General features: G+C 47.8%; 13 protein-coding genes and 4 non-coding genes across 17 annotated transcripts; 11 read left to right on the plus strand and 6 right to left on the minus strand.

The window, feature by feature from the left end:
• Window positions 1-6,833: 6,833 nt before the first annotated feature.
• On the minus strand, window positions 6,834-8,365 carry EI90DRAFT_3076980 (uncharacterized protein). Its single transcript, XM_039061699.1, has 6 exons — window positions 7,811-8,365; window positions 7,600-7,758; window positions 7,414-7,479; window positions 7,261-7,357; window positions 7,074-7,204; window positions 6,834-7,021 (listed from the first exon to the last, which is right to left on the minus strand). Exons 1-6 carry the CDS (start codon window positions 8,152-8,154, stop codon window positions 6,889-6,891), a joined length of 930 nt encoding a protein of 309 aa, XP_038911222.1. The 5' UTR covers window positions 8,155-8,365; the 3' UTR covers window positions 6,834-6,888.
• A 447-nt stretch (window positions 8,366-8,812) lies between these two features.
• Window positions 8,813-12,127, plus strand: EI90DRAFT_3076983 (dynamin protein dnm1). Its single transcript, XM_039061700.1, has 12 exons — window positions 8,813-8,902; window positions 8,957-8,988; window positions 9,048-9,088; window positions 9,148-9,449; window positions 9,577-9,989; window positions 10,046-10,168; window positions 10,222-10,584; window positions 10,637-10,849; window positions 10,908-11,014; window positions 11,069-11,298; window positions 11,337-11,401; window positions 11,465-12,127. Exons 1-12 carry the CDS (start codon window positions 8,845-8,847, stop codon window positions 11,807-11,809), a joined length of 2,292 nt encoding a protein of 763 aa, XP_038911223.1. The 5' UTR covers window positions 8,813-8,844; the 3' UTR covers window positions 11,810-12,127.
• Window positions 12,128-22,979: 10,852 nt separating this feature from the next.
• EI90DRAFT_t219 lies at window positions 22,980-23,052 on the minus strand. Its single transcript has one exon. It is a non-coding gene; the product is annotated as a tRNA-Tyr (tRNA).
• A 21,154-nt stretch (window positions 23,053-44,206) lies between these two features.
• EI90DRAFT_t218 lies at window positions 44,207-44,280 on the minus strand. Its single transcript has one exon. It is a non-coding gene; the product is annotated as a tRNA-Tyr (tRNA).
• Window positions 44,281-46,312: 2,032 nt separating this feature from the next.
• Window positions 46,313-46,825, plus strand: EI90DRAFT_3130413 (uncharacterized protein; the record flags this gene model as incomplete). The annotated part of the gene is made up of 1 exon (XM_039064302.1): window positions 46,313-46,825. One exon carries the CDS (start codon window positions 46,313-46,315, stop codon window positions 46,823-46,825), a length of 513 nt encoding a protein of 170 aa, XP_038911224.1.
• Window positions 46,826-47,594: 769 nt separating this feature from the next.
• EI90DRAFT_3130414 (uncharacterized protein) lies at window positions 47,595-49,382 on the plus strand (the record flags this gene model as incomplete). The annotated part of the gene is made up of 3 exons (XM_039064303.1): window positions 47,595-48,636; window positions 48,698-48,792; window positions 48,834-49,382. The coding sequence occupies 3 exons, from the start codon at window positions 47,595-47,597 to the stop codon at window positions 49,380-49,382; spliced, it is 1,686 nt and encodes a 561-aa protein (XP_038911225.1).
• Window positions 49,383-49,761: 379 nt separating this feature from the next.
• EI90DRAFT_3130415 (uncharacterized protein) lies at window positions 49,762-50,286 on the plus strand (the record flags this gene model as incomplete). The annotated part of the gene is made up of 1 exon (XM_039064304.1): window positions 49,762-50,286. The coding sequence occupies one exon, from the start codon at window positions 49,762-49,764 to the stop codon at window positions 50,284-50,286; it is 525 nt and encodes a 174-aa protein (XP_038911226.1).
• A 1,223-nt stretch (window positions 50,287-51,509) lies between these two features.
• Window positions 51,510-51,581, minus strand: EI90DRAFT_t217. Its single transcript has one exon. It is a non-coding gene; the product is annotated as a tRNA-Tyr (tRNA).
• Window positions 51,582-55,064: 3,483 nt separating this feature from the next.
• EI90DRAFT_t216 lies at window positions 55,065-55,137 on the plus strand. The gene has a single exon. It is a non-coding gene; the product is annotated as a tRNA-OTHER (tRNA).
• Window positions 55,138-81,727: 26,590 nt separating this feature from the next.
• On the plus strand, window positions 81,728-85,225 carry EI90DRAFT_3130422 (uncharacterized protein; the record flags this gene model as incomplete). The annotated part of the gene is made up of 17 exons (XM_039064305.1): window positions 81,728-81,814; window positions 81,872-81,997; window positions 82,051-82,189; window positions 82,246-82,489; window positions 82,547-82,616; window positions 82,751-82,834; window positions 82,890-82,950; window positions 83,004-83,387; window positions 83,435-83,558; window positions 83,616-83,903; window positions 83,954-83,982; window positions 84,033-84,149; window positions 84,180-84,266; window positions 84,315-84,323; window positions 84,374-84,522; window positions 84,579-84,748; window positions 84,799-85,225. 17 exons carry the CDS (start codon window positions 81,728-81,730, stop codon window positions 85,223-85,225), a joined length of 2,595 nt encoding a protein of 864 aa, XP_038911227.1.
• An 861-nt stretch (window positions 85,226-86,086) lies between these two features.
• On the minus strand, window positions 86,087-87,842 carry EI90DRAFT_3077001 (uncharacterized protein). Its single transcript, XM_039061701.1, has 8 exons — window positions 87,719-87,842; window positions 87,536-87,654; window positions 87,196-87,483; window positions 87,007-87,134; window positions 86,649-86,956; window positions 86,510-86,592; window positions 86,162-86,456; window positions 86,087-86,113 (listed from the first exon to the last, which is right to left on the minus strand). Exons 1-7 carry the CDS (start codon window positions 87,774-87,776, stop codon window positions 86,412-86,414), a joined length of 1,029 nt encoding a protein of 342 aa, XP_038911228.1. The 5' UTR covers window positions 87,777-87,842; the 3' UTR covers window positions 86,087-86,113; window positions 86,162-86,411.
• Window positions 87,843-88,516: 674 nt separating this feature from the next.
• EI90DRAFT_2392046 (uncharacterized protein) lies at window positions 88,517-89,915 on the plus strand. Its single transcript, XM_039052963.1, has 5 exons — window positions 88,517-88,960; window positions 89,014-89,185; window positions 89,237-89,334; window positions 89,471-89,718; window positions 89,775-89,915. The coding sequence occupies exons 1-4, from the start codon at window positions 88,778-88,780 to the stop codon at window positions 89,660-89,662; spliced, it is 645 nt and encodes a 214-aa protein (XP_038911229.1). The 5' UTR covers window positions 88,517-88,777; the 3' UTR covers window positions 89,663-89,718; window positions 89,775-89,915.
• Window positions 89,640-92,320, plus strand: EI90DRAFT_3077007 (transcription factor S-II, central domain-containing protein). The gene is made up of 6 exons (XM_039061702.1): window positions 89,640-89,718; window positions 89,775-90,126; window positions 90,179-91,016; window positions 91,080-91,363; window positions 91,413-91,988; window positions 92,066-92,320. The coding sequence occupies exons 2-6, from the start codon at window positions 89,936-89,938 to the stop codon at window positions 92,220-92,222; spliced, it is 2,046 nt and encodes a 681-aa protein (XP_038911230.1). The 5' UTR covers window positions 89,640-89,718; window positions 89,775-89,935; the 3' UTR covers window positions 92,223-92,320.
• Window positions 92,321-92,434: 114 nt separating this feature from the next.
• EI90DRAFT_3077008 (sphingosine hydroxylase) lies at window positions 92,435-93,774 on the plus strand. Its single transcript, XM_039061703.1, has 5 exons — window positions 92,435-92,619; window positions 92,670-93,034; window positions 93,086-93,416; window positions 93,473-93,689; window positions 93,744-93,774. Exons 1-4 carry the CDS (start codon window positions 92,512-92,514, stop codon window positions 93,569-93,571), a joined length of 903 nt encoding a protein of 300 aa, XP_038911231.1. The 5' UTR covers window positions 92,435-92,511; the 3' UTR covers window positions 93,572-93,689; window positions 93,744-93,774.
• On the minus strand, window positions 93,569-94,735 carry EI90DRAFT_3292413 (uncharacterized protein). The gene is made up of 6 exons (XM_039067331.1): window positions 94,524-94,735; window positions 94,226-94,470; window positions 94,018-94,177; window positions 93,825-93,931; window positions 93,744-93,774; window positions 93,569-93,719 (listed from the first exon to the last, which is right to left on the minus strand). Exons 1-6 carry the CDS (start codon window positions 94,534-94,536, stop codon window positions 93,640-93,642), a joined length of 636 nt encoding a protein of 211 aa, XP_038911232.1. The 5' UTR covers window positions 94,537-94,735; the 3' UTR covers window positions 93,569-93,639.
• A 64-nt stretch (window positions 94,736-94,799) lies between these two features.
• EI90DRAFT_3077010 (ribosomal L28e/Mak16) lies at window positions 94,800-95,750 on the plus strand. Its single transcript, XM_039061704.1, has 6 exons — window positions 94,800-94,901; window positions 94,956-94,967; window positions 95,018-95,115; window positions 95,168-95,271; window positions 95,332-95,444; window positions 95,501-95,750. The coding sequence occupies exons 1-6, from the start codon at window positions 94,840-94,842 to the stop codon at window positions 95,505-95,507; spliced, it is 396 nt and encodes a 131-aa protein (XP_038911233.1). The 5' UTR covers window positions 94,800-94,839; the 3' UTR covers window positions 95,508-95,750.
• Window positions 95,751-116,970: 21,220 nt separating this feature from the next.
• Window positions 116,971-119,042, plus strand: EI90DRAFT_3157654 (uncharacterized protein). Its single transcript, XM_039066126.1, has 2 exons — window positions 116,971-117,247; window positions 117,301-119,042. The coding sequence occupies exons 1-2, from the start codon at window positions 117,229-117,231 to the stop codon at window positions 118,560-118,562; spliced, it is 1,281 nt and encodes a 426-aa protein (XP_038911234.1). The 5' UTR covers window positions 116,971-117,228; the 3' UTR covers window positions 118,563-119,042.
• The last annotated feature ends 7,077 nt before the right edge of the window (window positions 119,043-126,119 follow it).

Consider the following 126,119-nt stretch of genomic DNA (forward strand, 5'->3'; position numbering starts at 1 on the left):
CAGTTGAACTCGGTAATGTACTTCCTGATAGTTTGTCTGTCCTTCATTGTTAGGTTGAACAAACATTCTTCAGCCTCACCGATGGGATCGCACGGGCCAAAATTATGTTTGAGTTCCCCCACAAACCTTGCCCAGTCGTTCATCCACTGTGGTTCTCGACCAGGGCGGTAACTGCGAAGGATATCAGGCTTGAACCAGTCCAGTGCCGCTCCCTTCAGGTAGGAGATGGTGAACAGGACCTTGTCAGCCTCGGTCGGGAAAGATCGGGCACGAGTCATAAAATTTACTTCACATTGAGTGAAGAACATATGAAGTTTGTTTCGGTCGGAGCTGTCGAATGGTTCGGGTTCATGGACCTTCTTACAGGCCGGTTCAGGATGAGGCAGTGGTGGAGGAGCTGGTGGTGGTGCTGGTGGCAGAATGATCTGGTGGATGTCGCAAGTGGTTCAAGCAAGGTCGGTGATCACCCTGGTAAGCATGAAGACCATTCATCCCTTTGGCAGGGCTTGCTCAGCTTGCTCAGTGTTGATTTCTTTGATTTCCTTGTCGACAATAACCAGCAGGTTGGCAGGTAACTCCTCCTGTGGCGCTGGCTTGGGTGCTGGCTGTCAGGGATCAGTAACAACCCTGGACCCTATGCCAGCTGCGCATATGCACGTGGGAAGTATGCCGGTAATTCCCGTCTACTCCGCTTACCTAAGCCCTGGTGACCCGGATCATCTCCGGCATTGTTCTGGAACATTCTATGATCACGTGATTCTATCGGCAATCCGTTTGGTTTCCTTATTGCCGGACTCTACATGTATATAGCTGACCCTAAGATGGGGACATCCCTTTCCCCTGGCTTTAATCACAACTAGGTTATCGGAGCATCCTGTGCGAGCACGCACGTCCCCTGACACTGGCTTGGGTTCCGGCACTGGCTCAATCGGGGTCTGGGCCGTTACCTCAGCCTCATTGCCCAGTGAATCGCTGTCGACTTCGCTTGGCGTTCATTCCCAGTGGTATTGATGGCGTTTCACTAGTGTTGAGGACCGTAAGTCTGCCTGGTCTGCTGTGAACAGGGGTTTGTCTGACTCTTCCCTATCAAATAATATGGGTCCTGGGTTTGCGAGACATGGTGTTAACGTCAAGAGCAAGGGGAGTTCGAAAATACTGTCAGGGCATGGGAAACGTTACTGTGGTTTGCCATTGGTGACCATTAAGGTCCACTGTCTTGGCATAACAGCCTGTTAAGGGTGGGGTTGACTATCATGGTGAAACAGGGTTTCAGCTTCAACGACTTGACCATGAGCATTGTGCCTCGTGCTTGATGTGGCCCCGATATTTCAGAGTGCAGAGGGTGTGACTAAGTCAGACAAGAAGCACAGAGGGTAACCCTAGTTGATTTTTGAACTAAAGTGTGAGGTAGTGTACAACCGGTATTTAAGTATAACAGAATGAATAGGAATTAGTCACCAGATCTCACAGAGATTGCAGGTGGCTTTAAGAAGGATAAAAACAAACAAAGAACGTGGGAGAAGGATGGCTGTGCATGGCCATTGTTATGGAAATGGAGAATCTTATGGTCCGTGACAGGCAACCAGACCCTGAGGCCCCTTGCTATGGAAATGGGCCTAGACTCCTATAGACCAGGCACACAGGTAAGATATTTCTTACTTCGTCTCACTTCATTCTCTGCCAAACCCCATGCCAAGCTTTCCCACTGGGTTTTGGTGCTGGCTGGGGATTTGTTGATTTCCAAGGGACTTCCTTTGGCCATATAACATTTGTATTAGATAGATACAAGTCATATGACATGTATGGCAATTGCCAAGATGTTTTCTCATTATCAAAGACATAACCCACAAACCTTGTACCACGATTGTAACATCCTCACCATTGTGTCACCACTGTAAACTCAACCTGTAACCCTAGAACCATGTCCACCTCCCTATTCATCCTCTCCATGACAAAACTGCAACGAGGAGGGCATTCCCATGCCCAACCTCCTGCTGCCCGCTCCCACCAGTCCACTGGGTGGTCGAGTGGTTACTCCCATCCTACCAGAAGTTCCCTATCAGGAACTGTAGCTGATCCCACCTCCTCAGGAGAAGGATACGGTCCAGGCAGCTCCAGGATGCCTGGCCACGCACCCGCAGGTCCCACTTCCCACGGTCACCCACTACCGTGCACTGGTCCACCAGCCCGCTTTCCCTAACAACTCCCGCTACCGGTACGCTCCCATGAGCGCCAAGTCACCGATAGCCACCAACTGGGTGACTCCCTTTGGGAGTCCCAGTATCCCTCACTACCGGTACGCTCCATTGAGTGCCAAGTCACCGCTAGCCAAACACTCCCAGCACACCTGCTACCGGCACGCTCCCAGGAGTGCCAAGTCCCTGTTAGCAGACAGCCAGGTGGCTCCCTCAAGGAGCCCACATCATACTTGCTACCAGTACGCTCCCAGGAGCGCCAAGTTACCGTTGGCCGACACACAGGTTGTACTTCCATACACTCATCCTATTCTGCTCTCCCTCCAATGGCTACACAGCCACCTCCATTAGTGAGCCGAACGGCTCAGGTTGGGTTCCCCAGAACCCATTCCTGTAACAGCCATCAAGAAAACAAGAGTAAATAAGGAATGAATGTAGGCCCGTTGCAGGCCATGAAAAAGGTAATAATGACAGGGGAGGGTGACAGGCTTGTCCAGGCAGCATCAGGCAGGGAGTGGAGTAGACGGGGTAGAAGTGGAGGTGGGAGAAGGAGTGGGGAGTGAGCACCTGACCATGGGAATTGCCAGATTGTGATACCCTATCCCTGTCTGCTCCAATAGCCACCTTTGGACCTGACACCACTGTCCTCTCCTCCCTCTGCTCCTTCCGTCCCTCTTCCATCAACCTCTGCCAAGTTATGACCTTCTGCTGCCATCCCATACCCCATACTCAGACACCACTCATACCTTCACTCTGAGATCCCATCATGGTCCTGACCTCGGACTTTGACTCCACCTTGGCTTAAGTCCACTGCATTGGTGACCTCATTTCACGTAAACACCATTGCCAATATTCCTCAGACTTCCAACCCCACCTCTGCAAGCTCTGCTACCCCCGAGCTTCATGGACCATCCTCAGCACCTTCACTGCTTGTACTGTATATCTTGCACTTCTCCCTCACCCTTATTTGGACTACTGCTTCTTTACATTTAGCCAGTTAGTCACCAACCCCACTTCACCTCATCCTCCTGCTGTCAGGCACACCCGCCTGACCCACTCCATCCGGTCCGACCCCACCTGATTCCACTACCCTCACCTGCTACCCCCATCCTCTCTCCTCCCTTCTCTCCCTCTCCTTTCCCCTTCCTCCTTCTTCTTCTTTCCTTTCTTTCTCCTTCTTTCCTTTTCTATTACATGGATGACTTCCTTGCTCGATGTACCATTAACCAGACTGCACAACACGCCCAGACCCAGACACACCGAGTGACGCCCTACACACCGGATGCCCCTGAGACCTCTTACAGAGATGCCCAGGCGGACACGGCTGTGCGTGTAGATGACGTGGCACTCCCCACATGACCTCCAACCACATGTACATAAACACAGCCTAAGTGGGAACTGAGAAGTAACCTTCTTCTCACACTTCCCACTTTAGCCTAAGTGGCCAAGGACCCTTGTTTGCTTCGGGCCCGTTGTTACGCACGCCTGCGCTGCACCCTACCGGCCCTCAGCCCAGGTGATATACCTGGACGCTCTCGACCCTGGGTCGGTCCCTGACACCTGCCCCTCTGGGCTTCACCCTCCTTACCTCCTTTCAGATGTGCCATAGCATCTAACCCTTGACCCTTGGCACCACTCCATTTCTGTAATTCCCTTTGTCTCTGTTTGGACGCCTTTGTTCTGTTTCAGACCACCATTGTTTCCTCGTGCTTTCTTCTCTCTATTATATGTAGGTGCTTGTACATACTCGATTGACCCCCAGTCTAAAATCAACTAGAAATGCCCCCTAGAGACTTCCTCTTTGCTATGTCTGAAATTAAGGACCAACAGGATGAACAGCAATGGCACAGCGCTCCCCTTGAGTTGCTGAGGCCAAGGTCCCTCCTTGCTAAGCCTCCAGTTCCACTCCAGAATCATCCACTCTTGCCCCATTCTAACAGACCCCCTTGGCACTTTTGCTGCTTGTATTCTATACTTCACACTTCTCCCTCACCCTTATTTGGACTACTGCTTCTTTCTATTTAGCCAGTTAGTCATCCACCCCACTTCCCCTCATCCTCCTGCCCCTCTGGGCCCTCACCCTCCTTACCTCCTTTCAGACACACCATAGAGTCTAACCCTTGACCCTCAGTGTAGTTCCCCAACTGTATTTCCCTTTGTTTCCATTTGGACACCTTTGTTCTGTTTCAGACTCCCTTTGTTTCTTGTACTTCTGTCTCCCCTTTATATATAGACGATGTACATACTTGTTTGCCCCTCAGTCTGAAATTGACTAGAATGCCCCCTAGAGACTCTCCCCTCACTATGTCTGAAATTAAGGACTAACAGGACAACCAGCAATGGCACAGCACTGTAGGCAGGCTGTAAGGAGTGGAGGCAACACTTGCCCCATCCTTCATTCTATATCTTTATCGTATATTTGTTGCATAATAAATATGTATAAACACTGTATATATGGAAGTGTGGGAATGTTGCAAGGGTGGATTAGCCTTTACTTCCTCATTGAAAATACAGCCCATTATAGCGTATTCAATGGTCTGGAAGTGTGAGGCAAACATAATATCGTGCATATAGCGCGATTAAGTAAATAACTTACACAGCACAGCTGGTACGATGCAAACAAGCCGATTATTGCGATTCTACCACCCATGTCAAGCACCCCACTTCCAAAACACATCTACCACTGTTTCAAATACCCCTTCCATGTTTCCCATATTTCTTTCCGATTTTTTTAAGCCATTCCTGACCACGGACAACCATCAGTTTCCAAATTGGGCAACTGTCACCCGCATATTCCACTGCTTCCTCTGTATCTCCATCAATTCTCCACCAATCTGGACGAATTTGGTACCGTTGGAAAGCCCTTGTCAACACGAGTCGAACGATGTTACGAGTGACGCATTTGGTTCAGCGGTTGTTCCGATTGCCATGTTTCTTTATTTCCTTAACAACATCAATATTTCTTTGATATTACTTTTTTCTTATTTGTTCCTTGTGGATCTGTTGCCATCCTAAACCTGTCAGATCTTTCGGATTTCCATGCATACTTTTTTCATATTTATAACTGCCTCTTTCCTGTATTTACAAAGAGGACTCCCCCAACAGAGAGAGGTGCTGTTAGATCATGTGGATTCGGACGACTCCAGAGTGGAATCAGAGACTTAGTGTGGAAGGACCTTGGCCTCAGCAACTCATGTGGAGTGCTGTGCCATTGCTGGTTGTCCTAGGGGTCCCTAATTTCGGATCTAGCAGAGGGGAAGTCTCTTGGGGGGGAATCAAGTTGATTTCAGACTGAGGTTACAAGTTACTAAGTACATTGTATATAAGGAGGGGCCCAGAATCAAAAGGGACAAGGGTAGGATGAAAGGAGACAAAGGGAGCTGGAAGGAGGAACAACACTGAGGGTCAAGGGTTTGACTCAATGGTGTTTCCCAAAGGAGGAGTGAAGGGCCAAGGCCCAAGGAGGAAGGAAGGAGGATGGGAGTGGGGAATGGCCAGCTGACTGAATAGAAAGGAAGCAGCAGCCCAAATAGGAATGAGGGAGAATAGCAGAATTGAATGGAGCAATGCAATAGTTGCAAGGTCTGACGTAAGTCTGGAAAGTCCGAACTCGGAAGTTAAACTCCGGAATATTGGCAAACATAATTAAATGGAATGAGCTAACCAATACAATGGGTATAAGTGGAGGTGGGGTCAAAGTCCAAGGTCGGAGCTAAGACCGGAGGTTCCAGAGATGGAGATGTGAATGGGATTCCGGAGCGGAGGTCCGGAGTCAGGAGCATAGGTGTTGCATGCTCATCTGGAAGGTGTTGAGGTTGAGGTCGGACCCAGAATGTTCCGGAGTCAGACCAAAGGTGGTGTCAGAGCCAGAGGTGGGATAACCTCTTGGGAGTCGGCAAGGAGAAGGTGACGGAAGGGAAGTAGGGCTCCAGAGTAGTTTCGGAGTTCCGGAGCCGGAGCGGAGGTCAGGATTGTATGGATATGACAGGTGCTCCCCAACAGACATGAAGTTCTAGCAGATGTTACCAGTGCCCAGAGTGGCAAATACGAAGCCAAAGAGCTCAAGATATAGTGCAGGGACAGAGTTCCATCAGTTTGATTATTAGTGAGATTTATGAGTTTATCTTTTTATCACATCGCACCTGGACCATTTCTCCCCCCCCCCCTTCCTCTTCATCCAAACCTCCCCTGAGCACTCCCAACTCTGTGGCCCCCTCTCTTTCTCATTAGGGTGGTAGATCCCTTGCCCCCTTACAGTGCTCCCCTTGAGTCACTGAGGCCAAGGTCCCTCCTTGATAAGTCTCCGGTTCCATTCTGGAATCATCTGAACTCACCATATCTAACACTGCTAGGCAGTGTTCACAAATGTCAGGAAGAGGGGAGGTGGCAGGGGAAGTTTCAATGTTCGGGTCCTTTCCATATTTCCCAGAGATGAGTTGCTTACAACAAAGTTAGCAGATGGAAATGATCTTGATTTCGAGTCATATGTACTATTTTAGTTACATTTTTCTCTTTTCTCTTCTCTACTTCTTTGTTTGAGAGGTTGTGTTGGAAGGACAACCTCAAAGCCCACATTTATTAGTATATTTGTACCGACACCTTCTAATAATTAGTCAACAGTCACTCCGTTCCATCACCCTCAGATACAGTCCTTTCCACAGAAATTGACAGCAGCACCACAAGGTGCACCTACCTAATGGTGACAATAGTGATAAGATCGTACTTTAGAGAACCAGAATGGCCTCTCATTCTTTAGTGGTAATACATCAATCTCTCCAGTGTCTACTCGTTTGGTTTGATATTGGGTCATTTCGAGTTTGTTCCAACTGGCAATGTGACCCTTGTCAGGGAGAAGTATGGTGGTCACAGAAAGCTTACCGCCCGAGAGGTTTTGATCGCAGGGCTAAAGACATCTCAAATGCATATTTTGCAACATTGCCACCAGAGTCGAAAAGATCATGTATGAATACTTCGGAGCCAATTACGTGCCATCTTCCAGTGCAAAGGCCCTTGAAATGTAGATCAGAAAACCCAAGGTTTATCAGTAAAAATGGACCAAACCTACGGAGCGCACGATTGAGGTTTTTAGCTGTTGTACAACATCTGATGGATTATCCTCATTGGCAAGCAAGGACAGAACCGAACCATCCTGGAAAAAGCGGCTACATGGAACCCATTACCAGTCAGAAATCCTAACCTCAGGAATAACATGCCGCACAGATATCGATGGTAGGTGACAAGATGGCTGACATTGACCCAAGCATTGTCACTGAACCCAGGTCGCCTTCGCAGGTGATTCGGGCAAGCTTTGATCAACTATGTCAGGAACAGAGAAGTTCTGTGCTCACACGTCTATTGTGTTAATGTGAGAATTGAATTTTTTGGGTAAGTACGGCACTGTTACATACAATGGCACACTGCAATGTAAACTCCATCAAAACGTACCCGAGGGTGCAAAATGAGGGTGCGTCTATAGTCATTCCCATATGATGAATTGACAATCTCGGCAATGATGGCGTGTTTAGGAATTTGGGGTGGCTGATACAGTAGTCGGACGATATCGCTAGGGTATCATGCTCAACGAAAAGTAATGTCAGGCTAATCCCAACCCATACCGCCATAAGGAATTATCCATTGTGAGCACGCGGGCTTTCTTGCAAACAGCACCAAACCTCTCTAGAGCCGTATAATTGCAAGTCAAGGAGAAAAACCGAAGGATGTAAACGAGGAGCTCGGTTGGCAAGTGTTGTATCGGAACTGGCAAGTTCTCCACTAGAGGGGCAAAGCTGATGCTCTCGGAAATAGACGAGGTTGTAAGGACACCTCTAGCGATTGAAGCTGGGTTGTGGGGAGCGCTAGCGACAAGCTCAGTGGTCGCTTGGGGTGCCTTACGCAGGGAAAGCAGGTAATCTCCGGAAGAAAACACTCGATCCACGTTCGAATCGAGTCTGAAAGCCATTCTGTATAACCGAAGTGCATCATCCAAGGACCCTTCAGCTTCTGCGATAACGGCTTGTCTGTACACTTTCTACCGACACAGCATTGAGTGTCCCAGTCCTCGCTCATGGAATTTACTTACCAGTGCATTTCCAGTAATGAGGGCATGATGGGGAAGAGCCGGATTGTCTTCCGTGTGAGTGAACGAGCCCCTACTTGATTGGCTGTCTTGGGGGGTCCCGCGGATGGCCGCGGATTTGTGTCTTATTTCAGCCAACCACTCAGATCTGAACCGCTCAAGTTCGTCGTTATCAATGGTATCCATGTTGGAGATGAGGACGAAAGCCGTTAAGGGAATCGAGTTAAAGGCATCTGCCGATCTGTGGTATGAAACAGGGGAAATCCGGATCATTAGAGGGCGAGCTTTGAACTGAGTTCTATTCACATTCTCTGTGACGAGTAGTCGAGCGCGCGCTTGGGATTGAACAGCAAGCATTTCAATTGATATTTAAACGACCACAGGCGTTTGCGCCGTGTTTCCCATCACCAAGTCAGAGCCAGTCATCCGCCTTGATCGCCAGCTACTTGCGGAGAGTGCTCACATTACAATACCCATTTCATAGGCGAAGAGACGGTCTAGAGATCGAAATCCAACACAAAAATTAAAGCTTGTCGACCATACCGCTGCACGCCATTGTATTCCGCCCCTCTAATGGATTCCGAACTCATTGGACTTGTGAACAAGTTGCAAGACATGTTTTCAAATTTGGGTAAGCCTGCTTGCGACACCATTGTGTGCTTTCCTGGATAAATGTACTCTTCAGGCGGGGAACTGGACATGCCACAACTAGTCGTGGTAAGTAGCCTCATCCACGCAACACCATAAATAGTATGCGCGACCTAATAAGTTATGAGGTTGGAAGTCAGTCTGCAGGGAAATCCAGCGTTTTGGAAACGTGGGTGTCATGTTCTAATGAATAACAACATCTTTTAATCTGTGCAAATACGTGTTTAGTATAGTTGGAAGGGACTTTCTGCCGCGCGGCCAGGGGATTGTTACTCGGCGTCCCCTCGTTCTTCAATTGGTCCATGTAACACCCCTATTATCCACCTTAGAGCGGGAGTATGCTCAATTTTTGCACTTGGACAAACGGTTCACGGATTTTGAGGATGTGCGCAGGGAAATAGAACAGGAAACCCTAAGAGTTGCGGGACAGAACAAAGGGATCTCAAAGCTCCCAATCAATTTGCGGATATGCAGCCCTGACGTCCTTGACCTCACCCTTGTGGATCTCCCTGGATTGACGAAGGTAGGAGGTGTGATTCCGAAGACAATCACTCTGATGATGAAAACTTCATGAATTTTGATGACAGATACCTGTGGGTGGGTAGTTTCAGACCTCCCTTTTGAAAATCGCTGACTCGATTCATTTCAATTGTGAAGGGGATCAGCCAAGCGATATTGAGCGACAGATTCGAAACTTGGTCATGGACTATATTGGCAAACCGAATAGCGTCATACTATCAGTGTCCCCAGCCAATGTCGATCTCGCAAACTCTGAGGCTCTCAAACTTGCGCGCGCCGTTGACCCTCAAGGACGGAGGACAATAGGGGTGCTGACGAAGCTAGATCTGATGGATGCGGGTACGAATGCCGTCGACATCCTGAATGGTCGCATCTATCCTCTGAGATTGGGATTCGTTGGGGTTGTAAACCGAAGTCAGCAAGACATTAATAATCGTCGAAGCATGAAAGATACACGTCAAGCCGAAGCTGATTTTTTTACGTCACATCCCGCCTACAGGGCTATTGCGCACCGCAATGGGTCCAAGTTCTTAACCAAAACTCTGAATCAGGTGTGCCCAATTGATACTATAATTATATCGCATTCCACGGAACATCTATTGCTCAGGTTTTAATGAACCATATACGTGAAAAACTGCCTGACATGAAGGCGCGATTAAACACCCTGATGAGCCAGACCCAACAAGAGCTCAATGCGTTGGGAGAGACGTATGCCAGTGACCAAGACAAGGTATGGAGGTTAGGTTTAGTTTGGCCGAGGTGTCTATTGACCCTCTTCCTTAGGGCAGCGGCCTGGTGTTGCAGCTTATGACGCAGTTTGCCCATAACTTCGTTTCCTCCATCGAAGGCACTTCTCTTGAAATTAGCACCAAGGAACTGCTCGGCGGGGCGCGAATATACTACATATTCAATGAAGTCTTCGGCCATGCACTCAATTCGATCGATTCGACCAGCAATCTTAGTTCGCGAGACATCCGGACAGCGATTAGGAATTCCACAGGCCCACGGCCGAGCCTCTTCGTCCCCGAAGTAGCCTTCGATCTTCTGGTGAAACCCCAAATAAAATTGTTGGAGGCCCCCAGTCTCAGATGTGTAGAGATGGTATACGAGGAATTGGTGAAAATCTGCCACAATTGCTCGAATCCAGTGAGCTTCGTTTCTCGCGGGAGTTCGAACTATGACCCACAGCCCTTCGCAGGAATTGCAACGTTTCCCTCGCCTCCATGCACAAATAATTGAAGTCGTATCAGAACTACTTCGGGAACGTCTAGGCCCGACATCTGAATACATTTCCAGTCTCATTGCCATTCAAGCTGCGTACATCAATATAAACCACCCCGCATTTGTTATGGAATCCCGTGCAAGAAGCACGGCGCCTCCAAACAAACAAGTGACTGATGTTTCTCGCAATGTGGGTTCAGGTTCTAGAGTGTGCTTAGCATTGTTCCTCACTAGTTTAGCCACCGCAGCCTGAGGCAATGGAGATGACAGTTATAGTAGATGAAGAAGAGCCAAGTGATTCCGACGGATCATTCCCAACCGGTGGGAAACGCCAACGATTTCCTAGAAATGCGGGGTGGGTACAAATCAAAGTTGCCCAACGACTGCTAACGTCTTCAATTCAATGCAGTCCCGAGGTAGAGAAGGATCAACGTCCTTCCTCAGAGCCGTTGGATCCTGCGATATCCCGCTTAACTCCCGGCTCTCGGACCCATGATGCTCTCAACTCGCCACGACGAGTGTCCAGTACTTCTCATTCGCAACTGGTCCGCGAGACTTTCCTGAACTACTTCTTTGGAGGGCAGACTCAATCCATTTCCGATCGAAACCCTCAGCTCGACCTCCTGACAATCTCCCCATGTTTTTTGACGGGACGCCCAGGAAACCTTCCACCACAGCACGAAGTACCCTGGATAATAGCATAACGCTGGACATGAAGAGCCTGGGTAAACATCTAGAGCCTGTAATTTTGCCGTTCATGATTGTTGTTGCTTCAAACTGATTTCTCTTGCTGGATTAACATCAGGCTTCACATGATGCAATAATTCAACTGTCTGCTCGAGAAGAAATGGAAGCAAATCTCATCCGCTCCTTGATTGGTTCGTACTTTCACATCGTGCGCCAATCAATACAAGACCTGGTCCCAAAGGCAATCATGCACTTTCTTGTCAACAACACCTCACAGCAGGTACAGAATCGACTGGTAGCGACATTGTACAAGCCTGAGCTCTTTTCGGAACTACTAGATGAAGATGAGGCATTGGTGAATGAGAGATCCAGAGTGAGGGCACTGCTTGAGGCTTATAAGGAGGCATTCAAAACCCTCTCGGAGGTTGCACTGAAGCCAAGCAGTGGAGCCACTGTGTTGTAGACTTTTTTTACCATCCTCTTTTGTCCCTTCATGTCTGCAGGAAGGCTCACATCTTGCAAGTGTGAGCTATGGGAGCTAATATAGGAGTCATATTTGATACTAGAAATGGCTGCTGTGCAGCCCTGACCTTGCTTGTGATAAGCCTTCTGCATGTGAGGTTAACTGCCACAACCAAACATTTTCTGCTGAATTGTTGATCTTTCCATCAAACTGGTAGGGTCTTTTTTCACCATTATGCTGAGGTTCTTTCTACCATTGCACAACTTTTATTAAGCTGTCATGGATGTTCTTTCCCCTCTTTTTGTTTGCCATGAGCACACTACATTAGTTATTACTAGAGTGCATGCTCCACATCGTGTTCACCTGCACAGCTTTTTATTCAGTTTACATTGGATGCTATGGTACAGGAAATTGATGAATGCATCATTGACTGAACATGGAACAAATGGGCCAATACATTGTACATGGAGAGGATTTTGACCTTGTGTCACACATATTCCTTGAGTGGGTGAAAGGAAATCAGATTTGTGTGCATAAATAATTGAAGATGGAGCTTACTGTCCCATTACGACCATTGGTTCAGTCACATGTCACAATGAGACTTTGAACAGATGAATGTATTGACAACTAATTCCCACAGGGTCCGGGAGTTGCCGGAAACAGCAAATCCATTCATTTTTTATTCAGTTCAATATTCTCACGTGATGTATGGCACATGTCACACTGAGGGATGAACTATGCAAGAAGGAGCTGGCAATCCCTGAAACCCATGGGAATGAACCTACAGTCATAATGGGACAGTATGCATTGCACATTTGGAGGGTGAAGCAGTAAGGTTGGCCATGTTGCTGAGTGGTTTAGGGCTATCACCAAGATAAGCAACCAGGTTGGTGTTTTGTTCTGTGAAATGCATTGTGCAATGATGTCATATCCCAGATCTTCCACCTCCCTCCACCCTATTCCTATATGACTCCTATGACTTCCACCAGCCCTCCCAATCTCTCTCTGCTACCTCCGGTCGATGCCAATGGCCCTAGGACTACCTCCTTTGACTCTCTCCTGCTCTGCCTCCCATCTACATCCACATCACCTCCAGACCTCTGCTACCACACCTCCACCTCCTCGGACCCCTTGTTCAAAGGAGATGGACCTGCTCGTTGTTGGTAAACCTCAACTTGCCTATCCACCCTCCTTCTTACTTCTGGTCTCCACACCTCCGGTACCTCTGGTACCTCCCCATTCCTACCTGACCTCCGGTCTTGATAATCTTTATTGTTTTATCATTTGATATTTTCTACAACCCTAATCTTCCGGACTACAACTTCTGGGCTCTGGACCTTTCTGGACGTCTCTCTCTGTAGTCCCCTGCTTATTCTTAGATGGTTCCAGGCCTTGCCATTCAGTTGGCTTTTAAGACTCCCACTCCACAAACCTCAGACCTAATTCAGGCTTTTCGCCTATCCCTTATTTGTCCTGTGGATTCTTTTCTATTTACTTCCCCTTCCCCTTGGTAACCTTTGTTTACCTTTGGATCCAAATTGCTCTGCTATATGTATGTGCAATACCCCTCCAGTAAAATAGTTCCCCCAGTTATAATATAAAAAAGTCTTCAGCCCTCGAATCCAAACCTCCTCTAGGATGTCTATCACATCCCACTTGTCTGCTACTCTACCCTGAACCAAGAGCTGAGTAACAGGTGTGTCTAAAGGCGCCTTGTGTCATATCCATACAATCCCAACCTCCGCTCCGGGCTCCTGGAACTCCGAACTCCAACTTCCAGAGTCCTACTTCCCTTCCGTCACTTTCTCCTTGCCAACTCCCAAGAGGTTATCCCACCTCTGGCTCGGACACCACCTTCGGTCCGACTCTGGAACATTCCAGGTCCGACCCCAACCTCGACACCTTCCAGATGAGTACGCAAAACCTATGCTCCCGACTCCGGACCTCTGCTCCGGAATCCCATTTGCGTCTCCGTCTCCGGAACCTCCGGTCTTAGCTCCGACCTCGGACTTTGACCCCACCTCCGCTTATACCCATTGTATTGGTTAGCTCATTCCATTTAATTATGTTTGCCAATATTCCGGAGTTTAACTTCCGAGTTCGGACTTTCTGGACTTACCTCGGACCTTGCAACTATTGCATTGTCCTATTCAATACCGCTATTCTCCCTCATTCCTATTTGGGCTGCTGCTTCCTTTCTATTCAGTCAGCTAGCCATTCCCCACTCCCAACCTCCTTCCTTCCTCCTTGGGCCTTGGCCCTTCCTTCCTCCTTTGGGAAACACCATTGAGTCAAACCCTTGACCCTTGGTGTTGTTCCTCTTTCCATCTCCCTTTGTCTCCTTTCGTCCTACCCTTGTTCCTTTTGATTCCAGACCCCTCCTTATATACAATGTACCTAGTAACTTGTAACCTCAGTCCGAAATTGACATGAATTCCCCCCAAGAGACTTTCCCTCTGCTAGATCCGAAATTAGGGACCCCCTAGGACAACCAGCAATGGCACAGCGCTCTGCCTGAGTCGCTGAGGCCGAGGTCCTTCCACGCTAAGTCTCCGATTCCATTCCAGAGTCGTCCGAATCCGCCCAGTTCTAACACCTTGGTATAAAACCCAAAAAGAATTGCATGATGAATGATTGACCCTTGCTAATGCCTCCATTGTTAAGTAGTGAGGGGGGGCTTCCAGCCCCCTTCTGCTGGCGGCCTTGGTTCCTCCATCACCAGCTCCCCTGACAAATTGGGGTCAACGAGAACGTAATGGGCCCAGCACTCCATTCCAAGTCGCTGAAGCTGAGTCCCTTCAACACCCCATCACCCTTGGAGCTCCACCCCACCTCCAGCCTGTCTCTGACCCACCGTCGGAAGACCCAGAACACTGAGCTCCACCAGACAGCGTCGCCTGGGCACCGATCAGACCTCTCCCCAGGAACATGTTTGTGACAGATGATGAAATTGCCCAGTTTCAGGTCATAGCTGTAGGCCTTGTTAGGAGTTGTAAGAACCTAGAGATTTTGCATCATATATTTGAGTGAAAGGTTTCTAAGCATGGGTTGAGTAGATTGTACATTATAAGTGGGGGGACAAACTTCAGTGAAAACAGTCATCAGGACACAGTCATAGCTGATGGTGATGTTCCTGTTTGGAAAGTTGAGATGCCAACCAGTGTAATGGAAGAGAAGGGAAGATGGATGACTCATAAAAGGATGAAGTTTTGCACATTGACCCAAGCTTGTCAAGTCAGAGGGATTAAGTCAAGGGTGTAGTTGTTGGTGTGTTGTTTGGCTCATTTCACAAACCTTGCAACAACCTATGAAACCGAAACAGATGTCTGATACATTAGTGAGATAATTCCTTGTTGAGATGGTTGAACATGTACAGACATCTTGGAAAGGAAATTAGAAAGGATTAAATGAATTCCACAGCATAACATACTCTTGTAAATCCTCAGGATAGAGTGGGTTGTTTTGGAAGATAGTGCTGGTGGGATAATTGAAAGCAAGTTGCCAGTCATCATCGCTGAGCCCATTGTTAGGGGAAGTGGTCAATCTAGTTGTGCAGAGGGGTGAGAGGCCACAGTATCTTTTTCTTTGTCATCATTTTTGTTGTCTGGAAATGTATAAATCATTAGGATGAGTGACTGTTAGATACAGTGAGTTCGGATGATTCTGGAATGGAATCGGAGACTTATTGTGGAAGGACCTTGGCCTCAGCGACTCAGGCAGAGCACTGTGCCATTGCTGGTTGTCCTGGGGGTCCCTAATTTTGGATCTAGTGAGGGGAAGTCTCTTAGGGGGCATTCTAGTCGATTTCAGACTGAGGTTACAAGTTACTAGGTACATTGTATATAAAGTCGGGGTCTGGAAGCAAAAGGAACAAGGGTAGGCTGGAAGTAGACAAAGGGAGCTGGAAGGGGGAACAACACCAAGGGTCAAGGGTTTGACTCAATGGTGTTTCCCAAAGGAGGAGTGAAGGGCCAAGGCCCAAGGAGGAAGGAAGGAGGAAGGGAGTGGGGAATGGCTAGCTGACTGAATAGAAAGAAGCAGCAGCCCAAATAGGGACGAGGGAGAATAGCAGAAATGAATGGGACAATGCAATAGTTGCAAGGTCCAAAGTAAGTCCGGAAAGTCTGAACTCAGAAGTTAAACTCCAGAATATTGGCAAAGGTAAATAAATGGAATTGGCTAACCAATACAATGGGTATAAGTGGAGGTGGGGTTAAAGTCCAAGATTGGAGCTGAGACCAGAGGTTCCAGAGTGGAGGTCCGGAGTCAGGAGTGTAGATGTTGCATGTGTCAGGGCATGCCCTGACATGCCCTGCCTGACCCCCGCTCCGCTTCCCCACTCCGCACCACATCTTCCTTCTTCCCTTCTTCTTTCTTTCTTTCTCTCTCTTACATGGACCACCTTTCCCACTGTTCAATGTATCACCAGGGCCCATGCCCATTTCCCCTCCTGTATCTTACCATCCCTATATTGCCATCACCACCACTGCACTCACCCTGCGCCTGCAATGGACCCTCTCAGGATCTCCTGCGGAGACACCTGGAGAGCCATGGCTGTGTGTGAGGGTGACATGGTGCACCCCATGTGATCGACCCCACATGTATATAATAACAGCTGGAGTGGGAACCAAAGAAGTATGTCAGGGCACACACCCTGACTAGCCGGACCCGGACCCACATCCAGACCCGCTTCCACCCACCATGCTTCCCGCACATGTGCACACTCTGCGTGCCGCATGCTCCAGGCCCGGTTCCTACCCCTTCATGTGACTTCTGGGTATCCCCGGAAGTTTTCCTGATATGGTGGCCACTGTGGGAAGATGAGAAGTTAGCTTCCTTCTCATCTTCTTACCCACAGTAGGTTGTGCCCTGGATAGGGCTGGTTACACCATAGGACTGTGGACCATAGGGGAGGGTCATGGGGACCTGGGAGTCATCCCCTGACAAAGTAGCCTTCTTCCCACATTCCCACTTCAGCAAGTAGTGTAGCCCTTTATGATACTCACATTCCCACTTCAGACTAAGTGGTTGGGGACACTCACCCCGTGACAGGACTGCCACTAGGCATAGCCACTATTCATCCCACCAAGTCCCACACACTGGGACCTTGCTGCTTTCGGAGCTGTCCCTGACAGCAGAAGAAGGCTTCAATCTCATCTCCCCCACCTCCCCCACCATAGTGACTGAAGAGCAGTACGATGAGCTGCTGTCCTGATTCCAAGAGCTCCAAGCCATCGTAGAGAGCCAAGCTCAAAACCAGCCCCCAGCCGCACCTGCACCAGCACCGGTTCCCACACCACACCTGCACCCGCCCCCAGACCCAAACCACCTAAAGTCGCCCCCCCCCACTGCCTTCTCTGGAGCAGCCGAAGACCTTGACCACTTCAAGGCTGAATGTGGCATATACTTCCATGTCTGAGCAGCGGAATTCCCCAATGCCCTCTCCCAGATCCTCTTTGTCCTGTCTTATATGAAGGGAGGGACTGCGGGGGCATGGGTGACGCAGTACACCATTGCGCTACTGATGATGGGCTCCCCCTGGCTCACCATGGACAAGTTCAACACAGAACTCAACGCCATGTTCCAGGACCCAAACCATGAGGCCACAGCCAGACAGAAGCTGGCCACTCTGCAGCAGGGCAGCGACTCCATGGATAAGATCATCCAGGAGTTTGAGATCCTTGGACCCGCCTCATGGCTAGGGGACATGGGGCTAGTGGATCACTTTGAACAGGCAATCAACTCCTGGTTCCACGAGAGCATTTACCACCTCTGCCCCATGCCAACGACCTGGGCTGAGTGGAAACACAAGGCCACCCTCCTTGACAACCAGTGGCAGCATTTCCAGGTGATGCAACCCCGCTTGGCCCCCACCAGGCCCCCACTCTTGCACCCTGACACCGCTATATCACAGCTTACAGATGTTACCTAGCACCTGACACAGAGTCCCCCAGTCCCCCAAAGCTCGTTGAACCTCCCCTATCATCGTTGTATTTTTTGATAATTTTTCAGACCAGGTTACAGCCCACCCGGACATGTTACTGGGCCGCTTTCACAGTATTTTCACCATAACTCTCCCAGTTCTTCACCGATCCGGATGCACTTGGTATCGCTGGAAAGCTACCATCAAGACGAGTAGAACGAGTCCAAGATCGGGAGATTTGTTGCAGCCGTTGTGGAGATCGCCGGAATTCATCGATTGTGTGGCCGTTCCTATATATTTTTTATGTTTTCTGTTGTTTTCTTTGTTCTGTGTTGTTCTATCCACTTCTGTCCATCCCTAACACTGTTGGATCGCTCGGACTTTAGTTCGGATGACCATGGTTTATATACAAAATGTATCTAGTATGATACAGAGATTCTCCCCTCTGCTCCGCTAAGTACTAGGTCCGTGTGCCTGGGGTGGTGTTTGAGTGCTTGTAGTCTTGGGGACAGTGCTTCGCAGGCAGTACTGCTAGCTTGTCTTCCAGGGAGGTCCACCTAGTGTTGAGATTTTTAGGCTGAGTTAGTCAGGACCGGGGTCACAGTGAGTCCAAAACCCTAGGTGCCCTTTCCACCCCCTACTTCTTTCCCTTTGGTAAGGGAGCAGCTGGAGAGAGGTGAGCCTTTGATTGTGGTCTAGCCTTCCCTCCCCACTTGCAATGCAAGCATGCATCATCCATTCCTTATACCACTGTGGGAAGATGAGAAGTTAACTTCCTTCTCATCTCTTACCCACAGTAGGACTGTGCCCTGGACAGGGCTGTTTACAGGAGAGGCTGTGGGCCATAGGGGAGGGTCATGGGGACCCAGGAGTCATCCCCTGACAGATTTGTCATATCCATCTCCTGCCACCACCTTCTGTCACCTCCAGCCATCCCAGATTGCCTCCACTCTGCCATCCTCAACCTTGGAGCCCCCAAATCCTGTAATCTCCTCCAACTCCCCCAATGGTCATCACCCCCCCATTTCAATATATTACTGATGCCTCCCTAAGTACAGAACCCCAAAGGCCTCTGGACAGCTCCAATGTCTGCAAGCACACCCCCACCTCCACTGGGCCATTTAATTGCCTACCCTGCAAGTCCACCTTTGGACCACTGAAGGAGCAGAGCTGGATCACCTTATGTAACCAGTTTCCTACATCCAATAACAATATTAGAGTTTGTGCTGATTTGCTTACTGACTGTGTTTTGGTTGCCAAATATATAATTGTTCACTGTATAAACAACAATAAACACCCCCCAACGATCTCACCTGATGTATGGATCATCTATGGATAAAATTCTATATTGACTTTACTATAATTTCTAGTCAATATTAAGTAGTCAATAAGACCTACTGGCTCCTAGAGAACCAGTTGTGGCTGCATGGTGTAGTGGTTATCACCTCCAAATATATATGTTCAAATCCTGGTGTGGCCACCTTTTTCAGATTACAATAAGAGGTGCCCTAGTGACAACTCTATCTGGGTTTGGGTGATTATTCCAGTCTATGTGGATGATATCACTCTAGCTTGCAATGACTTGGCTGCCCTAACTTCACTCAAAACTGAGCTTAAGTCCAAGTTCGAAATGTGAGATCTAGGGGAGCTCAACTATATCCTAGGCCTTGAAGTCCATCGCAATCGTGCAAATCATACAATCTGGCTTTCCCAGCACAAACATACCCTAGACATCCTGCAACGCTTCCATCACAAGCATTGCAGACCCATTGTCACTCCCCTTGACCCCGATATCACCCTTTCCAAAATTGAGAACATGCCACAGGAAGAGAAGGACTTTATGCAAGGTGTGCCATACTTGAGTGCAGTGGGCAGCCTTATGTACTTGGCCATTGGGACTAGGCCAGACATAGCTTATGCTGTTGGCCTCTTAAGTCGATTCAACTCCTGCCCAGGCAAGATACATTGGAATGCAATCCAAAGGGTGTTCAGGTATCTCAAAGGTACTTCTGACTTCTGTCTTGAGTTAGGGCCATCATCTTCAGGGGGAGTCACTCTCTCTGTGTTCTCTGACTCAGACTATGCAGGGGACGCTTCAAAGGCACTCTCAACTTCGGGGTATGCCGCTTTTGTTGGCTCCTCATGTGTTAGCTGGTCTAGTAGATGCCAAGATGTTGTTGCCAAGTCAACTACAGAAGCTGAGCTCTAGGCTGCAAATGCAGGAGCCCCAGATGGTACTTGGATGTGTCATCTACTGCAGGAACTTGGATATTCCCAAGGCTCTTCATTCCCCCTCCACATGGACAACCAATCTTCCATCAAAGTCGTCAAAAACCCAGAACACCATGGGAGAATGAAGCATATTGAGACAAAGTATTATTGGATTAGGGATCAGGTTGACTTAGGGAGGTTGGAGATCAAATGGGTAGCTTCCAGGGAAAATTGTGCTGACATATTCACAAAGGCTCTCTCTAGAGACCTTCACCAACATCAATGTTCCTTGTTAGGACTTAGGAAGCTGGAGCTGGATTGAGGGGGAGTGTTGTGGTTATTTCACTTGGTTTCTCTTCAATCTGTGCTCTATTTCACATCACATGACTGTGGAGTCATCCTTTACTGTTACTACTAGGTGTATTAACACTAAAATCCGACTCAGGAAGCGCCTATTAGCTGGGTTATAATACAATCCAGCTCAAGTTTTCTAAGTCCCAACAATGAGCATTGGTGTTGATGGAGCTCTCTAGACAGAGCCTTTGTGAGGATGTCTGCAGAATTATCCTTAGAAGGTACCCATTTAACCTCCAGTTTCCCTGAGTCAACCTGATCCCTAATCCAGTAGTACTTTGTCTGGATGTGCTTCATTCTACCATGATGCTCTGGTTTTTGGTGACTTTGATGGATGATTGGTTGTCCATGTAAAGAGGGAATGATGAACCTATTGTAACTCAGCTGGTGGCACACCCTGAGTTGGACTTTAATGTTTATACAGATAGTAGGGACAACTCTGGTGTCATGTGATGCTTATAGAGTGCAGATTGAAAAGAAAAGGACAAAGAAATGAGAAACTACAACACCATTTGTATCATGTGACTGCAGGTGGAGTCATCCTTTAACTGTTACTTCTACTTGGAATAACATTAAAGGACAACTCAGAGTGGCTATTGCTGAGTTATAATACTTATTGGATGGTGCTCAGCTCAATCAGTCATCACTTCCTGGTTCTTTCTGGGGAGATGCTTTGGGTGCCCTGCTTCAACACTTGGGAGTTGGTGCCACTTCCAAAGGGGAGAAAACCAGTTGGATCAAAGTGGGTGTTCAAAATCAAGCAGAACTGTTGTGTTTTGTGTTGTGGATTATTTCTTTCAATCTTCGCTTTATAGATAGTCATGTGACTACTGAGTGGTTCTTTACTGTTTCTACTATTGAATAAACACTAAAGACCCACTCAGGGTGTGCCACCAGCTGAGATACAATAGGCAATGATCCAAAGTGACACTTAGTGAACCTATGGTGGCCAGTGGAGCCACTATTTGACATTGCAGACACTCTTGAGACAAGCATTGAGCCAGAAGTGTTGCTCACATTCAAGAATGCAACCACATACTATCTGATCTCAGAGTTTGAGTTGGAATTTGCAGTTATGCATGATGCAAATGGACATTTGCTGCCAGACAATTGTTGTAGTGCATCATATGAGCCAAAGGAGAGCAGCACCTTAGTGCCTGATCATGGCTAGAGCCCTGCACATTGCAGAAGAAGCGCCCAGTTAGTGAAGATGGTGAAATTCTACCCTTTTGATCCTGGAATTGAGCTCAATGTGACCAGAGCCATTCCAGAAGTGCAGGGAGAATCCCAGCACTTCATTCCATGTGATGTACCATGCCAGTTCAATACCAGCCAGAATTCCATGTGACCCAAGTTCAGTGGGGACTTTGAGATTGAGCCCCAGGATTGCACATATGCAGCTCAGCTTATAGGCACTCCTGAGTCGAACTGTAGTGTTAATACACAAGTAGTAACAGTTAAAATTCGACTCTGCAGTCATGTGACTATAAAGAGAGAAGAATAGAAGAGAAACAAAGAAAACAAGAGGTAGATAGACTACAACAGCACACTGATGAGAAAACATGATGAGACACAACCCGGTCCAGTCCAGAGCAGTGTAGTGGCAGCCCAAGTAGTCGACCTGGCTGCTGCAGCCATACCCAAGAGATCCAGCTAGTGCAAAACTCGGATTGAGTCCAGATTGTGCAGCACAGATGTGCCATGAGTGCAGAGCTGAGCCAGTTGAGAGCCTTAGAGCCTTAGAGCCTCAGACTCTTCTAGTTTGCACATAAATGCTGTAACCAGGCAAAAGAGCTGCCCAGACAAGAAAGTAGGGACCTGGGGGTAGTGTTTGAATTGGGTCAGAAGGAGGGAAAGGATGGTTGGTGGCGACAGTGCTGATACTGTGCCATGGTCCGGGTGCTAGAAAATCAATCTATAAAATCTCACTAAACCTGTACCCACCCCTGGTCCTTGGACAGTCATCAGGAGGCTTCTTTAACATATGGAGGGATCGCTCAACACCACATTCTTTGTAGCACAGAAGAGGGGTCCAACAACTGTAAGTACAACGCAAACTGGGTGTATATATAGAAAAAAGATAAAAGATAAGAGAAATAGGCGATAGATGGTGGCAATGGGAACAGGAAGAATGTTAGCAGCTTGGCTAAAGAACAATAAGGAAAAAGGGTGGACCACAAGGTGACAATAAAATAAATAAATGAGCTCATGAAATCAATATTGACCATCAATCTCGCTTCTCTACTGCATATTCATCGTCCTAACTCCCATCCCGTCATTCCATCCTCTTCTCCTGATCCGTCGCTGTCCTTAGAGCTCGAAATCGTGTGAATTGGTGGAAAATTGGTGGAGATATGGGGGAAATGGTGGATAACCGTGAAATTTGGGGAAGTGGCAATATGAGTCTTGAGAAAAAAGCATGGAAAAAATTGGAAAAAATGTGAAAATGTCCCGTGGGCATTGTGAATGTGTCAGAGGCTTGAAGGTGCTCGTTGGAGCCTCGAAAAATGTGGTTCTGGCCTTGTTTGTGTGGTACTTGCTGTGCCCTCCTACAATGCCAGACTAGTTAAGAACAAAGTGATAGTTTCAAGTGCTGAGGCTGAGCCCAAAGAGAATAATGGTGCTGAGCACACCACAGCCATACTGCAAGTTGCACACGAGAATATTGTAATCTGAAAAAGGTGGCCACACCAGGATTTGAACCAGGGACCATCCAAGATATATTTGGAGGTGATAACCACTACACCATGCAGCCATGACTGGTTCTCTAGGAGCCTGTAGGTCTTATTGACTACTGGGTCTATTGACTACAACAGAGAATGCGACTAAAGATGACACTGTGCCAGTCTGACAGTACCACATCTGGGAGCATGTGAACAAGTTCAGTTAGGTTTAGGGCAACGTTGTATCAGGGAATTTATCCCAACATCACACAGGCTCACAGGGGGGACAGTAATCTCCTGCCTCTCTCAATCTCACCAAATGTCCTTGTAGTATGGTGCTGTATAGTTGTGGCTGTGCAGTCACAGGACTACCCCAACTACACTCGCCAATGTATGCACATGAAAGAATGAAAGAGCACTGTTTTGTAGTGCAAGGGTTTATCCCTGCAACATACAGGCCTAGCTCTTGATTGCAGTCCCTTGCAATCTCCAAAAAGAAAACACAAAAAGCAAAAGAAAGTCAACCATAAAAGGAAGGAAAGTGAAAAGAAAAGAAAGTCCCAACTCCACATGGTGTTGAATGCCATGTGACCTCTAAACCTTCCCACACAATCTCAATGTGCGTGCTCAACTCCATCCTGCTCCATCCTGCTCCATACAGTCTCTCCCATCCTCACGATAAAAACCTCCTAAATCACAGCTTTCCAGTGATACCAATTTCGTCCAAATTGGCCCAGTGGAAGCTGAGATATGATGAAGTTGGAACTGCAGAAGTCACATGCAGTGCAAAGGCATGAGAAGATTCTGGTAGCTTGCCCAGAACAAGCACACATGCATGCTCAACAACTCCTCCCTCCTTCGGCACTCACTCAACCATCCAACTCAGCCCTCAACCCTCATCACATCACAACTCATCATCACTCATCATCTGGCTCCAGTGCCAAACTACACCTGAGACTTGCACTACCATGTGTGCCACTGGAGAACCACCAGGCGAATGGGAGGATTGGGCACAGTAGTACGCCCCATTTCCACTCCCATAACTGACCTGCATGTGCACAGTTACTAACTTCGCTCACATCGGCATAGAACTTCGCAGATCCAACGTGTGATCAACTTTGTGCTCGAAAACCAATGGATTCATCGCTAAGGCCTCCCAGCCTTAGCTCTTCTAGCTTGTACTCAGTGCTGTTGTGTACTGGGGTTGGCTTGTCTCTGGCTGCAGCGTCGTGCGACTCGTGCATGGGCTCGGAATCATCATCAGAAGCAGGGAAACTGAAGCTAGGGCTGGGAGGCCTTAGCTCTTTGAACTTGAACTCCACTCTCATATCAAATACAACAGCTCGGGTTGGGGTTGCCACGATAGGCACGTGCATGGGCTTGGGATCGACATCGGATGACAAACTGATGCTAAGGCCGGGAGGCCTTAGCTCTTTTGGCTTGAGCTTGATGCACTCTGGCACTGTGAGATCGAGCACGGTCACAGCATCGCATTCTGTGCTTGGGGGACTTCAACATAATTCACGACGTCACCATCTGGCAACTCCAGCACGAAAACTCGGGGAAAATCGAATAGAAAGTGGAAGGAATGTGGGTTTATTGTGTGAAGACTCGAACAAAGGTTGTCTGGCTAGGGGAAGGGGTTCAAATGTCGTGATATTGAGGACTAATGACACCTCTGACTTGGGAAAACTCTGAGAAACAGTGGAACTTCGAATGCCAAAGCCATCCTGTGCCCCATCGCAGGGTCCGCCAGGAAGACTCAGCGTAGTCTTGAGTGGCAACAGCCATGGCAACTGGTGTCAACTTGCACAACCCACGCAGACCACTCATGGATCCCAAACACAAGCTCCTGTGCCCTATCATAGGATCTGCCAGGAGGGGACTCTTTTCCCTTGGCAACTACAAACACACTCCTGTGCCCCATCTTGGGATCCACCAGGAGATGCAGCCATGGTGACTTGTGAACTCTATTCCAGAATGTGTGGAGCTTTGTTAAAACTTTGTCTCTTCTTGTAATCTCTTGTAATCCACGATGTAGATCATCAATTCCACAGGTGAGGAAGGCTCAGACAGAAAATAGATGGCTTGTTGCATGTAAGAAAATGGATGAGATGTTCGGCCAGAGAACTGTATCAATCCCCCCTGTCAGAAATGCAAGCAGGAATCTGCTACAGTCTCCAGAAAATGGAAGGTAGCACTCCAACTCACTCCCCAAAAACTAGGGAAGAAAGAGAAAGGGGGCTGGAAGGGTGTTGCGGTAAGAACGGGTCCGTATAATCAATGGGGAGGGGGGGGGGGAGGAAATTCGGGGAAATATATAACTCTGGTAACTCTTGCTTATCTTCTTTCCATGGTGGATTTCCCTGAAGGTCACAATAGCCCTTTACCAATCGTGTGGCCACTCACAGCACCCAAGTACACGGACTTCAAAAGTAGTGGGAGGGGGGGAAAATCGCCTATTCCGTCTCAATCACTACGTACATATATCCATACAGCAAACATACAATTTGTGAAAAGTTAGAATAAAATTCGCAAACAACAAAAGAAATTGAAAAGGAAAACACAAACTTCCTCATACCACTCCAAACACTGCATCAAACCTCCGTCCCTTTATTCCATCTAACTCTCCTTATCCATAGCTTTCTAACAATACCGATTTTGTGAAATTTGGTGGAGATTTGACTGAGAACAGGAATTCTCAGAAGCGGTATACATAACTCGATTATCTGTGCACAGGGAAACTTGGTCCAAATAAAATGCCATAATTTCAAGACTCCTCCAATGACTTCTTCAGCATTTATATTATTTGACTAACCCATATTTTCATTGAGACTAGCTTGCATGTGAGCATCTGAACAGTTCATATCGTCCCGTGACTGTCAGGGGACGCGCGTGCTCGCGCAAGATGCTCCGATAACCTAGTTGTGATTAAAGCCAGGGGAAAGGGATGTCCCCATCTTAGGGTCAGCTATATACATGTAGAGTCCGGCAATAAGGAAACCAAACGGATTGCCGATAGAATCACGTGATCATAGAATGTTCCAGAACAATGCCGGAGATGATCCAGGTCACCGGGGCTTAGGTAAGCGGAGTAGACGGGAATTACCGGCATACTTCCCACGCGCATACACGCAGCTGGCATAGGGTCCAGGGTCATTGCTGATCCCTGACAGTGACTCCCATCATGCCCAACAATCAGAATATCTCTGCAACCACTGGACCGATTAGGGTGAAATTGAGTCTTTGGGCATTTTTCTGGATTTAATGACCCCAAGATCGTCCTCTTCTGTCAACTTTTGACCTTGTTCCCATGGTCGTGGTCAAGTGCATGGACTTTGCACTTGAGGACATCTCAGGTCGAATTTCTCCACCAAATCTCAACCAATTCCTTTGCGGAAAGACTCTTTCGGTTCGTACGAAAACCCTCTTTCTTCTTTTTTATTACTCCCTCCTACGATTCCTTTTTCCTAATAATGTACAAGGGTGGGAGCCCAATTTTGTCATATTTGCTACATAAGGTTCCATGAATTTGAGCACACCTGTTATGCACTCCTACATACAGGCCTAGCTCTTCATCGTGGTCCCTCACGATATCACAAATTCCACATTCCAAATACTACACTTCCTAATACAGCATTCCCCTCCCATAAATATATCCCAGTTGCAATGAATTCCTGTCCTCATCCTATTCGTACAATTCCATTAAGATCTCACACTCTTCAGCTAAGCCTTTGCCCTCTTCCTCTTCCTGAGGTTAGGTGACTTTTTGGCTTCCTGATCTTTCAAAACAAGTTTCTTCTTCTTTGGCACAGGCACCTTGGAAGTAGAAGCTTCCTCTGATACCAAATCCGTTAACTCGGATTCCTTGACTTCCTCATGCACCAATGTGCCTTGAGCCGCTACCCTCTCCTTAAGCTCTGCCCTTATTTTCTCCTGCTCCTCGACCCTTTTTCCTAACTTCTTCTTGAATTCCCCTTTAACCAGAGTTGCCGATCCCATTTCCCGTTCCTTCTGCTCCATCTGTAACATACAGTCTGTGTAATGCATCATATAGGGTGACCTTGGTAAGGGCGCCAGTTCCCCCCAAGCATCCCAGAATGCTTGAGAATTCCCAATGAAATTTTTAATTCTTTGGTCCATGGAAGCATACCTCTCCAAGAACCTGTTCTTCATAGCATGAATGCATTTGGAGATGATGAGGTAATAATCATCATCCAAAATCAAGTTCTCATGGGTGGCCCTAAACATCACTTCCTGTCAGGAACGTGTCAGAAGCGTATCCGGGTGACCCGCAAGGCACACAAGGTCATCCGGGCTCGTAAGGTCGGAGGGGTGGGACTTTAGCTTCAGCGACTCGGGTGGAGCGCTGCGCTTCGTTCTTACGTTGGTGTCCCAATTTCAGACAGAAGCCTTACAATGAGGATAAGAGTTTAGAGGGGGAATCCAAGTCGATATACGAACTAAGGTACATCCGGTGTAACCTACACGCATTATAAACACAAGCAACTAAATGAGACTGGCCCGGAAGGAGTGGCGGATCAAGCACGATATTAATGAATGAAGAAAGGAACAAATAATCAATATCGGCAAACTTGGTCAACAAAAGGCAAGCAAGGAACAATAGGAGGAACAATAGTCCGTAAGCGGACAAAAGAGAAAAGGCCATCCGGCTGTCTAGCAAGCTGTCTGGCTGGGGGCGGACAACAATGAAGCGGGCAACCTAGGTTGGTAGGTACGCGTGCGAGGGAGGAAGTGTGGATGAGGGTGACGGGTGGACGGATGGGTGGACGGATGATGATGATAGCGGGAGGGACGGACCAAGTGGCACTAGGGCGCATAGAGGGAAGTGACGGATATGTCGGGTCATGACACTTCCATCGCTCTCGCTGTGTCCACTGCTTTCTCTTTGCAGACCCTTGCTTCATCATAGGTGGTTTGAATTTTAGTGGCTGTCCCTTTAAGTGCCCCCAAGAGTGTAGAAATTTGATCATGGACATGATGAATCAACGCCTCTTGGTTGACCAAGTCTTCGTGAATGATTTTGAGACGTTGGTCATGAAGGGTTATGGTCTGTTCCCTTAATTCTTTAAACTCTTGGACTCGTTTGGTGGCACAGGTAATCAAATCCACAACTTTATAGTCTGTAGCGATGAGAGGCAAATGAGCGGGGCACTCAAGAGCCCTCCTAACCTTGTTTTTCTCCATGGTCCTGAGCTCGTCAGCCTTTCTCTTCCCAGCATCTGCTTTTTCCCATTGAAAATCTTCTCATATCATGTCAACAAAAGTCCTCTCGTCTTGGACTCCCCCTTCCTCCGGATGTGGCCTACTAATCCACCTGCCCTGATGTTGTCTCCAATCTGTGCTTTCTGAGGGCTCATAATAAAGTCTCGAAGGGAGGAGCTCCACCGCATCTTCATCCTCATAAATCTCTGCACCTTCGGCCATGTCCCATACCTCTTGTCAAAGTTTCTCTTCCAATACATCCTCTAGTTCAGCATGAAGGGGCTCTCCTAACTTCTGAACCTTTATCCCGCTACCGGAGTCAAGACTTCCTCCTTCATGCATCTCACTCTGCTTAGACCCTTCTCTAGCACTGCTTGTCCTTGGGTTAACCTTTAATTCCCACAACTGTTTCTCCAACTTAGCAATTTCTTCCACTCTCGGCCCTTTAGGTATGTTTTCTGGTAAGGGAGAATATTTCCGTGGAGAGGCTAGTTTAGGACAAGGAGGTGTTTTCTCCTTCCTGAAGCCCATTCAGCCAATCCAAAGCATGAAAGGTCAGATCCATAACATCAAAGGGCATGAGCGGGTGTTGACCATAAAGTAAGAAGTAGGGCATATAGCCTGTATTCCTCTTAGTCGTCACTCTGTCCGCCCACAACGCATATCCCACAAATTCGGGCCACCTATCAGTGTGGCCCTGTAATACTTTCCAAATACTTTCAATCCACACTCCATGTCCCCATTCAACTTTTCCATTCACTCTGGGATTGTATGCAGTAGTTCTGACAATAGGAACCCGATATTTCTCCATTAACACTTGTGTTGCTCCCTGAAACTCGCTTCTGTTGTCCACCGTAAGCTGAAAAATACACCCAAATCGACACATAACTTCAAACAAGAAGTTCGCAATGGTCTCTGAGCGTATATTTTTCATAGCCTTGGCTTAAGTCCACCCTGTCAGATCATCCACAATGTCAATGAGGTATTTAAATCCTCCCTTTCCTTTCGGCATATTGACCATGTCTGCATCAAACCTCCTCAATAAGGTTTTCACATACTGTGGTTGAATCGGCACCGCATTTCTTTGCGAAGACCTCATTTGACATTCATGACATGTCCGACAAAATTCGCTGACCAAATGATACATATTTGGCCACCAATATGTGTCTTTTATCTTCTGATACGTAGGATCCCTCCCCCATGTCCACTTCCATCATGGGCATCTCTGATTATTCTCGTCCTAATTTCTGGATTCAACACAACTTGGAAGGGGCTTATCCCTATTCCTCTTCCACAGGACTCTTTCATAAATCAAGAATTGGTGGGCTCTCGCCAATAATTGTGCTGCCTGTACACCATCTCTTGGCAGCTTTCCATTTTGGAGGTTGGCAATAATTGCCTTCCAATATCCTTCTGAATCATACTCCTCAACGCGATGAGGATGATTATTCTTCTTAAATTGCTCCTCCGATGGGGGTTCAACTCCTTCACCTTCAAATGCATCTCCATTGGGTTGGTCCAAGACACTTCTAGCACTATGCACTCCCTGTCTCTTCTCATCAATTGCGTTCCCCTTATTTTAATTTCCTTGTCTGCATCAAATTCCTGTTGCCAAATATCTGCTGAGCCAACATCTCTGAATTCTTCGCTATACAATTCCTCTGCTTCTTTCACCAATTTGATTCCATCTTCCACATCCAATTCTCCATTGCTGTAGTCTGAGTCTTTGTTAGAGGAGCGTGGAGTTGTCCAGAAGCGGAGAAGGGACTCGGGAGTGGAGGGACCTTTGCCTCAGCGACTCAAGTGGAGTGCTGTGCCGTTGCTTGTTGTCTAAGGTGGTCCTTAACTTCAGGTTAGCAGGGGGAGTCTCTTTGGGGGACAATCCAGTCATGATTGTCGTCGATTTCAGACTGGGGGTACAGGAAACTAAGTACAGAGTATATATAATGATACAGGAGTGGAGTCCGAGGACAAAGGGAACTGGAAGGAGGACAAAGGGGGACTGGATGAGGGAACAACCCCAAGGGCCAAGGGTTGGAACTCTATGGTGCTTCCCAAAAGGGGAAGGCCAAGAGGGGAAGGAGTGGAGGGGGTTGTGGGGAATGACAGCTGACAAATATGGAAAGGAAGCAGCTGTCTAAATAAGGAAGAGGCAACAAGAGGATTAAATGACACCATACAGTAGAGACTGCAGGGTCCGGAGTCGGAAGTCAAAGTCCGGAATATTGGCTAGATGTAATAAATGAAATGTAATAAGGAATACAAGGAGATAAGATGGAGGAGGAGGTCAAAGTCTGGAGGCAGAGATGTGACCGGAGTTCTAGAGGTGGAGGTGCAATGGGGCTCCAGTACAGGAGTCCAGAGCCAGAGGTGTGGAGCATCACAAGCTCTGGTCTGGAAGGTACAAGGTTGGGATTGGACCTGGAGTAAACTGGAGTCGGACTGGAGGTAGTGTTGGATGTTGTGTTGGAGCCAGAGGTAGAGTGGGCTCTCAACAACCAACAGGGGGAGGAGGTGGTGGTGGATGTGGAGTTCTGGAGGAGGAGATGGAGGTCCAGAAACAGGAGCGGAGGTCCAGAGTTGTATGGATATGACAGTCTTCCTCTATCCTCCTTCACCTAGATAACCCATCTGGTGCCTTATGCTTTTGTTTCGGGCTATGTTCAATCTCAAAACTGAACATTAAAATATATGTAATCCACCTAGTCATTGCCACGTTGGGCAAATCTGGTGAATTAATCATCTGAATCAAGGATATCGCATCCACCTGAAGCTTAAAGTGAATATTATATAACTGATGCCTTTCTGCCTTAAACGCCCACAGGACACTGTAGAGTTCAAGCTTAGGCTGTGAATATCTACTCTCCACATCATTGAATGTAAGAGACCTGAAGACTATAGTTTGTCCTCAAGCTCTTGTTGAATTACCCATCCAACTCCAATCATGGATGAGTCCACTTGGATTGTCACAAGTCCTAAGTCTCCTTCTCTCTGATTCCTTGGCTGAACCCATGAAGCTAGGCGAAAATCCAAGGCTTGTATTGGGACTGCCTGCAACGCCAGATCTCTGAGTTCTTTCATTGCAGCCTCAGCTTCCTCCATCCATTGGAACTCATGAGGAGCCATTTTCTTCATGAGAAGAGTAAGAGGCTTAGCAATTTTTGCAAAATCTTTGATCCAACACCTAACTACCCCAACCGTACTCAAGAATCCTCTAACCTCCATCGGGTTTCTACATGAAGGCCAATTTCTCAGCTTGGCTGTAATCTCATGCAACACATGCATTCCCTCAATCGATGCAATAGCTCCCAGCATGGCTAAGTGTGGCGTTGCAAGTACCATCTTTGTTCCTGATATGGTTGCACCACTTTCCAAAACTCTCACTAACAATTCCTGCAAATTCTCTGCATAAGCCCACATGAACTTCCTAATCTGAGGATTTCCTGCTACGGTCTCCTCATTACTCCTAGTCTTTGGCCCCTTCAGTGCGCAATCATTGATAAACACATTGGCCTTCTCTGGGATCATCGGTTCTATCATATGGGTTGTTTTCCTTTGGAACTCCACTGGGGAATTGGTATATCCCTGGGGTAAGGTAGTCTGCCTCAGAGATCCCATCCGATTCGTGCCAAAGGTCGTCATATCTCGTGAGATGGGCACCAAAACACAACTGTCAAACCTGCTCTTCAAGTCAAAGATCCCATAGATTAGACTGCTTCATTTTCCGACAATTAATGGTCTTGTGTGAACCCCTGGTGTTGCAAAAGGTGCAGTGAAGGAGGGATTTGGATGGGGAAGCAGTGGGAGTGCAGCTGGGAATGTGTTGATAGGACATGGGATGCAGGAGGTTGGATGTGGTGATATTGTGCAAACGACTAATGCGATCGGCGCGAAAATTGGAGGGACGAAAGGTCGTCAATGTTCAAATTGTTGGTCCGAGTTTCAAAGTGATCGATAAGAAAGTAGAGCCGCTAGAGCAGGTTCAAATCGTAGAAATGTTTGCCTTATAACAGGCAAGCGAGTGATGTGATCGTCGCGAAAATTTGCGTGATGATAGAGACCTAAACGATGTATGTTGTCTATCGATTTGAAAACGATCTGCACAATTGCTGAGGTGCTGTAGCTGTTTTAAGAATTGCTATATTTTAAAACTCGATTTTTCGGATGAATGAGTGATGCGATCGATGCGGGAATGACAGCGCTGCGAGAACGATATACGAAGTAGGTCGAGTATAAATTTTAGCGCGATTCGTCAAAGGATAGAGCAGCTAGAGCAGTGCCAAGATGATGGAATTGTTTGTCAATTATCAGCAGAGTGTGTGGTTCGATCGGCGCGAAAATCGGAGGGTGTCGAGTTCGTCGAACGGTGATGACGTGGTAGCGATTTCGCGTCGATTGAAACAAATCTCAGGGTGCTATGGCAGAAACTAGCATAGAGAGACTTTCAGAGGTTGATTTGAGCAGCAGGGAGGTGTGTTTTCAACCAGGTGGATAGAGAAGTAAGCAGATAGGTGAAAAGTCAGCCTAAGCGCGAAAATTCTGAAAGCCCTCAGTAGTCTGGGCTCATAACCTGTTGGTACTCAGGTTATGGCACCTCTGAGGATGACTTTAGTGTTTATACAAGTAGTAGAAACAGTAAAGTCCGACTCAGTAGTCATGTGACTCATATGGAGTGAGATTGAATAGAAAGAAAAGGATAACTTCAACACAATTAGGGATTCAACAGCACTGCTGAGAATAGATGAAATGTTAGATTCTTTCATGGGAGCGGCAGAAAACACTGTGCAAATAAGGGAAAAAGGACTCAGCCTCAGGAGCTTGCTGGCAATGCCAGTGCCCTCTCTTCTGTTTCCAGCTCAGCACCAGATTATTGGATTGCAGACACAGGTGCAACTTCCCACATGACTCCACATCATCAGTGGTTCAAGGAATATACTCCTTGCAAAGTCCCTGTTCGTCTCGCAGACAACAATATCATCCATGCTGCTGGTGTAGGGACCATTCATCAGCAAAAGTCCGTTATGCTCCGGAGCATCAAGAGTGGCTGGAGCATGTGGGAGACAAAACAGCAGATTGGGCACTCCTGGAGCCAATAGTGTTCTCCTGGGAGGGGGTTCAGGAGCAGCTGGGAGTGGTGAGGAGTATGTAATGTGCCAGGAGCAGTGGGAGGAAAATTTTGGTCTCTAAAAAGTTGAAAAAAAAAATTTAGGGAAAAATCAAAAAAAAATTCAGGAACTATAGTGCCTTTAAAGTGCTTTCAGGACATATAATTATTTGCAAAATCGAGGAAGAAATGATGGAGAAAAATGGAAAATACTTTCGGAGACCCGAGAAATAATGAGAACTGAATTGATGGGAAAGTCTGAAAATTGAATAGGAAAGTGAGGGGAAGCCTTGTAAGCATTGTTATTTTCTGCTGTTCTAATTTTTCCTGATTGTTCTTGGTCTCACTCCCAGCTGCTCCTGGACCCTCCCAGGAGCTTCCAGGAGTATCCAGGAGTATCCAGTAGCAGCTGGGAGTGAGACCAAGAACAATCAGGAAAAATTAGAACAGCAGAAAATAACAATGCTACAAAGCTTCCCCTCACTTCCCTATTCAATTTTCAGACTTTCCCATCAATTCAGTTCTCATTATTTCTCGGGTCTCTGAAAGTATTTTCCATTTTTCTCCATCATTTCTTCCTCGATTTTGCAAATAATTATATATCCTGAAAGCACTTCAAAGGCACTACAGTTCCTGAATTTTTTTTGATTTTTTTCCCTAATTATTTTTTTCAACTTTTTAGAAGTCCCTATTTTTCAAAATTTCCTCATTTCCCTCTATATCCCCCCCTCATTCCCCCCTCATTCCCCCCTCATTCCCCCCCTCATTCCCCCCCTCATTCTCCCCCTCATTCTCCCCCTCATTCTCCCCTCATTCTCCCCCTCATTTCCCCCTCATTTCCCCCCCTCATTCTCCCCCATTTCCCCCTCCCCCATATTCTGCCAGCCCGAAAGTGATTAAGTTGCCAGATTAATCATATATCAGGCCATAAATTTTGATTGTGTATTGGTGAGTCTCAGTGTCCTTGATATATAGTATAGTGTTTGATCTAAATGTTAAGCAGTGTCTTGTTGTGTTAGTCTTGTGGTAGGAGGTATTCATGGGCAATCTTCCCTCTTTTTTTTTCCTTTTCATTTTCAAATGCTCCAGGAGCTCCCAGAAGCTTCTCACCCCTATACACTTTGAAGCATTTAAATTGTATTTACTGGATATGTTTGTGCACAAAGCAATGCTCCAGGCCCTCCTGGGAGTGCCCTGGAGTACCTAGCCAACTCCGGAGGAAATGGGCTGTTCCTGGACCGGCCAATCTCCTCCTGATTCTCCCAGTGCTCTCGATACTCCGGAGCACTCAGGAGCATAACAATTTTTTGCTGATGTTGTCTTTACTCCAATCAAGAATAGAGTCCCCTTATGCCAAATCAAGTTCTCCAATGTCCTCCATGTTCCCTTACTTGCCAACAACCTCCTATCTGTTCTCTCCCTCACTAGAAAGCACAACTTTGAGGTGACCATCAAGGAGTCAACAATGAAGTTCACTCGTAGTTCTCAACTTCTGTTTGAAGCTTCTGTCTCTGATGAGAACAGTGCCTTGTTGGATGGTTCTACAGTGGTTCAGTCTGCTCTGAGGGCCACTCCCTCATCTCCTGATCTCTGGCATCGTCGTTTCTGCCATATTGGTAGAAATCGACTCAAACAACTTATCTCTGGGACATATGTGAAGGACTTGAACATTGGGACCTCTTCTCTCTCTTCCCCACTCCCTGACATTTGTGAACACTGCATAGCTGGCAAACACCATCGCTCCCCTTTCCCTCATGCTGCTTCAAATAGACATACTCAGCCTCTAGAACTTATACACTCAGATGTCCATGGTCCAGTGTCAGTTCAAACCCCTGAGCAGCATAGGTATTGGGTTAGCTTTGTGGATGACTGCACTCACTATCGCACCATCTACCTCCTTCACAAGAAGTCAGATGTCTTTGCTGCCTTCAAGATCTTCAAGGCTTTTGCTGAGAACCAAACTGGCTATCGCATCAAGGCACTTAGGGATGATAAAGGGGGGGAGTATATGAGTAGGGAAATGGATGATTTTATGAAGGAACATGGCATTCTTAGGGAGCACACTACCACCTCAACTCCTCAGCAGAATGGAGTTGCTGAACGCTCTAATTGAATTCTCGATGAGGGCATCACCTCCATCCTGAATGAAGCTAAGTTACCTGGCTCATTCTGGGGACATGCTTTGGGTGCTCTACTCCATGTCCTGAATTGCTCTCCCTCTTCTGCTGTGGAGGGGATCACACCTTATGAGGGCTGGTTTGGACACAAGCCTTCTGTCTCTCATTTCAGAGTTTTTGGGTGCCAGGCATATGTGCATATTCAAAAGGACAAGAGAACAAGTTTCCAACCAAAGTCTGAACGTTGTATCTTCATTGGCTACCCAGCTGACTTCAAAGGTTGGAGATTCTACAACCCATCCACTAAGAAGATTATCATTTCTAGGGATGCAGTGTTTGATGAACAAACTATGCCTGGGATTTCTAGCCACCCCATTATTTCTTATCTCCCTCTACACTCTAACTCTAACTCTAACTCAGTGCCAGAGTCAGGGGGAGGTACTTCATCTCAAAATCGCTTTACTCCATTGCCTAACAATGAGTTCTTGCCCTCTGACACTGATTCCCATCCACTTCAAACTACCTCCTTCACCTTCTCTTTCACCTTCTCCCATTCCCTCACCTTCTTCAACTCCTGCTCCTCCTGAACCTCCCACTCTTCGTAGGACCACTAGATCCAATGCTGGTAAACCCCCTGGTGAGTGGTGGAAAATAAAGCCTGCCCCTTCACCCCCAGTCAGCAAGTGGGAAGCTAGAGAGTCCACCCCTGGTGTTGAATCCTCTGAGTCTGATGCAGATGCTGAAGAACTCCATGAGGAAGATTCATCAGAGGATGAACTGGCTATGGCTTCTGCTGCTGCCCTACTTGCCAAATCCCAGTCTAAGGCATTGTCCCTTGAGGAGATGGTTGAGTTTTCCTTAGCTACTTCTACTGTTACGGGGATGGGGGAAATTCCCCATTCCTCGATCCGTTCTTATAGTGGGAAGGCGAGAGTCATGTCTAGTTTGTACCATAACTGGAAGTGTAATCGATGAGTGATCCCAGTCTGACCTGGGAGTGGGCGATCGAATTCCCATCGATCGCAATGGGTGATGTAGTGAGCTATTAAGGGATTGATGATTGATAGTCGGAGATATCAGGACAGATGGGTCAGCCACGGATACTTGGCGCTCCTCAATGGAGCGTACCATGTGTGAGGTCGCGACTGGTGAGATGGGTGAGAGCTTCGCGTAGTTGCCATCGGGTACTTGGCGTTTGCAGTGCGAACGTACCGGTAGCGGGTTGATATCGTAGGCGTGCAATGAGGGCTGACTATTAGGGCCTTCGGTGACTTGGCGTTCCCAAAGGGAACGTACCATTGGCGGGGACATATGATGACTGGCAAAGGAAGAAACAGACGGTGGATGGGCGGCTACTTGGCGTTTGCGTAGCGAACGTGCCAGCATCGAGGGTAAGTGGGCCTCATAGTGTTCACGATCACCATGATCGTGATGGGACGTCGTATGTTGAGTACTGGGGGGAGAGCAGAGTGATGAAGACCCATAGGGTACAGGTTCAATAGGACGATACACACGTCGAGAGTCGAAGACTCTCGACTTCGAGTTCTCGTGGCGAGGGCCGTTAGAGGACTCGATATAACCAGACTTATAAGACATATTGAGAGTTGTACAGTCACACAGGTTCAGTTGAGTCACAGGGAGGGTTGTTACAGAAGACGGTACACGAGACAGTTGTAGAGCAGTTGTTAGTTAGCGGGAACCGCCTTCGGCGGTTTCCGTACATGACGTGTGACTATCTACAAATGGTAAGGTCGCGGGAAATCCTGCGAAACACAAACAACCTCGGCCAGCACCAAAACCCCAATGGGGAAAGCTTTGCATGAGGGGGGGGAAAGGGGTAGAACGGGTAAGGAGGATAGGGTAGCGGGATAGAGGACGGAAAGGAGAAAGAGGGGAGGAGCGATAGAGAGGGGAAGTCTTTGACCATGTGACGGATATGGTCGTTGGAGACTCCGTATCCGTAACATCTACAGTTGAGCCCAAGTCAATGAAAGAAGCAAAAACACAAGATGATTGGGCTCTCTGGCATGAAGCTGCTTTAAAGGAATACACCCAAATGCTCTCTCATAACACTTGGGACTTAGTGCCTCTTCCAAAGGGGAGGAAACCAGTTGGATCAAAGTGGGTTTTCAAGATCAAGCAGAACTCTGATGGATCCATTGAAAGGTACAAGGCTAGAATTGTGGCACAAGGCTTCTCCCAGAAACCCCACTTGGATTACACAGAAACCTTTGCCCCTGTCACCAAATTTTCCTCCCCCAGAACCATTCTAGCAATCTCTGCCATTGAGGACTTGGAGATTCATCATATGGATGTGTCATCTGCTTTCTTAAATGGTGATCTCTCTGAGGATATCTATATGGTGCAACCAGAAGGATTTGTGGAGCCTGGGAAGGAGCATCTAGTTTGCCACTTGAAGAAGTCTTATGGTCTGAAACAAAGCCCTCGCCAGTGGTATCAGAAGTTGCATGAGACCTTCACAGATCTGGGCTTCAAGAGGTGTCCTAGTGACAATTCCATTTGGGTTTGGGCCAAGGACAAGGTCAAAGTCATTATTCCAGTCTATGTGGATGACCTCACTCTAGCCTGCAATGATCTGGCTGCTCTAACTTCACTCAAAGCAGAGCTTAAGTCCAAATTTGAGATGAGGGACTTGGGGGAGCTCAGTTACATCCTTGGACTAGAAGTGCACAGAAATCGACCAAATCACAAGATCTGGCTTTCCCAACGAAAACATACACAGGACATCTTCCAACGCTTCAACCACCAACATTCCAGGCCTGTTGTCACACCCCTTGACCCCCAAATCACTCTTTCTAAAGTTGACCATCTGTCTGGAGAGGAAAAGGAGTTTATGAAGGGTGTGCCATACTTGAGTGCAATTGGGAGCCTCATGTATTTGGCCATTGGTACCAGACCTGACATTGCATATGCTGTTGGGTTGCTCAGTCGTTTCAACTCATGTCCAGCCAAGATTCACTGGCATGCAGTTCAGAGAGTATTCAGGTATTTGGTGGGGACTTTGGATTTCTGTTTGGAGTTTGGGCCTTCTATTTCTGGGGGAGTTACTGCCTCTGTCTTTTCTGACTCTGACTATGCTGGTGACACAGAGAAGGCTTGCTCTACTTCTGGCTATGCCTCATTCATTGGAGCATCTTGTGTCAACTGGTCTAGCAGACGTCAAGATGTTGTGGCCAAGTCCACCACAGAGGCAGAACTGATTGCAGCCAATGCAGGAGCATCAGATGGGACATGGATGGTGTATTTACTTCAAGAACTTGGTTATCCTCAAGCCTGCTTCCCACTGAAAATGGACAACCAATCTACCATCAAGGTCAGCAAAAATCCAGAACATCATGGGAGGATGAAACACTTGGATACCAAGTATTATTGGATCAGAGACCAGGTGGACTTGGGAAATTTGAGGGTTGAATGGGTGCCATCTAGGGGTAATTGTGCAGATATTCTAACCAAGGCACTGCCTAGAGATCTTCACCAAGAGCAATGCTCATTATTGGGACTTAGAAGATGGAGCTAGATTGAGGGGGAGTGTTGAAGTTATCCTTTTCTTTCTATTCAATCTCACTCCATGAGTCACATGACTACTGAGTCGGACTTTACTGTTTCTACTACTTGTATAAACACTAAAGTCATCCTCAGAGGTGCCATAACCTGAGTTACAACAAATTGTTACTGTGTTTAAGGGTTGTAAATCATGTACAATCCTCAAACTTTTATCTTTCTTTTCCACTGTGAAGAACCTTGCCTGGTACGAGGACTGGGATGGCTCATATTTGCCAGCCTCCATCTGCTCCTTTAACATTCCCATAATCTCTTCCATTCTTGCCACAGGCAGCCTCAAGGGCTTAATCTGCCATGGCGTGTGTGGAATTGTTCTCATCACATAGTCAGGATAGTACCTCCTATTAAATGTACCTCACTCCAAATCTGTATATGCAATGGCATCTTCATACTGTTTAAGAATATATGCCAACAAATCAACCTCTGCTTTGGAAAGAAATCCTGTGGGGATTTTGGCAATAATCTTTGCCATCCTCTCATATGAGAGTCTCCCAGTCAACTTCAGCTCCTCAAATTGGGGCAGGTTTTTTGGTAATTCTCTTAATGTTCCAATGTCAATGGGGACATATGCTGGCACTTCGGCTTTTGGGTCATATGTCGCCACAGGCAACACCTTCTTGGCTACTGGCTTATACCTGGCCCCCATCACTGCTCTGGAAAACCGTCTGGAAACTCGCTTGGCTTCCTCTCCATCCATTCCTCGAGTAATCATTAACTTCTCAACCTGAGTAGGCATAGACGGCATTTGTGGTGTCTTCGCAATATACCAGGCTTGCCTAATAGCTCTTGAAACTGAAGGGCCACACTTCCCGTCGGATTGTAACATTCCTTCCAAGATGCCAGGCCTAAGCTCTTTTGAGTCAAGGTTGGGCTCTTGGAAAATATCCGAAAAATGCGACAAAAATACAGGAGGCCTCTCACTAAGAGGATCATCCCCTGGTTTAACTCTGCATAACTCAACACTAGCTGAACCCATGTTCCTATACCTCTTGTTCATGGTAACTGGATATACATTTCTAGGCACGGATAGGATCAGCAACTTTATCTTCAACAAAGTGCCTCCTTCCCTATCACCATCACTCCAGATCTGAATTTCCATTCCCATGTCCTGTACATAATCGATCCGTGTGCTGTGTCCAAACAACCACAGCTGCCCCAATATAATATCTTTTCCATTCAACTTGTCTCATGTAATGAAGAAATTGTGGGGAACCTCAACACCGCCAATTGTGACTGGAACCTCCCTACACAACCCTTCCAGTGCTATCTGGTGTCTGGAAACTCCTCTGAGTGACCAGGAGGCTCCTGATGGGTCCACTGGCAACTCCAAAAGACGAGCATGCTTGCTGGTCATAATGTTAAGCTCACTGCCGGTATCAATCAACATGGTACTGTTGTGGTTATTTCTCTTCATTTCTATTCAATCTGCACTTCTACTTAGTGTCATGTGACTGCTGAGTCGCTCTTTACTGTTCTTACTTGTGTAATAACACTAAAGTCAACTCAGACTGAGGTATCTGCTGAGATACAATAGGTACAAGGCTGGCGGAATATCATTCCCTGAATTTTTGCAGTTACCATGGCCAAAAACAAAGGCGGGCAATCTGCCCTCGCCATGATTGCTACATCATACTCTCCCATACAATCTGACTTCAACAATTCTTGATAGAATTTATCAGCTTGATCCTCTACCATATTCCTGCCAAGAACATCCCCTTCTTCATCCTCACTCTCAACATTTTCCAACAATGCCACTTCAAATGGGGCAGGCACTATTTCTGCCTCCATTACCTCTCCTTCTGTCTCAGAATCCTCAACCATCCCTACCGAGCTAACTGGCTTGGTAGGAACCCTATGAATTTTAGTTGCAGCCTGGAGAGGTTTGTTTAGCTCATAAGATGAGCCAATTATTGCTCCAAGTGGCACATTGACTTCTTGTGTCATTAACTTGGTAAACAATTCTTCACCCCTCATTCTGTCCTGGAGCTCTGATGCATAATGGTATGCTGGACCTGGCCTTGGCTTTGGCACAGGATCCTTCAGGCTCTTGAACAACTACATCATTGCATATGTATATCCCTTCCCCTACTGGGACCTTCTCTGTGTTTGCCTTTTTCCTGAGCCACCGGCTTAGGATCCATGTCCATCTTAGGTGGCATACTCCGCACTGGTCTTTTTAAAATCGTGGGTGGGGGTGGTACCTCCACATATGCTCTATTCCTCCTAGACTCATCCTGAGGAATAATCCTTACAACCAGCAGTGGAGGGCTAGGGACACGTTCATTGGGTTTAGCCCTAGTAGGCTTTTTGTCCTTCGCTGACCTATCTGCTGGGTAGACTTCAAACACAGGGTCTCCTAACTCTGCAAACTCATTGTTTGCTGACTCAAATTCTTGCATCCACTCTACATTAGAGGCACTGTGTTAGAACTTGCGGATTCGGACGACTCCGGAATGGAATCGGAGACTTAGCATGGAAGGACCTCGGCCTCAGCAACTCAGGCGGAGCGCTGTGCCATTGCTGGTTGTCCTAGGGGTCCCTAATTTCGGATCTAGCAGAGGGAAAGTCTCTTGGGGGAATTCATGTCGATTTCGGACTGAGGTTACAAGTTACTAGGTACATTGTATATAAGGAGGGGTCTGGAATCAAAAGGAACAAGGGTAGGACAAAAGGAGACAAAGGGAGATGGAAAGAGGAACAACACCGAGGGTCAAGTGTTTGACTCAATGGTGTTTCCCAAAGGAGGAATGAAGGGCCAAGACCCAAGAAGGAAGGAAGGAGGATGGGAGTCGGGAATGGCTAGCTGACTGAATAGAAAGGAAGCAGCAGCCCAAATAGGAATGAGGGAGAATAGCGGAATTGAAATGGACAATGCAATAGTTGCAAGGTCCGGAGTAAGTCTGGAAAGTCCGAACTCGGAGGTTAAACTCTGGAATATTGGCAAAGGTAATTAAATGGAATGAGCTAACCAATACAATGGGTATAAGCGGAGGTGGGGTCAAAGTCCGAGGTCGGAACTAAGACCGGAGGTTCCGGAGACGAGACATGAACGGGATACCGGAGCGGAGGTCCAGAGTCGGGAGCATAGGTTTTGCATACTCATCTGGAAGGTGTCGAGGTTGGGGTCGGACCCGGAATGTTCCGGAGTCGGACCGAAGGTGGTGTCCGAGCCAGAGGTGGGATAACCTCTTGGGAGTCGGCAAGGAGAAAGTGATGGAAGGGTAGGGCTCTGGAAGTCGGAGTTCGGAGTTCCAGGAGCCCGGAGCGGAGGTCGGGATTGTATGGATATGACACACTGCTCACATGCCTAGCTCTCTTGCAAATCAATTCGCAAGCCCTCCTGAAACTCCTTCCCACCTGGGAAGCCTAGTTCCATCTGCCATTACCAATCGATTCTCAGCATCATACTTCAGTACTCCAGCTGTGACAAAAGCTTGCATCTCTGGGAAATTTTTGACTCCATGTCCATGTCCATCACACATATAGCACTTCCACACACCCAAAGGACTAGTTCTGGGTCTTTCTGAGATCTTTGTCAACTGCAACATCAATTTATTGATCCGCTCTGCTAAATCATCCATATTGGACTTAAATACAGAGTCGGGCTCTGGTCTAGTTGCTTCCTTCTTCAACTCAGTAACCTTGGGTGGCTCTGTCAAACTCTTTGGCTGCCTCTTAGGAGGTGTCCTCCTATCAGCCTTTGACTCTGCTTGCCTATGCCTATAAAGTTCCACTCTCTCCTCAAAATCTGACTTGTCTGAGTCTGATCCACCATCATCTGTACTTGGCTCTGCCATAGCCTTGTACTCCTTCTCTGATTCTGTCTTGTCATCCAACTCTACATCTCGGTAGAGATCCTGCTGCAAAAACATCTTCACCAGTTTCACCACCTCTTCCATAGATGGTGGCAGCATCAAATCCGTCCACACATTCTTTGCCCTGAGCTCCTGCCCTAACATCTTCTGTAAACTCTTTGGCTTTATTCCTCGATAAAAGTAATCATCTCTCTCGGAAGTAGTCAAGACTGCTCTTCCTGCCAGCGAAGCTACCATGACCCTGAATTTCTGGTGGTACCTGTCTAAATCAGACCTCCACTTAATCTTCCTGTCTGCCTCAACAAATCTCCTAAGATCCTTGATGCGGTATATCTTGTCCTCATGCTCTGCAGGGTAGAAGTTCAACATGTCCGCTTTGAGCTGAGGCCAATCCCCATCTCGCCAGCTTGACAATGTGTGTATGAACTTCGTCTCCCTGTCTGTACAATAGGTCAAGATATGCTTGCATCTTTGATCATCCAACAAATGTGCCCCATTGGCTAACAACTCAAAATCAAACAAAAACTTCTTAACCTTCGTTCCTTTGAAGTGTGGGGCCTCTCGACTATGAGACCCAGGCATACATGTAATCATGGTGGTATGAATTGTGGCGGCAGCGATGCCTGCCGGAATTTGGGGAGGTAGGGGATGTGGTTGGGGAGGGAGGGGGAGAGCAACTCCTCCAGTATTCGACATAACTTCTACAAAAGATGTGAAAATAAACTGGTTGATGAATGCTAGACACTCAGCTAGTGCATGTGTGCATCCAGAAGACTATTCTCAAGATAGTACCCCAAGTAAAGGCTCAACTCTCAATGTAAGAAACCGCAGCACACTGTAGCCCCCCTGTAAGGACCACCAGAAATGCAAGTGGGAATCTGATACTGTCTCCAGAAAATGGAAGGTAGCACTCCAACTCACTCCCCAAAAGCTAGGGAAGAAAGAGAAAGGGGGCTGAAAGGGTGTTGCGGTAAGAACAGGTCTGTATATTCAACGGGGGGGGGGGGAATTTCAGGGAAAAATATAACTCTGGTAACTCTTGCTTATCTTCTTTCCATGGTGGATTTCCATCACAATAGCCCTTTACCAATCATGTGGCCACTCACAGCACCCAAGTACATGGACTTTAAAAGTAGTGGGAGGGGGGGAAATCTCCTATTCTGTTTCAATCACTATGTACATATACCCATACAGCAAACATACAATTTGTGAAAAGAGTCCGAAATATATGGGTTTGGCTGAGCTAAGCCTCCACCAACAACAGTGCTAAGGTTTGGCTGCTGTTGGCATAGAATAAAGTCCCAAACAACAAAAGAAATTGAAAAGGAAAACACAAACTTCCTCATACCACTCCAAACACTGCGTCAAACCTCCGTCCCTTTATATTGTAATCTGAAAAAGGTGGCCACACCAGGATTCGAACCAGGGACCATCCAATGTATATTTGGAGGTGATAACCACTACACCATGTGTGTCAGAGACCAGACTTGAGACGAAGGAATGTCTCCGCAACGGAGGGCTTTGGCCTCAGCGACTTCTGCCAGGAGCGCTGTGCCTAGTGACACGTCCGTGCCCTAACTTACTGACTGGCACTTAGAACCTAGGGGGGGTAACTCTAGTTGATTTATCTGCTGGGGCGTAACCTATGTACAAGTGGTGTATATATATGGTTACAGTGGAGACGGTTCCGCAATTGGCGGAGCCGAACGGAGCGGAGCTAACAGGGTTAAGACATTAGCCGACTGAATATTACCGACGAGTCGGTTCGCGGGGTTAGCGGAAAGGCAGGCGTTAACCCAGAAACGGAAAGGAGGGATAGGCCCGAAGGTGGGCTCTGCAGGGCAGGCGAGTGTATTGCCCAGCGGAGGTGGGAGTGCGCTAGTGGACGTCGGAGCTGTCCGGAAGTCTTCGGGGCTCCGTACTTAGGGAGGCATAGGTAATAAATTGAAATGAGGGGGTGGTGACCATCGAGGGGTACCGAGAGGTTTGCGGAATACGGGGGCTCCGAGGTTGGTGAGGGGGGAGCGGAGTTAGAACGGAGGGATCGGAGAGACCGGAAGTCGATGGCCGGGGATGGATATGACAATGTGGCCACGACTGGTTCTCTAGGAGCCTGTAGATCTTATCGACTACTAGGTCTATTGACTACAACACTTTATTCCATCCGACTCTCCTTATCCATAGCTTTCTAATGATACCGATTTTGTGAAATTTGGTGGAGATTTGACTGAGAACAGGAATTCTCAGATGCGGTATACATATCTTGATTATCTGTGCACAGGGAAACTTGAACCAAATAAAATGCCATAATTCCAAGACTCCTCCAATGACTGCTTCAGCATTTATATCATTTGAATAGCCCATATTTTCATTGAGACTAGCTTGCACGTGAGCATCCGAACAGTTCATATCATCCCATGACTCCAGTCATGCCCGACAATCAGAATATCTCCACAACCACTGAACCGATTAGGGGGAAATTCAACACTGAGTCTTTGGGCATTTTCCTGGATTTAATGACCCCGAGATCGTCCTCTTCCATCAACTTTTGACCTTGTTCCCATGGTCATGGTCAAGTGTACAAACTTTGCACATGAGGTTGAATTTCTCCACCAATTCTCAACCAATTCCTTCATGGAAAGGCTCTTTCGGTTCGTACGAAAACCCTCTTTCTTCTTTTTCATTACTCCCTCCTACAATTCCTTTTTCCTAATAATGTACAAGGGCGGGAGCCCAATTTTTGACGTATTTGCTGCATAAGGTTCCATGAAATTGAGCACACCCATTATGCACTCCTACAGTGTGCATAGAACTGAGTGGCACAACGGTCTCTGGCACAAAGATGGTGCTTGCCACTCCTCATCTGGCAATGCTGGGAGCTGTAGTCTCCATCAGCAGAATGCATGTGTCTCATGATGTTACCGCGAAGCTGGCCAAGTGGCCCCCCTGCAAAAATCCGTCAGAAGTACAAGGATTCCTAGGTACCGTGGGTGTTGTCAGATGATGGATCAAGGACTTCACAAAAATCGCTAAGCCACTCACCTTACTTACAAAGAAAATGGCACCCAATGAATTCAGGTGGACTCCTGAAGCTGAGGAGGCAATGCAACGGCTCAAGGACTTAGCAGTCAATGCAGCGCCGATCTGCTCATTGGACTTCGAGCTGGCTTCTCAAGTTAAGCCCAAAGGCCAGCACAACAGCGATCTAGGGCTGGTTACAATTCAAGTGGACTCTTCTGTGGTTGGCATCGGATGGGTTATCCAGCAGTGCCTCAAGGAGGACAATTACCCCATTATTTTTGGCTCCATTACGTTCAACTCTATGGAAAGTCGTTATTCACAGCTGAAACTTGAGTTATATGGTGTACTTCATGCATTCAAGGCCAAAAGACATTGTCTATATAATATACATTTCAAGTTACAAGTGGATGCATCTGCTCTGATCCAGATGATAAACTCCCCCAACTTGCCCAATGCCGCTATGACATGATGGATAACTTATATCCTCATGTTCAGCTTTGAGATTGAGCACAATCCTGCTGACAAGCACAAGGCCCCAGATGGATTGTCAAGATGTCGGCAGGCAGACGAGGATTCCAACTTCAGTGATGGGGAGATTGACATTGAGGAGGGTGTGAAGTTTCTCAAGCTGCTAGACCTTGAACAAGACAAGGATTTCTGTGAGATGTCCATGGCCGAGTTCCTGACTGAGGAAATCGATCCCTGTGAAACCTCTAAGATCAACAAGACCCGACTTGATAGACACAGGGGGGAATGCATGCCCCTAGAAGTCAGATGGGAGAATCCCACCCACATTAAGTGCCTGATAGGTAGAACCTATCACATCTGCAAAGGTAGAGTAGTCGAGGACAACCCTAATGGGTCCAGGCCAGATCGCATAAGGCATGCCCACCAAATCGATGAGTACGACTCTGAGCAGTACTGGCAAACCGTTCTAAGGTTCCTATTGACGGGAGTGCCCCCTAGCGACAAGAAGGAGGTGACGAGGCTTCTCCATTGAGCCAAACAATTCCTCATTCAGGACGGAGTACTTTGGAAGCGGAATGGCGACAAGCCACTCCTACAAGTTGTCTTGAGCATTGACATTAGACATCGGATCATAAGGGACATGCATGATGGCAGCGGCCACTGGGGATGCGACCCCACATACTTCAAGATCAAAGACTCATATTGGTTCCCAAATATGTACAAATCCATGGCACAATACTGCTGAACTTGTCATGAATGCCAGTTAAGATCCGTTAATAAAGATACCATCCTGATCCAGCTGCAATATGTGCAGACTCTCTTGTGACATTTTGACTCAGACACTGTAGCCATACCACGAGGGAAAGGAGGCTACAAGCACCTCATAGACCTCACTGATAATCTGACCAGATGGACTGAAGTGAAGCCACTCAAGAATAATATCAAGTCAGAAAATATTGCCAAATTCCTATTCGATGTTATGTGTCGGTACAGCTGTATTGTACAGTTCACGGTAGACAATGGGAGTGAGTTCCATGGTGCAGCACAAGTTCTCATGGACAAATACAACATGCCCATCATAAGAACTTCAGCATACAACCCTGCTGCTAATGGCAAAGTTGAGTGCAGACATGGTGTCTGGATCAAAAGTATCTGGAAAGTGCTCAAAGGCCACACTAACGAGTGGCCTGACCTTGTAGGCTACACCCTTTGGGCAGACAGAGTTACCACTAAGTCCATGATGGGCTATTCCCCCCTACTACTTGCTGTATGGACAGCACCTGCTTATGCCCTTCGACGTCATGGACAGGACATTCTATGCATTGGATTGGCCCTCTGTGTATATAACTAAAGACCTTCTAGCCATGAGAATCTGCCAGATTAGCCAGAGAGACGAGTTCCTTGACTGGGCAGTGGCCCAGAACTATGATGCAAGAAAGAAGGCAGCTGATAGGCACTATCACCGCCATGCTGCCAGGATGAAGGATGGCGACTACCAGCCTGGAGAGTTTGTCCTTGTCACAAATGAAAGGATTAAGCTGCAGCATGACCAGAAGGGCCAGCCACGATGGTTTGGACTGTATATGGTAGTCAAGAGGCTCTGCAGTGGTGCCTTTGTCTTGCAAGAACTAGATGGGATGGTCCTCAAATGTCCAGTGGTGTGGAAACAAGTCAAGTTGTACCATTTTAGAAATAACAAAGAACCAATAATCCGAGAACCCATTAAGCTTTCCAAAAGTTATGAGGAACTAGACAATGAGGCAAATTACGTGTCCTATGCCACTAAGTCCAGGCAGCCGACCCTGCCCAAGCCCTGGGAGCTCAAGGGCAAGAAGCTAGTTGAGTATTGGGAAGAGAAATACGAGCGCATGTGTGCCAGGGCCGAGAATCCAGACCTGAGGTTCCCTCCAAGCCAACATGAATGTGGACTCGGGAAGTTCATTGATGAGGACGCACAATTCTGGGATTTTTGCTACACCACTCAAGACAGGGAAGATGGTGACCTGAAATGGTTCAAGACCTTGCCTCCTGGCCACCCTGATTTATTTGATTGGCTGCCCTGGGGCAGAAAGGGCTCTTACATTCCTCAGAATTCTTATTCCACACAAAGCGATCCCAAGCATGAGTTAGAAGTTAAGTTATTATTGGGCAAGCCAACTATTGAGGTTATACACTCAAACAAAAGCCCCATGGCCATTACCACTCTCGCCACTGAGGCCAGTGGCCCAACTAATGATGAAACTCCCTTAAGAACTATACAACAAGAGCTTGACCACTACCCCCTGTTTCCCTTCGAGTGCTCCATGGCCTATGGCAACTCTAACACACCACACACACATCACAGTAGGAGTTGAGAACGCTATCCACGCCACTCACCAGAACCCACCTGCAATCAAGGCCCCAGTTGGTATTCCCCATGAGGAAGAGGTTCATCATATAGACCTCAAGAAGGCAGACACGCCTTCTGACAATCTCCCATCTGGCAGCAAGAGACAGATAGTGAGCACACCATACCAGAGCTCCAAGCTAAGGTAGACCAGACCATGGCACTAGTAGACAACAAGACAGCACCTAGAAGAACGGCATTGCCATCCCCTAGGTCAACTTCTGTGGCGCCACCCATTCAGAAGGCTGCACCACCCACTGATAGTTCCATTGAACCAAGCAAGATGCCTGTAGTCTTAGTACCACACACCCCTGAGCTTCCTCGATGGAGGCAGAGGCCTGGAGAGTGGACTGCTGCACCCACTTTGCCATCAGAACAAAGAGATGTTCGTAAATTTCTGTCAGAAGTCACTGCCATCAAAGAGAAGGCTGAGGAGGAACCCAGGAAGCCACCCATTCCATACAATCTAGTGCCCCATCCTCCCCACCTCCCTTTCATAGGATCAGACGAAGACACTCAGGACCTTATCAACCAAACCCTCAAATGTCTCAATGAGCTCACAGATTCAAGTTTCCTCCTCAAAAGCGCTCACAAAGGACAGGCAGATATCTTATTTAATAAGCTTAGCAATCTAGAGACCCTCACTCAGCATATTAATGAGCGCACAGTGACTCTCATGGATGGGTTCAAGCAGACATTGTAATGGGTCTATCACCACTAGACTCAAGACAGAAGAGAGGGGGAGGGTTGGAGTGGTTGCATGCACAGGTTTGTTAACTTGGAGTGGATTCTGCTACTCCTCACTGTCTAGCTAACTATACAGCTGGTCACAGTATCATGGAAGAATCTGAAAATGACAAATGTGGAAAGAACAATAAGAAAGGGAAACATCAGGCTCTAGTGACTAGAAATGGAATCAGAAAAATCAGGAAAAATAAGAAATATGCAGGAGAGAACATTGGCTAAGGGTGGTAGAATGGTGGGATTTGGCTTGTTTATATGTAGTACACCAGCAAATTCCCGTTACAACATCGGCTAACGTGCTCAAAACCTACAGCTTGTTTGAGCTTGAATTCAAAAAGATGGTCGATGCAGCCCAGGCAATCCAGGCTATGTTTCTGGCCCTCCATGAGGACACCCTTTCTAATGATGACTATTACTACATCATACATGAATGCCTCCTTGGGATCAAGAGAAGGATCCTCAAAGTCATGCCCAGGTCCAACCAGAAGTACCTTGACTTCGTCAGGAATTCTATAGTCTTCTTGGACACATGGGAAACCATAGTGCCTAAGATTTCACATGCAAGGGATTTTATGGAGAAAGACATTAAGACTGATGAGCAGGCCCATTGGGTTGGGAACATAGACAAAAACTCCATCAAGAAGTTCTTTGGTGCCATGCCCAAATTTCAACCACCTGCTGCGATCCCCAGAGACCCTAAGGACACACCCACTAATGTCAAGCCAGTACCTAAGTCTCCCAGCCCCATGGATGAAGACCTTAAGGTGATGCGAGATGTTAAAGGGAAAGCATGGGCCCACACTGATGAGGATTCTGCCTTGAAGAAGACCTCAGTGTCACATAGAAGTTCTGGTCAGGAATGATATTGATTCCACTGCCCTCCCTCTCATAATGAACCAATTGCCTGGGCCCATGTATTTATCCACTTGCCAATGCAACAAGCCTGCCATTTCGTATTACAATCACACTTGTTTTATTTATACATTAAGGATGTTGAGGATATTGTGAGGGACCATGATCAAGAGCAAGGCCTATATGTTGTGGGGACAAGTCTGTGCATGGTAAAAAATCCGATTCTGCAGAATTTGCCCACCAACATGCACTACATATCCGCTGATGCTCCCAATGCTCATTATATCACTATCCAAAACTCCATACACTCACTCCTTATTTTTCCATATTTTCCCCATCATTCCCAACAACCCCAAGCAAAATTCCCATGCCCAACCATGCTGCCAATTTCACCCCCTCACAACCCAGCTGTTTTTCTGTTGGAGGAACCATGTGCTATGGGAGGCCAGACAAGTTTTCGTACAGCCACATTCCCACATCCGAGTGAGGAACTCCCCCAGACAGCCACATTCCCACGCTAGCATGACTACTTAGTCACAACACCTCTTTTATATTATTTCGGACTAACCCATGCCAGGCCATGGATATATTCATTCATTTGAATTCATTTCCTTTTCCCTCAGTTCTTCACGCATATTAGCTGAGACTGAGGTTAGTTATAACATTCCTTTATTACTATTTCCTTTACTATTGTAACTTACAATATGTACATTACCTTCAGCTTCCCGCTTATAGTCCAGCTCCGAGATCAAGTGTCACTCATCAACACTTATGGCCAAAACGATGTCATCGCTCATCCTGCCAAACCTCATGGCTGACCCTTCACGGCACTTGCTCAGGCCAACGCTCTTGTCCGAGCCAGACGGATCAATTGCTACCACCTTTCCAACCAGGTTGCATGCTGTCAGGTTGACATGTCCTATGGTCGAGCAGGCACTGTCATCCATCCAGATGGACAGCCCAGCTGAGCACTCCTCTGTACAGTCCCCTCAAGTCTGAGCAGTTGCATGAGTTACAACATGTAGAGTTGTGTTGGACTGTCCAGTCAGATCGACTGGTTGCCCCCTCATGGTGTCCACCCGAACTGGCATGCTTGGACGAGTCAGATGGCTCGGTATCTGCCCATCCATCGACTGCAATGTGCACTAACAGGTTGGTGTGTCATATGGTCAAACAGACATCGTCTCTGTTGGAATTTGTACACATGGTCTCAGGAACCTTAATGCATAAAATATGGACATTCTGGGAGTCGAACCGCAGAGCCCTGCAAGGTACCTAGAGTGTGTTACCATTACACTAAATGCCCACATTAGGCAGAGGTGGTTTCTAACAGTCTCCTGCCCAGCTGGAACCCCTGGCTACATCTCTGCATCGTCCTCACAACTCAGAGTGCTTGCAGGCATCACATCTGCCCAGGGTGGTCTGTCCATCAAGCACAGCACCCGCTATCAGCACAAGGCATCACCCAGTCAAATCCACGCTCCCGAAGGCCCAGTTGGACCCATCAGTCATTCCTTTGCATCGCATTTTTGAAACATCGTACTCATGTGCATCTGATCAACCAGTTGCAGCCTGTCTGCTTAGCGCGACACTTTTCGACAACCTAACGCACTCGATAGTCCAGTTGGACCAAATGGCAGCTTCTATACAGCACCCACATGGGTGTTGTAGTTAGTTCTCTTCATTTTCTATTCAATCTGTGCTCCATATAGTGTCATGTGACTGCCAAGTCGCTCTTTACTGTTCTTACTACTGTAATAACACTAAACTGCTACTCAGACTGAGGTATCCTGCTGAGATACAATATCCACTTCTTGAGTTTGAGACATTCCTGGGCATTATGGCCTTTTCGATCGCAATAGCCACATCCAAGGTCAGAATTTGAAGTAGACACAGCAGGGAGAGGTGTAGAGGTGTGGAGTGCCATGATATTCAATGATTTTGCCCAGGTTTCCTCAGCTGTGACAAGTGCTGATTCAACATCATTGCTAGTGAGGGTAGGCTTGGTGAGGAGGGTCTCAGTGAGGGTAGAATAAGCAGGGGTGCTGCTAATGAGCACAGAAGTGGAGAGCTCAGCATCAAATGTTTCCACCTCGTATTTTTCAGGTCTGGCATTGATAAACGATTGCTGTGCATTGTGGACTCGTGAAATAAACATGTTGAAATTCGTTCATCAGGCTATTGGGTGAGTGATAGAAACAATTTGAGCACATTGAAATGCATTCCGGCATTTGAGACACCATAAGTGGACTTCAACTCTCCCAAAACATCTTTGGGGTCATCCAGCCCAGCAATTATGGCTTTAAGAGCAGGTTCCACACTTCTCCTGATCAGACCAAGTGCCTTCTTTTTGGCAAGAGTGGCTTCATGGGCTTTTCAGCTGGCAGTGTGACTGTGCCATTGATAATGCCCCAGTAGCCTTTGTTGCACAGCAAATCAGCGATTTCAGCATACCAGGCGTGAAAATTGGCAGGATTGAGCTTAACAATGGAGTCTGAGGTGGTTTCAGATGACATGGAAAGTAGGATGTGATGTGGAGTGGGATAAGCGAAGTGACAGGCATCTAAGTGCGACAGAAGATAGTGTGTCGAGCATAGTATGTGATGTACGAGATTCGAATCGAATCGCCCAGCACAGAGGGTGTTAAGAGAGAAGTTTTGACCACTGGCACTTAAGTGGGTGGTTAAAATAACAGTGTAATCAATGTTGGGGCTGTGGCCAACAGAGTGATGCGATCGCGACGAAACTGAGGGACAAGCGTGTGTGCGGTGCAACAGATGTCGTGTATGAGTTTCAAAGCGATGCGTGAAGAAACCGAGCCACAGGAGCGATGTTTAGAGCAAGTTTTTGCAGAGTATTGAAGAAATCAAATAGCATCATTGTCAGAGTTCTTCAAGCCAGAGGGCTCATAACCTATTATATTGTAGTCTGAAAAAGAGGCCACACCAGGATTCGAACCTAGTGTTGTGGTTATTTCTATTTGTTTTCTATTCAATCTGCACTTTCTATAGTGTCATGTGACTGCAGAGTCGCTCTTTATTGTTCTTAGTTGTGTAATAACACTAAAGTGCAACTCAGACTGTGCTATCTGCTGAGTTATAATAGATTGTGGGTAGCTAACAGAACATCAGATGGTCAGATGTCAGATGGCAGTGGTGGAACCAGAGACAATGGGGGAGCACTCAGGGTAACTGTCTTGGTTAGTTCAGGAGTTCGGAATGTAATACTGCTTGAGACCCAATCAATCAATGGATTGTAGTGGGTAAGCCAGTTGTGTCCTAGGACTAGTGAACATAATCCATCCAGCAATGTGACAAAGTGACAAAGAAAGTCATGGGGGTGATGTTTCCAGAAGCAAAGTGGAGGGAAATATCAATGGCATGGGTTATGATGGAATTTATGGTGCCATCAAAGAGGTGTAATTGTAATGGTTTTATCTGGTATGTCTTCAAGGCGAGCTCCTTCACAAACTTGTCATCAATGAAGCAGTCCAAACACCCAGAATCTATGAGTGTGGGGATGTTCTCATAGGAGTGGAAAAGTTTGTTGTTTGTCCTTTCTTTGGATAGGGATGCAGGTGTTGTAGTCAACCTTTTTCAGATTACAATAGCAGGGACAGGAGAGGTAAGAGAAGAGAAAAGAAGAGAGGTGGAGCAATCTATGGAGGTAGGAGGTGGTGGAGGAGGAGAGAGTGAATTGACAACACTATCTACAATGGGTAGAACATTAACCAGAGGGTCAACATTGAAAGGAGCAAATAAACCATTCGAAAGAGAGAAAGAAATGGGAATGTGAAGGGAGGACAAGTTGGTAATGGAGGACGTGTTTAGACATATTTCCTTGAGTGCATGGAGGAAAGAATCGCAACCCCTGGTCTGTGCAGAGTCCACAGGGGTGTGGACTAATTTTTTGCTTCTGCGGAAGTGGACCCTTGCTCAGTGATCTTGGCTGAACAGGCCTTAGACATGTGAGAAGTGTTTGTGGAATATGCAAAGTTTCTTGTTGAGACAGTGCTGTAGTAACTCAGGTTAGCACCCCTGGGGCAGTCTGAGATAGACTTTAGCCTTGATACAATAAGTAGAAAGGATAAAGTCAACCTCAAAGTCACATGACTATATATAGAGTGAAGATTGAAAGAAAAGAGACACCTCAAACTACAACAAGTGCTTATGCTCTTGTGGCATGAGTTTGCCATTGTCTCCAAGTTTTGATGAGAGTTGGAGCTGGCCTTGGACTTTTTGCTGTCCTTCACAGGCTTGCTGCCAGAAGCGGGATTGTAAGAGGTGGAAGGGATGGTGTCAGAGTGGGAAGTGGTAGTGGTCTTGTTGAAGACATTGGGGGTGGGGGTTTTGCATGACAAGTCACTTCAGTTTTGTGCTCCCAATAGCGTGCATCGAAGGTCTGTGATAATATGCAAAGTTCTGAAAGGGTGGTTGGTTTCCCCCGTGAAGCTGTGAGGCATGTTAATTGAACTCAATGATGTACTTGTTAATGTGATGACCATCCTTCATGTCTAATGTCACAAGTTGGACTTCGGCATTGCCCACAAGATTGTGGGGGCCAAAATTGGTCTGGAGTTCATTCACGAACTCTTGGTAACTATTCATCCAATGTGGATGAAGTAGAACATTTTGATCAAATATCCAGCTCAAACCAATCAAGAGCCATCCCCTTGAGGTAGGACTGTGCGAAGATAACCTTGGCATGGTCACTAGCAAAGGCAAGGGGGCGGTCCTGGTGTTGTGGTCAGACCATCTGCTCCTAGAGAACAGGCCTATGGCTACTTACTGGCCATATGGTGTAGTGGTTAACACCTCCAAATATATGTTGGATGGTCCTAGGTTCAAATCCTGGTGTGGCCTCTTTTTCAGACTACAATACCTGGAAGTTTAGTTCACACTGGACCAGGAATACTTGAAGGGTGCAGGGTTCCATTCCATCAAACTGTTTGGGCTCGTGGACCTTAGTCTGGAGAGTGGAGGATGGTGGGGGAGGTGGATGACTGGCATGACAAGCCAAGCTGGCAATGGCCTGGGCTAGCTGTGTGATAGCTATGTTTGGAATAGGCTCAGCTTCATCAGTGTCTGGGACAATGGGAATAGGAGGATCATCTGGAAGAGGGTTGATGAAATTGGGGACCTCGGAGTCGAGTCCATCGAAGGGACTGGATCTACAGGTTGCTCGGTGCTGTCTCCAAAATCGGAATCTACAACAGGTGATCTGTTCCTAGCAGGGCACATGATCGGAGTTGAAGGGAGAGGGTTCTTGAAGTTAGAGAAGCTATGAAACTCAACTGGGTTTCTTGCTAGACGACTAGGACCAGGCTGTGAGGGTTTGAGTGACAGGGAGGTTGAATTAGGGACTAATGTGCATAGTTGTGAACGAGTGCAGAGGACTTTGGGTGCCATACAAGACATGTACTGTCAGGGAGTGATAATATACTGACAGAGACTGGGTTTGGGACAAACAAGAACATCCCTATAAACAGAGGGCTATGGCCTCAGCGACTCTGCCAGGAGCGCTGTGCCCAGTATCATGTTGGTGCCCTAATTTGCAGACTGAGAGGAACTCTGGAAGAGGGGGAATAATATTGTGTCTCAGCAGGACACCTCAGTCTGAGTTGACTTTAATGTATTACACCAGTAAGAACAGTAAAGAGCAACTCTGGAGTCACATGACGCTATATGGAGCATAGATTGAATAGAAAACAAGAGAAATAACTACAACAAATACCTCTAGTTGGTATTATCACTGAGGTGTAATGTATCTACAAGTTATGTATATATAGATACCAAGAGAGTCTAGGCAGCAGGCCCATAAATGGCAGGGGCCAGATGGGGCTTACCTAATGGGGTCAAGGGTTAGCCAACTGAATACTACCAATGACTTGGGTTATGATGGGGTTAATGGGTTATAACCCAGAAGTGTGGAAGGATGGGTCACATGACAGGTGCCATGTCATCCTTGCACACAGCCACAGCCACCCAGGTGTCCCTGTGCTGCGAGCACACATGCTGGGCACAGTGGGAAGTTGCCCAAGGTGCCTGGGCTGGGTGTGTTGGGTGTGCTGCAGACAGGCCAATAGTACATTGATACAAGGGAAGGTCATCTGTGTAAATAGAGAGAGAAAGTAAATAGGCCAACTGCAACATCACTAAACTAGTGTGAGCAGAAGACATCTAAGTACAACAAATACATCAATGGGATCAATTAAGCATGACTAAAGGGAACACTAAGAAACTGGATGACACGCTGTAGGCAGGATGATTGCCCATGCGGAGAGCCAGCTCGGATACCTGATTTCACGACTATAAAACCACTTCCATTCACACAACAACCCGATACAAATTCGACATCTAAGAATAGTCCTAATTCTTACGATTCCAACGGTACCAAGAACATCCCAAATGGTGGAGAATTGACAGAGTTCTATGTTGGGCAAGTTAGGCACAGGCATGTGCGGGCATGGGAATCTCAAGCGGCAACCCAGAATTCCTGCCTCACTCGTTCCCACGGCGTCTAATAAATTGGTAAAAATGCTCATTGGCTGCGTGAGAGTTATCTCCGGCTTCATTTCCAATTTTGGCCTTTAATTCCGTAAATCCGTTGAGATATCGCTTATTTTCTTATATTTTCATATTTTTGCATCATTTCAGTTATTGATCAAAATTCTTTTATTGATACTATTACCCTTTTTTATTATTTCGCCTAATAAGGTATGCAGGTGCCATATGGTACCAATATTTCCCATCAATTATTCTAAAAATAATTGTTCCTTATATCCTGTACATACCGGATTTTGGAAAAGAAGTTCTCCCCTCCCCCAAAATTCTCTAAGGTGCTAGGACATGCTAGAGTTGGAGTGAGTGTGTGGAATCCAACAGTAGGAATAAGGGCAACTGTCTAGCCCACAACGAGTGGGTAGTAGATTAGTTGAGCCTGGACCTTGCGGAATCCTGGAGAACCCACACGGAGTTTAAGGATCAAGAGCGTAGCGAAGTCTAGTCAAGAAGTAGGAGTTTTGGAGAGTTTGGCCCCACGAGCTTAGTCGGCATAGAGAGCTGCTAGCCCTCTTGCAATGCTAGCACAGCCAGCATCAGGCAAAGACCCTTTGTCAGGGACTGCATGTCAGTTCATGACAATAAGGGTGTTCCCGAGAATCCTAGTTGTTGTTAACGCTGAAGTGCCACCTTCAGCAGAGATAGGGCTTATATACATGGATACTGCTATCCACTAGAGTGCGGCTACAAGCGAGATAAGAAACAGCCGATAGAATGACGACATGAAAAGATAGATATTCATTCGGGTAATCGTAAGCGAGATGTGGGAAAGGGGTGACATGTGGATGGAAGATAGAAGTGGGATGCTAAGCGAGAGCTAAGCGAGATTACCTGCGTTCTTCAGATCACTCCGGATCATCTTACGGCAACTCCCTTCCAGCATAGGGAGTCAGGGTAGCCAGTTAGGCCGTGCCCTGACACCCTTAGACCTTGACAGGGCAAGCTAAATAGGCCTAGTACACTCTCAGGTCCTCATCTGGAAGGGCTAGGAGTTAGGTACACCAGTATAACTGTACAGTTCCCCATACCTGGGTAATCCCACAAGGATTAGGCAGGTGGTGCCATGAAGTACAAGTACAAGAGTACCTCTTGTCCCCTATAACATCATACCAGCAGTAGAACACCTCAACAGTGTGTCCCTCCACAAACTCCTACTAATTAATGCCACATACATACTACTACCCCAACAGTGGTTCCCCTAAGTCAAACATGCAAAACAGCCACAATAACCTCAACAACCATCGCTCACCATCACCCCTCAGCTCCATTGAAGAAGACAATACCATGATTGAGAGATCAGTCGGATCACTCCAACCAGTACCCCCATCACCACTGAAAAGAACCAACCCATGCTCATGCCCCCCTTCACATTGCTACTGTCCATCACCTCCTTCCTTGATGTGGCTCAATGCCACAGGTCCCTGGACTTGGCCAACATCCAAGGCCCAGAACTTGTGCCCCCTCCACCTGTAAGTGATGAAGGAACAAATGGCCCAGAGAACCACACCACAGCCACCCCATCACCCCCCTCGACAAACACTACCACCCCCATATACACTCCACATAATGCCCACCCCCAGCCATAAGATGCCCCATACCCTGTAATTGCAGCCCCACAATGCTGTAGGTGGGATAATCACCCACACACAGACCAGACCTGGTTTGGATACCCGCTTCCACGGTTATAAAACCACTTCAATTCATGTGACAACTCGGTATGGAATTTGTATCTAAAAATAGTGCTAATTCGTATGGTTCCGACGATATCAAGAACATCCCAAATCATGGAGAATTGATGGAGTTCTGCATTGGACAAGTTAGGCATGGCAGGTCACGAGTATGTGCAGGTGTGGGAATCTCAAGTGGCAACCCAGAATTCCAGCTTCACTCGTTCCCACAGCGTCTGATAAATTGGTAAAAATGCTCATTGGCATTGGCTGTGTAAGAGTTATCTCCGGCTGCATTTCCAATTTTGGCTCTTAATTCTGTAAATCCATTGAGATATTGCTTATTTGCTTATATTTTCATATTTTTGCATCATTTCAGATATTGATTAATATTCTTTTATTGTTACTGTTACCCTTTTTTTATTATTTCACCTAATAAGGTACCCAGGTGCCATATGGCACCAATATCCACCATCTATTATTTCTAAAAATAATTATTAAATATAATCCTGTACATACCAGATGTTGAAAAGAAGTTCTCCCCTCCCCCAAATTCTCTAAGGTGCTAGGATGCACTAGAGTTGGTGAGAGTGTGTGGAATTCCAACAGTAGGAATAAGGGCAGCTGTTTAGCTCACAACAAGTGAGTAGTGGATGCTGAGCCCAGACCTTGCAGAAATCCCGGAGAACCCACTGTGGAGTTAAGGATCAAGCATAGTGAAGTTGAGAGAGAAAGTAGGAGTTTAGGGAGAGTTGTCCCCCACAAGCTGTGTTTGCATAGAGAGCCATGAGCCCTCTTTCAACAGTGATGAAACCTTTAACTACATTGACCTTGACGGCGAACTAGCCAACTTCCTGTCAGGGCACACACCCTGACTAGCCCAGACCCAGACCCACATCCGGACCTGCTACACTTCCCGTGTGGACTTCCTGCACCGCATGTGCTGCACACCGCATGATCCGGCCCCGGATCCTGCCCTCATGTGACTTCTGGGTATCCCTGGAAGTTTGCCTGATATTGTGGCCACTGTGGGAAGATGAGAAGTTAGCTTCCTTCTCATCTTCTTACCCACAGTAGGTTGTGCCCTGGATAGGGCTGGTTACACCATAGGGCTGTGGACCATAGGGGAGGGTCATGGGGACCCGGGAGTCGTCCCCTGACACTTCCACACCCACGGAGCATGCCCAGCAAGAATCCTCACAAACATTAGTTCCTTCCCCCAATCTGGTCCAAACATACTAGTCCACCCCCCAACCACCCAATCCAAAGACCACAATGGAACCCCCTGGGGCTTCCTCATTGAGGGCCTCCACCCCTCCCACATCAACACCCTCATTGCCAGCCACCTATGGATGAGCCATGCGGTATGCTTTATAGCAATTGACTTCACCAACTACTGACCCACCAGTTATGTCATATCCCTGCACAGCCTCAGAGCCAACCTAAGCGAAACTGATGACATCAAGAGTGCAATCACCCAAAAGATCCTCAGTCCCTGATCCACATTCAGGACCTTCCTGGAAAGGGCAAACCTCCACATCGAGGACATAAATCACATAGCAACTAGCTGCACGGTCATCCCCCAAGGATATGCGGCCTCTAACAATGGAAACTGTTGTAAATCCGGAGTTCCATATATGGCAACCCGCTTCAGTGGTTCACTTGCAACCCAGATGTAATATAGAAATGAGAAGAGAAACTGTAACTAACTAAAGAACATATGGTGCTAAAGCACCCATATTTATACTCCTGAATAACATTCCAGGCTCTTCTATGCCCAGCACTTAAGCAGGTGCCTAGTAACCCCTAGAATATTCTCAGATATTCCAGTTCAATCTAATCATGTGACTCATATTCCAACAGAAACCACCTTAACCCATCTGAATGAAGAAACCCAACCTCCGATTCCAATGTTACACTATGGGAAATCCACCTCCCTCCCCCATTCTTTGAAGACTCCAACCCTGCCCCCAGCATCCTGAACACCAGACATGATCAATGGGTTTGTCTTTTCAGAGAAACCTCCTTCTCCACCCCCACTAGCAACAATGGGTCAGCCAGCAGCTCCCACATATTCTGTCATACCTGCAAAGGATTGGACCACATATTTGCAGTTTTCCCAATTGTCAGGGCACATACCCTGACTTAGCCTGGACCCGGACCCGCGTCCGGACCCGCTCCACTTCCCGCGCACTTCCTGCGCCGCACGCTCCGTGCACCGCATGATCCGACCCCGGATCCCACCTCATGTGACTTCCGGGTATCCCCGGAAGTTTTCGCCATATTGGGGCCACTGTGGGAAAGTGAGAAGTTAACCTTCTTCTCACTTTCTTACCCACAGTAGGCAAGTGTATCTACTTGCCCCTTTGTTTATATCACTTTCTTACCCACAGTAGCTCTTTGCCTTGAGACTAGGCTGTTACGGGTTGGGCTGTGGGCTATAGAGAGAGGGGTCATGGGGACCCAGGGTCCGTCCCCTGACACCAATCCATGAACACTACATCTGGCATGAACTCAACCCGAGCCAAGAGACCCCCCCAACACAAAATCCCAAAGCCCCCCACCCAACTAAACATGGCTGCAGAAGAACCCCAGGATGCAACTGAGGTTGTGGAAGGCAATATGCCTAAGAACTGCCACAGACAGTACAGTTATATTACTCCCAATCCCATCTACCCTCCTGTAAAATACTCCCATCCAATATAATCAATGTGTGAATGGAATTGTCAGAAACCTTGCAAACTAGTAACCAAGCAAACTGTGCAGGCCAAAGTGTGCCCCCATTTACTGAACTGAAAGGTGACAGGAAAGTGCACTACCCCTCCCCCCACCTCCCCTGTCCCCTCCAATGGCTGGCAACCAAGGGGGGCTCAAACAAAAAGCCAGTAACTATGCAAACCCAGACAACAAACACTGGACCCCCAATCAGGTCCCAGAACAAGCTCAACTGGTTAAAGGCCTCCCCCCTTTGCCCCTAGAGGACCACTGGCTTTCACCGTTTTCCAAACATCCAAGGACAGAGGCTGTTAGAGACTGGATATGAGATGAAGGATATGTCTCCGTGGTGGAGGGCTTCGGCCTCAGCAACTCAGACCAGGAGCGCTGTGCCTAGTTACACATCCGTGCCCTAATTTACTTACTGGCAGTGAGAACTAAAAGGGGGGATAACTCTAGTCGATTTTATCACTAGGGTGTAACCTATCTACAAGTTATGTATATATAGTTACAGCGAGGGCAGGCCCATGAATGGTGGGGCCAAGCAGAGTGGAGCTAATGGAGTTAAACGTTAGCTGACTGAATATTACTGATGAGTCGGGTTATGGGGTTAGCGGAATGGCAGGCTATAACCCAGAAACAGAAAGGAGGGATAGGCCCAAAGGTAGGCTTGCAGGGCAAGCAAGTGAATTGCCCAGCAGGGGCAGGAGTGTGCTAGTGGACGTTGGAGCTGTCCGGAGGCCTTTGGGGTTCCGTACTTAGGGAGGTGTAGGTAATATATTGAATTGAGGGGGTGGTGACCATTGAGGGAGTTGGAGGTGATTGTGGAATATGGAGGCTCCGAGGTTAGTGATGAAGGAGCGGAGGTGTTCTGGAAGGATTGGAGGTAGTGGAGGATGATGGCCATAGATGGATATGACAGAGGCAAAGGATCTGAAAACAGCCCCCCCCCCCACACACCCATCCACCTAAGAGGTGGTGCCCCCACCTCCCATAATAGATGGTAAATATTGGTACCATATGGCACCTGCATACCTTATTAAGCGAAATAATAAAAAAGTATCAGTAACAATAAAAGAAAATCAATCAATAAGCGAAAAATGATGGTGAAATATGAAAATAAGCGATTTCTCAATGGATTTATGGAATTAAGAGCCGAAATTGGAAATGTAGCCATAGATAACTCTCACGCAGCCAATGAGCATTTTTTCCAATTTATTGGGTGCCTTGGGAATGGAATTTGCTTGCCGCTTGCCTAAATTGAGATTCCCACACCCTGTTAGGTACGGGTCAGCAAACGGGGACGACTGGTGGGGACAAGGCTCTGGGGTTGGGCTTCAGCCTCAGCGACTCCAAGAGAGTGCTGTGCCCACCTACTGTCTCAGTGCCCACATTTCGAAGTGGCTTGGGCTGCCTTGTTAGGGGGGACAAACCATGTCGATATTCAGACTAAAGCTATACTAATGTATTATACATTGTATATATAGTCAGAGGAACTGAATGGGTCAGGTGATGAATTAACAAAAGAACACAGAACAAGGGCCGGCATCCGGGTCAGAATGTATGGTCATGACACACCCACACATGCCTGTGACTAACTTGCCCAACATAGAACTCTGTCAATTCTCCACCGTTTGGGACGTTTTTGGTACCGATGGGATCGTACGAATTAGCACTATTTTTAGGTACCAAATCCGTATCAAGTCATCGCGTGAATGGAAGTGGTTTCTTAACCATAAGAATGGATATCCAAGCTGGCTCTGCATGTGGGTGATTATCCTGCCTACAGTGCCCTCAATATCAAAGGGGCAAACAGCCCCACCACCAAATACAAATGGACCATCCTCATACAAAAATGAAAAAAGAAAAATACAGCATCATGTGCCTCTCTGAAACACACACCGACCAACTTCAACAAAATTACCTAAACAACACCTATAACTCTGAATGGACAATTATCCACTCCTTCAACCAGGCACACACCCACACTGGTGGGGTTGCAATAATAATCAACAAAAATATAATAAAAAACCCCCCAACACCATCAGAGACATTGCCCCTGGCCAGGCCCTCCTTGTAGAAACAGAATGGCCACCCAATTCCCCCATTAAAATCTTAGCTGTATATGCCCCCAATGCCCACAATGACAACTCTCCATTCTGGGAAAACCTACATCAGGAACTTCTTGACACCCCCATTGACATAATGCTAGGGGACTTCAACATGGTAGAAGAAGCCATTGACAGACTCCCCCCACACCCAGACCCCAACATAACTGTCACAACCTAACTGTCACAACCTCACCTCCCTCAATGGCTTAGTCCTCCCTATCCAGAATTGACAGAATCTATGCATCCAATATCATCAGAGAAAAAGCATACACTTGGGAAATAACCAACCCAAACCTCTCAACCATGATAGGGAAGGGCCGCTGGGCCATTCCCCTCTACCTGACCAATGACCAAACCTTCCTGCAAGAGGTCGAAACCATTGGCAATGATGCCCTCAATGAAATGACCAATAATGAGAGATCCAACATACCTTCCAAAACTTTGTGTCCACAGTGATCTGCTCAGCCAGGAAAACTGCAAAAATAAAAGCTGGGAAACTTCAAACTGATCTGCCTCATACACAGATGCAACAAAGCCACTCTGAGACTAACCTCCGCTGACAACACCCTGACAGAGATGACACAGGTCCAAATACAGAACCTAACAAAAAGAATAAATGAAATTGAGAAATTGAAACAAACCAAATCAGAAGCATGTGCAGCAGCAAACAAAAGACTCCTAAGCGAAACAACCAATAAGTACTGGTGTAAATGGGGAAAAGAAAATAAACTGTCTAACACCATACCTGAGCTAAGAATACCTGCCTCCAACCCACCATCCTACACCTCCAACTCCAATGAAATGTTGGACATTGCAGCCAACCACTATAATGCAGTCCAACACAGAGATCTGTCCACCCACCAAGGAGAGAGAGAAACCCACATCATGGATGCACTAAACACCATCCAAAACCTCATCCCCCTGGAAGCCTACACTGTCCTAGCCACCCCACTGAACCCCACTGATATCAAAAAGGCCCTTAACCAATCCCCCAACAACAAGGCCCCAGGCCTCAATGGTATGCCCACAGAGCTGTACAACAACCTGAACACCAGATGGAAGAAGTGGAAGAATGAGAACCAGGGTCTCCACATAGTAAAACTCCTAACTCTCCTATCTAACAACATTGAAAAGAATGGCACTTCCTGTCTTCAAATCTCAGAAGGGTGGCTCTGCCCCCTTTACAAGAAAAAAGATAAAAGGGAAATTGAAAATTATAGGTGTTAGAACTTGTGGATTCGGACGACTCCGGAGTGGAATCGGAGACTTAGCGTGGAAGGACCTCAGCCTCAGCGACTCAGGCGGAGCGCTGTGCCATTGCTGGCTGTCCTAGGGGTCCCTAATTTTGGATCTAGCAGAGGGAAAGTCTCTTGGGGGAATTCATGTCGATTTCGGACTGAGGTTACAAGTTACTATGTACATTGTATATAAGGAGGGGTCCGGAATCAAAAGGAGCGAGGGTATTCCGAAAGGAGACAAAGGGAGATGGAAAGAGGAACAACACCGAGGGTCAAGGGTTTGACTCAATGGTGTTTCTCAAAGGAGGAAGGAAGGGCCAAGGCCCAAGGAGGAAGGAAGGAGGTTGGGAGTGGGGAATGGCTAGCTGACTGAATAGAAAGGAAGCAGCAGCCCAAATAGGAATGAGGGAGAATAGCGGAATTGAAATGGACAATGCAATAGTTGCAAGGTCCGGAGTAAGTCCGGAAAGTCCGAACTCGGAGGTTAAACTCTGGAATATTGGCAAACGTAATTAAATGGAATGAGCTAACCAATACAATGGGTATAAGCGGAGGTGGGGTCAAAGTCCGAGGTCGGAGCTAAGACCGGAGGTTCCGGAGATAGAGACGCGAACGGGATTCCGGAGCAGAGGTCCGGAGTCGGGAGCATAGGTTTTGCGTACTCATCTGGAAGGTGTCGAGGTTGGGGTCGGACCCAGAATGTTCCAGAGTTGGACCGAAGGTGGTGTCAGAGCCGGAGGTGACATAGCCTCTTGGGAGTCGGCAAGGAGGAGGTGATGGAAGGGAAGTAGGACTCTGGAAGTCAGGTTCGGAGTTCCAGGAGCCCGGAGCGGAGGTTGGGATTGTATGGATATGACAATAGGCCCATAACTGTACTAAATGCAGAATACAAGATAATTACAATGGCTATCATGAACAAGCTGTCCCCCATAGCCCCCCCTACTCATCCACATATGCCAAGCAGCCATTATCAAAGGCCAGAGTATATTCAACCAAATAGACCTCATCAACTGTATGACTGACCTATGCAAACTGACTGGCCAAGATGGTGCTATCATTGCCCTTGATCAAGAAAAGGTGTATGACCATATCCAACATGACTATCTCTGGGGAGTCATGGAAACTATGGGCATCCCACCTGAACTCATATCAACAATTGAAAATCTATACACTGCAACCAAAACAAAAGTGATCCTTAACAGCATGATCAGCAAAGAATTCCCAATATCAAGAGGGGTCTGCCAAGGCGACCCCCTATCCTGCCTCCTCTTCAACTTTGCCATAGAACCACTGTCAATCGCCCTCAGAGAATCCCCATCCAACCCCTGCACTCACACAAAGAGTAATCCTGTCCCTCTTTGCAGACAACACAGCCATCTTCCTATCTAAAGATGATGACCTGGATGACCTGTTCTCTATTGTATCTCAGCTGGTGGCACACCCTGAGTTGGACTTTAGTGTTTATACAGATAGTAGAAACAGTAAAGGACAACTCTGGTGTCATGTGATGCTTATAGAGTGCAGATTGAAAGGAAAAAGACAAAGAAATAAGAAACTACAACATTCTCAACACTAAATTGTTGGCACATCGCCTCAGGAGCAAAATTCAACCGCAACAAAACTGTCATCCTCCCAGTCAGCACACCAGAATTCCAGGAAAGGGTACACAACAAAAGGACTAACCCCACTGCTGTAAAGAGCCTTGATGATTCAATAACCATCCTAAAAAATGGTCAAACCATGAGATACCTAAGGGCCCAATGTGGGAACAAGCCCAATCATATAGACCCCTGGTCTGCGATTACAGTGAACATTGAAAAATCCCTTACCCAATGGAACATGACCCACCCCTCCATCGAAGGTAGATGCCTAATTGTCCAAATGACTATAGGTGGAATGACCCAGTTCCACTCCCACACACAGGGTATGCCAAAAGCCCTCAAAAAATGCCTAAACAGAAAAATACATGAGTTCATATGGAACTCTGACAGTCCACCCCCAATGTATTGTGTCTCAGCAGGACAGCTCAGTCTGAGTTGACTTTAATGTTATCACACAAGTAAGAACAGTAATGTACAAAGGAAGACTTGCCTGAGTTGACTTTAATGTTATTACACAAGTAAGAACAGTAAAGAGCAACTCTGGAGTCACATGACGCTATATGGAGCATAGATTGAATAGAAAACAAGAGAAACAACTACAACACCCGATGCCCCACTCATTGTGGAAACTGACACCTCCGATTATGTGATGACAGAGAGATTTGTCCCATCATGTTCTGCTTGAGAACCCTTTCAGTGCTGGAACTCAACTATGACACCCATGATAAGGAACTGCTCACCATCCATGATGTGTTCTGAGCTTGGTGTCACTATCTTGAAGGCTCTGGAACCCCAATTGATGTTGTAACCAGGCAAGAAGGCTGCCCAGGTGAGAGAGTAGGGACCTGGGGGTAGTGTCTGAGTCAGGTTGGAAGGAGGAAAAGGATGGATGGTGGCGACAGTGCTGATACTGCACTGTGGTCTGGGTGCTAGAAAACAATCACCAAAATCTCACAAAGTCAGTACTCACTCCTGGTCACTCTGGACTATCATCAGGAGTCAGAGACACTGTATAAACTCGTACATCGCCCTCTGGCATCACTAAACTTATCAAACAACTTGTTACTTGGTGAGGGTGTCCCTAAGGGTCTCATTGGGGGAGTCCTCTGTACCATACATGAAAATGTGCGCTATAAGTGAGAAATTGCAGGGAAAAGGGGAAGAATAGAAATATGCCTCTATGGCGACACAGAATAGCAAAGAAAGTGATGGAAAGGGAGTACAAATAAAAGCAATGAAAACAATATCAGAAACAATAAAATGAATGATGGAAATAGTATCCCTCCTAATCAAGCATCCAACAACCTTCTCCCACTGCCCAAATGGACTCTCCTCTCTCGTAGCTTTCCGATGGTATTAATTTCATTCAAATCCATCCAATGGTTCCTGAGATATGACTAGAATTGGGTGGCTGCTAGATTGACAGGCGTTGGAATCTTGACTGTAGGGCTGGAAATGCATCAGAAAAGTCAGGAAAAATAAGAAAATGGTAGAAAGGGTATCTGGGACCGTGTATGAGGTGCATCGGGTACTGGGTGTTCATCAGGGTGTCAGGATCGCAATTTCTGGGCTTGTTTGTATGGTAGCGGAGATTCCCACCTACAATGTCATCATCGACCACAAGAACCTCAAGTATTTCTCCACCACCAAACTCTTGACTCAGTGACAAGCCCACTGGTCAGAGTCCCTCTCCCAATTCCACATGATTGTCCAATTCAGCCCTGGAAGACTCGGGGTAAAACGAGATGCATTGAGTAGACACTGGGATGTCTAACCCAAGAAGGGGATATGGACTACGCTCACATCAATCCCCAGAACTTCCAACCAGTCTTCACTTTGGAGCAGCTCACTGCGTCCCTATGAGCCACGTTCCTAGCTGCCACAGTAATCTGGGCAGCCATACTTGTCAACACAGAGTGCCCTCCATCAAGACATTCTGTCATCCCTCTCCTCCGACACCACAATCTCTTCTCCCCCAACCTCCTCAATTCCCACTGGACTGTTGATGCCGAAGGCCTGTCAAGGCTGGACAACCACATTTACATTCCAGACTCCAACGACCTTCATCTCCATGTATTGCAAGACAAACACAACCACCAGCTCTCTGGACACTTTGGTCAAAACTGGACCTTGGAGCTAGTCTGTCATGAATATACCTGGCCAGGTATCCACACCTTTGTCAAGAACTATGTGTCCTCTTGTACTTCTTGTGCCCACACCAAAGTGCCTCACCACAAGCCTTATGGCTTACTTAAACAACTCCCCATCCCTGATTGCCCTTGGAACTCCATCTCCATGAATTTCATTGAACAGCTTCCCTCCTCTTCCAGATTCACTTCCATCCTGGTCATCATGGACCACCTGTCTAAACAGTGCATCTTCATCCCTACCCATGATACCATCACCTCTCCGGAACTGGCCAAGCTGTTCCTTCTCCACATGTTCTCCAAGCACAGAGTTCCTTCCCACATCACCTCTGACAGGGGTCTGGAGTTTGTTTCCCACTTTTTCTGTTCACTTGGTAAAGCCCTTGACATCCAGTTTCACTTCACCTCCAGTTATCATCCAGAAGGAGACAGACAAACCAAACAGATGAACCAGATGCTTGAGCAGTACCTGTGCATCTATAGTAATTATCAGCAGGATAATTGGTCTGAACTCCTGCCTCTTGCAGAGTTCACATACAATAATGCTCCGAATGCCACCACAGGCATCTCTCCATTCTTTGCCAATAAGGGCTACCATCCAAACATCACCATTCACCTGAAGCAAGATTTGACATCAGTGTCAGGGCACACACCTGTAGTAACTCAGGTGAGCAGCCCTGGGGCAGTCTAGAGTAGACTTTAGCCTTGATACAATAAGTAGAAAGGATAAAGTTGACTCCAAAGTCACATGACTATATAGAGTGAAGATTGGAATGAAAAGAGACAACTCAAACTACAACACTCCCCCTCAATCAAACTCTAATCTTCTAAGTCCTAACAAGGAACATTGATGTTGATGGAGGTCTCTGGGAAGAGCCTTAGTCAGGATGTCTGCACAATTTTCCTTTGAAGCAACCCATTGGATCTTCAACTTTCCCAAATCCACCTGGTCCCTAATCCAGTAATACTTGGTGTTGATGTGTTTCATCCTCCCATGGTGTTCTGGATTCTTGGCAACTTTGATGGTGGACTCATTGTCCATTTGAAGTGGGAAAGGGGTGTTTTGGGGATATCCAAGTTCCTCAAGAAGGTATGTCATCCAAGTTCCATCTGAGGCTCCAGAGTTGGCAGCATAGAGCTCTGCTTCAGTGGTGGATTTGGCCACAACATCTTGATGTCTGCTAGACCAGTTAACACATGAAGAACCAATAAAGGTGGCATATCCAGAAGTGGAACAAGCCTTTTCAGTGTCACCAGCATAGTCAGAGTCAGAGAAAACTGAAAGTGAGACTCCCCCAGAATGAGATGGCCCAAACTCAAGGCAATAATCCAAAGTGCCTTTGAGATACCTAAACACTCTCTGAATGGCCTCCCAATGAATTCTGCCTGGGCAGGAGTTGAAGCAACTTAGTAACCCCACTGCATAGGCAATATCAGGCCTGGTCCCAATAGCCAAATACATGAGGCTACCAACAGCACTCAAGTATGGCACTCCCAACATGTAATCCTTTTCTTCCTTAGACATATTGTCAACCTTGGAGAGTGTGATGGAAGGATCAAGGGGAGTGAGAAGGGGTCTGGAATGTTGGTGATTAAAACGATTGAGAATGTCAGAAGTGTGTTTGTGTTGAGAGAGCCAAATCTTGTGTTGGGAACGATTCCTGTGAACTTCCAATCCCAAGATATAACTAAGCTCCCCCAGATCCCTCATCTCAAACTTTGTCTGGAGTTCCAACTTGACTTTGTTGAGAACTGCCAAGTCATTGCAGGCAAGGGTAATGCCATCCACATAGACTGGAATGATCACTTTCACCTTGTCCTTACCCCACACCCAGATAGAATTATCACTTGGGCACCTCTTGAAACCAAGATCCAGAAAAGTCTCATGGAGTTTTTGATACCATTGCCTTGGACTTTGCTTCAGGCCATAGAGTGACTTCAAGTGCTCCTTCCCAGGCTCCACAAACCCTTCAGGCTGAGTCATATAGATATCCTCATCCAGATCACCATTCAAGAAGGCAGAGGAGACATCCATATGATGAAGTTCCAAGTCTTCAATGGCTGAAATGGCAAGGAGAGAGTGAAGCGAAGCAAATTTGGCAACTGGGGCAAAAGTTTCTGTGTAGTCAAGGTGGGGTTTCTGGGAAAAACCTTGGGCAACAATCCTAGCCTTGTACCTTTCTATAGTCCCATCTGAGTTCTCCTTAATCTTAAAAACCCACTTGGAACCAACAGATTTCCTCCCCTTTGGAAGTGGCACCAACTCCCATGTGTCATGAGACAGCATTTGGGTGTACTCCTTCAAGGAAGCCTCCTGCCACAATGGCCAGTCATCATGTTTCTTGGCCTCCTTCATAGACTTAGGCTCAACAGTTGAAGTGGAGAATGCAAATTCAACCATCTCCTCCTGTGAAAGAGCCTTAGAGAGGGACTTGCTCAGCAGGGCAGAGGCAGCCATGTCAGACTCAGAGTCATCTTCATCAGAGCCATCATGGTCTGAGTCAGATTGGACATCTGGAGTTGGCTCCCTTGCATCCCACTTGCTAGGAGGAGATGGGGTAGGATTGACTTTCCACCACTCACCAGGTGGCTTCCCAGCATTGGAGCGAGTTGTACAACAAAGGGTAGAAGGGCCAGGTGATGGAGAGGGTGAAGGGTGAGGAGAGGGTGGTGCAGGAGAGGGAGAAATGGATGGTGGTGGTTGAGGAGAAGGAGGGCGATGGACAGGTGGAGGGTTGGAGACAGTGTCAGAAGTCAAAATGTCAGATATAGAGTCAGACAGAGGAGTAAAGAAATTTCTGGATGAGTGATCTCCCCCTGACTCTGGCACTGGCTTCAAGTGTAAGGGGTGATAAGTGTCTTTAAGGTTACCAGGTCCAATACCAGGCAGGGTTTGCTCATCAAAAACCACATCTCTTGAGATCACAGTCTTGCCAGTTGACAAGTCATAAACCTTCCAACCCTTGAAGTCTGCTGGATACCCAATGAAAATACCTCTATGTGTTTTTGGCTCAAAACTCTTCCTCTTATCCTTCTGCACATGGACATAGGCCTGGCAACCAAAAACTCTATGGTGGGAGAGAGATGGTTTGGAACCAAACCAGGCTTCATAGGGGGTCATGTCCTTGAGGGAAGAGGTGGGAGAACAATTTAAGACATGGAGGAAGGAACCCAATGCATCACCCCAGAAAGAACCAGGAAGTTGAGACTCATGCAGAATAGAAGTAATCCCTTCATCCAATATTCGATTAGTCCTTTCTGCCACTCCATTCTGCTGTGGGGTCCCTCTGGTGGTATGTTCCCTCATAATCCCATGTTCCTTCAAGAATTGGTCCATCTCCCTACTCATATATTTCCCCCCTTTGTCATCCCTAAGTGCCTTGACCCAAAAACCAGTTTGATTTTCTGCAAGAGCCTTGAACTCCTTGAAAGCAGCAAAGGCCTGTGACTTGTTCTGGAGCAAATAGATGACTCTGTAGCGAGAGTAGTCATCCACAAAGCTGATCCAGTACCTGTGCTGCTGGGGAGTTTGAACTGAGATAGGACCATGAAGGTCTGAGTGTACAAGTTCAAGAGGTTTGGATCTCCGATTGGAGGCAGCATCAGGGAAAGGAAGGCAATGTTGTTTGCCAGCTAGGCAATGCTCACAGATGTCAGGGAGAGGAGAGGTAGAGAGAGGGGTTCCAATGTCCAAGTCCTTCACATAAGATCCAGAAAATAGTTCCTTCAGCCTAGTTCTCCCAATGTGGCAGAGACGTCGATGCCAAAGTTCAGGAGAGAGAGAGGAGGCTCTAAGAGCAGACTGCACAGTTGCAGATCCAATAAGAAGTCCAGTGTTGCCATCAGACACTGCTGCCTTAAACAGGAGTTGACCCTTCTGCCTGAAGGTCATAGTTGACTGTTTGATGACAACCTCAAAGTTGTGCTTCTTGGTCAGATGGAGGACTGAGAGGAGGTTGTTCTGGAGTAAGGGAACATGGAGGACATTTGAGAACTCGATTGGATGTGAGGGGATGCCATTTATGATTGGAGTGAAGACAATAGTACCAACCCCAGTGTCATATCCATCCCCGGCCATCGACTTCCAGTTCCTCTGATCCCTCCAGTCTAACTCCGCTCCTCCCTCACTAACCTCGGAGCTCCCGTATTCTGCAATCCTCTCGGTACCCCTCGATGGTCACCACCCCCTCATTTCAATTTATTACCTATGCCTCCCTAAGTACAGAGCCCTGAAGACTTCCGGACAGCTCTGACGTCTGCTAGCGCACTCCCACCTCCGCTGGGCAATACACTCACCTGCCCTGCAGAGCCCACCTTCGGGCCTATCCCTCCTTTCCGTTTCTGGGTTATCGCCTGCCTTTCCGCTAACCCCGCGACCCGACTCGTCGGTAATATTCAGTCAGCTAATGTTTAAACCCCATTAGCTCCACTCTGTTCGGCTCCGCCAATTGCAGACCCGTCTTCGCTGTAACCATATATATATCCCACTTGTACATAGGTTACACCCCAGTAGTAAAATCAACTAGAGTTACCCCCCTTCGGTTCTGATTGCCAGTCAGTAAGTTAGGGCACGGACGTGTCACTAGGCACAGCGCTCTTGGCACAAGTCACTGAGGCCAAAGCCCTCCGCTACGGAGACTCTCCCTCGTCTCGAACCTGGTCTCTGACACCCAGCAGCATAGATAATGTTGTTGTCTGCAAGTCAGACTGGGGTGTGGCAGGGTGAATACTGATTGAACCACTCACGATGTGGAGTCATATGTGAGGTGGCACCAGTGTCTGCAATCCAGGAATTTGGCATGGGGACAGGGGGAGCAGAGAGAGCAGTGTGTAGAGACAACACAGGAGAGGGGGTGGAAGAAGTGTTCATAGAATTTGAACAAGTTGAGCAATTCGTGTGAAACTTAAAGCGACGAGGCATTGTCGATCGATCTAGCGTTTGCAGCAATTTCGAAACGATTGATGAAGAAATGAGATAACTAGAGTGAATCTTTGTTGAAAAACAAGTTTTCACTGTAGCGGGTGGGGAAATGGTGCGATTGTCGCGAAACCGGGAACGATGATAGATTGTCAAGCGAAGTACGATGTGTATCGATTTTAGAGCAATCTGTTGACCCGTTGAGGTGCTGTAAGCGTTTTAAAAGTCACAATAATGTTGAAGGACGATTTTCGAAAGGATGGGTAATTCGATCGGTTCGAAAACGTGATAGATGGAAGGTCGTTGTTGGCGCTATATGTGGTATAAATTTCGACACGATTTGTGCAAGCGCTGACGAGCTACAGAAGTAGTAAGACCAGAGAAAGAATCGTCTGTGTTGGCGGAACTAATGATGCGATCGATACGAAAATCTGGGTGCTTAAAGCTCGACGAATGAAGAATGACGTGGTAAAAGACGACAGCGATTCGTGCAAGCGTTGACAAGCTAGTAGTGAGTTCCTCAAGGTCCTTTGGGAATCCAAATCGACACTGGACTTCCTTTGTGTGCTTGTTTCATCGTGAACAATATGAAGAAGGGCACTTCAAATGGTGTTGGACCCAGTTAAGGAGTTCTGCAAGTTCCTTGTGTGTGTCTTCAAGTGAAGTGTAGGATAGGGATGATGCATGTTGATGGGAAAAAGTATGTATGTCAGGATTCCAGGTTGACACAATCGGATTCCAGAAAGAAATGAAGTTCTGAATTGTCTCCTGATTATTGAGATCCAAATCCTCAACAGGTGGTGCATTCTTCAACCATATAAAGCCATGCACATGGCTACTCCCCCTAAACTGCCACTCATAACTAAGGATTCGATAGGGATTAGACAATGAAACCAAGTAAACTACCCATTGACTTACTGCCACCACATGTCAGCAATTTGGAACTTTTTTTTGAGGACCAAATCAACAAACAACTCCCATCTCTTCACAAAGTAATATGCTGCAATGGCAGGATTGTCATTCAAGTCCTCTCGCCTCTTCCTATATGCTGCCTGCTCCCCAACATTCTGTGATTCTGCCCACTGTGGCATGTGCTGGTGGAGGTCTGGCCATTGGAGGTCTGCAGCTGATGCAGTGATGAATGCATGAGGTGAACAGAGCTGATACATCATGGCGGTAAGTTCTCGCTGACGTGCCATCCAAAATGGTTTGGTTCCAGCAAGTTTCACCCCTGATCTGGAGACCCGCTTTGCAAGCTCCCTCAGTTGATCAGCCCCAGCATCTTCCACCATTTCCCTTATCTGCTCTACTGTCCACTGTCGTTCATCTGGATGAGTGGTGAGATACCATGAGGAGTCCTTTTTGGCCTGAGTGCACATGATGGTGTTTAATGCCCAATAACAAAAGCGAGGGTGCTTTGCAAAGCGACCATCTTCATACCGCATTAGGTGTGATGCCCATTCAGAGAATGAGACTGGTTTTTGACGGGGAGTGTGAAAGTCTGCCTGGCCAGAAGGGAAGAGGCTGGGGAAAGCTCTTGAAGCAATAGGATTGTTATGCCATTCACTGACTGGCTGAGACTCAATGTGTGGCATGAGAATGGGCTCTTGTCCCACTTGTGCTGCCAAGCGCAGGTTTTGGAACTCAGAGACTCGCTCCTCATTCACATTTGGAATAAACCCTGATGTGAACAGTGCCCTCCCCCCAGTGCACCATCAGTCTCATCCCCATTTGATGGCCCTATAATGTCATCACCCCCTCCTTCATCACCCACTTCACTAATCCTAATGGACTGTAGGCATCCATGAACACTGCCATTCTCTGGGAGTTGAGAAAGATTCTCCTGACTAATTGTGACCTGTTGATATGCTGGGTGGTGCTCAACAAGCCATTCTAGCCACTGCTGAACAACATGACGCCGGACATAGTAAAGATGCTGAACATCATGGCCAAGGACATAGTCTGGGCCTTCCCATTGAATCTGGAGGACTTCACACTCCTCAGGCAGGATAGGAAGCAACTGACGGACTTCAGATGTATCACGGACAAAGTTGCAAATATGTCCAGAATATTTCATCTGTCTGCCATACACCATGTGGGCTTGCATGACAACATGGATAGGGGCAATCAGCATCTCCTCAATCTGGGTAAGCTCCAAGGAAGGATCATCCACAACAAACTGTGGTTTGCAGCCAGGATCCATGGCATTTTCTGTGGTGTACTTGTTGTCCTTTCTACACCTCACGCAATGTCCATTCCTGACTTTCAGGTCAAACCATGTCTCATGGCAGCCATTGCAGTGCTCCATCTGAATCTTCATCAGCTCTTCCCGGAATTTTGTTAACAGGGCCTGATCCTCTGAAGTTACAGCATATTCAAACCCCCTCCTCAAATCTTCTTCATTGAACCCCTGGTCCCACTGTGATTCTGATAGGTCTGGTGGTGAGGATGGAGGCAGGGGTGAATGTGGTCTAGAGGGGGGTGTTTCTAGTGATGGGGATTGAGGTGGGGGAGAAGGTGGTCTAGAGGGTTGATTGGAGTTTGGTTCTGGTGCTGTGAGTGGGGATGAGGGGGGAGGTGATGAATGGTCTACCATTTGCTCCTGGATAGCCCTACGACGAGCTTCCTTGTACCTCTGGTCATAAGCAACACATCTTTGACACCTGTTCCCACCCCCATCAAATGCCGATATAGGTGCATTATGTCCACGATTACATTGTCGCATTGGCTCTGGGGAGTCTGGAACACGAAAGGGATCTTCAAATGATCCATGTTGGTAGCTTTGCTGGTGGGTTGGGGGTAGAGAGGGTAGTCCAGGAAGAGAAAGGGGATCAAGGGGCCCAGTGGGAGCCTCATACATCCCATCATCAACTGCTCCTGGAGTGGGAGACCCAACACGAGTCCTCTGGTTGTGTCTGCGCACCCGTTCAGGAGTATGTGTGTGGCGTTCAGAGTGGAGCCTAGGACCAGTAGAGTTTGGTGGAGTAGTTTCTATATGAAAAATGAATCTTTGAATCTGGCTGATAACAGAAACAACATACGTGGTGTATTCTGGGGTATTTCTGGAGGTTTGGAACTAATTTGAGACTGAACATTCAGCTCCTGAAGGTCTAGAGCAAGCTGTGTTCCAATAGATGGGTTTCGGTTATGCCAAGATCTTTGTTGAGAAGACCCAGAAGGGTTGGATGATTGTTCGAGAGGCTCAGTGGGGTTTGACATGGTAATGGTTGATTGGGAACCATCAGAAGGGGCTGATGACCCAGAGTGCAGCAAACTTTGACTAGCTGCACGATCCAGCCTTCTCCTCTCATTTTTCCTCTTCAACTTCTCTGCATGGAGTATCTCATCTGTGGTTGGCATCTAGAATATATTTAAATTAATCCCATTAAAGTGTGAATCATAACTATTCCTGCACTTACTATCTCAGTGTGTACACAGTATTTAAACAGATAAGGTCTCTGTAAAGAAAAGGTCCCCTCTTACAGGCAAATTGAACAAATTTCTTATCATGAAGCAGGGAACAGGCCCACTGCACAAGTTGACAGTATGGAGCAAGGCTGACGTATTTTCCAAAAGGAAAAAAGGGGCCAGGAATCCCTGCAACTTGCAGGCTCTGAGCGGTGCTGGTCTTAAACTGCCGAACTGATCCCAGGCTGTGTGGGCTACCACAGGGGCTGGGGGGCAGGGGTCACACTTCAGAGACCTTTGAACCTTATAGATCTACTCCAGACAGTACTCTTTATGCAATATCCTAAGCCCAGGGCACACAAGACTCCACAGAAATAGGACCTAGTGCACACAGAGAGTTGTGGCAAGAAGTTGCAGAGAGTTGCACACATTGCACATGTTTAGCGCATGTTTGCAGCACAGCCTCATTTGCACCCGTGCAACCACCTCTTTATGCACTGACAAAGATAAAAGCTCATATTTTACTTAAATCATACACAAATGACCCTTAATAATAGTTACTATTTTTCTCCAAATTTACTGACTATCCCAACCTGCAAAATAAGTGTTGTGAGTACAAATGCTCAGTGTGCGAGTGTGAGCCATTTGGATCCAGTGTCCCACGGGGGGACCATTTCTCATGGGGGGACCATTCCCACACAGTACAGCCATGCACCTTCATGTGCTTCGTTCCCACGGAAAAAAATCTGACCCCCCTCTGGAAACAAAAGCCTCGCAAGCTCGGCCAATAATGGACTTAGGACATGACTCAGCAATAAGTAATTCAGTTCTTTGTCTTTTGGGCCGATCTTAGTGGGGTCTCGTAGTGCTAAAGCTATGCTCTACACCGCCTTAATTACGAACGGTTATCTTTAGAAATGACTCGGCTATAAAGGAACTTTCTAGACTGTTCTCTAATTCACCCCTTTTTGTGAAGCCGCATCATTACTAATGTTCTAGAGCTTTCCCAATTAATTAACTGATCCGCGGACTTCTGAATCACTTTATGCTTATGATCCGAGATCCAGATCATCAATCATTCCTTTGTTCCGATTTATTTGAGCTTAAAATCAAAAAGTTTTGATGAATCATGGGAAAATATACAAGATCCGGTTTTTTAGCATTTTCTCCTCTTCTGATGTGATCAAAAACTGTCCGCCCGCGCTGGGGAATACTCTGTCATATGGTATTCGGTCCACCAGACTTCTGGGCACCAATATATTTCCCTTGAGTCACATTACTTTTTGTAAGAATTAGCAAATAAATATATATGAATTATAAGGTGTTTCGCCGTTTGAGCGATATCTCCGTCAGTTTTGAAGCTTTTAGAATGAAACAAAACCGTGGATAAAGTTTAGAAACAGTCCTTTCAGATGGTAAAAATATTACAGTCAAAAGTTTACTGGTTCCCGAGATATTCACATTTCTTTCCCAATGTTCCTTCTTATTCTGCTGTCTATGTGCTATTTTCTTGTTGTAGGGATATATTCTTTGAATATTACACCTATGCCAGGTTCTAGGCATGCTTGTAGTAGATTAAATCTCATGCTACATGGGTGTAGATAATTTATAATGATCTTCTAATGTCTGTCCAGTCTCATAAAGATCATGAGATCTGTTAAACATCTGAACTTGTCACCTGATTGTTGACTATTCTGATAGATCATTGTTTTATTCTTTGAATATTATTTCTCCTACAACGCACACCCAGCCATTGCACCCCCTGCACGTGCCCTGTGCTGGACACTCCGTGCGGCGGGATGCCCTGGGCCCCGGGTCTCGGGCCACATGTGACTTCCGGATATCTCCGGAAGTTTTCGTTATATTGGGCCACTGTGGGAAGGTGAGAAGTTAGCTTCCTTCTCACCTTCTTACCCACAGCAGTGTGCCCTGGACAGGGGGGTCACAGGGACCCATGAGATGTCCCCTGACACAAGGGTGCAAAGCCTGCGTGATGCATGACAGGTTCTTGGTCTTGTGAGTACAGTACATTGGCCATTCCCCACCTCAGCCCTAATTTCGATAATTTAGATGTATCTTTTCCATTGTCCTTGTTATGGATATAGACTAGAATCTTATGGTCCGTGGGTGGACCCAGGGCCTCCCCCATTTTACTTCTCCATCAAACCCCATGCCAAGCTTTCCCACCGGGTTTTGGTGCTGGCTGGGGGATTTGTTGAGTTTCAAGGGATTTCCCTTGACCATTATAACTTTTATATTAGATAGTTAGAAGTCATATGATGTGTAAGGCAGATGCCGAAAATGTTTTCTCATTATCAAATACATAACCCACAAACCTTGTACCACGATTGTAACATCCTCACCACTGTGTCACCACTGTAAACTCAACCTGTAACCCTGGAACCATGTCCACCTCCCTATTCCTCCTCTCCATGACAAAACCGCAACGAGGAGGGCATTCCCATGCCCAACCTCCTGCTGCCCACTCCCACCAGTCCACCGGGTGGTCGAGTGGTTACTCCCATCCAACCAGAAGTTCCCTATCAGGAACTGTAGCCTATCCCACCTCCTCAGGAGAAGGATATGGCCCAGGCAGCTCCAGGATGCCTGGTGTCAGGGGACGCCCGGTTATCCGGCCCCCTTTACTCTAAGCGATATCAATGAGGTAATTGTTAGCCGAGATTGCGTGAGATAATTACGTAGTTAGAACGCAGATATAACTCATTGCGCTATATTCGCTATCGCGTCACCCCTTACCCGATATTCCCTCATTTCCCGCATCTTCTATCTTCCTATTTGATGTCGTGTTTCTATTAGTTACCATCTTCCCAATGTAACTGCGCTCTCGTGAGTTAGCAGAACTCATGTACATAAGGCTACTATGCCAGCTGGGCTAGCCCCCCAGCTTTGATATCGACTAGTTTCCTGGGGATACTCTTACGCTGCGAATAGACGTGCGGACTCTGACACCTGGCCCTGCACCTGCAGGTCCCACTTCCCACAGTCACCCACTACCATGCACTGGTCCACCAGCCCGCTTTCCCCAACAACTCCCGCTACCGGTACGCTCCCATGAGCGCCAAGTCACTGCTAGCTGAACACTCCCAGCACACCCGCTACCGGCACGCTCCCAGGAGCGCCAAGTCCCCGTTAGCAGACAGCCAGGTGTGTCATATCCGTGCATACCCGACCCCGACCCGACTTCCGGACCTCCACCCTCTTCACCTCCGGAGTCATAACCTACCACTGCCTTTCCGATACTCACCTTCGGTCTTGGCAACACACCCCTCCTCTTACCTCTCCGACCCCTTCTCCGTCCGTTCCGATACTCATCTCGGACCGAACATCGCCCTACTCGCCACCCTTCCTACAACTCCGCTCCCCCCTCACCACACCTCCACCCTCCCGTCATCCCCTACGCTTTCTCCGTCCGTTCCGATATCCACCTTCGGACCTGACTACTCTTCCTTACCTGTCCCCTCTCTCCTTCCTCCGTCACTCCTCCGCCACCCTTCCGCCAAGTTACGACCATCCACCGCTGTTCCGTACTTCACACTCGGACACCGTTCGTACCTTACTCTGAGCCTCCGTCATAGTCCATACCTCGGACTTTGACTCCACCTCGGTCTTAGTCCATTGCATTGGTGACCTCATACTACGTAAACACCATTGCCAATATTCCTCGGACTTCCAACCCCGCCTCCGTAACCTCCGTAAGCTCCGCAACCCCCGAGCTTCGCGGACCGCCTCCGGCACTCTCGCCGTTTGTAATGTATTTCTCGCAATTCCCCCTCATCCCTATTTGGACTACTGCTTCCTTCTATTCTAGCCAGTTAGTCATCACCCCCACTTCCCCTCATCCTCCTGCCCCTCTGGGCCTCGCCCACTCTACCTCCTTTCGGATGTATCACAGGTCTTGCCCTATGACCTTCGGTACCGCTCCACTCCCTCTAACCCTTTGTTCCCGTTCGGACATCTTCGTTCCGATTCGGTCACCCTTTGTTTCTCCTTGTGCTTTTGCCCCTTCCTTATATATATCGGCGCTTGTACATACTCGTCTGGTTTCAGTCCGAAATCGACCTGAAATGCCCCCAAGAGACTTCCTGCTCACCTACTGTGAAATTAAGGACCAAATGGACAAACAGCAATGGCACAGCGCTCCGCTTGAGTTGCTGAGGCCAAGGTCCCTCCATGCTAAGTCTCCGATTCCACTCCGGAGTCGTCCGTTTCCGCCCATCTCTAACAAGGTGGCTCCCTCAAGGAGCCCACATCATACTCGCTACCGGTACGCTCCCAGGAGCACCAAGTTACCGTTGGCCGACACACAGGTTGTACTTCCATACACTCATCCTATTCTGCTCTCCCTCTGATGGCTACGCAGCCACCTCCATTAGTGAGCCGAACGGCTCAGGTTGGGTTCCCTGGAACCCATTCCTGTAACAGTCCTGTCTACTATTTATGTAAATAGCCATACTGTACTCACACGACCAACTACCGGCTGAGCCAGGCACGTGACTGGTCACATGATATAAACTGCCAACTGGCAACTCATTGTGATGTGTGACACCCAACTGGCAGGGGAATTTTTCCATTTTTGAATGTAAATCCATTCCCGAAATGGAAATTTTGAATTACTTTGCATAGCCACCTTGCCTCAGCAGATCTGGCATGACAGCCGGGCACCCAACCACCGACTGCCTGTGACATGTGACAGACCCTGACCGGACTGGGAGGCCACTGTGATGCATGACCGGTAGTTGGTTGTGTGAGTACAGTATGTACAACATCACTGGGCACATAGTTATCAGGACGTCCTCAGATTTTCCCACAATCCAATTTTGGCAGCAAGCCGCATCACCAGGACGTCCACATTGAAATAAGCCGTTTAGGCCCTATTTGAAGCGTAAAAAACACCCCTTGATAGGGTGGGTTAATTGGCTGACTAGCCTGTTCACGGTTTCTTACTGATTACCGGAACAATGTATGCTGTACGCACTCTAGTTCAAAAAAAGTTTCACCATTTTCAATATTTGCCAAACACGTGATTTTTTGCGCTCATTCCAGAGGGGTGTAGGTTTCACAACAGTATGACCATAGTCACCATATCAGTTTCGTCTCTAGACACACACTCGGAGCGTAACTATGATTTATCTCTGACAATCGCTACCCTCAAGGTATGGCTAATATACCTCATACCTGAAGATCTTTCACTCCATTTTCTCTGCACCTAGCAAAAACTTGAATTTGTCACAGGCATCCCAGCAGCATCGCAACGACTGCAACTTTACGACTCGGCAGATGAATCCTCAACGTTTCGTGAGTTGGAATCAGACGAGTTACCTTTGGGTTTTTATGGTGTAACGTCAGGCATGCACCTCAAGGTGGAGTGTTTAAGTTCTCCTTGTCGTAGGATCTTCTTGAGGCCATGCTTCCTATATATGATGAGATTGACGACATGGATCCGACGGCAAACCTGTCGGGTATATTTTCTGACGTCAGTCAAGTCGAGAAATTCGAGTTAAGTAAGGAAGATTACGAATCTAGACAGAGTTAGTATATATTTTGCCTTGGATGAATGCTTTTCGAGTCTTGCGCCCTTTTACAGACACCATCAAGGCATTCAAAGAGCGTAACAAACTGGGACGGTTTAGTGATAGCCGGACCCACATCCTGCAGCCCACCTCCATAGAACGTGTCTCGGTTGGTGACCGAGTCCGAGTTGGGTCTGAAGCTGGTTTAGACAGGAGGGGAACTGTACGCTTCGTTGGGACAACTAAATTTGGCAAACCAGAGGGTTCCCTCTGGATTGGTGTCGAGTATGACGAACCTGTTGGGAAAAATGATGGGTCGTATGTGGGATTCCTGTTCCTCTGACCCAGTAATTCCCTCACCCGCTTTCAATCTAGTGTTAATGGGAACCGTTACTTCGACTGCTCAATGAATTATGGAGGATTAATACGCCCGGACAGGGTTCAGGTAGGCGACTTCCCGCCTTTGATTGACTTAGAGATGTAAACAATGTTTTTGTACTACACACTTGACAATCAAGTTCTGAACTGGCATAGCCACAACGTGTTCTACTCAATTGCCTCGTACTCACCCGAACGCAGCCAGCAACTTCCCCATTGATATATCAACATCCTGACCGCTCCTCAAGTGTTCCGGATGCCATGAAGTCCACAAGCCTCGTCTCTGTCAGTATTCACGAATTGAATTGTCAGCGTCTTCTGAATCGTTCCTTATTTAAAGGACAAAGCGAGCCCCTCAGACAGATACGCCCTCCCAAACGGACAAACGATATATATCAATGGTGGGCACTGGTGTTGTATCTTTTTGGCCCTGCTGAACAGTGCCTCCAACAAGATCATGTCTATTCTGCAGCACCATGGGGCGTTCGAGACAGCAGTCTTCCCTATTCCATCGGACGAGTGATGGAATTTCTTCCTGGTGAAGGTCAAAGAAGTAATGGTGGGACTGAGATAGCTCGAGCCCGGATTGCGTGGTTCTATCGTCCAAGCGACCTTTCCGATCGTCCAAGCTTGGATTCAAGACTCCTCTTGGCTGCCATCTACTCCGAAGTTCAGCCAATCTCATTTATCAGGGGAAAGTGCTACGTTCGTCACAGAGATATGATACCTGATTTGAACGCGTGGCGGAAGACTCCGGATTCCTTCTATTTCTTTCGATTTTTCGACCCTTATATCAAGAAGGAATACGAAGTTTTAAGGTCTCAGGATGTTAACAACCGTAAGTATTAGTTCCAATAGTTGAAGATCCTTCTGAATTTGCTTCAGTGCCTCAACGTATCAAACTCGCGCTGACACAACGATATCAGTTCGTTGTCGCAGAGAAAGAAGTTGTTCCAGACTTGCTTGATACCTTGCGTAGCTGTGACACCTGTGTAGAATGGTGCTCTCCGTGCGTGTTCCACGCTTATCCCTTATGCACGTTCTCGAGAACAATTTATTCGATTAGCGCGGACACCGTTCGATGTGATCGTTGCAAGAAGTTCTTTCACATGCAGTGTGTGCACCCGCCGCTCGCAGCCAAACCGGCTAAGGGATATGGGTGGACGTGTGCACCCTGTTCGAAAAAGCATGACGAACTAGTAGATTTTCAGGGTGTACGTTCTGAGAGCCCCCCTCGTATCTCGAGAATCCGAGCGAAAGCACCACAAGAGGCAGATCCCCTTACCTCTGCTCTCCAGCCCACTGTTTCCGATGACACGCGTTATTTCAAGATGTGGCCATTCAGATACTTTGGGTAGAATGATTATTGTAGACTGGAACTATTTCGTTCTAAATGCTTTCTAGGCTGTATACAAACGCCGAGGACACCTTAGGTATGAGCTATCTGGCATCGAACATTCCTTCTGACTGACGGGACACCTAGATCCTGATGACTCCATATTTCCTCGTACTGCCACAAGGATAGGACCAAAATACCAAGCGGTTTGTCCACCATACGATCAGCCCGACACGAAAGGCAAATCAACCGTCGTTCTGCCGAGTGATGTTGTTACTTAACTGGCTCTTCCAGCCCCAGAGTTTGTTGACGAGCCTCGGCGGGGTAGCGATGAGACCGTTGAGGTGATTTCTTCTGTTTGCACCCTTTCACCAGACCTCGGTAAGTTGTCAATCATCTGCTATAGGTGCAATCTTAAGCTTCCTTTAGGTGATGCTGGTATGTCAAATCATAATTAAATGATGCAACCGCTTTTAAGACTCCAACAGTCGAATTCCACAAGAACAGGTTATGGCACAAACCTGAACAAAAATACCTTGTCGATTTCATTGATGAATGCCTCCGGAGATATTCTGCAGCAAAGACGTTGGAAGAGATCGAGCAGGTCAAAATGAAAGGAGTTCTCCGGCGACGCAAAGTAAGGAGCTCACATCTGGAGATTGATAGAAGTCGAAGTCTCGTATGCTTTTGTAGTGGCAATCTGAGGAAGCTCGTTACTTTGACCCTCCTTGGTCAGAGGAAGAATCAAGACTGTTCCAAGACTCGATTTTTGCGCATGGCGGTGCCGAAATGCGGGCCATTCAACGAGACGTGAAGACACGTAGTGTGCCTGAACTGGTGCGATACTATGGCAAATGGAAAAAGTTCGAATATATTTTTTTGATTTAGTAGCAACTGATTGTGCTGTTCATAGTGAGCAACTCAGGATCCAGCGCAAGAAGGCAGAAAGACGAAACAACTTAGCGAGGTCGGATTCTGCAGCCTCACAGACGCCCTCAGAGTTACCCTCCGACAGCAATGACAATGATTCCATATACGGGTTGAACTATCCCCTGAATAAATCTTGTGGGGCTTGCAAGACGAGAGTATCGTCTCGTTGGTGGAAACCTCCACGGGCTCTCGACCTGACTTCGCCAATGTTGTGCGACGACTGCAGCATGTCTTGGAGAAAATATGCAGACCTAAAAATTGGGAGGTCTGAGGACTCCGTTAAGACGAAAACATCTGCAAAACGAGAAGGATCCCCTCTGGTGCCTCCGCAGTTAAAGCGAACCAAGGCGCGTGCTACCTCGTTTCGTACGCTGCTGACTTACCTTCAAATTCTATTCAGGTTGTCTTGAAGGATGCTACACCGCCTCCTTCTGAGTCGAAAGTATTGTGTTCATGCTGTAGCGAAAATGGAGCATTAGAGGACATCTTCTCGTGTGAAATCTGTGGAGTCACCGTTCATCCTGGTAGGCATGATGCCAATCAATCATGTTACCCTTCATCTACATCTAAAGAACCAACAGAGTGCGCTGGCATACCCCCGCATTCGGATCGAGATTGGGTTTGTGATATCTGCGACAATGAACGTACAATGGAGTCGTCAATGGTGACCATAAGCTGTAGCTTTTTTGATAAAACCGCTTAACCGCTTCCTCCAAAAGGATACTCGTTGCCTCATTTGCGCGTCTCAGCCTGTCCCAGGTGAAGTTGTTTCGCTGGATGATTATAGCTCGTATTTGCGGATAAGGAAACCAACCGAGAATCGTGGATGGGTTCATGCACTCTGTGCAATATTCTGTCCAGAGGTCCAATTCACCGACTCTTCTCAACTTCGCTTCGTGGAAGGCCTCAGTGCAATTGCAGACTGGAAAAGAACCATGGTATCAGTCTGGCCCCTGACCCATTGTAGGTAGGCTCATCCTTTTTCCCTTATAGAAGTGTTCGATTTGCCACCAGCACGGGGGCGCAGTTGTGAAGTGTGAGAGCGGGGACTTAATTCACGTATCATGCGCATGGCGAAACGGCTTTGTTTTTGGCTTTGAAATTCTTCCGGTGAGTTTTCATTCACTTACTTACTCTGAATTTTACCGAAACCCTGAAGGTGAAAGCGTCTCGGAACAACCAGCATTCGATCATTTCGTTTCATGGTGAGATTGGTGTTATCACCCCCGTAATTGCACCATCCAGCACACGCGAAATTCATGGATTGTGTGAACGGGATGTGGATGGCAAGGTTCGCCCTTCATGTCCAAAATTTCCTGGGCACTCATCCCCTGGGTAGACGCTGCTTCAACTCTATTGTGAAAATTACAAACAAGCACCCCTTACTACATACGGTCTGCTTCGAAAAGCTCGACGTTTGGACGATTTCCTTCTTCGGTCAACACCAAATAAGATTGTTGGTCTTGCTGATCCCGAGTGTGGGCGATGTCGAACGGCATATTCACCATACTTTTGGAATGACGATGGCACCACATTCTGCCACCAGTGCTGGAAACAGTTCAAAAAGGAAATATAATGCATTATGTGTTTCAGATGTCATGATGTCCTTCGTTTGTAGAAAAGTATGTATGCTGGTCTCCCCTGTCGAGTCTCGTTAAGTACAGCTAGCTCTGGATTCACAAATTACGACTTACCACGACATTCGCGGTGGGGACTTCCATAATCCGCGAGTCGTCGCAATAAAGCCACCTTCCATTCGATGCGATATGGGCCGTGTCTGTGTGGAGGTTCAGAGATTATCACATGCTGACTTGAGGAACCTTTTGAACTTACAGTGTCCGCTGCTGAGGTTACCAAAATGGTTGATAACTCCATAAAGGTCATACATAAATGGAGGATCCTGCGTCCTAGGATCTGTCTTGCTTTGCGATTTCATGCTGCTCACTACGGCAGTAGTGGATTGAGGCATGTACCTGGTTAGGTCCAATCCTCTGACAGGAAAGTCAACTTGAGTCTCTACTTTGTCCGTGAAGGGCCCATTGAATGAGAACCGTTTCAAGTGGATGAGCAACACCGGCGGGAGACGGGACAATGATAATTGTTTGGAAGCTTTTCGTAACACCTTGCAGTGGGGACAATTCCTTGACGGGATTCGATATGAAGATCCAACACATTATCCATATCTGCTTACCAAGCATTCGATTTTTCCATAATCTCTTCCCCCACAAAAGTGTCCAAACACTGTGAAAGACTAGCCTTTTCTCCACGAGTGGGAATAGGCAGCGAAAGATACATGAACGCATTGAAGGTTATCGACGTCTATGTTACTTTGGCTTCAATAACGTTGAACTCGATACTACACAGCAAAACCCCACTCTACCTTGCGACAAGTAAGACACTGCAACCGATTTCTGAACTGGCCCTGAAAGTAATCGACTACAATGCTATCATTTCGGGACAGGTAAAAAGTCCATTCTTGCGCGCTAGCAATCTGATGCGGGAGATGTTCTAACTCTGCTTCTCGTTCTATGGTGAGAGCACGAGGCTCTGGCCTTGCCAGAACCCTATTGAGATCTTCATGTAAACCATCAAGGAGGAAACTGAGGAACTCCTGTGCATCATGCTGATTTGTGCCAGCGAATTGGACGCCACGCTGACATATATGAGTCTGTGCGGGAGGAATTAGCATATGTAAATCCCCTTTCCATAGTTTGCCACACCCGGAAATGAGTCGGCGAGAGGTATGTGTATTCACTTCGCCACATATCTCTTATGATAGAGGAGAAAGCCTGGGCAATAAGTCCTTTGCTCCCCATTGGATTGATAGTGTTGACGGCGACTTCCACCGTCCGTCTTGTGAATTTATTTAGAAAACTGGTTGTTGCTCAGAGAACAAATCTCACCTTGGAAGATGCGCACAAATGGAACTGTGGAACTGAGGCACTGTAAGGTGGCGTTCATGTAACAAGTATTCCCCAAATTTTTCAAGCCAGATACACCAATCTCAACATCTCCCCATGTGACCACTTGGAATCGGGAGTCGATCGTTGGTGGGGTTGGTGCCAAAGGCCGGAGGAGAGGGACAGGCTGTTTCAAGAGCAGCCTTTGATCTTGCTTCTCTACTGGGTTGGCCACAGCAGGAGGGCGATTCAATACTCCCGGCGTCGCAAGGACTGGGTAATCAATTGCGGTAAACGGCCGCACGCCGACGTAAGATATTTGAGATTCCATGTAGTCGTCTCGTTGCCGTGGTATACGTGGGACGCTCAAGGCACGAGGCGGGACCAATGGCACAAGTGAAGTCCCTTCGCCTATTGGGACCGGGTCTCTTACGGCGGAAGTTGGATACGCCACAAGTGTAGGTTCCATCGGATCAAGCCTTTGGGGATTGTTGTGGCTCGACGGAACGGAATGACTAAACTCTTGTTTGGAGGGCCGTGCATGCGAAGAGGGTGGCTCTTCTGAAGTTTGGTTGGGGTTACTAACCGAAAGTCCCGCATCCTTTAGGGTTGGCAGTCGATCAGGGACAGAAGTGTTTGGAGAGTCGGTGTTAGCAACTTCAACTTTAGCTCGGGATTTGAAAGTTCGATTGACCCTTTCCCTAAAGTTGAGCTCTATTGCCTCCAAGCTCGGCTTGACCTTGTGAATGACTTGCTAATGTAAAGATGTATTTAGTGTAAATTGAGAATATTATTCCACAACTAACCTCTTGCAAGAAGAACAATTGACGATGGACGTCCTTCACTTTTGCATTGGGAGAAGCTGTTTGCTTGATTTCGGGCATTTCTAACGCATGATGCATGAACCTGCCAGTCGCCCAGGATCAGGACCTTTATGGTCAACCGGAGCTGTCCAATCGATGTCACCTCATGCCTTGCTGATACTTCAGGTACGCATCAGAGAGCTTCCCTTCGTGCTCATATGCAGAACCATCTTCGAATGCCGTCTCAGCGACGGAAAGTATGCTTCCGGGACTTGCTGTGGTCCCAGAGACCACCGATTGTACTGTGCGAGATGCCTCTTGCCGCAGTTCTTCGATAGTCGCATTTTCATTCATTCGTCTGGTCTCTTCCCTGGCGACTCGGCTTCACGGCGAGCACCCCTGTGAGGTGGTGAAAGATCGCGTTAAGTTGGGCGCAGCAAAGGTGAGCATATGGGTATATATGTATTAATTATATAATCAGGGATCACCACTCAGAACGTGACTCCCGGCGCTTGGTTCAGGATTTCCTCTTCTCATTGCGTGCCTCTGAGTAATCGTCCATGGGCCCTAAAATCTCCGACGAGAAGCAATCGGCTGTCGTGCATTGTCCATGCAACAACCCCCAACGAGGCATTCAGCTGGTGCGATGCGAATCCTGCCAAACATGGTGCGTTTCTAGTACAACTTCGCAATGGAAACACTCCTGCATTTTCATTAGGTATCATTTTGAGTGCATCAGAATGGCCAGCTGGATGGCCGATGAGCTGGTTGGGTATGTTTGCGAGCGATGTCAACTGCCTCACCAGCGGACTACCCGTAAGTCCTGTGTTTTATAACACTCTTAGAACTTGCTCACCATATCGCGCGCGGCAATTCGAAAACTGCGATTTAATTTCTTTCGATGACCCCTGGGCGGCGCGGCCCTGCTCTATTCACTCGTGCTTCCCATCAGTTCTCTGGGAGGATTTTGATCAAGCTTATTTCAACTGTGCCGATACACCTTCAGCAGCAGGGAAGCCGGAAGGCCATCGATACCATGAAGCATCGAGGTCCCATCTCAGTGATCTATACTTGTCTTCAAGCGAGAGCGTGGTCTCAGAAGGTTATGATTCTCGATCTGACTCATGGGACAGCAAATCCGTAGACTTTGAAAGTGTCCGGAAGGACGGAACACAACAGGACTCTAGTCGTATCGTGAATGTCAGTGCTCCCTCTCTTTTCGAGAGACTCGATGGCTAATATGGACGACTTTTCAGGAACGCCGGCTCCCCTCCACGTCTCCTAGGCCGGGACAGCTAGAAATTGCCCCGACCGTTAGCAAACCGCGAGTTGCATCTAGAACCTCCCAACGACCAACAAAAGCGTCAAGAGGGGCAGAAAAGAGGATAATTTTAGCGGGGTTGAAGATCCCATTCGCATGTATTGTCTTCGAAAGCTCCAAGAAGTGATCACACCGATCTTCTGCGAATCCGCAGCACACGAGCCTGATTATTCCAATTCTGCGAGTCTCGAGGGTGTGTCATACGTCAAAGAACTGGAGCAACATCTCTTTCAGGCGTTCAGGGAAACGGACAAGGCCGGTAACATACTCGTTGGAAACAAATATAAGTATGTGTTCTTAAGCCCACCATGGTTGTCAGCACTTGATGACGTCATACAGGACCCAATTCCGAATGCTCGCGTTTAATCTGGAAAAGTCGGATCGTGTATCTCTCCGTCAAAGTATCCGTACGGGAAGGATGACAGCCGCTGAATTGTCTGTGATGTCCAACAGTGAACTTGCCAGTGATCAACAGAAGAAAGAAATCGAGACAGCACAGAAGGAATCTTTGGAACATTCCATATTGGATGGTCGGCAAATGAATAGACCGCTACGGAAAATAACCCACAAAGGGGAGGAGGAGATCGAAGATATGGACAGAGATGACGATGCATCAAGGACCCGGAGTGTCCGAGGAGATTCAATCCTCTATTTTCCCTCTGCCCCAAGCTCCGAGCCATCCCCCACGTCAGATGACCCCAAGTTCGCAATTCTTCCTAGTCGCAAGTTGGTAACATCAGGGAGTTCTGCTTCTGGTGTGGGCGGCGGCGAGCCTGAAGCATTTGCCACACCTCAGTCAATAGGTCCGCCAGAAAGCACTGTGTCTTCGTCTTTTGCTCCTAGTCCCACAGCTAGTGCGCACCCAATCTCTTTGTCTACGGATGTACCGCCTTCCATCGTTGCGTCCCCGACTAGTAAGCGATTTGATTTGAGCAGCTTGGGGTGGGCAGAGAGCGACCATCATTCTGCGCCTCCTGCGCTTGAAACAGAGAGTCCAGAAGAACATCCTGGCGCCCCCCCGTCAGCCGAGTTGGACACAGGTGAAGACGCACGGAGTGATCATGATTTCAACATGTTCATCGAGCCTGAGCATGAAAGAAACGAGCTCACGCCCGCGGAAGTAAGGGATTCTGGCGTTTTGCAATCCTCACCGCCAGCTGTCGTATGGAAAGGCGAGGTGCGCTTGTCGCTTGGATGAACATGGCCTTTCACTCAATTGCAATAACCATGCGTCTTCCAGCTGCGAATGCCTGGTGGGGATGGATCCACCATGTCAACCGAGATAGCTTCGTATCTAATTGCTGGTCGTCCAAAAGGTTACCAGGACTTCTCCTTTTGGAGTTCCATGTTTCCCCGTCCGTTCGTCAGAGTTGATGGTCGCGTAAATATTGACGCAGCTAACACCTACTTGCTCAACTCAAGATTGAACACAGGGCGGGAGCTTGTTGCAGTTGAAATGGTGCCAAGTGACCCACAGCATGAAGCAACGTTTAATGAGATCGTTGCGGTGCTAACTTCAAAGAGGTAAGTTCGTGATGAGAAAGCATGGCGCGGCCTTAATCTCCTGCCACAGGCGACATGGTGTCGTGTTCCCATGGGGGAATCCAGCGCCACCCGATGCTCCCGGTAAGGAGCTTTACCTTGTCCCTCTTCAACCTTCAGATCCCGTGCCCGAGTATCTTCAGTTGTTGGACCATGTTCAGCTTCCGGATGTCCGGACTGCAACAGTTGTACTTGGATTCTTTATTCTCCACAGATCAAAAGTGTCTATCGCTCAACCAGCAACCAACATACCTGTCTCAGCACAAGCCACCAGGGAGAATGGCACCGCAAGCAATGTTTTGCAACCATCAGTCCCCAGCGGAATTGACATATCATCTATCACAGCCGAATATCTTGCTGGAATTCTTCAGAATCCAGCACTGAATCAAACTCTCAATCCAACGGCTCCACCATCCAGTGTCATGGCATTGTATCCTCAATCATCAAATACTGATACCCCAAACAGTGGTGCCCCTGGTCCATCTCAGCCATTAACGCTTGCTCAAACTTTGTACTCCGGCCCATCCACTCCAGCTGTTATCAATCAGCAAATGGGCCGATTTCGCGGCGATGCTCAGTCATCGTCGAGAGGCAGACCGTATGAAAAGTAAGTGCTGATATCGTGATATTGTGAGAAGCGTTCATTTATTTATGTTGTACCTGGGGAACATACGGTCATTGTAGTTACTCGCGAGGGCGACGGTACGCTCTTGATGGCTCAAGGGGCAGGGGTAGAGGGCGAAATGCCGGTTGGGGCCATGCGAATTATTCCCCAGTTGATAACGGGTGGGGGAACAGACGTTCCAGCGGCAGCGGCGGTAGTGGTGGAATTCGGTATTGACGGACACATCAGACTGGGGTTTCTCTGGCACACTTCTGTCGCGTAATTATGTATATATATCCATTTTAGTGACTCGCGACCCAGTGGATCTCTCTCTACCCCTCGGTAGTGCTCCCAACTGAATTCTGAGCATAAGAATTAAACTCGACAGTTGCAGTTTGGTTCGTGGGACGACACAGCCACCCCGTCTCGTTGTGCGTAGGCCATGTCGGAGGCAAAACATGCAGACAACCAGACTCTCGCCGCTGTTCTCTTATCCTATGGTACTGAGCTAAATGATCCCCTAAGTATGGCAATTGAACTTCATGCCCGACCGTTGTACTTTTCGGACCGCTCGAATCTTGTGCCGTATGTGAGCGACAGGTCCCTCTCCCTCCTCGCTCCAATAGTAGCCTATGTCAGTGCGGCATGACGTGAACTTTTCCTTTACTGATGTTTTTGCCTTAGTGGATTTACTCACTCTTCTTCATGCTGCTGGACCATTCGGGCTGGGCTTGGATCAATAGGTACAGGATCCACGAGCCAGAGGAAACCAAACAAAGGAACAAGGCAACTGTTCTGCAAGTTGTGAAAGCTGTTGCTCTACAGCAAATAATTCAGACCGCACTCGGTTGGTGGTGGCTTGATCCAACCGATAAGGACAACGTCGATCATGTCCAGGCCATGCTGGGCCTATATCGCTCCATATCATCCTTATTCCACTACATTCTTAGTCCGGCATACTACCAGAGTTTTATGATTTCAAATGGATTCAGTGTGGTGTCAACTCTCTACTGGTGGTTATTTCCAGCAGCGCAGTTCGCGTTGGCACTGTGAGTCGTTTCTTGTTCGGCCCCAGAACATTGCTGAGTGCGTGCACAAAGTTTCGTGATGGACACCTGGCAATATTTCCTGCATAGGCTATTCCATACCAATCAATTCCTCTACCGCAATTTCCATTGTGTTCACCATCGACTATATGTGCCATACGCCTTTGGCGCACTTTATAATCACTGGTTCGAAGGCTTGTTATTGGATACTCTAGGTGCTGTTATTGCACACACACTCGCCGGTATGACTGTGCGACAGGGGATCTTTCTTTTTACATTCTCCACACTTAAAACCGTCGATGATCACTGTGGTTATGCTTTCCCTTTCGATCCGTTCCAAGTCTTGTTTCCGAACAATTCCACATATCACGACATACATCACAGGGTGAGAGAATCTCATCCTCGTGCCCCCAGCATTACTAATATCAATCTGTCAAGCAGGTGTGGGGAATTAAATACAATTTCAGTCAACCATTTTTTGTTCACTGGGATGCAATCCTCGGGACGAGATATGTTCTGCCCAGGCATAAGGATGAATAATTCAAGTATTTTTCTCATTCACTACTCGCCCGTCCATTATCATACGGCCTAGCTGGTAGCCATAATGATCAAACCCGGAATCGAAGATATGCCATTAGTAGAGCTGCACAGCCAGTTGCTTTGGAGGCCTGAGACTGGGTCGGAATTCCTAGCAATTGATTTTACGACTTACCAACTGTGACCAAGTACTGAAGAGTATTTTGCTAAACGAAAAATCAGACGCAGATCTCGGAGGAACTGGTCATGGTCAAACCTTAGCTGTCTCAATTGCAGTACGAAGTCCAGCAATTTCACTTTCGATGCGTGTGTCAACCTCACGTATTTTCAGTTCTTGAAGACTGGACTCGTCTCGTATACGACCTGACGATGCGTTATGACGTGCACGAATGAGTAAAACATTGCGGAGGATTTCACCTTTCTCAAGATTGAGATCTAAACGCACCCACCCTGAGTGCGAGAAATCTCTTCTCTAAGCCGTTGTTTCAATTTGTCAACTTCTGCCATTAACCGGTCATTTTCGGTTTTCATAAGGGAAAGGTCGTTCTTTTCCACCAGCTGAATTTCCGACTTAAGTTGGGCAAAATCTACCTTCTGACTATAGTGAAACTGGGCTGATTTAATAATTCGAGGGGCGGTTAGAAGACAAGGCCTCACCTTCTCCTGTTGAGCTTTTGTGACCATATTCTGAGAAAGGTTGCGTATACTCTCATCAACCACGTCCGCCATGGCTGCCATGATGCCTTCGGATTGTGCCCGGGTGAATCCTTCACGCTCCAGACGTTGCACAAAGTGGTGTGTATCAAAATGGAAGTCCATCCAAGTAGCGGACGAACGGATCATTCGGGTATGTGCTGGGAGGCCGGTTGGTGGGCTAGGTTTAGTCACACCGATGAGCTGTCCTGAGCGAGAGTTAGCATACAAAGAAAATTCGGGCACATCAAGGTAGACGAACTCAATGGCAACATTAAGATTAGGTAGATGTTTAGCCTGCAAACTTTAGGTGCCAACGATGGGGAACTCCGGAATAAATACACGGAAATAACTTCGCTCTGGTTGGCGGAACCCTCCCATTTTCGACATCGTTAACCCAACATTCGACAATCCATACGTAACGGCTTGACAGTGGAGTAGTATTTGGGCACCACTTGAATGAAAGCGGACAGGTAACCTGGATTCGGATTTATCTCTTTGTTTTCCCCTTTATTTTTGTGTATTTATTCCGACGATCCCTGCCCCGGCGCTTTCACCAGGAAGTTATCATCCGGAACATGCAGTCAGACGACGTTATATGGCACATCGTTGACAAGGGTCATTGTTCCTATAAGGTTAAGTCAGTGCTTTGCATGGCCTTTTTGCTTTCATTTCGTCTCATTTTTGTTTCCAGAACTACCACACAGTTGAGTCCTTGTTTTTCTGGTTTGGAGCCGTTCCATAGACTCAGAACAGATCTTTCTGCCGGAATGAGTACAATGCTTCTGGATTATGCAACAAGCTCTCCTGTCCATTGGCCAATTCACGTTATGCGACGGTCCGGGAGATAGAAGGTCAACCAGGTGAACCGCGCTGCACGTATGGTCTAGGTTAACATTCTCGTAGGGGCCATTTACCTGTATAGCAAGACAATAGAGCGCGCACATACTCCATCTCGCATGTGGGAGCGAGTAAAGCTCTCCAACAACTTCACCAAAGCATTGCAGCAGGCGAGTTCGCGGGCGAATCCTTGTGGGCCCATTCTATTAATTCTGAAGCCGATATTACAGATCGACGAGGAACTGATATATTGGCCTAAATTTATGATTCTCAGGTGCAAACAGCGGTTGACTAGGATTACCCAGTATCTTATCAAAATGCGACGGCTCAAATTGAGCCAGCAGTACGTATTATGTTTCGTACTCCTATACTTACTCTTCAGCTGTACCTGACCGTCAGTTTGTAGAGTAGTTCTTACAGGGGTCAAGAAAAGGGAGGAACGCCGCGAGGCACAGCGGGAGGCCAAGGCTCTTGCAGCCGCCCACCTTGAGAAATCCATTGAGAAAGAACTCATCGAGCGTCTGAGATCCAAAGCTTATGGTGACGCACCTCTCAATGTAAATGAAGACGTATGGAGATCCATTTTGGACCGGACTGGGACCCAAAGCGAAGTTAATTTGGAGGATGATTTAGACGCTGAGGAACTGATGGACGGGGATGGGACGCAGAATGGGAGGGTAATTTTGTCAGCGATGACAGTGATATTGAATCTCTGGGAGAACTGCATTCAGTAAGTGGGAATCCATTCGGCCAGGAGAAACAAGATGAAATGTTTGTTCAAGTCTGACCCCGGGGGGTTGGGAATGGGAGATTCCCCGAATGGTTGGATGGAGCATGCCAGAAAAGGCAGCGGTAAAATTGGTATGTGCCCTCGGCATCTTGGAACAGTGTACAACCTGACTCTCTTAAAGGAAAGGGCTGGGTTGAGGTTGAATATGAGAATGAATATGAACCCATGGAGAAGGATGGCCAACAGAAGTCAGTGATGTGACATGCATAAGTTGTTGCTCCAAAAACTGTTCCTCAAATAAGTATCTAATAGTTAGGTAATTGTTTGATCTCAGCTGCCAAGAGGTGAGCTCAGTGATGATGCCCCAGTGCACAAGTGATCCATTTGCGACTTCGGATGTGATCCGAGATCAGATTGAGTCAATCAACTTGGTTGCTTTGACCCAAGTGCCCAGTTATGCAGCTATAGATGTTGCTTCAGTCCATAGTGAGGACAAGTCTCATGCTCCTTTACAGTGGGAAGCAAATTGCAGTAAAAAACATAGGGAAACCCAGTGTTTTATGGTGGGGCTCCCTGGTATTATGCCTGGGGTCCCAGGTAAAATACTCGGAATACATGTGCCATTTAAAACCTGGATTCCCCTTAGTCTGGATCCTGTCCCCATGTGACTTCCGGATATCTCCGGAAGTTTTCCTGATATTGTGGCCACTGTGGGAAGATGAGAAGTTAGCTTCCTTCTCAACTCTTACCCACAGTAGGCAAGTTGTACATACTTGCCCTTCATTTATATCATCTCTTATGCATCAGCAAAATATTGTTATGCTCTGAGCGCTCCGGAGTATGGAGAGCACTGGGAGAATCAGGAGGAGATTGGCCAGTCCAGGAACAGCTCATTTCCTGTGTCAGAGTACACCTGTTTCCAGCCTGCTTACTCATGACTGATGACACTACACAGCCCCATGATCCAACCCTGTGTGTTATGGATATAGAGTCTCCAATGACCATATCCATCACATTGTCAAAGACCTCCCCTTCCATCACACACTCTCACTCACTCACTCTCTCTCCCAATACCCTACTATCCTCTCCCATTCTATCCCATCCCCCCCCTCGTGCAAAGCTTTCCCCATCAGGGTTTTGGTGCTGGCTGAGGTTGTTTGCATTTCGTGGGATTTCCTGTGACCATTATACTTTGTAGATAGTCATGCATGATGTATGGAAACTGCTGGAGGCAGTTCCTGCTAACGACCATGACTTGCTACAAACTACCTTGTGCATTGTCTCTTGTAACAACCCCCTTTTGTGACTCAGCTGAACCCATGTGTGTGTACAACTCTCAACATGTCCTATATGCCTGGTTACATCAAGTCTTCTGGTGGTTCTCGCTGTGAGAACTTGAAGTCGCAAGTCGAAGCCTTGTGACTTGTGTATCATCCACTGGAACCCGCATCCTACAGGACATCATCACCTAGCTCTCCCTCCAGTGCCTGATGGACAATGTCATACTATGATATTTGGGATCGCAACTGCTCTGAGGTTCATATTCCCATGATGCCGGCATGCTTGTTACATGAGCACCAAGTAGCCACCCATCAACCATCTGGTTCCTCCCTTGTCAGTCATCACACCTCACTGCCATTGGTACGTTCCCTTTGGGAACACCAAGTCACTGAAGGCCCCACTAGCCACTCCTTACTGGGTTCTCATGATAATAACCTGCTACTGGTATGTTTGTACTATGAATGCCAAGTAACCGATAGCAACGATATGGGATCCTCACATATTGTACAAGTCGCAACCGTGCACATGGTACGCTCCACTGAGGAGTGCCAAGTACCCATGGCCAACCTATCTATCCTGGCATCTCCGACTACATGCAATCAAACCCTTAATAACTCATTCCATTGTGAACCATGATTGATGGGGATTCAATCGTCTACTCTCATACATGACTGGGATCTCCCATTGATTACAAAGATCTTGCAATCATCTTCCAACTATAAGAACAGTTCAAGAGGGGAGAAGTTCTCCCCATCCTTGTGACATTGGTGCCCCAACCCTGGTGTGAGAGACTTGCACCATGCCACCAAAGACAGTGTCCCTATTGGGAGATGAACCTGTTACCCCAGTGCAAGCGACCCACAAATTGTATCCTGCTTCCTGACCCGTGAGGATCAGCCAGTTGGATCGTAAATCTAACTCAAGAGACACTTCACCAGTAGGTGAAGATGTGCATTCTTCGCCTGGCACATTCCAGAGACAACAAGCTCTCAGGCAAGTCATTGATGCTCTTGGAGAATTTGAAGGTGGAATTTTTGAGGACTTGAATAATTACATGAAATGTATATGAAATTGGCATTGTCTCGCCCCAGCTGATCTCAAGAAAGAGCCCATTGGAGCCAGTCTCGAAGGAGAGCCTTTGAGATATCGACTTGGGACTGTCTGGCAGGTCGAGCTAACCAACCTACTCATGAAAATCACCAAATTCACCCAGCTTGCCACCAAGGCCAACTTAGCTGCAGGCAATTTTGTAGTGGATCCCCAAGGTGACCTTGCCCTTATATTCACCATAAGAGGATGGTCATCACCCAAGGAGTTCAGCATTGCTTGGAACTTCCTGGACCAGCATTTCAACTCCTTTGAGAAACACTTTGACACCATCAAGAAAGTTGCACATCCTTCATGAGAATTTGACGAGTCGTATATGAGTGGTCTTAGGTTGGCAAATGTCATGCCCACCAACTTTATGGACCCTGGGCAAGTCGAGGAGGCATGGTCGACTGAAATGCAGCCCACTTGTCAACCTGAAGTTCCCCTGTTGGGATGGACCACATATGAGGATCTTATATCTCCTTCTGAAGAGACCACTTTTGTCCATAAATGCACTCAGCCATCTAGGGCCTTCCCAGCACCTAGACCCAGTATCAATGTCGCTGCAGGGATGCTACCCAGAGACGAACCATCTATGCCATTCATAACATGTCATCAAGAGACCAATGCTTTCGAGAACCCCAAGGAGAATGAGGGTTACATGGAATTTGTGAGAGGCCTGAAAATTGGAAGGAAGACAGAGTTGGGACCTGTCGAGGAGAGACTTGATCCTGACAATCATGGACCCATTCCCCCTCGCATTCCTTACTATCCAGCAAATGAAGGTCCCCCTGGACCTGGAGATCCAGATCATGGACCAAGTCAACCACCTCTTGACCCCTGGCAGCCACCTCCATGAGGTGTGGGTCCACCACCTCCACCAGGACCACCAGGGCCACCCCCTCCGCCCAGTGGGGCTCCATACCCTGGGTATATTCCACCCATTAGATACGCTGGGGCACCGCCCCCTCCTCCACCTCCCGGACCCGGAGCGCTAGCAGCCCCCCCGCAGAATCCTGGATACAGGCCTCCCCCTCTCGACCACATGCAACCTTACGTGGATCGTAAATATACTACATCAGACTTCCCTGAGTTCACGACAGCTATATAACGTGGTGCAGCATATGTCGGAACCTAGCCAGGCATTTGCCTGCTTTCGCCCAGCAAATGACCTGCATACTCCCTGATTGTTTCAAGGGCACCCTGGCAGACTGGTGGTCAACTGTACTGGTCACCAACAAACTATATTTCACCACCAACTGGGAAGATCTACATGGATATGTACTACATTTCTTCTTAACGCCTGCCTTCCTCAACAAGGTTCAAGATTGATTCCATGCCTGCAGGTACCATAAGGGTGAAAGGTACTACAAGGAATCCCCACATGACTTCGCAATGTGCAAGCTGCTGCGACTCTTGCATATCTTGTATCCACTCGCTGATGTTCCCAGATCTGAGGTCTTGAGGGGCGAAGCACAAAGACTTTTAGAGGACATCCTGAAAGGATGGTGGGCCCACCTCAACATCGATCAGGTCGACATGGCCGAAGAACTCTTATGGCTGACTAAACTTAAGCATGATGAGTTAGTAGCTAGCGATGAGTTCAGTATTGATGCTTTGGCAAACCAAGTTGCCTGGATTATTGCCATTTTCAAAATTCCTGGCAAACTCCGTAATTCAAAAAATCATGCTTCAAAGTTTGCACCATTACTCAGCGAGTTCTGAACCAAACTTTATAATTAAATCTGCATTGGAAAGTGCCAAAGTAGGGAAATCTATCCATGTATGTTACATAGAGTATTTTGGACATGTCTCAAACGCAACAAATTCAAAAATACAGACCAGCGGGCAAGCAGAGAGCATTTTTTTGGTCTACATGTTATCTGTACACTCATACCAAGCTTTTGACATAAGTTATGGGCTGAAATGAGCCTCCAGTTTGGCAGAATTCTGCCCTCTCTGATCTTGAGGCACAATTTCCCATGGTTTGAGCCTTGATTCCCACAGCCAATAGACTCAAACCCATGGGAAATGAAACCTTGAGAACAGAAGGGCAGAATTCTGCCCAACTGGAGGCTCATTTCAACCATAATTTATGTCAAAAGCTTGGTATGGGTGTATAGATAACATGTAGACCAAAAAAATGCTCTCTGCTTGCTCCGCTGGTCTGTATTTTTGAATTTGTTGCATTTGAGATATGTTCAGAAGACTCTATGTAACATACATGGATAGATTTCCCTACTTCGGCGCTTTCCAACGCAGATTTAATCATAAAGTTTGGTTCAGAACTCGCTGAGTAATGGTGCAAACTCTGAAGCATGATTTTTTGAATTATGGAGTTTGCCAGGAATTTTGAAAACAGCAATAATTTGGAGAGGAATAAACGTGGAGGAGGTTGTGTCGAGACCAGAAGTGTTGCAGTTGCATCCAGGAGCTACACCTATCCTACAAGCGACTTCAAGTCACAGAAGAAACCACCCAGACCTTGTCGACACTGTGGAAGTACGTACCACTGGGACAACGACTGTCCCCCCAGGAAGGCTGATTGTACCAGGAATGACCATAAGGAGCATGATAGCTCATCCAAACTGGAAGGTACCTACCGACGGACTTATACTGCCTTAGTAGAGGGTCAGGAAGCAGAATTTGCAGTGGCCTACACAGAGTTCTGTACCTTGTCTGAGTCTGAATTGTCAGATGTACCTGACATAGATAATGCCGAAGATTCTTCCTTTTCCTACACCATGGCATGTATGTGGAGTGAGATCCCACCAGATGAAAGACTCATTGGAGTGCCATTGTCCTGGGTGAGATATATGAAGCCTGTAAGATATTCAAGCGACCAATCCTTAGGATCTGACACTTGTTGAGTACATTGTCGTATCAATGCAATAGATGGGTGTCAGGGGATGACCCCAGGTCCCCATGACCCCTCTCTCTATAACCCACAACCTGACCTGTAACAGCCCATCTCAGGGCACAATGCTACTGTGGGTAAGAAAGTGAGAAGAAGGTTAACTTCTCACTTTCCCACAGTGGCCCCAATATGGCAAAAACTTCCGGGGATACCCGGAAGTCACATGAAGGATAGGAACCGGGCCCGGAGCATGCAGGGTGGAAGCGCACATGCGGGTGTGGGTCCGGGTCCGGATGCAGGTCCGGGTCTGGGCTAGTCAGGGTGTGTGCCCTGACAATGGGATCAAAATAGAGGCATTGGCCGACTCCGGGGCAGCCTGCACGTTAATATTGGCTGATTTATACAACCGTATTAAAGGAGAGGGCACCCATATAAGGCAAGGATTGAAGCTAAATCTGGTTCAGCTATGTCAGGGCACAGACAGTCATCTGGCCAGCCTGGACCCCTATCCGGATAGGTTGAGTACCTGTAAGCCGATATCTGCATGTGATTTGCTGTAGTTAGAATGCAGGTTGTATTCAATGTGCTATTTCCGCTATCATGTCACCCCTTACCCATTATCACCCCCTTTTCCACACGATCTATCTTCCTATCTCATGTTGCTTCTCTATCCACTACCATGTATTCCCAATGTAGCCACGCTCTTATGAGTTGTGGAACTCATGTATATAAGGCCTTATCACCAGCTGGGTTGGTGTCAGGGACAGCTCCGAAAGCGGCGAAGTCCCAGCGTGAGGGACCCGATGGGACAGATGTTGGCTGTGTGTAGTGGCGATCCCGTCGCGGGGGAGCATCTCTGACCACTCAGTCTGAAGTGGGAAGTTGAGAAGAAGGCTGCTTCTTCTGTTCCCACCCCAGGTGCTATTATATACATGCAGTCAGGATCACGTGGGGGGAGCCATGTCATCTCCGCACACAGCCGGACCTCTCTGGGTGTCTCTGCAGGAGATCCCGAAGGTGTGCTGCTCTGTAGGCAGGAATGCGCATGGTGGGTGCAGCGATTGGGGGAGCGGTATTAGGTGTGTGATGATACATAGAGAAAAGGGAAGTCGACCATGGAATAGAAATAAAGACAAAGAAGAAAAAGGGAGAGGAGGAACGAAGAGTGGTAGCGGGAGGAGTGGAGTGGGGCAGTGCAGTGCTGGTCAGGTGGGGTGTGCCCTGACATCACCCCCCCCCTTAAGCCGCTTCGCCTCGAAGCGGCTGGGCAGTTCTCCTTTTCCCTCCCTGGGGCGTGGGGGTGTGTTCGGTGGAACTCCTTGACTAGGTCAGAGGCGTGGGTCAGGTGGTCACGTGTGAGCCATTGATTTTCCGAGTGCGGCCAGCCTGTATACTTTACCAGGTACCGGAGTTTCCGGCGTAGCCACTTAGAGTCTAGGATTTTCTCGACTTCATACTCTTCTTCTCCATCGACGAGGTCTGGGCCCAGGTGGGGTCAGCGGGTCATTCTGTGATTTCGTCGGGGCAGTGCAGTCTGATGTTCGTCACGGATACGACTGGGTGGATTCCTCTTTGTCGGGCAGTGAGCCGGAGTTTGACGGCGGCGGGGGAGATGACTTTAACAATCGTGAAGGGGCCCGTCCACTTATGGTCCAGCTTCTTGGTTGGGCAGTCAGTGGTGTAATTCTGGGTGCTGAGCCAGACCTGGTCACCTTCTCAGTATGTGGGGGCTGCTTCACAGTTTCGGTCATAGTAGCGGGCCATCTCGTCCGCTGCATGCTCTAGCGCCGCCTTCGCCTCTTCCTGCATCTTCATCATCCTTGATGAGAAGGCGTCGGCGGCTTCTACCTTGGATGTGTGTGTGGGCTCTGTCCCCATCCTGGGGTGTTGGCCGGTGTCGAGCTCAAAGGGGGTTCAGCGGGTGGAAGAGTGGACGTGGTTATTATAGGCGAACTCTGCTAGCGGAGCCAGTCCGCCCAGTTGTCTTGGTGATGGTTAACAAATACCCGGAGGTAGGCCTCTACCTCTTGGTTCACTCTCTCCGTCTGCCCATCTGTCTGGGGGTGGTAGGGCATCAAGGGGTGAGTTTGATGCCGAGGAGGTCCGCAAGTTCTTTCGAGAATCGTGAGATGAAAGTGCTCCCTCTGTCACTGAGGATTTCCTCAGGGAGACTGTGGTGCTTCCAAACATGTTCGAGGAAAAGCCGTGCGATCCCCACCGAGTCCACTGTCATCACAGTTGGGATTGCATGGATGCGTTTGGATAGGCGATCCACCATGACCAGGATGGCGTTGTAGCCCTTCGACTTGGGGAGCTCTCCAATCATGTCCACTGAAATCACTTGCCAGCAGTGGGCAGGGACCTTGTTTGGGATGAGCTTCCCCACTTTACGGGAGGGGAGGATTTGACACGGTTGCAGGTGTTGCATCCGTGGACGTACCGCCTGACATACTCCGCCATCCGTGGCCACCAGTAGTTGCGGGAGACAAGTTCTAGGGTTTTCCACCATCCTGGGTGCCCCGTCGCCTGCGCGTCGTGGTGTAGCCGCACCAAGTCGTGGCGGAGCTGTGGGTCCTTCAGGACGTATACCTTTCCTCTGTACAGAACTAGCTCTCCCTGCTTCTCCCATTCATCTGACCTCAATGTGCCCTCTCCTAGTTCCCGCATCGCCTTTACCACCTTCTCATCCAGGTCTTTCGCCTTACTGATCCTCTCGAGGATAGTCATCTCTTCACCCTCTACCAAGACCACCTCTGCCACGTGGGCCTCGAACCAAGCAAGTTGGAGGAGAGTCAACCCATCATTGTCATCTTTGCCTTTCGGGTGGTCAGCACGGCATGAGCGCATCCGGTTTTCCCATGAGTTTCCCTGGGCGGTGGATGAGGGTAAAGTGGAATTGAGAGAGGAAGAGTGACCACCGCGCTTGGCGCCGGTTCAGCCGTTGCACGGTGCGGAAGTATCCTAGGTTGCGGTGGTCGGTGTAGACCTTGACTTTCTCCTCTGCTCCTTGTAGGAAATGCCGCCACTCCTCGAGGGTGTGCACTATTGCGAGCATCTCCTTGTCATACACCTCGTAGTTGCGCTCTACATCCATGAAACTCTTGGACATGAAGGCTACCAGGTGGAACTCTCCGTCTGTCTGGAGCTGGGATAGGACCGCACCAGTCGCAAAGTTAGAGGCATCGCACTTGAGTTTGAAGCGACCGGTGTCAGCAGGGAAGGCAAGGACCGGGGTGGAGGTGATGGTGTCTTTGAGGGTGTGGAATGCACAGTCTTCGCCTGGTCCCCAGGCCCATGCCTTGGTTTTGCAGGTCAACGCGTGGAGGGGGTGGGCTGTCTCGGAGAAGTCTTTGATAAACTGGTGATAGAAGTTGACGAACCCCAAGAAGGACTGCACTTCTTTGACCTTGGTTGGGGTTGGCCAGTCGAGAACTCCGTGGACTTTCATGGGATCCATCGTGATGCTTCCCTCAGAGATGATGAGGCCAAGGTACTCGATTCGCTTCTGCTCGAACTTACACTTTTCCAGCTTCAAGAAGAGTCTCCGCTTCCACAGCGTCTCCAGGACTTCTTGGACAACCCTCCAGTGCTCCTCCAGGGTGGCAGTGAAGATCAAGATGTCATCCATGTAGCAGATGACAACCTCTTGATCGATGAAGTCCCGGAGAATGTCATTCATCATTGTCTGGAACGTCGCTGGGGAGTTACACAGGCTGAAGAACATAATGGTGGGCTTGAATAGTCCGCAGTTGGTCGAAAACACCACTTTCCACTCATCGCCATCCTTGATGCAGACGTTGTTGAATCCCCATCGCAAGTCTAGCGCCGAGAAGTACTTGGCATTTCAGAGGCGTGCAAGGACGTCCAAGATGAGTGGGAGGGGGTATGAGTTTTTGACCATGATCTCATTGAGCTTCCGGTAATCTTGGACTAGGCGCAAGGATCCATCCTTCTTCTTGATAAAGAAGACTGGGGCTCCCATCGGGGATTTGGATGCCCGTATGTGCCCGTTCCGCAAGTTCTCACGTAGGAACTCGTCTAGTTCCTTCTGCTCTGGTCGTGACAGGGGGAAGGTCCTCCCTCTTGGGAGTTTGGTGTCTGGCACTAGGTCTATTGCATGGTCCCAGGGCTTCCGGGGAGGCAGCTGGTCGAAGGCCTCCTTCGAGAATACGTCTCTGAAGTCCTGGTACTGTTCTGGGACTAGCGCCTCGAACAGCACGGCCTCTGCCTCCGGTTCACAGGCTTCCTGGGCCATCCGCTGGGACGGCGTTGTGGTCACTCTCAGTTCATGTCCCCACCCCAGGGGGATGATAGCAGTGTAAATCCTGTCACCCGGTTCTACTGCAGGGTCAGGGTCGGCGTGTCCACACATCAACTGGCAGGAGGATGGGCAGTGGGACATTTTGACCTTTTGCCATGTCCAGTCCACCTCTGGGTTGTGGTGCAGCAGCCACGAGTGTCCTATGATGAGGGACTGCCGTCCAAGGTTTGCGACGGCGAAGCGGGCCCGCTCTGTATGGTGTCTGAAAGTCAGGAGGTGTAGTAACTCAGGTGAGCAGCCCTGGGGCAGTCTGGAGTAGACTTTAGCCTAGATACAATAAGTAGAAAGGATAATATACAGGAAGACTTGCCTGGAGTAGACTTTAGCCTAGATACAATAAGTAGAAAGGATAAAGTCGACTCCAAAGTCACATGACTATCTATAGAGTGAAGATTGAAAGAAAGAGACAACTCAAACTACAACACTCCCCCTCAATCAAACTCTAATCTTCTAAGTCCTAACAAGGAACATTGATGTTGATGGAGGTCTCTGGGAAGAGCCTTAGTCAGGATGTCTGCACAATTCTCCTTTGAAGCAACCCATTGGATCTTCAACTTTCCCAAATCCACCTGATCCCTAATCCAGTAATACTTGGTGTTGATGTGCTTCATCCTCCCATGGTGTTCTGGATTCTTGGCAACTTTGATGGTGGACTCATTATCCATTTGAAGTGGGAAAGGGGTGTTTTGGGGATATCCAAGTTCCTCAAGAAGGTATGTCATCCAAGTTCCATCTGAGGCTCCAGAGTTGGCAGCATAGAGCTCTGCTTCAGTGGTGGATTTGGCCACAACTTCTTGACGTCTGCTAGACCAGTTGACACATGAAGAACCAATAAAGGTGGCATATCCAGAAGTGGAACAAGCCTTTTCAGTGTCACCAGCATAGTCAGAGTCAGAGAAAACTGAAAGTGAGACTCCCCCAGAATGAGATGGCCCAAACTCAAGGCAATAATCCAAAGTGCCTTTGAGATACCTAAACACTCTCTGAATGGCCTCCCAATGAATTCTGCCTGGGCAGGAGTTGAAGCGACTTAGTAACCCCACTGCATAGGCAATATCAGGCCTGGTCCCAATAGCCAAATACATGAGGCTACCAACAGCACTCAAGTATGGCACTCCCAACATGTAATCCTTTTCTTCCTTAGACATATTGTCAACCTTGGAGAGTGTGATGGAAGGATCAAGGGGAGTGAGAAGGGGTCTGGAATGTTGGTGATTAAAACGATTGAGAATGTCAGAAGTGTGTTTGTGTTGAGAGAGCCAAATCTTGTGTTGGGAACGATTCCTATGAACTTCCAATCCCAAGATATAACTAAGCTCCCCCAGATCCCTCATCTCAAACTTTGTCTGGAGTTCCAACTTGACTTTGTTGAGAACTGCCAAGTCATTGCAGGCAAGGGTAATGTCATCCACATAGACTGGAATGATCACTTTCACCTTGTCCTTACCCCATACCCAGATAGAATTATCACTTGGGCACCTCTTGAAACCAAGATCCAGAAAAGTCTCATGGAGTTTTTGATACCATTGCCTTGGACTTTGCTTCAGGCCATAGAGTGACTTCTTCAAGTGACATACCAAGTGCTCCTTCCCAGGCTCCACAAAACCTTCAGGCTGAGTCATATAGATATCCTCATCCAGATCACCATTCAAGAAGGCAGAGGAGACATCCATATGGTGAAGTTCCAAGTCTTCAATGGCTGAAATGGCAAGGAGAGAGCAAAGAGAAGCAAATTTGGCAACTGGGGCAAAGGTTTCTGTGTAGTCAAGGTGGGGTTTCTGGGAAAAACCTTGAGCAACAATCCTAGCCTTGTACCTTTCTATAGTCCCATCTGAGTTCTCCTTAATCTTAAAAACCCACTTGGAACCAACAGATTTCCTCCCCTTTGGAAGTGGCACCAACTCCCATGTGTCATGAGACAGCATTTGGGTGTACTCCTTCAAGGCAGCCTCCTGCCACAATGGCCAGTCATCACGTTTCTTGGCCTCCTTCATAGACTTAGGCTCAACAGTTGAAGTGGAGAATGCAAATTCAACCATCTCCTCCTGTGAAAGAGCCTTAGAGAGGGACTTGCTCAGCAGGGCAGAGGCAGCCATATCAGACTCAGAGTCATCTTCATCAGAGCCATCATGGTCTGAGTCAGATTGGACATCTGGAGTTGGCTCCCTTGCATCCCACTTGCTAGGAGGTGATGGGGTAGGATTGACTTTCCACCACTCACCAGGTGGCTTCCCAGCATTGGAGCGAGTTGTACGACGAAGGGTAGAAGGGCCAGGTGATGGAGAGGGTGAAGGGTGAGGAGAGGGTGGTGCAGGAGAAGGAGAAATGGATGGTGGTGGTTGAGGAGAAGGAGGGTGATGGACAGGTGGAGGTTGGAGACAGTGTCAGAAGTCAAAATGTCAGATATAGAGTCAGACAGAGGAGTAAAGAAATTTCTGGATGAGTGATCTCCCCCTGACTCTGGCACTGGCTTCAAGTGTAAGGGGTGATAAGTGTCTTTGAGGTTACCAGGTCCAATACCAGGCAGGGTTTGCTCATCAAAAACCACATCTCTTGAGATCACAGTCTTGCCAGTTGACAAGTCATAAACCTTCCAACCCTTGAAGTCTGCTGGATACCCAATGAAAATACCTCTATGTGTTTTTGGCTCAAAACTCTTCCTCTTATCCTTCTGGACATGGACATAGGCCTGGCAACCAAAAACTCTAAGGTGGGAGAGAGATGGTTTGGAACCAAACCAGGCTTCATAGGGAGTCATGTCCTTGAGGGAAGAAGTGGGAGAACGATTTAAGACATGGAGGAAGGAACCCAATGCATCACCCCAGAAAGAACCAGGAAGTTGGGACTCATGCAGAATGGAAGTAATCCCTTCATCCAATATTCGATTAGTCCTTTCTGCCACTCCATTCTGCTGTGGGGTCCCTCTGGTGGTATGTTCCCTCATAATCCCATGTTCCTTCAAGAATTGGTCCATCTCCCTACTCATATATTCCCCCCCTTTGTCATCCCTAAGTGCCTTGACCTGAAAACCAGTTTGATTTTCTGCAAGAGCCTTGAACTCCTTGAAGGCAGCAAAGGCCTGTGACTTGTTCTGGAGCAAATAGATGACTCTGTAGCGAGAGTAGTCATCCACAAAGCTGATCCAGTACCTGTGCTGCTGGGGAGTTTGAACTGAGATAGGACCATGAAGGTCTGAGTGTACAAGTTCAAGAGGTTTGGATCTCCGATTGGAGGCAGCATCAGGGAAAGGAAGGCGATGTTGTTTGCCAGCTAGGCAATGCTCACAGATGTCAGGGAGAGGAGAGGTAGAGAGAGGGGTTCCAATGTCCAAGTCCTTCACATAAGATCCAGAAAATAGTTCCTTCAGCCTAGTTCTCCCAATGTGGCAGAGACGTCGATGCCAAAGTTCAGGAGAGAGAGAGGAGGCTCTAAGAGCAGACTGCACAGTTGTAGATCCAATAAGAAGTCCAGTGTTGCCATCAGACACTGCTGCCTCAAACAGGAGTTGACCTTCTGCCTGAAGGTCATAGTTGACTGTTTGATGACAACCTCAAAGTTGTGCTTCTTGGTCAGATGGAGGACTGAGAGGAGGTTGTTCTGGAGTAAGGGAACATGGAGGACATTTGAGAACTTGATTGGACGTGAGGGGATGCCATTTATGATTGGAGTGAAGACAATAGTACCAACCCCAGCAGCATAGATAATGTTATTGTCTGCAAGTCGGACTGGGATGTGGCAGGGTGAATACTGATTGAACCACTCACGATGTGGAGTCATATGTGAGGTGGCACCAGTGTCTGCAATCCAGGAATTTGGCATGGGGACAGGGGGAGCAGAGAGAGCAGTGTGTAGAGACAACACAGGAGAGGGGGTGGAAGAAGTGTTCATAGAATTTGAACAAGTTGGGCGATTGGTGTGAAACTTAAAGCGACGAGGCATTGTCAATCGATCTAGCGTTTGCAGCAATTTCGAAACGATTGATGAAGAAATGAGATAACTAGAGTGAATCTTTGTTGAAAAACAAGTTTTCACTGTAGCAGGTGGGGAAATTGTGCGATTGTCGCGAAACCGGGAACGATGATAGATTGTCAAGCGAAGTACGATGTGTATCGATTTTAGAGCAATCTGTTGACCCGTTAAGGTGCTGTAAGCGTTTTAAAAGTCACAATAATGTTGAAGGACGATTTTCGAAAGGATGGGTAATTCGATCGGTTCGAAAACGTGATAGACGAAAGGTCGTTGTTGGCGCTATATGTGGTATAAATTTCGACACGATTTGTGCAAGCGCTGATGAGCTACAGAAGTAGTAAGACCAGAAAAGAATCGTCTGTGTTGGCGGAACTAATGATGCGATCGATACGAAAATCTGGGCGCTTAAAGCTCGACGAATGAAGAATGACGTGGCAAAAGACGACAGCGATTCGTGCAAGCGTTGACGAGCTAGAGCAGTATCAAGACCAGAGAAAGAATGGTCTGTACCAGAGGAACGAAAGATCCGATCGATGCGAGATTTTGTGGTGTTAGAGTTCGACACGCGACCAATGACGTGGCAGACTTAGGCGTCGAACGAGGCAAAACCCAGGGCGCTATGGCAGATTCAAGTTGACAGGGGCTGTTAAGAGTTGGCTAGAGCACTAGAGAGCTGAGAATTGATAGAAGTTTGATGACAAGATGAGGTTTTCAGCCCAAAAGTGAAAATTTCGAAACAGCCCTTTAATGGGCTGGGCTCATAACCTGTAGTAACTCAGGTGAGCAGCCCTGGGGCAGTCTGGAGTAGACTTTAGCCTAGATACAATAAGTAGAAAGGATAATATACAGGAAGACTTGCCTGGAGTAGACTTTAGCCTAGATACAATAAGTAGAAAGGATAAAGTCGACTCCAAAGTCACATGACTATCTATAGAGTGAAGATTGAAAGAAAGAGACAACTCAAACTACAACACTTTCTGGCTCCCAATATATGTCAACTTTCGATGCATTGTCAGGGTTTATGCAATTAGAGTTCAATCAAGAATCAAGAGATAAGACGGCTTTTCATACCCATCATGGATTGTTTCAATTCACAAGGATGCCCTTTGGGTGGTGAAACAGCCTGCCTGTGTTCCAAAGAGTCATGCAGGAAGTCCTAGCTCCTTTCCTGTGGCAATTCGCCCTAGTATACATCGATGACATTGTAGTATACTCCATGTCCTTTGCCCAGCACTTGGCACATATAGATCAAGTCCTTGATGCCATAAAAAGGGCTAATCTCACACTTTCGCTGCCCAAGTGTCACTTAGGATACCAGAGCTTGTTACTACTGGGCCAAAAAGTTTCTTGTCTAGGGCTCTCCACTCACAGGGAAAAGGTACAAGCCTTACTGGAGATTGAAGAACCCCAAAACAGGAAGGCACTGTGTACCTTCCTTGGAATAGTGGTTTACTTCTCATTGTTCATACCTCAATATTCACTCATTGCCAGACCCCTTTTCGACTTATTGAAGGATGGGGCACCTGTCAGGGCACACCCACCTGACCCCACGCTGCACCCTGCACCGTACTGCACTACTGCACTTCCCCCGCTATCACTCCCCATCCCTCCTTTCCCATTTTCCCCCTTTCTCTCTATTTCTATTCTACAGTTGATTTCCCTTTCTCCATGTACCACTACATACCTAACCCCGCCCCCCTGATCGCTGCATGCACCGTGCACACTCCCACCTACTGAGTGGCCACCTCCGGGATCTCCCACGGAGACACCCAGGGAGGTGTGGCTGTGTGCAGAGATGACGTGGCTTCCTCCACGTGACCCTAGCCACATGTATATAATAGTGCCTGGGGTGGGAACAGAAGAAGCAGCCTTCTTCTCAACTTCCCACTTCAGGTAAGTACCATAGCTTTTCCCCTTTAATGATAATCCAACTCCCACTTCAGTGGTTGGGGACGCTCACCCTGCAACAGGAGGGCCACTATGCATAGCCGGTATTTGTCCCACTGAGTCCCACACGCCGGGACCTCACCGCTTTTGGAGCTGTCCCTGACAGCACCCTGGATCTGGCACGAGCCATGCAAACAAGCCTTCTCATTGCTGAAGTATGCCCTGGCCACAGCTCCAGTCAGGGGACACCCCATGAAAGGGTTGGGTTATAGGCTCTATACTGACATGTCTGACATGGCCTTGGCAGGTATGTTACAGCAGATACAGCTGATGACTATCAAGGACCTCAAAGGGATGCACACCTACAATAAGTTAAAACTCGCATACGATCAATGGGAGTGGGTCCCTGAGTTGGTAAAGAAGCTGAATGCCAGGCAAGATGACTGCCCCCTCCCTACACAGTGGGTGCCAGTTTTCAAAGAATCTACTGTCCAGGTGGAAAGAGTCATCATGTATTGGAGTCGAACATGCAAGGGCCCCAAGATGCAATACTTGGCAACTGAGAGAGAAGCCTTAGCAGCTAAGGAATCGCTAGTCAGGTTCACACCGTTCATAGAAGGCAAGGACCTACTCCTAATCATGGACCATGCAGCACTGCAATGGGCAAGGACTTTCAAAAACTACAATTGTCGCCTAGCGGCATGGGGTCTAGTCTTCACAGCATTCCTGAAGATGACTATAGTCCACTGTCCGGGCCTCACACATTCTAATGTAGACCCCTTGTCACACCTGGCCCGGACCCCGAAAGCGATATCCCCGAACATGGAAGAGTTACTCAGTCTGGAAACCAGCCTGGCTCAGGAGGACATTATCCAAAGTTGGAGCATGTACCTGTGCAAGGACCCGGTGAAAGGAGTTTTTGTGGTTACCAGGGCACAGTCAAACACTGTGGACAAGTTGGACCTATCACATAATATGGATACTGTTGATGAAAGTCAAGAGGAAAGGAGCATGACAAGCCTCTGGTTGGGTCTAGCCCCAAGAACAGCTGAGGAATTCAGGGACATATACCGCAAAACCCTTAACGGTGGCGTAGCAGGCAGTGCCTACCAAGTGTCAGAGGAAGGGTTACTACTTTGAGATGACCCACAAACCAACTGATGCCTGTGCGTTCCAAGAAGTCTGAGGACCACGATCCCCAAGGAAATTCATGACACTCCTCATGAGGCTGCTCACACGGGCATAGAAAGGATGCTCAAGCACCTAAAATCTAAGTGCTACTGGAAGGACCTTGGAAAGGACACTCGACAGTATGTGGGAACTTGTGACATCTGCCAGAAGATCAAGCATGACAGAGGCAAAATGCTGGGTCTGCTAAAGCCCTTGCCTGTCCCAGACTTGCCATATCACACAATAACTTTGGATTTCTTGACAGGACTTCCTCCTCCTAAGGGGACCACTCAACCAGATGCCATCTTGGTAGTGATAGACAAGTTCATGAGATATGGGCATTTTATCCCATGTTCCTCAACCACAGATGCAACAGGTGCTGCAGATTTGCTATGGTGCCATGTAATTAAACATGTGGGGTTACCTGTGGTAATAGTCAGCAATCGGGACCCTCATTTTCTCTCGACGTTCTGGTCATCCTTAGTGCATCACTTCGACACTAAGCTGGCGATGTCTTCAGCTGTGCACCCACAAACAGATGGACAGACAGAGATAATGAACCAGCAATTGGAAGTTATGCTATGAGCTTATGTCAATAAGGACAGGGACGACTGGCATGAATTCTTGGATGTTCTGATGTTAGCGTACAATAATAGCCCTCATACTACTACAGGAGAAGCCCCTGCTATGCTATTGATGGGTTTCTGACCCCGCCTGCCTAGCTCATTCCTCATTCCTGAAGAGTCCCTCAACGTCAAAGCAGAAGAAAGAGTGGATGCGTTGAACGTATGCAGAAGATGGGCATGGGAAGCGATCCATCTGGCACAACTGCGTCAAGTCAGGGCACACAACGCCAAACACCGGAGCGTAACATATGAAGTGGGAGACTTAGTACTGATCGAACCTCATAAGCTCAACCTCCTGGAAGTGAAGGGCACAGGGCAGAAGCTAATGCAGAGACGTATTGGGCCATTCGAGGTGATGGAAGTGATAAATAAGAATGCCTACTGATTAAAACTCCCCAACTCCTACCCTATGCATAATGTGGTGAATGTAGCGCACCTGAGGCCTTATCGTTCCTCCAGTGACATCTCAAGACCGTTACTATCCAACCCCAGAGACGATATCAAAGCCTCAGAAGAGTTTGAGGTAGAAGAGGTGGTGGGGCACAGGAAGCGGAAAGGGAAACTCCTGTATAGGGTAAGATGGAAGGGATATGGGGCACAAGAAGACATGTGGGCAACCGAGAGAGACCTCCAAAATGCCCCTGAGATCCTCGGAAGGTACAGATTGAAGTTGGGCCTGTGTCAGGGGACGACTCCCAGGTCCCCATGACCCTCCCCTATGGCCCACAGCCTCAAGTCTAGCCAGCCCTATCCAGGGCACAATCCTACTGTGGGTCAGAGATGAGAAGGAAGTTAACTTCTCATCTTCCCACAGTGGTCACAATAGATCGAAAACTTCCGTGGATATCCAGAAGTCACATGAGACCCAAGACCCAGGGCCCGGGGCATCCGGCCACACAGAGCATCCGGCACAGGGCACGTGCAGGAAGTGCAACAGCTGGGTGTGGGCACAGGTGTGGGTGCAAGTGTGGGTGTGGATGCGGGTATGGGCTAGGTCAGGGTGTATGCCCTGACAGCCTGAGCAGATGTGAATAAGCGCCCACTTCCTGATCGGGTACTCGCATGAAGCCGATTAGCGGCATGTGATCAGGTTACACTTCAATCATCCTCCATCTCCATCGTTTTTGCAATCCCATCAATGAATCTAACTGACAATGTCTCTTGGACTGGCAAGTATGAGCTGCAGGCCCGCCCCATGTAACTTCATTGTGATCACAGACAAACACAGACGAGACTGCCCAGGCCTCGAGGCAGCTGAAGTATCATCTGCACCCTTCATGAGAGCCCCATCTGATCCCATGTGGTCAAACGGGCAGCTGGGACCACTCAACCTGACATTCTCCTATGTAGCTCTGCACCACATAAGATCTGGTGTTCGATCTCTGGATTGATTATGGCTCTTGTTACCTGAGAATCATCATCTCAACAAGGCTGAAGTACTGAGAGAGAATGGGAACCAGAACGTTCCACCTCGATCTCTGTCCCCATTGGTGGAATGTTGGGAGGCTTCAAAGGCTGCTGCGCTCAAGGCTGAGGCCCTCACAAAATTACGATTGCCTAGCGAACTAAGGGATGTAATATACAAGGTCAAGTCCAGGTCGGGCAGCAAGTACAAACTAGACAGTCACATCTTTGCCTTTCAATTCATTCCCTGGCAACATCCTTTCTCGTTATACCTACATACTCTGAATCATCTCCCTCCTTATAGCCTTTGTCAATTACACCCGGATCCATGAACACCTGATGGAAGGAGAGGTCCAAGAAGGATGTAAGATATCCTGGTTTGAACATCCGAAAGGAATCTTCCTTGAAGAAAACTCAACTGATGATTGATCAATGGTGAGTTCACCTGAGGTTGCTGTATACCTTGCTTGTCAGCTGCTGTGTTGCGTAATTAAGAATGGATTGTTTGAAGAATTGGATCTGAACGAACATGTTGAGGCAGCTCACGGTTATTGGCTCCCATTGGCCCCAGGGACTGAAGTCCCATGGTTCCTCGACTGGCCCAGATGGGAAGACACACCTGGACCATTGCCTGGTGCTGAGGATAGGGATGCCTATGAATTCCGGCTTGTATGGCCTGGCCCCCCCCCAATCCAACAAAGTCCCATCTAACCTCAAGCTGGTGGAGAGACATTGTCTAAGCCAAACTTTCTACTACCTGGATACTGGATGCTTCATGACTTGTGCTGAAGCTCAGGAGGTGGTCATGGATGATGCTGAACATCAACTGGTGCAGCCAGATTCACTGACTCCCTTCAATGATGGCTCTGATGAGCTGACATCAGGAACATTAGGGTTAAACCTGGGGCTTTTTTCTTGGCAGTTCTCAAGTCCTTGCTCGAGTTTTCCACCCATGCGATCTCATCACACAGTCTTCACCGACTCCAAGGGTGTCTATGTTGCCCTTGGATGCCATTCTCACTTTGTGAGATCGGAAGTCTAAATTTACCTGGTTTTTATTCAACCAGGGGGCACCAAATATGGCATCATATCTGTCAATGTTGATCTCGATGTCCACATTCGTTCCAAGCAAGATTTTTGATCTTGTTCCTTTTGTCCCCATTTGGAGGATGACTGGATTCTCCAACTGGAGAATTGGGGTGTGGACTGCACGGACAAAGTCTGGCAATATTGCATCAGTTTCTGCCCCACTGTCGAATAGCACATAGGCTTTTATGCCTGCTATTTTGATGTGGGCTGTCAACGTTCTCTTAGTAGAGAGCGGTCTGTTCACAGGATATTTCCCCATGTCTTTCATCTGACAATGACTTTTGTTGTGAATCTCCATTCTTTTTTATTGTCGCTGCAGAGGTGACCTTGCCCTTGTGGGCATGTTTTGGTGCCATGGGTGCTACCAAGTCAGAAGGGCAAAGATGTTGTATGAGTTTGTGGTTTGTGTTTATTTTTAAACACACCTCATACACTTAAAAAAGTGTGAGGTCTTTGGGGTTGCTCAGCACACCAGTCCATAAGTGTTACAATGGTGTGTATTTTACAGTAGTGTTAAGTGGTAACCAGAAGTTGCCACTTAACCACATGACTCTAAGTACACCCTTGTTACATAAGACTCAGGGTTCAGGGCTATTGCCCTGACAGAGATGTTCATGGGGAATCTTCCCTCTTTTTTCCTTTTCAATTTTAAAATCAGCCTTGGAGGTTTCCTGATGCCATGGTTTGCCCATGTCAACTTTCATAATTAGTCAATAGTCACTCTGTTCCACTGCCCTCAGATATGGTCCTTTCTACACTTACCACATCATCGAAATTGTCAAATGTGTCTCATATAATCCATAAAGTACCACCACATCATTTTCATCAGCTGTTGGATGGTTGTTGTAAGGTAGGCAACATACAGAAGTTATGACTATCCAGAAGCAAATATGTTCGTTCATGCATATCAACACTCATCCTCACCACAACCCCCTAGGGTACTAAATAAATCCTGGAAGTGGTGTAGGAGGACCTATTCTACAACTCCTTGGTTTCTCTCAGGTCAAAATGAAATGTGATTTTTTTCTGTGAATTCACTAAGCCTCCAATATGTTTCCATTCACTGAATTTCCATTTTCTATCCAAGTACTTTGGAAACTTCTTGCCGCTCTGAGAGCACGTGAGCTTCCATTTATGGAAAGTCAATTCAATCTAGCCACAATTCATTGGGGTCACTAATCACATGCCCACGGAATGGTTGGGTCAGAGCCGACAAAAAGCTCTTTGGTGGAGGCATTTTAAGCCCCACTATTAACTCATGTAGCTTGTGTAGCTGCTGCAAGATATAGAGATGAGACAAAAAACCCCAGGTCACATGGACACCAAGGATTTTTGCCGTCACAGCCACACAAATGAACTGATCGGAACTTACCGTAATAGTCATAACTTCTGTATGTCGCCTACCTTAAAAAATGCCATGAAGACAAGTAAGATGAGGGGGGGAACCACTACCTTCCTATTACGGAAGAACATCGGCCTCAAAATCTGAGGCCAAAAAGTCCCCTGAAAGCGACCCAGTAGCCCCCTACAAGGCTATTATGCCAATGGGCACTGGTCCGAGAAGGGGCTAGGAGTCGGGTACCTATGGATGTACCTCCCGTCAAACGGATGTAGTTCCCCAGTACCCCGGGTAATCCCGAAAAGGATTAGGCCTAAAAGAGCCATGAAGCACTACCAAGTGCCTCTCGTCCCACTCTCGTAAAAATGGAGGTGCACCAGAAACGTGTGTTACCCGAGAGCGACTCCTAAATAACTACTAACAACTACATTATGTAGTGGTTCCCTCCCATGCCGCAGGTGCACGTACTACCCCTCCCCCACCACCTAGCCCAACCCACCACGCACTGCAAAACACTCCAACGGTGACCAGCGTGTTCGATGTGGATATGATAGCTCACACCCTCGGGAATGACCCCATCCCCGGGGCGAACCCCCAATTCTCTACGCTCCCTATATCACTCAGCAACCACACGTGCCCCCCCATTACCACGCCTCCCCGCCCCCAGGCTCTCACAAGTTCTACATCTGAAACTCTGAAACGCCTCCGGTCCCCGGAATCTGCAAAAATCCAAGGCCCTACTCTTGCCCCACCCCGTGTTATGTTCCGGGTCCCTGCTAACACCGACGACCCTTTCCTTGCAAACTACAATACCCCAGTAGCCACAACGTTACCCGCTAACATCCACCCAAATCCGGCTACAACTGATACCAACAGCTCAACCGACCCTCCCCACTTAACTCGCTCCCCTGCGCCCATGGACGCCCCTGCACAGGCCACTGCCACCGCTCTGAGACCCCTAGATGACAACCCAGATTATAACTACATCGACCTCACGGGAGAGCTGGCCAACTTCCGTGCCCACGGAGCCCGCCCAGCTCGCATCCTAGCAAACATTGATGAAACCTGCTTCAACCAGTGGATTACGACTCCGAGAGCAATCCTAATCTACCCCCTCGATGCTAAACATAGTCCTGAGAACGACCACAAAACGAGGAACGACCTCACAATCTTCCTAACCAGAGCCTTCCCCTTATCCACCCCCTTCATCAAGGTCTGCCCCCCCATTGCCAAAGGATATGACCCCGCGGGGGCACCCTGGGGCTTCCTAATCGAAGGTCTCCACCCCTCCCATGCCCACCTTCTGGTGACCAGACACCTCTGGATGAGCCGCTCTATCTGCTTTATTGCCATTGAGCTGGCCACCTATTGCCCGACAAGCTATGTCGTGACCCTTAAAGACTTAGGTGCAAACCTCGATGAAAGCGCAGTTGTCGCCGATGCGGTATCCCAGAAAATCCAAGAACCAAACTCGATATTCAAAACTTTCCTCGAAAAAGCTAACATCGACAAGGATGATATCGCGAGGATTGCCAACAGCTGTGTTGCAACTCCAAGAGGATATGGCCCTGCCACCCACCTCTCCCGTCTCACCGCGACAGAACGCAGGATCCCCCAACCAACATCGACGCATCGATGTGGGAGATCCACCTTCCATCCCCCTTCTTCCGCGTCACGGACTGTGCCCCAGGAACTATGAACAACATACATGACCAATGGACTGGCCTCTTCAAACTCTCAACCTTCTCGGGCGACACAACCGGAAATGGCCGCGCTGTCGGTGGTCCAACCTATCGCCACACATGCAAGGCCATTGACCACATCTTCTCTGTCTGCCCGATCCATGACCACTATGCATGGCGCGAGCTCAACCCATCTGCTGGAAAGCCAGAACCGGGCCCCTCAACTCCCCAGTCCCCCCCACCCAACCACAACTGGAAACCCCACGGAAGAGGCAGAGGAAAAGGAAGAGGCCTAGGCCCCGGCAACCATGCCTGGTCCTAATCTCTGTCCCACCGTAAAATCCCAGCCAAGCCCTCTTCTCCTCCTCCTTCCCCAACCTTTAAACAGGAGGGAATGTAGTCCGGCCCCCCAATCAGCTGCTAACTACCTGTAAATATATCATGGCCGCATTTCATTTCCCTTCATTCTTTTCCTCTCCCCTAAAAATATACAGTCCTCTCTCATGTTTATCTCTGGCCAAAAGAAGGAAACTAACCTCATTCCCGTCCAAACCCGCTATACCCGTGAGTGTTGAGAATAGCCAGGTCAGTACCGCTATAACAGACAGTATCGTGGCCTCAGTAGCTGCGATCTTGTCCAAACCTCCTGCCCCGAAAAGCAATGTCGCGCTCTACGAGACTCTCGGCACTTATATACGGCTGCGACAACTAATAATAAATAATAAAGAAACCTCCCATCCGTTAATGCTACTAGCATGCCCAAATCTACTGGGCTGAAAGGCGACAGGAAAGCATGCTAGCCTCCCCCAAAAACAAACCCAGCTCTCTCCAATGGCTGGCAACCAGGAGTGTGCGCGAAAACAACCGCCAGTACCCACATAAACCCAACGATAAACTCTAAGGATCCCCAATGTCCTGGTCTTAGCTCAGCTGGTAAATGGCCGCTCCCTTCGCCCCCAGAGGACTGCAGGTTATCCCATTTTCCGACTGTCCAAGGAAGGGGGACGATGAACCGAAAACGGACCCCAACAACCCCCCCTCTGTGCCTGAGAGGAGGTTACCCCACCCCACCCAAGGACTCCTCCAACCTAAGAATCGGTGCCCTAAACATCAAAGGGGCTAACAGCCCCTCAACCAGATACAAGTGGCCATCCATCCTGAGAAAAATGAAACTTGAGAACCTCGGCATCCTATGCCTCTCCGAAACCCACGCCAACATCTCACAACAATCCTACCTTAACAACACATATGGCGCTGAGTGGGATATTTTCCACTCCTTCAACTCGGATCACTCACGCTCAGGAGGAGTCGCCATAATTATCAATAAGAAAACAGTTAAAACAAATCCCCCCTCCACAAAAGATGTAATACCCGGCCGTGCCCTCCTCACGGAGGTTGAATGGCCTAAAAACTCCCCAATAAAAATACTCGCCATATACGCCCCCACTAACTCTAGCAATAATAACACCCGCTTCTGGGCCGAATTGAACCAAAATCTTGTCGGTACTGAGATAGACATCATGCTCGGCGACCTAAACATGGTAGAAGAAGCCATTGATAGAGTTCCCCCCCACCCAGACCCAGAAGCGACAGTAATGGCCTTCCGAAACCTCATATCCTCCAAAGCCCTCTCAGACAGTTGGAGAGCTACTCACCCAGCCCCCGCGAAAAACTTCACCTTCGGCCACTCCTCCGGATCATCCCTGTCCAGAATTGACAGGATATATGCCTCCGATGCCATAAGAGAAAAAGCCCTCACCTGGGATATACTGAACCCCGACCTCCCCACTGCCGACCACCAACTCATCTCCCTCGAACTCCATGATAACCAAGCTCCCAAAATCGGTAAAGGCCAATGGGCCATTCCCCTATACTTCACCAATGACCAAAAATTCCTAAGCGAGATTGAAACCATAGGCAATGAAGCCCTAGACAATTGCGCACGAAGCAATAGCCCCCAAAACATATTCCAAACCTTCATAACCACAGTAACATGCCTTGCTAGAAAAACAGCTAAAATAAAAGCCGGAAAGCTTAATTCAGAACTAAGACGCCTCACTCACTGTCAGGGCAATAGCCCCGAACCCCGAGTCACATGTAAACTAGATAGATATAGTCACGTGGACAAGCGGGAACCTCCGGGTAACCGCTTACACACCACCGTAAAATACATCATCTTGTATCACTTACGGCTTTGTGTGCTGAGCAACCCCAAAGACCTCACACTTTTTTAAGTGCATGAGGTGTGTTTTACAACACAACCCACAACTATAAAATCTCAACATCTGATTCGGAAGCGCTTATGGCACCTAAACATGCCCGCAAGGGCAAGGTCGCATCTGCAGCGACGTTAAAAAGAAGCGAGCGGTTTATTAAGAAACCGCAATCTCCCATCATGGGAGATTCAAACCAAAAGCCGTCGTCAGATGACGACAAGGATCAACGTGATCCGGGAAAAGCAACCACTTCAGGGCTGGTCCCTGAAGACTTTAGAAACTTACATGGAGTAAGTGCGGGGCAAAATACCCCCAGAACTCCACAACAAACCGATCTAACCCAAGCTGGGGAAGATCCCTTATCTCCTCACGAGGTAATCGACTTGCGCGAAAAACGCGTAAGCGCCGAACGATCAGCCCAAAAAGCTGATCGGATAGAGCCGCAGGAAACCCCAGGGCCCCACTATCCCCTAGAGTTCCCAATCACGTCCCCAAGTCAAGCCCTAAAGGCAGACAAAGGGAAACAAAGGGAAGAAACCCCGCGTCGGCTATCCGAAAAACTACTGGACTTGTTCCAGGTTCCGTCCGAGTGGAGGACGGAAAGTGAAGATCAACTTCTTCTCAGGCTGAAAGCCCGAGAAGGCGTGAAAATATGCCCTGAGAGCAGGATCTCTCAGAGCGCGGAAGCTCCAAAAGAGCCTCTGCTGTTTACACCCCCACGCACCATGCCAGACAAGGCAAGGTCGCCAACTTCGGAGGAGGTCTCCGAGATAATGAGGAGGAGGCGAACTGAAATGAGGGAGTTCGCTGAGGAAGCCTTACGTAAAAATAAGGAGAAACCAGCGAACAGACCCCTCTATGAAAGGGAAGCACCCTCCGCAATGGCCTCGCCAAAACAAAGCGAGCGTGGAGTGTTCACTCCAAGAACCCATTCTGGAACTCCCAGAAGCGGAAATGTCAACTGGGGAGAGTCACTGCTCGCCCAACCAAACTTCCTCCTGGAAAACCAGGAATTGCGCATAATAAACGCGATAAACTCGATCCAGAAAAAGATCGAGGAAACGAACCATAATAGCACGGCTCGTCTAGAGATAACTCTAGAAAGAATGGCCAACGCAATCGACGCGTTGACAGAAAAAATCAGCGAACAAACAGATTTGCTGAAGGAAATAAACTCCTCACAAAAAAGTGAGGAAACAAATAAACACCCCTGGACCACGGTCCAGGACATAAATAGAACTCGTGAAAAATTCACGAAAAGAACCACCAGTGAAAGCACACTGGAATATCACCAGCGACTCGACAGAGACGCTAAGGAGATCCTTCTCCCAAGGATAGGAGAAGACGATGCCGAGAGAAGACATCGTTCAGAGATCAGAAGGAGAATTGGCACGTACCAAAGGTTCGGCCAAACATCCAATTATGACGGACCTCTCGAACAGAGAGGTAACGCATTCATACCCTCTCAAAACAATGAGAGAATACAAATACAACTTCAGGCGAATTCGCCTGAAACCAAAGAAATGCTGCGAGAAAGATTCCCCCCAGTGAAAACCCCCCAAAGGAGAGATCTCCATTGGACAGCGACCCCGCGAAGGCAGGGGAGCAAGAAGAGTACCTGGAGAAATGGTACGAAAAGGCCATAAGAATGGCCGAAGTGAGAATACTCACTCCCTACCCAGAAGGAGTGAAGCCAGAAGCCCTAAAGAATGGGCCAGCATTCCCTGACAAGAAATGGTCAGGGAGAACGACATGGAATCGTTCTGGCAGTGGTTCACAGAACTACTGGGATTCCTCGCCTCGCGAGGATGCAAAGGTCCCCAATTCGACGAAGTCCACCTGGACTGCTTGATTCGTGGATTAGGGGGACCCGCATTTGACCTCGGAATTAGACTCCGAGACGAAACTCTCCTCAGAGGAGACGAGGGCATGTTCCTCGAGGTTCTCAACATATTGATGAGAACCTTCATCAAAGCCTCCGCCGCATTGAACGCGACAAAGAAATACCGCAACGTCAAATACGAAGCGGAAAAAGGCCTAAAACAGTTCTACTTAGAACTGTCAAAAGCAGCGTCCCAAATGGTGACGCCGCCAGACCAGGCGTCCTTTAACGCCAGGTTCTTAAACTACATTCCCCTCGAATGGAAGAGGGAAATGATTGCTCATGATAGAATCAGAGCAGACTTCTCCTCAAACGAGGAGATGTTAAAAGCAATATCTCGTGTAGACGAGATAATTGACGGGCTGAAGATGTCTTCAGCCTACAAATCAGGGTACTATACCCGAACAACCACCACGGCAACAACGAGCCGCGGCAAAGCCCTCCCGTCAGGAAAGAAAGCGGAAGAGCTGAAACCCAGATGGAAAGAGGATACATCCTCGAAAAACTCGAGGAAAACTGACCAAAAGTCAGTTCCAATTTGCGGCAAATGCGGCAAAATAGGGCAAACGAAAGACTGCCCAAGACACAATATAACGAGCGATGAAAAACCAAGGCGTATAGCTGCCATGGAAATCGCGAACTCAACAGATGAAGAGTCAAAAAGCTCATCAGATGAGAAACCAGAGAACAACTCTGGTAACTCCGAAGCATCAAGCTTCGAAGTGGAGGACCCATACGAAGGACCTCAATACTCACCTGACTCAGAGGGTGAGGAAGTCAACGTTGGGACCATAAGAATGGGCCCAATGTCAGTCGTCGACCACGATGACATAAATTATAAAATCAAACTGGCTGTAGCACACCAGTTAGAAAACACGGCAGACGAAAAAGTCGCCGAAGCCTTGGTGGAAGCACCAAGAAAAGACGCCTTGGGGAAATACACCAAAGTACCCAAGGAAAACAAGGACAAAGGGAAGAAGGACCAAAAGTCCATCGAAACCCAGTCCCCTTTATTTGATGCGAAATTCCGCATCTCAAAAGACGCGGGAAAATACCCCGTAAACAGACCGCTCTCAACAAAGAGAATGCTAACGGCTCACATAAAAATAGCAGGCATAAAAGCCTATGCGCTATTCGATAGTGGAGCCGAAACGGACGCTTTATCGCCGGACTTTGTCCGCGTGGTCCACATCCCAATCCTTCAACTGGAGAACCCAGTCGTCCTCCAAATGGGGACAAAAGGAACAAGATCACAGATCCTGTTCGGAACTAACGTGGACGTTGAGATCAACAGCCACGTAGAAAAACACTACTTCGATGTAATTAACATCGACAGGTACGACGCCATCTTCGGCGCCCCCTGGTTAAACAAAAACCAGGTAAGCTTAGACTTCCGGTCCCACAAAGTGAGAACGGCGAACAAGGGCAACATAGACACCCTTGGAATAAGCGAAGACCGTGTGACGAGATCACACGGAGGGAAAACTCGAGCAAGAGCCCGAGAACAACCAAAAAAGAAGCCCCCCTGACAGGGAGGCGGGACTGAAACACACCTCAGGGTAATCACAAGAAAATACCCTGAAGGTTGGCCCAATCCTAGTCCGGAAGGACTAGAACTTCCAGACGTACCACACCTGGAAGGTCTCTCCATGAACAACCCCGAGTTCGAAATACTCAGGGAGTGGTGGAGAGAAAAATTTGAAACCATAATGGCGCCAGCGCCATTAGAAATGCCTCCCCTGAGGGAAGTGAACCATCGAATCCCGTTGAAGGATCCGAACAAGAAATTTCGGGAAAACACCCCGAGATGTCCCGCAGCACTGCAGGAAGCACTAGCGACCAAAATAGATCGCTATGTAAAAGCAGGATGGTGGTATCCCGCGAACAGCGAGCGAGCATGCCCGCTACTGTGCATCCGCAAAGCAGATGGATCTTTGCGCACGGTAATAGATGCAAGGAACCGTAACTCAAACACGATCCTCGACGTCACACCAATGCCAGACATGCGACTGATCCAGGAATCAGTTGCCAGAGCAACATACCGATCAAAGATCGATATGTCGGACGCGTACGAACAAATATGCGTGGATCCAGATGACGTCCATAGGACAACATTCTCCACGCCCCACGGGACGTACAACTCGAACACGATGCAGCAAGGAGACTGCAACGCTCCCTGCACCTTCCAGCGTGCACTGACCTGGGAACTACGAGGAGAAGTAGGCAGACGCCTACACGTCTGGTTCGACGATATATTCACCAGCACAAGCTCGGTGGAAAACCACAATAAAGCACTATTGTGGTTATTCACTCGCCTAAAAGGGGCGAAATTCTACATAAGCCGGAAAAAATTCCAGCCATTTGCCCCAATCCTAGACGTTCTAGGAAGCCGAGTGGACGAACAGGGCATCCACGCTCAAGCGGATAAAATGGAAAAAATCCGCAACTGGCGAGAGCCAGCAGACCACACAGGAGTCCTAAAATTCCTGGGAATGGTAGAATATCTATCGATATTCATGCCAAACGTCAGCGGTTACACAGGACCACTGCAAACAATCTGCTCAAACAAGCAGACATTCAGGTGGACACCACTCCACCAGAAATGCTTCGACGAAATCAAACGTCTAGCATGTAGGGCTCCGATCCTGAAGCCCGTCCAGTGGAACCCACCGGAAAGCCTCTCAGAAGAAGAGAGGACCAAACTCCACGTCTGGGTCATAACAGACGCATGCCCAGCGGGCATGGGTGCATTAATTGGACAAGGCGAAAGGTGGCAGACTTGCCGCCCGGCCGCATTCATGTCCAAAAAGTTCACCAACACACAACGTAGGTACTTCGCCTACAAGCTCGAGGCACTGGGTGTCCTCGAAGCGCTCATGAGATGGCAAGACGACCTCATGGGAGGCCGTGAATTCACAGTAATCACGGACCACAAAGCTTTGGAATATTTCAAAGCGAAAAAACCACAACTCAGGAAGACACCTGAGATGGCAAGCCTTTTTCGCAAGCTTCAATTGCGAAATAAAATACGTGGAAGGCCACAAAAACAAAGTGGCAGATGCACTCTCAAGATACTACGACTCGTCAACGGACGAGGATCTGCATTTCGACGATTATGTGTCGGCGGACATCCACCTGGACAAAAATGCAGAAGATATCATTCCCGACAGAATCGAGGAATACGAAGAACTGCTACTAAGCAGTACCCTGAGTAAAAACTCAGAGAAAAAGAGACTCGCAGCGATACGCGCGAAAAACACCCTAGAGGAAGCTCTAGGGGGGAGCGATAACCTAGAGGAAACTCTAGGGGGGAGCACCCAAAATCTGGAAGAAATCATAACTCCAGAAAAGAACCTTCGAAAACAATTCGAAGAAAAAGACCTCATTGAGGCAATAAAATCTGGATACTTGAAAAGCCAGATCCACCGGGAAATCCTAGAGAACCCGGGGAATTTCAAAAACTTCTCCGTAAAAGA

Source organism: Cantharellus anzutake (assembly GCF_015039405.1).
Source record: "Cantharellus anzutake strain C23 chromosome Unknown EI90scaffold_65, whole genome shotgun sequence".
Classification (NCBI taxonomy): Eukaryota; Fungi; Basidiomycota; class Agaricomycetes; order Cantharellales; family Hydnaceae; genus Cantharellus; species Cantharellus anzutake.

Excerpts from the sequence above, each read along its gene's own strand:
- EI90DRAFT_3077010 (XM_039061704.1), top strand. The coding sequence starts at position 94,840 with ATGCAGTCAGACGACGTTATATGGCACATCGTTGACAAGGGTCATTGT. Across the intron at positions 95,116-95,167 it reads GACGGTCCGGGAGATAGAAG|GGGCCATTTACCTGTATAGC; the intron begins GTCAACCAGGTG and ends ACATTCTCGTAG. Across the intron at positions 95,272-95,331 it reads TCACCAAAGCATTGCAGCAG|ATCGACGAGGAACTGATATA; the intron begins GCGAGTTCGCGG and ends CCGATATTACAG.
- EI90DRAFT_3292413 (XM_039067331.1), bottom strand. Across the intron at positions 93,775-93,824 it reads CTGCAATTGAGACAGCTAAG|CAAAATACTCTTCAGTACTT; the intron begins GTTTGACCATGA and ends TTTTTCGTTTAG. Across the intron at positions 93,720-93,743 it reads TCAGTACTTGGTCACAGTTG|GAATTCCGACCCAGTCTCAG; the intron begins GTAAGTCGTAAA and ends ATCAATTGCTAG.
- EI90DRAFT_3077008 (XM_039061703.1), top strand. The coding sequence starts at position 92,512 with ATGGCAATTGAACTTCATGCCCGACCGTTGTACTTTTCGGACCGCTCG. Across the intron at positions 92,620-92,669 it reads TCGCTCCAATAGTAGCCTAT|TGGATTTACTCACTCTTCTT; the intron begins GTCAGTGCGGCA and ends TTTTTGCCTTAG. Across the intron at positions 93,417-93,472 it reads ATCACGACATACATCACAGG|GTGTGGGGAATTAAATACAA; the intron begins GTGAGAGAATCT and ends TCTGTCAAGCAG.
- EI90DRAFT_2392046 (XM_039052963.1), top strand. The coding sequence starts at position 88,778 with ATGCTTCCGGGACTTGCTGTGGTCCCAGAGACCACCGATTGTACTGTG. Across the intron at positions 89,186-89,236 it reads TGCGAATCCTGCCAAACATG|GTATCATTTTGAGTGCATCA; the intron begins GTGCGTTTCTAG and ends CATTTTCATTAG. Across the intron at positions 89,335-89,470 it reads GCCTCACCAGCGGACTACCC|TTCTCTGGGAGGATTTTGAT; the intron begins GTAAGTCCTGTG and ends GCTTCCCATCAG.
- EI90DRAFT_3077001 (XM_039061701.1), bottom strand. The coding sequence starts at position 87,776 with ATGAACGCCACCTTACAGTGCCTCAGTTCCACAGTTCCATTTGTGCGC. Across the intron at positions 87,484-87,535 it reads TCTCGCCGACTCATTTCCGG|ACTCATATATGTCAGCGTGG; the intron begins GTGTGGCAAACT and ends CCTCCCGCACAG. Across the intron at positions 86,457-86,509 it reads TCCCCACCGCGAATGTCGTG|GGGAGACCAGCATACATACT; the intron begins GTAAGTCGTAAT and ends GAGACTCGACAG.
- EI90DRAFT_3076983 (XM_039061700.1), top strand. The coding sequence starts at position 8,845 with ATGGATTCCGAACTCATTGGACTTGTGAACAAGTTGCAAGACATGTTT. Across the intron at positions 10,169-10,221 it reads ATGCCAGTGACCAAGACAAG|GGCAGCGGCCTGGTGTTGCA; the intron begins GTATGGAGGTTA and ends CCTCTTCCTTAG. Across the intron at positions 11,015-11,068 it reads CGATTTCCTAGAAATGCGGG|TCCCGAGGTAGAGAAGGATC; the intron begins GTGGGTACAAAT and ends AATTCAATGCAG.
- EI90DRAFT_3076980 (XM_039061699.1), bottom strand. The coding sequence starts at position 8,154 with ATGGCTTTCAGACTCGATTCGAACGTGGATCGAGTGTTTTCTTCCGGA. Across the intron at positions 7,759-7,810 it reads ATGGATAATTCCTTATGGCG|CGATATCGTCCGACTACTGT; the intron begins GTATGGGTTGGG and ends ATGATACCCTAG. Across the intron at positions 7,022-7,073 it reads CGATCAAAACCTCTCGGGCG|TTGGAACAAACTCGAAATGA; the intron begins GTAAGCTTTCTG and ends TCACATTGCCAG.
- EI90DRAFT_3077007 (XM_039061702.1), top strand. The coding sequence starts at position 89,936 with ATGTATTGTCTTCGAAAGCTCCAAGAAGTGATCACACCGATCTTCTGC. Across the intron at positions 90,127-90,178 it reads CTCGTTGGAAACAAATATAA|GACCCAATTCCGAATGCTCG; the intron begins GTATGTGTTCTT and ends GACGTCATACAG. Across the intron at positions 91,017-91,079 it reads CTGTCGTATGGAAAGGCGAG|CTGCGAATGCCTGGTGGGGA; the intron begins GTGCGCTTGTCG and ends TGCGTCTTCCAG.